The sequence below is a fragment of the Peromyscus eremicus genome, chromosome 2 (genome assembly GCF_949786415.1).
Source record: "Peromyscus eremicus chromosome 2, PerEre_H2_v1, whole genome shotgun sequence".
NCBI classification, from domain to species: Eukaryota; Metazoa; Chordata; class Mammalia; order Rodentia; family Cricetidae; genus Peromyscus; species Peromyscus eremicus.
In genome coordinates this window covers 132,008,203-132,142,379 of record NC_081417.1, presented here as the reverse complement: position 1 = coordinate 132,142,379, position 134,177 = coordinate 132,008,203, and the positions used below count along the sequence as shown (strand labels likewise).

Genomic DNA, 134,177 nt, shown 5'->3' with positions numbered 1-134,177 from the left:
TCTGGTCTCTGCAGACAACGGGCACACATGTAGTGCACAGACATACATTCGGGCAAAACGTCCACATGCATAAAATAAAATACTATGAAAGAGTGGGAAAAGAAAGGAATAGTGAGCAGATAGCAATATTAATTATCCTAATTTGACCACCACATATTAAACATGTGTATCAAAATACTACACTGCCAGCCCCAAAATATATATAATTTTATGTTAGCTAAAACTTTACAAATTAAAATACTACTTAACCAAAGATGAAACAAAGATAAATTACAAACTTCAATCTGAGAATTTTTGGTTTGTTTATTGACAAGGCGAGGTACACAAGTTTATAATAAAATTCCTACAAATCAGTAATAAATATGAGACCAAAAAAAGAGGTAATTTCTGAAGATTTCTGAGTGGCAAATAAATATGCAAAAAATATATCTTATCCATAATCAAGAAACCCTTTGGGATACTATTTCACATCCATCTAAGTAGGAAAGTAAAAAAGGTTGCTGGTACAAGTGTCGGATATGGAGCATGGGCTCTCGTGCTGACGGGCAGGGTGTCAGCTCTTTCTGCCGAATTAGAAGATAATTTGACAGCTGCGTGCAGTGGTGCATGCCTGTAATTCCAGCTGCTCAGGGGGGTGGGGTGTGAGTATTACACACTTGAAGTGATTTAGTAAGGCCCTGTCTCAAGAAGGAAAGGAAAACCTGCCTGGAGAGTTGGGGAAATGAAAACTGGCCTGCCATTTGACTCACTAATTCCATTATGATTGTTATTCTGTCAGGCTAGAAAAGCCTTCACACATATGTACACAAAGTCACATGTAAGAACGATCAAACTGATGCTATAGCTCACAGGTAGAATACATATTGAATATGCTTGAGGGCCTGGGTTCATACACCAGTACCACACTCAAGTGCTCACACACACATACACCATGAAACATGGTAGTATTATTTGTAATTTAAAAAAGGAAAACAGCTCATATGTCCAACAAAAGAAAAAGTGTAGTTTCAGCACATCACAACATAGTTTCCTATGCAGCATTCAGATAAAGTAATCAGTGTGATAGATATAGACAAGGATACACTTCAAACACAGAAAATCGAATTTCCGAATAAGATGCAGAGTAAAGTACCGTCTACATAAAGATACAGCCATGTTTAAAACATGTTATGGCACACATACAAACATAAGTATCAAAGACACTGAATTCATGATAGTTGTTAGAGGTGGGAGAGAAGGACAGAAGTGAAGTTATCATGGTGTTTACAGATTTTTGCCTCTGCTTCCAATATTTACTCCTTTTTGAAAAATCTGAAGCAAGTATGGGTATAAAATATTAGCATCTAAAAAAAAAAATATTAGCATCTGCTGAGTGGTGGTGATACCGGCCTTTAATCCCAGCACTCGGGAGGCAGAGGCAGGTGGATCTCTATGAGTTCATGGCCAGCCTGATCTACAGAGTGAGATCCAGGACAGAAAAAGCTGTTACACAAAGAAGCCCTGTCTTGAAAAAAAGAAAAAAATTAGCATCCCTGTAGATGAATATGGGAACAGGCATCCATTCCATTTCCTCTTTGTATGTTCACAATTTTTCTTTCTTTCTTTCTTTCTTTCTTTTTTTTTCTAAGAAGAATGTTTTGGGAAAGTGTAACAACAGCTGAAGTATGAGATAAGTTAGTTAGTTTTCTGTTGCTGCAATAAACACTATGACCAAAAGCAACTTGGGAGAAAAGAGTTTATTTCACCTTACAGTTGTAGTTCATTACTGAGAGAAGTCAGAACAAGAGCTGGAGGCAGGAGCTGATGCAGAGGCCATGGGGAAATGCTGCTTACTGGCTTGTTCCCCATGGCTTTCTTATCTCACCCAGGGCCACCTGCCCAGGGTAACACCACCCACAGTGAGCTGGATACTCCCACATCAAACATTAATCAAGAAAATGAAAGTTGGTCGTGGTGGTGTATTCCTTTAATCCCAGCACTAGAGAGGCAGAGGCAGGCAGATCTCTATAAATTTGAGGCCAGCCTCATCTACATAGCAAATTCCAGGTTAGCCAAGACTACACAGTGAGACACTGTCCAAAACAAAAACAAAAAAACAAAAACCAAAACAAACAAAAATTAAAAAGGAGAGAGAGAGAGAGAAAGAAGAAAGAAAAGGGCCAGGCATGATGGCTCATTCCTTTAATTCCAGCACTTGGGAAACTGAGGCAGTGGAATCTCTATGAGTTTAAGGCCAGCCTGGTCCACATAGTTCTAGGACACAGTGAGACCATGTCTCAAAAAAAAAAAAAAAAATCAAAAAGTAAAACAAAATAATTTAAAAAAATAAAATGGTGTATAATCTATATACATTCCCCCATAGTGGTAAGGCATCTCTAGATTACTGGCAGCACCTAATATAAGTTACTTAGACACGTGTAAGGTGAAACTGAACACCTGACAGAAGTGATTTAACATGTCACTCATCAGTTGGCTGAAGTCCTCTTGCTCTACCTGGGTGGGAGTCATGGGTAGGTAAAGAGGAAGGAGCTCTTCAAGTACCTTTAGCAGCATTTGTGTCCCTGTATTTGACAGCAGCATGTGATAGCAGTTACACAGGAGCAGTGGTAGGTACCCTCTGGTATGACAGCAGCATGTGATGGCAGTTAGGAGTAGTGGTAGGTACCCTCTGGTATGACAGCAGCATGTGATGGCAGTTAGGAGCAGTGGTAGGTACCCTCTGGTATGACAGCAGCATGTGATGGCAGTTAGGAGCAGTGGTAGGTACCCTCTGGTATGACAGCAGCATGTGATGGCAGTTAGGAGCAGTGGTAGGTACCCTCTGGTATGACAGCAGCATGTGATGGCAGTTAGGAGCAGTGGTGGGTACCCTCTGGTATTACAGCTTTCTGCCAGCCTTGGGAAGTGAGGCCCTTAACTCTTGTATAGATCTGGTATTCTAGTTCGCTTTTTCAGTTGGTGTGATAAAAAAGCAAGTTATAGAAGGAAGAGTTTATTCTGGCTTATGTTTCTGGTGGGATGAGAGTCCGTCATGGCAGAGAATTATAGTGACAGAGAGAGGGCACGGCTCAGGAAGCAGATGCTGAGGGCTCATGTCTTCAAACACAAGCTTGAAACAGAGAGAGCAAACACAGAGTAGCAAGTAGTGGAGCATTTAAATCCCCCAGGACCTGCTTCCTGTGCCTTCCCTGCTGGAGACCAAGTTTCAAGTACTTAAGCCTATAGGGGACATTCTCATTCAAACCACCACACACAGGAGGTTAGGTAGGAGTCCTTAGCTCTTGGCAGAGCTTCTAGGGAGGCTTATGCACTAGGGTTCCTCAGCACTTGACAGCAGCCAGTGTTTTATCTCTTGGGCTAGGGGTTTCTCAGACACTTGGCTGGCCCAAAAGTTTCAACAGCGCTCTGAAACTCTTCTTCCAACCAGGACCTGCAGTTTATTTTCTCTGTTTACAGCTTCCTTTAGCTTCAGCACTTCATTTGCTCTATCTCTGCCCACCCCGGCCCTCATTCCTGCCCCGGCCACTGTCTTGAACTGGTCATGTGCCTCTCCCTCAGCTGTTAAGCAGCTAGACACCTCACGGCTCTACAGCTCGGCCTCTGGACCACTCAGCTCTGCCTCTCCTTCAGCTGTCAGGCTGAAGGCTGCCTTGCCACTTCTGCAACTCAGCCTGGAAATGAACTTAGCCGCATTGCCACTGCTGACTCTAGATCACTACTTCTTGGCTGTTTCTGCTGCTGCTTCACGTTACCAGCCCAGTCCATACTGCTAAAACTGGTCAAGAAGGTCACCGGAGACAAGCTTTTGATTGGATCTTATGCTGCAACACAGGACGATGTCTCCCAAGCTGGCTATCTAAGAGAATCTTATCTAACCACAGAATGGGTACTTGGATCAGTCACAGCACAAACTCACATATATATGAAGGTTTGTGTTTCCACCAATTACAGCACATTTTGCACAGGAATGGAGGGAAATCAAGGCTTGGGTTTGTACAAATCATACCCTTGCCTCTTTAGCACTGGTCACAGCAGTCATTCTATTAGGCCACCAAGGGAAGTGCCTTGATCTCTTCAAGCTGTTTCCTGCCCATGTGCAGTTCCTAACATGTCACACAATAGACAGGCCAGAGTGGGCAGTCTCCCTGAGACCCACTTGCTGATCCCCAAACTCAGGGCAATGAAAGTAAGCACATTTCACTTACCCCAGGCAACAGAAAGTGTGAATCCAGCATGAAACCTTGCTGCAGGCCACAGGAATATTTCATAAGAACTCAGCTGGTTATGGCAAAGTCACTACCTGGAGGAATCAGGGAATTCCTCCAGAGGAAGCCAAATCCCAAGGAGTTTTTGGTGTTACTTGGCTTGTTATATATCATCTGTGTTCTGTTATGAAAATCATGTGTGCCTTCATAGTTTTCCCAATTGACTTTTCCCTAAGGAGGGCTAACAGTGTGGACTGATCACTCTCTGGACATATACATTCCAGGTATTTGGAGAACAGCCTCAGGAAAGGCTTCCTCTGGAATCAGATATCTCCCTTAGCCACCTTCAAGGACTAGCAGTAATAACAGTCCACATGCAAGTCTCCTGATTTAAGGTAAATTCCACAAGGAGACACCACCTAGGTCAGGTGGATGTTAAGTAATAGCTTTACACAATTCAGCTCGGACCCTCCTTTCTTACAGCCTTACTAACTTTATAGACCTCTAACTCCTTACCTAACCACTTCTAGGAATATTTAGATAACCTTCTGCGCTGACAGCTATGCTCAGCCAGAACCCCAGTTCAAGCCTCCCTGTAATTATCGTCATTGGCAGCATCCGGCCAGGTCCATCCCCAGATGGAGGAAAGTACCTTATCAGAGTTACCTCTGTATTCTCTGAGAACAGACTTAACCATCCAGGCTACCTGTTTGAGAAGGCCTGGTGGATGTGCCAATTAAGCTTTACTTCCTCCTTTCCCAAATCTTACCTCTGGTTCCAGATCTCCCTTTAACTATCACCAGAGGCATCTAGCTGTACACAGATTGCCTAGCGACTGAGCACACTTTCCCCCACCCTGCAGAAAAACGGCAGATAGCTTGGACAGATAGGAGCCACAGGAAAAAAGAAGACAGTTTTATTTTCTCCCATTGACCTAGCAACTTATAGATTCTTAACATTTTCTACCAATCATGTTTAAGATTATAGTTGAGCACATAAGAGCCCCCTTCCTAGATATTACCTGAATTTAGCCTTTAGTTAATTTATTTCCCCATTGGTCACTTCCTTTGGGGTTGCAAATGATAATTAACGGTTATTGCCTCTCAATGTGATTCTTATCACCTCTCCGTTTGACCCTGGAAGCCTGGCTTTATATACCAGGACTTCCAGGGCATGGAGAGACGGAGAAGAGAAAAGAGAGTGGAAGAACTAGACAGGTAAGAACTTGAGAGGAACAAACTGAGATGGGGAAGAACTAGATTGAAGGGCTAGTAGAGAGGACTAGAGGAACAAGATGGAAGATGAGGAAGAGCCAGATGAGGAAGAACAAGTTGAGGAAGAACGAGATGAGGAGAGAGAAGGAGACGGGAGAAAAGACGATATGGGAAGGAACAAGATGGATGAGAACCTAGAAGAGGCAGAACTAGATGAAGGAATTAAGATAGAACCTAGAGGGGACCACAGACAAGTGTAGAGAGAAATCAGGCTAGAAATGAGCTAAATATGAGAGCAGAATATAAGCTTGTAACTGACTCAGAAGAATAAAGTGTATGGACTAAGGAGTTTCGTGTACATAGATTCATTTCTTCTCATCAAAGATTAATTATCAGCTAGTTGTAGATTCTTCCCGGACCCTGGGAGGGGACTATCGAGGGGCTGGACCCCCATAGTCCCCGATACAACCTGGTCTAAATGAGAGGTTTTATTCTTAAGTATAAATCTCATGCTTTTCTAAGTCAAGGACCAAATCGTAGCAATGATTTTCCATTATGCTAACAAGAAAACACGCCACATGCTTCCTAAAAGTGCTAAAAATCAGCATCCCAATGTCTAGGCTATTAACTGTGATGTATCATACTCATATCCCAATACTACCTTACTTCTAATTCTTCCAATAACTTAGTAGAATACATCACATCATTGCCATCTCACAGAAAAATAAAGCAAGGCAAAGAAAGTGTATTTGGATACAAGCTAAGCCACCATAACAAAAGAATACCAACGTGCAGGGACTTGAAAAGGTGTAGGAGGCAGAAGGTCCAGAGTGGTAGGTAGTTCTACCTACAGAGTTATCTGGGCACGGTGCCTTCCGTCTGGCTACTGCACCCTCACCCAAGGTGGTGTCCTCACATATTCATAGCTGACTTGTCCACCACACCTCCGTGTACCACCTGTGGGCAGGGAGAAATGAAAGATGAAGGACAGGCAGTTTCCTACAAATGCTTCAGCTCACTTTCTGTTGTTTAAAGATGCAAATAACTGTAAAGGAGGCTGAAAAAAAAATTTAGCCTCTGGCTCCATGGCCTAGGTGGTTCTATTACTAGAAGAAGAATATCATGAACATGGAAGGTCACAGAATGTCCATTACTGTATCCAACATGTGATGCCCTCCTTCCTAATTCTAAGCTGTAGTTGTTTTTTAATTTTTTTGCACATCCTTCAGCTCCCAAATAACCACACAGAGACTTATTCTTTCTATGAATGTCGGGCCTTAGCTTGGCTTATTTCTAGCCAGCTTAAATTATCCCTTCTACCTTTTGCCTCAGGGCTTATATGTTGGTTGTTTTTTCTCTTTGGGTCGGGGCACCACCCAGCTCCCAAATAAATCACACATGGAGACATATTCTTACTTATGAATGCCCGGCCTTAGCTTGGTTTAGTTTCTAGTCAGCTTTTCCAAAACTTAAATTGTCCATCTACCTTTTGCCTCTGGGCTTTTCCCGTTCTCTTACTTCTGTAAATCTTACTCTTACTCTGTAGCTTGCTGTATAGCTGGGTGGCTGGCCTCTGATGTCCTCCTCCTCTGGCTGCTTTCTTCTTGTTTTTCAGTTTTCTCTTTCTTTATATACTCTCTGCCTGCCAGCTCTGCCTATCCTTTCTCCTGCCTTCCTATTGGCCTTTAGTTCTTTATTAGACCATCAGGTGTTTTAGACAGGCACAGTAACACAGCTTCACAGAGTTAAACAAATGCAACACAAACAAAAGCAATATGCCTTAAAGTAATATTTCCCAACACTTTTACCTTTCTCTATTTCTGTAGATCTTTTCTTTCCTTCTTATTATGACTATGTGGCTGCGTGGCTGGTCTCTGGCATCCTTCTCTCTTCCCCCTTTTTCTACTCCTTGTTCTTTTTTCCCCAGATTTTCCCACCTATTTATTTTCCCTATCTTCCAGCCCCATCTATCCCTCTCCTGCCTACCTACTGGCCATTCAGCTCTTTACTAGACCAATCAGGTGTTTTAGGCAGGCAAAGTAACACAGTTTCACAGAGTTAAACAAATGCAACAGAAAAGAAAGCAACACATCTTTGCATCATTAAACAAATATTCCACAGCATAAATGAATGTAACATATCTTAAATTAGTATTCTACAACACTAAGCCATGTACCCAGATGGAAAGCCAAAGTTCATATTTCTGTTGTAGATTTAATCAATCCAGTGTAAGCAGAAGTCACTGGGAAGGACTTCCTAGGAAGATTTAATTGTCCTTCACCTCTTCATCCCTTTTCCTGCTGCTTAGACAGATAAAAGGTTGCAGCTTCACAGTCTATATTTGAATATGAGTAATGGCCAGCAGGCAGGCTGTGTGCTGGAGCTGATGGGTACACAGGAAGGAAGAACTGGGAGGTTCCATGACCAAGGAGCCACCATGGCAATCATGAGCTGTCATACTTCTTTATTTTGAGGGAGAAATGGGTTTTGTATTTGTTGCTTTTAAAATAATGATCAAGCAAATGTTATACCTAACTAATTCAAAGTATTCAACTAAATGATATATTCAGGGGCTAGAGAGATGGCTCAGCAGCTAAGAGCACTTGCTGCTTTTGCAGAGGACCCAGGTTTGGTTCCCAGAACCACATGGCAGCTCATAACCACCTGTAATACCAGTCCCAGGGGATCTGACGACCTCCTCTTTCGGCTTCTATAGGTACTAGGTACATACATGATGCATAGACACACAACACTCATAAACATGAAAACAAATTATATAGTCCAAATCATACACCTACTAAGAAGATCACATTCAGATGTATCCATTCTTGTCCCTCCAGGAGTACGTTTTTCATTTACAAGGTGGGGCTAGTGCCCTTTTGGAAGGCAGCTTCCCTCCACTACTGATGACACTGTAGTTGGTCCCCACATACTTAGGGAAAGCTATTTATCTTTTTTTTTGTCCAAATTATAGAGTGACAGGAGCATTGTGACTAGCAAAATATTTCTCTACTAGCTGTATACAATGTTATAGGAAAACACCATGAGCTATTGAACTGGATGTGATATGTTTCTTGTCTCTTCTTTTTTTCTATTAATATTAATTACCTTCTGCTTATTTACTTTGCTGCCATCTAGCATGTACCGACAGAGAGACAAGTGGGAGGTGGTAATAGTGAGGACACTTAATAAAGAGCATTTTTGAAATTTATGATACTCTGTTTCTTAATTCCAATTTTTTCTATTTGGGAAAAAAATCACAATTATTTAACCTTAGGCTAGACGCATACACCTTTTCTGCTCAGAGCTTTAGCCATTCATATTCAAGGGTCATTTGACTAGAATAGGAAATAACCACATGAATAGTGGAACCTACCTGTTCTGTATTGCTACTGAGGAAGACACCACTAGAATAAGTGAAAGAAAATTGAGACTTAAAATTTTTTTTAATTTTTTTATTGTTGGCAGGAGCTGATGCAGAGGCCATGGAGGGGAGCTGCTTACTGCTTTGCTTCCCATGGCTTGCTCTGTCTGCTTTCTTAGAGAACTCAGGACCACCCGCCCAGGGATGGCAACACCCACCATGGGCTGGGCCCTGCCCCATTGATCACTAGGTGAGAAAATGCCTTACAGCTAGACCTCATGCAGGCATTTCCTCAAATGAGGCTCCTTCCTCTAATGACTCTAGCTTGTGTCAAGTTGACACACAAAACCAGCCAGTGCGTTTGGTCAGTGTGGATACCTTCCATTCCCAGGTCCAGCTGAGACTGAGGCCTCTCTAGCCTTCCAAGGATTATAAGCCAGTGTATCCCCTTTTTCCTATATTGGTTTACATTTATTTTCTGTCATTTATAAGTGAATGACTTCTAAGAAACCTGGAAGAGGTCTGAGTACTTGAGCTAGCCAATTGGGACCTATCTTATGTGACCAATCCATCTTTCAGTTCATTAAGAACACTAGAGCTGTGGCTACAGAGAAGGCTCAGTGGTTAAGAACCCGGTTTCTGTTCCTAGCACCACATCAGGCAGCTCACAACCACTTGTAACTCTGTTCCAGAGGGTCTGATTCCCCCAGCCTTCTCCACCAGCACCTACACTTATGTGGTGCACATAAACTCATTCAGTCAGGCACACATGCACACACACACACACACACACACACTCACACTCACACTAAAAAAAATTACCAGGAGTGATGGTGCACAGCTTTAATCCCAGCACTCAGGAGGCAGAGTCAGGAGAATCTCTATGAGTTAGAAGTCGGCCTGATCTACATTGCTAGTTCCAGTACAGTCAACGCTACACAGAGAGATCCTGTCTCAAAAAAACAAACAGAGGCTGGAGAGATGGTTCAGCAGTTAAGAGCACTGGCTGCTCTTCCAGAGGACCCAGGTTCAATTCCCAGCACCACATGCAGCTCACAACTGTCTATAACCCCAGTTCCAGGGGATACATGTAGGCAAAACAGCAATGCATTTAAAAACAAACAAACAAACCAAAAATCCTGAAAAACAAAAGCTGACAGAGCTAATTGTCTCTTCATTCCTTAAATATTGCCAAGGTCTTCCAATTCTGACTAAACTCCTGACTTTTTTTAAGGTCAATTTCTCTCTCTCTCTCTCTCTCTCTGTCTCTCTCTGTCTCTCTCTCTCTCTCTCTCTGCCTGTCTCTGTCCCTCTGTCTCTGTCTCTGTCTCTCTCTCTTTCCCCCTCTCTCTCTCTCTTAAATTGTAATTTGTACAGCATTTCTCCTTTCCCTTTCTCCCTCCAAACCCTGTGGGGACTTGCCCCACTGGGAACTTAGGTCACCTGTGAAGAGGTGGCCTGGAACCAAGGAAAGGCAAGTGCATGCTGCTCACTGGTTCCCCAGCCTCCCTCTTACCCCGAGACAATCAGACACAGCGGGAAGTCAAGTCAAGCAAGAACTCATTTATTGTTAGGCAGTAAGCCTCTTTTATACCAGAAAACCTCAGAACCCTAGGAGGGGGTGAAGGAACCAACCAATCATTTTAAAGATCACCCTATTTACAAGTTGTTTATGTCCTGACATTATTTTTTGTTTTTAGTATCTTATCTCAGCATAAATAACTTGAGCTAACTTCCTTCCTCCCCATTCGCCTCTAATCTCCATACAAACAACCCAAGCTAACTTCCTCTTAGCCATCCTTTGTATCTATTCTCTGCACAAACAGCTTAAACTAACTTCCTCTGGTACCATTTGTATCCACTCTCTGCGTAAATAGCTTAAAGCTTAAGCTCTGTTTATCTAAATTTCTTTTGGCACCCTCTTTGCAGCCCATGTATGCCCCACAAAACCCTCCCATATACCCCTCCCATTCTCCTTCAAATTCATAGCCTCTTATTTCATTGTTATTGCATGCACATCTGTATGTATACACACACATACATACATACATACATATATATATATATATATATATATATATATATATTCCTAAATATAGCCTGTTGAGTCCATATAATGTTATTTGTATGTATGTCTTCAGGGCTGACCGTTGGATACTGGACAACCAATTGGTGTGCTCTTCTCTGGGGCGCACCACCTCTCACGTTCCGAGCACTACCTAACTGCCTGTAGTTCTTTGTGTAGGGTTGAGGCCTCATGGGTTTTTCCCCATCAAGATAACAATTAGATGCCTAATTGTTATCAACACATGTCTAAGTGCCTACTATATGTAGAAACAGTATGCATAATACATGGCTCTTGAGAGAGTTTGTCTAGGTGGGCAAATGGTCAAGGCACACACATTTGTGGGAACATAGAAAAAGACTCCACTATCCAATATACATACAAGCCACCCATGGTGCTGGGTTCTTGCAAATAAATAAATAAATGAAGCTTTATTGCAGCATCAACCAATAAAGAGGCCAAAAGCCATAAAAGTAGCACAATAAAATAAAAATTCAGCTTCTCCTGTCAGTTGGCTTTGAGGAAATTTCTAGGAAGGAGAGGGGAGAAGCTGCTTGCCAGTTGGATAGTGCGAAGAAGGGACTTAGGATTGCTCAGCTCCAGTAGTCAGGGAGGGCTTCACAGGTCTCAGTTTTCTTTTCGAGGGAGTCATCTAATTCTGCCTGGGAGGTTTCGAGTTTGCGCTGCCAGATGCCGATTGACGGATGTTCACTTCTGCGCATGTCCATTCTTGGGGAGCTGGTTTCAACCTGCACTTGAATGGAGACGTTTCTCTCAAAGCCAATTTAAGAACTTGTGATTTAAGGAATGTGTGTCTGGGTGTGTTCAGGATGCAGGAATTCTCCCCTCCTGTGTCCTCTGCTCTTTCTGACCATGCCAGAATTCAGCATGTGAGTGTTGTCCTTCCCTACCTGTGAATGAGTGTGTGTGTGTGTGTGTGTGTGTGTGTGTGTGTGTGTGTGTGTAGCTGGAGATCAAAGTCTGTGTCTCATACATGTTGGGTAAGTTCTCTGCCACTGAGCTACATCTCCATCCCAGACAGGAAGTTCATTTTATTTAGTTTGTCTGATTTTTTGTTTGATTGGTTTGTTTTTTGTTTTCTTTTGTTTTTCAAGACAGGGTTTCCCTGTGTAGCCCTGACCATCCTGGAATTCACCCTGTAGACCAGGCTGGCCTCAAATTCAGTAATATACCTGCCTCTGCCTCCCAAGTGCTGGGATTAAAGGCATGTGCCACCACCACCTGGCTCACACACAATACTTCTAATACTACATATGCATATCTCTTCTACAATAAGCCGTTACCCAATTATCTGTGGTCATTATATGGCTAGCTCATAATTCAATGCAATCCTAACACTGTTCACCCAACATTAGGATCAGATCCCACAGGTTAGCCCCAAAGACTGTAATCTCTTCAGGTGCCAGCCACCTCCTGTACTCCTGACACCGGCTGTGAACTGTGGATTCCCAATCACTCTGACACCAGGTCTGACAACCTGCTCGAATGGTCCACTGAGCTCACAGAAACATCTCGTTCACAGTTGCCAGTTTATTCTAGAGGATCCAATTCAGGAGCAACCAAGCGGAAGAGAGACATGTCTGGGGTGAGAGACGTGAACCTTGTGCCTTCTCCTAGTGCACTGTGTTCGCCAGCTCAGAACTCCGGCAATGCCAATGGGGTCTTATGGACTGTCTTCATTAAGCAGGCGTGGTTGGTTACATCATTAGCCACTGATCACTCAACCTTAGATCTTTCTTCCTCTTAGAGATTGCATGTTCCCTCCTTCTAACCATGTGGTTCGTTGCTCTGGTAACCAGCCTCCCCATTGGGCACTCCAAAAGCTGCCTCATAAACATGAGTTTAAATGTGGTTATTATTAGCAACAACCCATACTCTTTTCATTTCTTTCACTCCTGAGGCTGATTTCAGAGTCTGGGGACAAACAAACAAATAATAAATAAATAAATATTTTAAAAAAGTCAAAGATGGCCAATGATGTTTCTACTTCTTAATAAATTACAATGGTTTTAGGAAATGTATATGGGAATCTACAAAAAGACTAAAGTAGGAGTTTATTTTTATTACTATTATGCTATGTACTGATGTGGTGTGCATGCGTACCACAGTGGACATGTGCAGGTCACAGAACAACCTGCTGGAGTAGATTCTCTCTTCCCACCTCGTGGGTCCGGGGAATTGAACTTGCATTGTCAGGCTTGAGGCAAGAGCCTTTGCCTGCTGAGTCATCTTGCCTGCCCCTGAAACATGGACCTGTCTAGTCCACATTTCACTAGGAGTTGGTGTCACTGTGTTAAAAGGTGATTACCCATTTCCTACTGTGTAAACCCAGCCCAATCTTGTGCCCATTATATTGTAAACTGTCATGTGCTTTTTGAGCTCACTGAGAAGCTGATTCTGGTAGCAGGGTAGGCCCCTCCCACTTTCAGACCTGAACATGTCTATGTTAAACGTCTTCCAAAACTCCCTGTCCAGAATGGGCTGGCCTTCGAACCCTACCGCCAAGAGAGAAGAGAACAAGAGTGAAAGCGGGGTGCCCTTGAGGACAGCTGTCTCCCACAGAGGTTACTAGTGTTTGTCCACAATACAAAAGGGCTTGTGGGAGAAGGAGAAATCCAGCCGTGGGCAGTCCAGCTCCTGGAAGCTCAACTCAGGCTGACTGCCTCAGTTTCCTTCCCCAGTCAGTTTCTGCAGGATGCTCTGAGCACTCAATTCAATGACCTTATCTCTCTCTGTGACTGTTTCTTCCTTTACTTGGAAGCCTCACGCTAGGGGACAAGGGGATGGATGCTCTGCCCTGCCCAAGACTCTGCTGGGAACTCTGGCTGGCTCAATAGAGCTTCCTCAATTGGTTTCTGCTGGATGCTTTGAGCAACGCATTTTATGAGGTTTGCTGTCTGTCTGTCAGTCAGCTACTTGTTATTAGTTCTTTTACTTTGGCATACTGTATACTTAAAAAACACACTACAAAACTGAGAATATGGGTATCACAGATCATTCTCTGGACCATACAAAATAGGTCTCCAAATAGTACAAGCTCAGCTGAGTAAAACAGGCCTGCTCTGTTAGGGCACGGCAGTACATTATGTACATATGTCTAGCTACCTTGGAGTCAAGATGGGAGGAGCTCATTGAATTCAAGAGTCCAAGACTAGTCAGGCAACATAACAAGGCCCACATTTCAAAAACAAACCAAGAGGCTGGTCTGCTTTGCAGGTAGGATAAGTGTGCCCCTCTTCCTGCAGGCAGTCTAAGTATAATTGTCTCCAAATTTGCCAAGTGAGTGGACTTGGTCTGCTGGCTGATCTCTGCCCTATAGGCTATTTGCTATTAGCTAAACTGAGAATAAGATGATCTTTTGGTTCCTTTGTGTGTGTGTGTGTGTGTGTGTGTGTGTGTGTGTGTGTGTGTGCCCACACACATGTGATATTCCTGCATATATGTGTATGTACACATCTGTGCATTTGTGTATGAAAGTCAGAGGTTGAGTGTATTCCTTAATTGATCTCCAGCTTATCTGAGATAGAGCTCATGGGTTTGGCTAGCCTGACTGGCCAGGAAGTCCCAGGGCCCTTCCGGCTTCTGCCTCCCCAGCACTGGGACTGTCGATGAGTGCTGCTTTGCCTGGCTTTTTACATGGGTACTGGGGATTTGAACTCAAGTCCTGTGCCTGCAAAGAAAGCATCTCACCGACTGAGCCATCTCTGCAGTCCCAACCTCTTGTTTTCTATCCATTTCCTTCTTGTGTGTTGTATCCTTAGGAGTCCTAAAGAGAAAAACTTGGCAAAAAAGTATCTGTAGTGGATTGGGGTATTAGTCATAATGTCAAATTTTTGCTGCTCTTGAAGGAAGGATTATACTTCTTATTCCACTAATGTCAGGCTTAGCCAGGCACTCTTGCCCTGGTGAAGAGATATGAGCTGATCTTGCATGTGCAAGTTCCAGGATAAAGAGTACAATATGTGATTTGACTGCTTTCCTCTTCCATAAGATGCCAACACTGTTCCAGACACAGAGTTTGTCTTCCCTGCATCCAGTCTCCCTTCATTCCTCCTAAGACAACTCCAGTTTTGCCCCTGTATTCACCCACCTCTTCATGGCCCTGTGGATAGGGAGAGGAGTCTGTAGGCAGAGTTTTCCTGTCCCAACCATCCTGATCCCAAATAACCAGTAGTTGCTTCCCACTGAAGTGAGTCAGAGACTTAATATAAATTATAAATGCTCGGCCAATAGCTCAGGCTTGTTACTAACTAGCTCTTACAATTTAACCTGTTTCTATTAATCTATGTGCTGCCCCAAGGCCTGTGACTTTTACCTCTATCCCATTTTGTATGTCTGACTTATTCTCTGCCTGACTGTCCACTCCTCTGATTCCACCTTTCCTCATCCCATCATTCTTAGTTTGTCTTCCCTCGCTTAACTTGATCCTGTTCAGCTATTGGCCAGTCAGCTTGCTTATTAAACCAATCATAGCAACATATATTCACACAGTGTAAAGAAGGACTATTCCACAGCAGGAGTCCAATTCCCAGACATGGGGAGAATTATCACTAATTTAAGTTATGCATGATGGATCCTCATTCTTTCCTACTGTGAAGCTAAAGTTCTTCCAGGAGGCCACATTGCAAGAGCTAGCTAGTAAGAAGCCTGAGCCACAGATCAAACAGTTTGTAATTAATATTAAGCCTCTGAGTGGTTATTTTAAAAGTGTCTGTGGAACTGCAGGACCAGGGCAGGCCAGAGAAAAGTGTCTGGCTACATATGGTGCTCAAATGTTTGCCAAGAATTTCCACATAAAACCTGAGAAAGCTTAAAAAGGGGTTCTAGAACACATAAACGGGGCCAAGAGCTGCTTCCTAGTTCATGTCTCTCATGTGGGCCAAGGTATAGAGACACTGCGGCATTCAAGCATGGTTGATTCCCACTGCAGTACACAGAGGCGTTTCCAAGCCATGCAGCACACAATGTGATGGATTTAGCTTTTGCTAGTACAGACAAAAAAAAAAAAAAATGTCTGGGCCACACTTTGCTTGATGGAGACATAGACCCACTGCTTCCCAGAGTTGGCGGTGAGCATGGCTCCCAGAGCCGTTGGTAAACATACTTCTGCCATGATGGGAAGCCAAATGGGGCAGAGCCAGCAGCAAAAGCCAAAGATTCAGTCCTAGCCACACAGCTTAACAGTTTAAAAACTCTCCTGGTCAGAAAAGGATTACAGATACACAATAGGACAGATTCAGTTGGAAAAAAAAAACTCTAAACAGTTTACAGTATGTGTAAAAATGTACATAGACTTGGGAAAGAAAAGAAAAGGAATATAGGCAGTTATACAAAGAAATAAATAGTTTTAGAAAATAAAGTCTTTAAAGAGACAATAAAAGTAATATAAAAGAAATAAGCCACATAAAAATGGAAAATACACAGAGAGTCTGGATTATGTATATTATTATGTTTTCTTTGAATTTCTTGACTGTTAATGAGCCAACTGCAGAAAGACATTTGATTGTAAAGGCTGCTAAGTTAAACCAACATATATATATTTTAAAGGCATTTTGACCTTGGGTTTAAGCATATGTTGCTTTGGCAAAGAGGTTCTGTTTTTGTTTACACAGAAGATGAGAACCAGTGGATTGCTTCCAGGTTAATATGGTTTGATCAAACAAAACCCCCTGAAAAATCTCCAGTGGGAACAGATGGATCAGATGATCCAACATTTCAGAGCACCTCTATTGCAGTTTCCTCTGAGTTCTGCATCCAGAAAGGCTTCAAGGCTGCTGGCTGAGATAATTCAGCCTCACAGACTACTCCAGTCAGGACTTGACCATAATACTGAATTTTCTCAGGGTCCACCAAAGATTACCAGTGCCCCCAATCAGTAGGAAGTAGCCTAGAAAATTATGCCCACATTCCCAAAATATGGATTATGGATGTTTGTCTTTGTTTAGGGGGCTTAGTTACAAATTGTTATTGGTCATAGTCAATTGCTTTCTGAAAGAAGAAAGGGGGATATGATATAGAAATGATATAGATAAAAATATAGATTGCCGGGCGGTGGTGGCGCACGCCTTTAATCCCAGCACTCGGGAGGCAGAGCCAGGCGGATCTCTGTGAGTTCAAGGCCAGCCTGGGCTACCAAGTGAGTTCCAGGAAAGGCGCAAAGCTACACAGAGAAACCCTGTCTTGAAAAACCAAAAAAAAAAAAAATATATATATATAGATTATTGAATCTACTTTGATCCAAAAAACAGCTGTTAATATCAAAATACTTTACATTGATATGGATTTTGGTATAGTGGTACAAATTTAAAGTTAATTTTGTTACACTGTATATATGTTTCTATCCTTGTTTAAAGGATTTTTGTATATCGATACAAAATTAAGGTTAGTTTTGTTACAACATATTGTATATATGTTTCTATTTTTGTTTAAGGTATTGTACCTATGCAGTTCATTTAAAATATAAGGTAAAGTTCTAATTTTTGAAAGCTACTATTATAAACTATTTAAGATAATCAAAAAATAGGTTAGTAGTTAGTCTTCTATAACAATCAAGTTTGTAGATATGTCAGGTATGTTTTCAGGATCATAAAGAGATATATTTTAGATAGATGGTTTTCAAATACTTCAAAGACCTGTAGAATATTGTATTTAAAATATTTTGTTAACACAGGTTTTTTCATGACAATATGAGTCACATCTGCTCCTGGCAGTGCCACATCACGTCAGAGAAGATGATGGGCATTGAAGAAACTCCTTGTGGAGTTTGCTTTCATTGTGGCAAGCCTAGCCATTTGGGCAAGAAACTGCTTTTGCTTGGACTGCTTGACAGTATGTTGTATAAATTGAGCATGCAGGACCCATGGGAAAATGACCACTGAATTTTGCCAAAACAGGATGAGATGGTCCTTCAGTTTCCTGCTTCACAGAAAAAAACTGCCAGACATTCTGCATGACATAGAGACAAGCAACTGACAAACTTTGCCAAAATAGGCAAAACAGTCCTTCAAATTTTCTGCTTCACTAAAAAGTATGCCAGAGACTCTAGGCCTGTAGGCTCAAGATGGATGCCCCAACATTACAGATGCCTGTGTCTGTCCAGGCATCCAGATGTATCTGTCATTTCTAGACTTTTAGAAGTTGCTTACAATGCACTTCCTGTTTACTTAGGTAATATTATATCCTTCTGGGGTCTTTGATGGAGTTGAAGACTAGATAGTTGTAATTATAGTTTTCCTTAGTTATGATAAAAGATAAATTAGATATGAAACTTTAGATTCACAAAAATAAGATAATTTTCTTTAATTTTGCCAAATACAAAGAGAGTAGATATTGTAACTGTTATTGTAGCTGTAATTCTTGCTTAATAACTGTTTTGTTATATGTAGTTTTACTGTGTTAAAATGAAAACCTCCTTTTGATTAGACAGAAAAAATGAAGTGCCGTGGGATGGTCTTTCTGTATGTTGTATGAATATGTGTTGCTACCACTGGTTAATAAAGAAGCTGCTATGGCCTATGGCAAGGCAGAATAGAGTCAGGCAGGGAACCGAAGCAAAGAGACAAGGAGAAGAAAGGCAGAGTCAGGGAAAATGCTGAGCACTGCTGGGGGAGCAAGATGTAATGGAACACAGGTAACACCACAGTCATGTGGCAAAACATAGATTAATTGAAATGGGTTGAATTAAGTTGTAAGAACTAGTTAATGATAAGCCTGAGCCATAGGCCATCAGTTTGTAATTAACATAAACCTCTGTGTATTTTCTTGGGACCAAGCAGCTGCAGGACACAGGAAAACTTCCAGCTACACCACATCTCTGTTTAAAATCCTGCAAGCTCTAGGACCTTGGCAGAAGTGAACATCATGGTTATGGAGAAATAGTGTTGCAAGTTGGGAGCCAAAATTTTCTTGGACTGCCTTAGACCTTTCATGAACTTTGAACCTTTGCATCTGACTTAAAACCCTCATGACTATTAGGTAAAGCGTAGGGATGTATCCTAAAGCATAGCAAACTGTTAGCCTCCAGTAACCCAAAGCTAAGATGCACAAACAGTTGAAACCTATAGAAAATATCCCCATTCTGCTGTAGCTCACCTGCTTGGCACTCCACTGATGCATTGATAAATGTGTTTACTTATGACCTTCCTTGCTCTGTGTCATGGGGTAACTTGAGTCTGTGTTCCCTGGCCAGGGTAAATAAACAATGTTCCTATATCCTTGAAAGCAGAGAGGTATTTTTTTCATGTTGATGCTAGTGACTGGTTTAGGTGTGGGAAGTCTGCCTCAGGGCTTCTGAGAAAGGTTCTCCTGCTGATAAAAAGCTACATGAAAAGTGTTGGTCCTGACTTGTGCTGGATTCTGTGTGGCTGTGACCCCTGGCGTCATCCTCTGGGTGTCAAAAGTGAAAAAAATGGAAAAAGATCTGGGTCCCTGATGTCAGTGAGAAGTCAAATGAATAAACTGTAGAGGTCACTTCTCACAGTTTTTGTTTATATGAGATAATACCTTCCTCTTATTGTGGAAGACAGTTGAATCTGGAATGGATGGGGTTTAATTGTAGGAACATTGGAACAGCAGAACAGCACCCTTTCATATGGCTGAAGCTCAGAGACACCAGGGTTAGATATGAATTTGGAAATCATCTATAAAGAAATACTGCATACATAATATGTATTAATTGGCATTACTATAACAAAATATTTGAGATAATCAGTCTATAAAGCAGAACATTCATTTTCATCATGATTTTGGAGGTTTCAGTCCAGGGTTGGCTGAGCTGCTGCTTTGCAGCCTATGACAAGACAGTCTATTCTGAGACACTTGGCAGAGGAGGCAGACAGAAAACAGAGAAACTAGGGAAGGGCTAAAGTCCCAATGCCCCCATTTCCAGTGACCTAGTTTTACTAGGATCCATATCTTAGATGTTCTTCCACCTCGCAATAGCTTGACAGAATGATGACCAAGACCTTAAGGCACTGGGTCTCCAGGGGGACGTTTATCCAAACCACAGCATTGCACATCTTAGAAAATGGTCTTCCATTTGGGGAAACTACTTCTGTGCTTGAGGAATTGTAAGGATATAACAAAACATTCCACTCATAATTGAATATGGCCATAATTGAATAGGGTCATAGGTTCTCACCTATGACCAAATCCTAAACCATGAAATCACAGAGGTGTTATTAACTGCCTGGTGAGGAAAGCTCATGAGAAAGTGGTTTTAACATCTGAATCCCCAGAGGCTTCTTGGCTTAAGCCTGGGTTGTGTGGACCTTGGTAGTGATTTGCTCATGACAACATGAGTGTGATGTCTTTGAAAGCGGGTTATAAGCAGCTTGAACTTTATTGATTCTCATATAGTCCAGCAAGTTATCATCCCAGCTGGATTATGATCTCTTCTAGATATTGTTGGAGGAAGTGTATGTAAAATGAAGCTGCAGTCATGTTGAAGATCCCACAGACTGCTTGACCTTGGTTGAGTAGAGCATCCAGGTGGTTGTGGACAGTGTAATGTCACAGACTGGATGCCATAATTACGTTGGTATATCTTAGTCTCTCTAATAGCTGTTTGCCTTCAGGCTCTGTGACTGACCTAATCTCCTCATGACTACTGGGTAAAACTCTTGGAATGCATTACTAAGTTTGGCAGACCTCTACCAAACCTAAAGCTGAGAATCTCTAAGATAACATTGGATATTAACAGGAGGGAAACTATTATGGTCAAGAAAGTTGTCTCCCAGGACAAGACTTACCCTTTGCACCTGGGAGGTGCTGAGCCAAGATTTCCCCAAATGCAGGAAAGTCGACTGCGTACTTTGTGGTAGTGGGAGATTGTGTTCATACGATCTCCCATTCATTAAAAAAAAAAAAAAAGATAACATGTGAAACCAATAGAAAATGTTTCTGTTCTTGGCTATAGCTCACCTATCTGATGCCCTACTTTACTTATCAAATATATTGATTTATGACTTTCTTGGTCCTGTGGCTATAAAAGTTTATCCTTTCCCATGGCAGAATATGTCATTCAAGGTAAGTTGAACTCATGTTTCCAGGTCACTCATATTGGGCTCAAAATGAGAAATTTTTTCATGGCCTTTTAAAGCAGAGCTCTTCTTTTCTGTCAGCAGCTCTGGTCTAATGCTACTAGACCCGGGAGAGGAAACCCAGCCAGACCTGTCCAGAGTCTTCACGGACCCTCAGTGCAGCAGTTCCTCCTCCTGGGTTGGGGCAGGATCCTTCCCGGACTAAGGATCATGTGACTGACTAGTAGACAAGGAAGGGCAGGTCTTTATGGCCCACGAGTATATGGAAGAGGGGGGACGTTATCAGCACATTTTTAGGTTTCACATTGTCTTCTAGGAAGAGGCGATCCAGACTTTATGGCCTGCACCGGGAAAAAGACTTCTGGTTTCTATACCCCGCCTCAAGGAAGCAAGGGGAATGGTAGTAACAGGTTATCAGCACATTTTTAGGTTTCACATTGTCTTCTAGGAAGAGGCGATCCAGACTTTATGGCCTGCACTGGGAAAAAGACTTCTGGTTTCTATACCCCGCCTCAAGGAAGCAAGGGGAATGGTAGTAACAGGTCAGAGGGTCTGGAAAAGAATTTGTCTCTGCTCTCCTTCCATTTCAAAGTTTTCTGAGCCCTACCAATACCTGGTGGGTGACTCTGTAGAAGCCCTGTAGAGAAAAGTCTACACAAAATACATACCACAGGCAGGCAAAAACAAAACAAAACAAAACAGGCATGGTAGATCAGAAGTTCAAAGTCATCCCTGGCTAGATAGCAAGTTCTAGGCCAGTCTGAGTTACAGGAGACCCTGTCTCCAAAAACAATTTAAAAATGCCATGGAAAGCCAGGTGGTGGTGGCGCATACCTTTAATCCCAGCACTCGGGAGGCAGAGGTAGGCGGATCTCTGTGAGTTCAAGGCCAGCCTGAGCTACAGAGTGAGTTCCAGGAAAGGCACCAAAGCTACACAGAGAAACCCTGTCTCAAAAAACAAAAAAACAAAACAAAACAAACAAACAAAAAATGCCATGGAAGGTCGGTTGGGCATTGTGTGACACACTACCTTTAATTCCAGCACTTGGGAGACAGAGGCACACAGATCTCTGAGTTTAAGGATAGCCTTAAACTCAAAATCTGTAACACAAAATCTTAAAAGGTCCTATTAATTAAAAAAAATCCAGAGCCAGATATTGGGGTGAAAACTGAGAGATCAGAGGAATAGAACAAGCCAAGCTACAAGTTCTTACTGCTAGGAAATCCTCAGCCCAAGAGAGCTACTTCCTGTATACTCAGGCCTATATACCTTTCGGTGCCCTGTCATCTTACTTCCTCTCTCCGCCCAGCTACATCACTTCCTCTTTCCGACTAGCTCTATCACTTCCTGTCTATCTGTACAGATCTCTAGACCTCTATGGTTAACAAGTGCTGGGATTAAAGGCGTGTGCTACCATGCCTGGCTCTGTTCCCAGTGTGGTCTTGAACTCACAGAGATCCGAATGAATCTCTGCCTCCTGAATGCTAGGATTCAGGGCGTGTGCTACCCCTGCCTGACCTCTATGTTTAATATAGTGGCTGGCTTTTTCCTCTAACCCCCAGAGAAGCTTTATTGGAGTGCACAAATAAAGTATCACCACCATAGCCTGGTCTACATAGTGAGACCCTGTGCACCCCCCCACCCCATCCTGCAAAATCATGCAACCTCAAGGAAATAGCAAAGGCAGGGTAGAGCCTCTAGCTACAAGCAGAGCTGTGGTTAGACCACCCTCTTTCAAAGCACTAATTATAAGACACTGGCTTATAGGTCTGTCACTTTAAGAAAATGCAGTCAGGGTCTAGGTAGGAGATGTTGCATCCTTATTGCTGAAAAAAAATTTTTTTCTTTTGAAAGCCATTTATACAGAACTTTCCCAGAGTCCTATCTTAGTGAAACATGATATTCACAGTGAAATGGGCACCTTACCCAAAATGTATTGCCCATTTATAGATATCATTGTTGAATTTGAGCTTGAAACTGTAAAACTCCTTTTGCAATAAGCCAGGCAGATCTCTGTGAGTTTGAGGCCAGCCTGGACTACCAAGTGAGTCCCAGGAAAGGTGCAAAGCTACACAGAGAAACCCTGTCTCGAAAAACCAAAAAAAAAAAAAAAAAAGGGAAGAAAGAAAGAAAAAGATGTTTTAGGGGCAGCAAGGTGGATGAGCTGGTAAAAGTGTTGTTGGACAAACCTAGTGACCTGGAGTCTATCTCAGAAGCCCACCATGGAAAGAACCCATTCTCCAAAGCTGTTCTGTGAGCCCGGCAAGCTCTTGGTGGCATTCACGTGCCCCAGTACTCAAACACACATCATAGATGCATAAGAATAATTTTAAAAAGACGTTTTAATGAGCTGGAAACGCAAATGGCTACAGTCAACCCCATAGTTATTTAGACGTGTTAGCTAGGAGCTGGTGATGTGGCTCGGAAGGTGAAGGTATTGCCGCCAAGCCGGATGACCTGACTTTGAACCCTGGAGCCCACATGGTGGAAGGAGAACCAACTCCTGCAAGTTATTCTCTGACCTCCATGTGCGAGCCCTGGTAGCATGTCACCGGCCCACCTTGTGCACCATAAATAAATAAAAATATAATTAGTTTATTTTCAAGAACTGAACACCAGGTTTCACACTATTGTTTGTAGGTAGAATTTGCAAATGGCTAGGACCAAGGACAATATGTAAAGATGACTGGGTTGTAGGGTGGAGGCGAAATGAGTTGTGGACTGGGAGGGAGAGACACACACCAGTGTTCCTCCTAACTCAATGGAGTCTTAAACCTGTTTTTATGACACCGAGGTTATAACCCAGAGCGGGTGCAAACCAGGAGAGGATGCCCAATGTAAGAAAACCAGACCCCGAGAAAAGCATAAGCATCTTTGAATTATCTGAACGCGACGCTGCTAAAATCCCAACTGCCTCCACCTCCCAGCCCAGGCTGCAGGCCAAGATCAGGGCAGACGAATCGCTCTTCTAAGGGTGAAGTCCAGCTGCGCAGTCCAGCCGTGTGACCTTGCCAGGCCGACAGTCGTTTTTGGAAGAGGCTGGTGGAGCATCTCAGTCGCGCCTCTCTGGGGGTGCAGCGCCGCACCCACCCCGCCTGCGGCCCATGGGCTCCGGAAGGGTGGGGTAGGGGGGTGGGGGTCGTACCAGCCCCGCCCGGCCGCCGCAGGCTGCGCATCTCCGCAAGCTCCGGGCCGCGTCCTCCCCGGGCGCCGCGCCGCGCTGATTGGCTGGGCGGTGGCGGCGGCGGCGGCGCGAGGCGATCCGGCGCATTCTCCGGCCGGGGCTGCAGAGGCGCCTGGCGCACGGCGCGAGCGGAGCCGCGGTGCTCGCCCGGGACGCGCCAGGGGGTCGCGCGGGCGGGCGGGCGGGCTGCCGCCGCTTCGGTCGCCATGTGCGCGCAGGTCTGGCTGCTGACCGACCGGCTCATTCGCGAGGACTACCCGCAGGTGCAGATCCTGCGCGCGCTCCGCCAGCGCTGCTCGGAGCAGGACGTGCGCTTCCGGGCTGTGTTCTTGGACCAGATCGCCGTCACTGTCGTCGGCGGCCACTTAGGTGAGCGCAGCCCCGGAGGGGCGGGAGGGGCGGTGGGATCCCGTGAGCCAGTGGCTCTCCGCATTGAGCCCCTCTCAGTGGTAGCCCCTCTTTGCAGCACGCTGAGGCCAACAGTAGAGAAGATGCTAAATTCACTGAGGAGACGGGTTAGTGGGGCATTCACATTCACCTGAAGCTAAAGGCACCAGACATCAAATTGTAGATTCTCTGTGCACAGGTACCCTGCCAGGCGGGACTCAGAAATTTGAGGGATCAACCCAGAATTCACAAAATTGTTCTTAGGGTAGATGTTTGGGAAACTTTTCTACCGGTATGTGTGCACCACTGATGAATGCCTCAAACCGGCAGCCTAATTATGGGAGACAGCTGAGATAGATTGGGACTGTCTCTGGAGTTTAAGGGGCGAGAGGAGACATTTGATGATTTTCATTAACTCGTCCTCCTTCCTAAACATGTTAAATTCAGGTTCCAAAATAGTCAAGTACACACCCTTCAGACTTTAGTCATCCTTTTAATGCCGGGTCCAGGGGAATTGGGGGGCGGGGAGGAAGACATGGTTGTCATCCCTGATTCCTCTCAAAGCGTTCTGTTTTCAGATATTCTTATTATCCTCAGTGCAAACCTGTTTTGTATAAGCAATCCATGACTTTGGAAACTCATGTTCACTGGCTTACAGTCTGTGTTCTCAGTAAGCCTTGGAGGTATTCAGCTATTCAGGGGGTCCAGAGCTGAAGAGGGTTTGGCCCTCTTGGATACTTCTTGGAGTGCTATTCATATTTCATCTTTATCTAGTTGGGTAGGAGGTCCCTTCAGCAAGGGAAGGGATTCCAAATTTTGAACAGACTACTTACAAGTGAGGTTTTGAGTACGTGTTCCTAAGTGAAATAGCTCGGTTGAATATTGTTCATCCATAAGTGTATTTAAATCTTCCATGTGTAGGATCAGATTGCATATACTTGTTGTTGTTGTTGTTCTTGTTTTTTTGAGACAGGGTTTCTCTGAAAAAGCTTTGTGCCTTTTCTGGATCTCACTCTATAGACCAGGCTGGCCTCGAACTCACAGAGATACACCTGGCTCTGCCTCCCAAGGGCTGGGATTAAAGGCATGTGCCACCGCTGCCGAGCCTAGATTGCATATACTTTTGCAGAAGTATACGCAAGCATTAGACACCTCACATTTCAAAGAGATGTGGTTAAGTGTGAAGAGTACCATCTCTCAAACCTCAATTGCTAAAACCCTCCCAATTGGTTAATGAACTACATTCCTGAACAGAGAATGTGAAGGACTGTGTTCTTACAGCTTTTCCGTTGGCTTTGCTTTGTGCAGATCACTTTGATTTTGATTTGGGGTTTTGTTTTGTTTTTCACGTTTAATTTTACATGTATGGATATTTTGTCTCCATATATGTGTGTACCATATTCATGCAGTGTTTGCAATGGCCAGAAGAGAGCGTCATATCCTCTAGGACCTGATGCTACAGACCGTTGTGAGCCACCATGTGGGTTCTGGGAACCCAACCTGGGTCCTCTGGAAGAGCAGCCGGTGCTCTTAACCACTGAGCATCTCTCCAGCCCCCATCTCTTTGAATCTTGTGTCTCATATTGGAGCTGAGGTTCTTCAAGTTTGAAAAGTCCATGCTTTGGGTTCCATATTTAAGTGGAGTGATCAGTTATACTTTGGTGATCTAAATTAAGTTGCTCCAGAGATGAGTTGCTTGTTTATTTTACAGCTTGTAGAGATGTCATTTTTGAGATATGGTAATCAGATTTTCTCTCTCTTTTTTTTTTAATGTTTTTTCTGTGTAGCTTTGCGCCTTTCCTGGAACTCGCTTTGGAGACCAGGCTGGCCTCAAACTCACAGAGATCCGCCTGTCTCTGCCTCCTGAGTGCTGGGATTAGAGGCGTGCGCCACCACTGCCCAGCTCAGATTTTCTTATCATTTGTTGGACTTTACAGGCACATCAGCAATTCAGAAAATTCTCTCTCTCTGTAACTAAAACTCCATTTTAAAGAATCAATTGTAAGAAAAGTGAAAGTTAAATCATAGTGATTCAGAAAGCATTTAAACAATTAAGTGGAATTCATGTGTGAAAATATGTGCACTCACAAACCAGTTATTTCCTGATAGCTACAAGAAAATCTATACAGCTGCTTGCTTGATGGATGGAGAAATTGAAGACAGGTTTTTGTTGTTGCTTATTTTGGTTATTTATTTACTTATTTATATTTTGATACAGGGTCTCACTAGGTAGCCTTGGCTGCTATGTAGACCAGGCTGACCTCAACTCACAGGGATCCACTTGCCTCTGCCACGCAAGTGCTGAGATTAAAGTCATGTGCCTCCACACCCGGCTCTGTGATGGTTATTTTTTGCTTCAGTGATCTACCCTAACCAACCTAGATTTGGATGGGGGTGGGGGAGGGACTCTTAGGGAAAGAGCCACGACCTTCGGGTGCCTGAAGCAGTTCTGTGGAAAGCACCCCCTTTAGACTCTGCTAGCTTAACATTGTGAAAAGCACATCTGCTTTGCTTTGTTTCTTTGAGAACCTGCAGGTTATTCAGTGTTTATTTTCCTAAACACAAATGGCGAACAAGACCAAAATACATATAACAAATAATAAGAACAGTAATAACCTAGTCACAGTAGTAGGCACTTACACATAGACGTGTGGTTTGCGCTAGGTTCTTTTTACTTATTAACTCTCATAAACACAGTGAAGTCACTGTGCACACAGCACCAGCTGGAAATTACAGCCGTACTCAGTGGATCATCTGGCTTTTCATGTGTTCGTCGATGCTGGCTCCACTGTTGTCTCATGACTCTTGGGCCTCTACTAAATATCAGTCTGAGGTCCCATCTGGTTCCTCCCAGATGGTAGAATTTCATTCATCCCTCAAATCTAGCTCAATTCGCTGTGTCTCCTGGAGTTTTTCCCAAGCTCCCTGCCCTATCCCCATGGAGATGCTCTTCCACCTGCTACCAAACAACATCAAAGTAGCACTCATTGGATAGTACCGTGATTTATCTGTATACAAGGCTTGTATCCACCCCCCCCATATGTAGGATCCTTCAAATATGTGTTCCATAACTAGTACACAGTAGGCCTTCAGGTAATGTGTGTTGTCTGATTTGAAATATGAAGCTTGTACTATAAGTACACAAGGCTAGGGGATCATGATTGGGTGTGTGTGTGTGTGTGTGTGTGTGTGTGTGTGTGTGTGTGTTTATGATGAGCTCTTATCTGAAGACAGGTTTACTGATGATAGTTAGGCTTTCTGACCAACCTCAGGTCAGAATCATTAGCTGACTCGAATAAAGGATAGTTATAAACTCATCATCCAAGAAAGAGAGTGAGTTTGACCCGGGAAAGGGGGCCTGTGAGCATTTGTCTCCTAGGAGCAGCATGATTCAGCATTCCTTCCGCTTTCGGAGCTCAAGCTTTGGTGGCCATATCTGTTTATTTATTGATGTTTATGCAGCCCTAGGGGTTGGAGCAATGGTCTTGTGCATGCTTGGCAAACGATCTCCCCCTGGACATCTCCAGTGGTGTAGAGCACTTTCTGGGTCAGATTCTCTTTTATCTGTGCTACTAAAAATTGAACTCAGGGCTTTATTCGTGTGCTAGACGAACACCCTGCCACCGAGCTACATGGCTCGCCTTTTATTTTTTCTTTTAAGACAACAGAGTCTTGCTTTGTTTCCAACTTAGACTGGCCTTGAATTCAAGCTCTTTCTTACCTGGACTATATGAGACCCTGTCTCAAAAAAAAAAGTGAGTGTGGGGGTGCTGATCATGGTGATCTATGCCTTTAATCCTAGTGCTTGGGAAGCAGAGAGGCAGGTGAGTCAATGTGAGTTTGAGGCCAGCCTGATCTATATAATGAGTTCCAGGCCAGCCAGGGCTACAAACTGAGATTCTTTTTCCAAAAGAAATAACTCAAGACTTCACTATCAGCAAGCGATAATTCAGTTATGTTCGTTTGAGGAGTGAATAGAAATGGTGAGCCTTTATTCCTGCACCTCTGTTATTAAATTTTAATATATGTTTTATTCTTCACAACAATCCGATTTCTCCATTTTACCCATTTCGTTCAGCAGGTGTTTACTGAGCAGTGTGCCAGGCAGTGTGCTGGAGATATAGAATGGCAAATAAGAGCAGACATGGCCTTCACCCTCACTAATTCATGTTTTTTTTTTTATTCTGTCACTGACTGAATATTTTTATTCTGCTGACTGTGTATAAGGTATGATTCTAGGTGCCTGAATCACAGTGCTGGAAGTCACTGCCTCTCCGGGATATTACATTCTGTATTGAGGTAGAATATAAACAAGGTAAGTAAACTACACAGAGTATTTCTGCAAAGGCTGAGGAGGGAAAAAGCAGAAGGTGGAGAGTGGCTGTAATATTAGGGTGACTGGGTGGTCCTCACCCACAGGTGTATTCTAGTCGAGAGCTGAAGGAGGTCAGGAAATATACTATTTGTTTGTTTGTTTGTTTGTTTTTAAAAAAGCTTATTTGATGAGGGGCTGGAGCTGCATGGCTCTGTGGGTATACGGATAAGCATTGAGAGTCCAAGTAGGAATTACATTGCTTTAGGAGCGTGGTAGGAGTAGGTTCTCTGTCTAGGGTCTGTGTCCTCTCCAATCATGGGTAGCTGGCTAAGTTTACAGTACCAGACACGAATTCCCTTCTTTTGAGTAGGCCTTACATCCAATTAGACAGCTGTTGGTTACCCCCAAGATAAAAGCGGTGCTGTTATACCCTTGGGGCTCTCTAGCCGGGCTGGTCATTGTTGTGGATCGTAGGCTTTACAGCTGGAGAGGACTATTGATTGCATTTCTCCCTTGGCAGCGTGTACAGCGCCTTCTGATGTTGTGAGAGCTAGTCCTTAGGGAAGAGGCTTGCAAGTCAGTTCCAGCTCACTTCCTCCAAGTCCTGTGTCTGAAGTGTAAGGAATCTTCAGCAATCAGGCCTTAACTTTCAACTTCTAGGAGGCAACCGAGGGCAATGGTAATAACCTGTACTGTTTTCTGAGTCTCTTGGAGTCCCCACACCAACAATTTGAAGGGAGGTTTCCCGTGTCTGGCACCGGAGTTTTTGCTAATAGTCTATGGCTCTTGGGGGGTGGGGATAGTATCACCCATGTGGCATAACTCCATCTGAACTATATATATATTATATGTGTTTTTAAGTGATCTTATAAAACACTGGTTCCCTATGACTTTTCCAAACATCTTTAATGTTATTTAGCTCTCTGTCCTTCCTTTCCCTCTGTATTATCCTCCCTGCTTCCTCCCACCCCAGGAAGTGCACTATTTAGCTGTAGAGAGGAGTAGAATCATCCAGGCAGGAAGGAGCATTGAGGAGACCAGTGTGGAGGGCAGACATGAGAAGAGGCAGAAAGTTGGGATAGAGATGGGGATGAGCAGCCACACGGGGCCTTGTGGGTCAGTGATGGACGTGGGGTTCACTCCAGATGATGTTCTGGCAGAGGTGACAGCGAAAGGCTAGGGGCCAATGCATGGCAGTCCCCACTGAGATCCACTGTGAGGTTTTGAGCTGAGCAGGGAGCATAGCGAGAAAACAGTCTTGAAGACTTTCTTGCAAAGAGAAATTAAGGGGCGCCTACAGATGAGAGGCTTTACCTATAAAGGAATAAATTGTGGCTTGTTTATATGCTGGTGGTCGTGATCCAATGGAGAGGGAGAAACTGTGTCTCTGCATCCACCAGTGGGTAACCATAGGTAGAAAAAACAAGGGGCCAAGGATGGGCTCTGGGAACATTGCTCCTGGCCACTCAGGAGCCACATTGAGAACAGACTGGTAGTGGTGAGGGCCGAAACAGAATCACCTGGTGGCTGTGGCTGCATTTTGGAGGAGAAGTGACTGTTGGATTGGAATGATTTCTGGGAAGGAGATGGGAGATGATGGGTTTCGGATGGATTTGGAAGGGAGAGTTGGGATTTGTCTACTGGATCAGATATTAGAGTGTGTGGAAAACCAGCCAAGGAAGACTGCCCGAGCAGCTGAAAAATAAATGTGCCATTTACTCCCACAGAAAGGATGAGTGAAGAGTGGGTTTGGGAAGGTCTACGTGTCTGAGATGTCGGGGGTGAGGGGTGGACGGGGTGGATGGGGACTGTCAAACAAGCGGTTTCTGCTAGAGACTGGAATGCAGAAGAAAGGCCTCGCTTGGAGATACCAAAGTCGGTGCATGTGTCTACACCCATCATTGGCTGAGGTAGATGAAAGAAGGCTTGGGGAGAAAGCTCTGGGACACTCCATAGAGGTGGGGGGAGTGAGAGGAGGAAACGCAGGAGAGGATGGCTTCCTGGGTGGTTCAAAATGAAAGCTGTGCTAAAATGAAAGCTGTGCTCAGACCGCATCAAACACTGCTGTAGATCGGGTTAAGAAAGAAAAAGGAAGGGAAATTGATTTAACACGGACTCTGCGTGAACCACTGTAAGGCACCTTCAGTGTGTGATGGACAACAGTGAAGTGTAAGGATTTTCTTATAAAGGGTGAGGGAAAGTAGCATGAAGTTCAAGAGGAAATGGGATGGGAGGCTTCTCTCTTTAAAAGTTTATTATTATTATTTTTAAGTGTGTGTGTGTGTGTGTGTGTGTGTGCACACGCGCGTGCACATGCGAGCGCAGGTGCGTTGGATCCCATGGAACTGTAGTTACAGGTGAGCCACCCATCAGGAGTGGCCTCACACACTGATCCATCTCTCTAACCCCCAAGGGGCTTTTCTTGAAGAAATAATGACAGTTATGTGCTGTGTCAGTGGCTCAATAGAGAGGAAGAACCCAAAATTCGAGGAAGGCTCTGGTGCAAAGACGGGACCAGTCTGCCTCCATTGCAACCTTCCTGAAAAGTCTTCCTAAGCCCTTCCTTTAGCTTGGAACGTGGCACTGATGATGCTCTGTCCTTGCTGCTGGCTCTGTTCAGGGTGGACAGCATACACCATTAGCTTCACATCTTCCTCCTAAGACCAGACACATGGGAGTCCTGTCTGAAACAGTCCTCCATTCTCCCCTGCCCCCAGGCAGAGAGAACCATTCCCACACTCCCCTCTCCTCCGACACCATGCATGCCCTCACAGGGCACCCAGCGCATTAATAACAACTGTGTGTTAGCTTTCTTCTTACATCCCAAGGACATTGTCTCACTGCCCCCATTCTCCGGCCTTAGGATAGTGTCCCGCCTTCAGCTGTCTGGAGCCCTCCCTTGTCTCTTGCCCTTTAACCATTTGACTGCCGGGTTCCACTTCTGTCACCAGTATCTGTGTCTATCTGATGGCCTGCTGTGCTCCCCGGAGCCCGTTCTGCCAACACACCCAGGGAATGAAAGCTATGCCCTAAATTGGCAGCTCCCTCCCTCTCTGGTGGGTGTATTTGCACTCAGTGTTGGAGGATTCCCCTCCGGCGGGTGCTAACTCACTGGTCACAGTCTTAGCTTCCCACACTCCCTTCCCAGACTCCACCTCTCTCAGCATATCTTAAAATTACTGCCTGTTTGACTACATGAACTTAAATTGTGGTCTCAAGGTGTCCTGGGCAAACTCAAACTGAAATTGGTCCAACGACACTGCCCAATAAATTTCTGCTGAATGAGTACAAAATAACCCATGCACTGAGTCAGACTTCTGCTTCCTCCAGGAGGGGGCTGTAAGCTCCAGGAGGGCAGAGGCTGCCTGCCTCACCTTTGTGTCCTGCTTAAGCGGTGTGTCTGCCTCAAAGCGACAGTTCAATAAAAAGCTGCATTGAATTAAGTGACCTCAGAAAAGCAGTTAGTGGGAACGGAAAAGCAGCCACTAAGTCGCTGTGGGTTTTAGTGGGGTAGAGGTGAGATTTCTTTGAGCGTCTTCCCCCATAGGACCTCAGAAGGGTAAGCACAGGGGTGACCGGATCTACCCCAGAACCAAAATGACTTCCTCACAGGAGGTGGTAGGGTAGAGAAACGGAGCAGATCTGCAGTGACACTAGCCTGTTGTGCTCTGGTGACACGGCTTCTTCCCACCACAGCAAACATCCAGAGGGTGACAGGAATGACCACGGAGGTGACTGACTCTTTACCGGCACCTTCCAGAGCTTCAGTGCCAGTGCCGGCCACAGTTGCAGGATCCTGCTAAAACACCATAGTCCTAAAAGGTGCCCTAAGTGAGGGCCTCCTTGGTTCTCACCCTTCAGTGTCCTGCTGGTTCTGCTGCTTGCTTTGTGCATGAAAGGTTGGCTTTCCTGGTGTACTGGAATCCAGGTTAGTGTTGAAGTGTTCTTTTGTGAAGCTGGGGGTGTCTGTGTGTGAGCACACAGTCGGGTGACTGGCGTGGGCAGTTTGGGAGAGCTGTAACCCCCAATGCATCCACTTTGTGGAAATGCCAGGCCTTTGCAGTCAGATCCCCTCCATCCATATTATAGGATGCCTCTAAATGAGATGATAAATGTGGACGTTCTTAGGAGAGTACCCAGCGCAGAGCAGATGAATGAATGCTCAGTGAAAAACCACCAGCCAGAGTCGGATCTGATGGACAGCACCTTTGATGGCCAGGTTTCCCTTCCTCTGTGTGGGTGATGGAGAGTGGTTCTTTGAGTTTTAAAGCTCTACCTTGGAATCATGATTTGTTTATTGCACAGTAATGCCATCTATCCATTGTAGAGTACATTTATGTGCTACTGCACACACAAATGCACAAGTTTACTTTTGTTGAATTTAATCCATCCTAATACAGGTTATGGAAGCAGATTTGTTTCTTTGGAGAAGTTATTCTACTTTTCTGTCCTGGGTTATTGTTCTTGAGTCTTGTTTGTTTGTTTTATTGTTGTTTTAAGACAAGGGCTTACCATGTAGCCCAGGCTGGCCCCAAAGCTATGCTCCTCCTGCTTCAGCCTCTGCAGTACTGGGATTTTGAGTACACTAGTTAGTTGTTTTGTTGTTTTGTTTTGTTTTTATCAATTTGATACAAGCTAGAGTTATCCGGGAAGAGGGAACCTCACTTGAGTAAAGGTCTCTATCACATTGCCTATAGGCAAGTCTGTGGAGTGTTATCTTGATTGATGAATGATGTGGGGAGGGGCTAGCCTGCAGCAGGTGGTTCCACCCCTGTGAAGGTATTCCTGGTGATCCTGGGAAGTATAGAAAGCAGGCTGAGCAACCCATGGAGAACAAGCCAGTAAGCAGCAGCCCTCCCTGGTCTCTGCATCAGTTCCCGCCTTGAGTTCTTATCCTGACTTCCCCCAGTGATGGACTGTTACCTGGAAGTACAAGATGAAATAAACCCTTTCTTCCCCAAGTTGCTTTTGGTAGTGATGTTTATCACAGCCACAAAAAAAAAACCCAAGCTAATACAACAGGTGTAGACCAGATTCATAACATTTCTACTTTGTTCTAAGGAATTAGAATCTTTCCAAATGCAAACAGAATTCAAGAGGAAGTTGGGATATGGTTACCTGTGAAAGTAGAAGGCGGAGAAATTAGTGTTTCGATTTCACAAAGTTGATGTACCCCGGACGGTCACTGCACCAGCCAGTTTGACTTCTAGTCTTTCCCCTCTGTCTTTCTGACTTCTTGAAGGGCAGAGTGTTTTTTTCTTGGTTTGTTTGATTTTTTTTTAAGTGGTTTGAGGCTAAACACAGTAAGTCTCAAGCCCAGCCAGGTGGGGGATGGGGAGTGGAGGAGGCCAGAAGCTGCTCACATCCTCCCCCATCTCCCTGGGTTAAGGTGCTACTCAGTCAAGTTAAGTCCCTGGCTATCTGAAAGCGGGGGCAGCTTTCCTTCCATTCACCACAGCCAACTGGAGCCCGGTCATCCAGTCCACACAGGTTCTCCATTCCCTTGCCTTGAGGCCTGGAGATCACAATGAGGATTTTAAGGACCATGGGAAAGGTGACAAGTTCAATAAGCTATATCCCTACAGGTGCCTCCCTGAGAGTCGATGCTAATGGTGGCAATTCCTGTGTGGTTAAAGGTCTCAGACTTTGCAGGCAGGTTTGCCAAGGAGCCAGCAATTTGCCAAATGCAAATTGTTCTTGGCCACATATGGCTGCTGCTCCTACTGCAGCCAGAGTGAGAAGCAGTTTTCTCTACCTGAGGTCACGTTGCAGCAATGCAGTGATGGCCACGGTGAAGAGACTGAACAAGGGCATATGGAATGGCCCAGAGCAGGAGCGTCAGAGATGTCCGAAGTCAAAGATGTATGGTTATCCCCTAGTATTTGCAGGTGATTGTTCTAGACCCTTCTATCCCTTACCAAAATCCAAGGATGCTCCAGGCCCCTACATAACATGTGCATGTCACCTGTACAGATTCTTTTGTACTTTAGTGCACCTCCAGATCACTTAAAACACTCAATGTAGTATAAATACAATGTAAGTAATTGTGGGTTCTTTGTGAGTCTTTCTTTCTTTTTTTTTTTTTTTTTTTTTTTTTTGGTTTTTCGAGACAGGGTTTCTCTGTGTAGCTTTGCGCCTTTCCTGGAACTCACTTGGTAGCCCAAGCTGGCCTCGAACTCACAGAGATCCACCTGGCTCTGCCTCCCGAGTGCTGGGATTAAAGGCGTGCGCCACCACCGCCCGGCTCTTTGTGAGTCTTTCTAAGGTGGGTGGGATTTGAACCCAGGGCCTTGTGTATAATTGGTGAGTTATCTACCACTGAACTATACCCCCAACCCTGGAAATAGTTGCTATACTATATTCATATTGTTTAAGGAATAATGTCAAGAAAAAAGTCTTAACATTTTCAGTATAGATACAAATTAAGTTTTTCCAGTACTTTCTATTTGCAGTTGGCTGGATCCATTGATATGAAACCTGTGGATACATGGAGCTGGTGTAACCCCAAACCCAACAGGTCCCTCTGCCCAGGGCTAGACAGCAGCATAGTCAGACATCAGACCTGCCTTCATGCCTGGCGGAGCCGTTTGGGTCCCACTTTAACCCATTGTATTCTTCGTTTATTAAAGGCGTCAGTGGGAATGAGCCAGGCCCAAAGATTTGCCTTTGGAGAAGAGAGATGAAGTCCTGGTAAGACTTCCTAGGTGTCTGTACTGCTGCTTATAGAGGCTGAGCTCTCTCTGTGCAATGTGGTCGGTATTTGCAGAAATGGACTGGATTCTTTTCTTACTGTGTGGAAGCGTGTTTGTCCGTGGGCTCAAGCTGGGATTTAAAGCTGGATGTTTCTCTTGCTTCTGGCTTCTCTAGGTCGCTTTTCTGTTGCCAAGCTGTTTTCTCATTGAGTGGAAAAAAAAAAAAAAGTTGTCCTACCTTGCTTATTGGAATGTCTGTGCCATTACAATGCCAGTGCCTTGTGTGTGTAGCATTTTGTTGGTTTTCAAAGCGTTTTTGGCCTCTCTGTCTCTCTGCATAACGATGTGCTGGGCATTCCGTACTTGTTCACCATTTTGATCAATGTGGATACCTTTCTTTTTCTTCCAGTTTTGCCTTGTCTCCACTCTCCGATTACTTGTCTCGAGGGCTGAAGGGAGAGGGAATTTTTCACAAGGCAGGCAAGGCGGCTTTAAACAATCCCGTTTCGGGTGGCCTAATGAAGCTAACCCAGGTGCTTTTTATAGACTAGCCCCGAGACAGTTCCGTCTGCTGGGCTCACCACATCAGCAAGAGTGCTGAGAAAAATGTGGCTTAAGAACTGTCCCTCTACATCCACACCTTAAAATAATCAGTGAAACATCGCCTGGAATGGCCGACTTGTAAGTTAGAGCCGCACAGTCCTTTTTGTGAATGGCTTGCTTTTTGTTTGCTTGGTTTTTGTTATAGAGATTTTTCTTTTTTTCTCAGCTCACAACTTCAATATTGATATACTCACTGTTGTCATTGCCATGTAGCCCAAGCAGTCTTTGAACTCTTTATCCTCCTGCCTCAACATCCCGAGGGCTGAGACTGTGGCTATGTGCCACCAGGTCCAGTTTAGGAAATAGTACTGTCCCCTGGTGGGTGGCACTGCACCGTCTAAGGAGAACCATGAACTCAGGTCCTCAGATAAGGTAGCAAGCACTCTGCCATTGAGCAACACCCCACACCTCAATCCCTGATGGAGAAATGATGACTTCATTTGTACATTTTGGTTTGGGTGCAATATGTATAAAAGGAGTGCTAAGTTAAAGCCACCTGTAAAGTGGGTCTGTAGATTGCACTTCAAAGGATTTCTTTAGAGCATTTGGAAAATTCCTTTGAGGTTGGTTAGGAGGGAGACGGACCCAGGAAGTCCTGAAACTCAATTCTCGTGGCCTCACACATTCCATGTTCTGCCTCTATCACTGCATCCCAGGGGCTGGGTGCACCATGGATGCTGGGTGTCCCGCCTCCCTCACTCCATCCCAGAGGCTGGGTACATCATAGATGCTGGGTGTCCTGCCTCCATCACTGCATCCCAGGGGCTGGGTGCACCATGGATGCTGGGTATCCCGCTTCCATCACTGCATCCCAGGGGCTGGGTACATCATACATGCTGGGTGTCCCGCCTCCATCACTGCATCCCAGGGGCTGGGTGCACCATGAATGCTGGGTGTCCCACCTCCATCACTACATCCCAGGGGCTAAGTGCACCATGGATGCTAGGTGTCCCACCTCCATCACTGCATCCCAGGGGCTGGGTGCACCATGGATGCTGGGTGTCCCACCTCCATCACTGCATCCCAGGGGCTGGGTGCACCATGGATGCTGGGTGTCCTGCCTCCCTCACTCCATCCCAGAGGCTGGGTACATCATAGATGCTGGGTGTCCTGCCTCCATCACTGCATCCCAGGGGCTGGGTGCACCATGGATGCTGGGTATCCCGCCTCCATCACTGCATCCCAGGGGCTGGGTACATCATAGATGCTGGGTGTCCCGCCTCCATCACTGCATCCCAGGGGCTGGGTGCATCATACATGCTGGGTGTCCCGCCTCCATCACTGCATCCCAGGGGCTGGGTGCACCATGGATGCTAGGTGTCCCACCTCCATCACTACATCCCAGGGGCTAAGTGCACCATGGATGCTGGTTGTCCCGCCTCCATCACTGCATCCCAGGGGCTGGGTGCACCATACATGCTAGGTGTCCCGCCTCCCTCACTCCATCCCAGGGGTTGGGTGCCTGGAGTCAGACAAACCCTAGCGTGTCAGAGCTGAGAGACACCAAGCAGTGTGTATGATTGCCTCTACTGCTTGCGTTCCCCCTGTGCTCTCTTTGAGTGCCCACTCCATTCTAAAGGAGTGGAAGAGTATCTGAACTTGGTGAAGCCTGAATCTGTCTTCCTGCCACTTCTGTTCAATTCAACAAATATCAAGTGCCTACCAAGCACTAGGCACTGTTCCAGGGACTGGAGTCAGCACAAAACACATCGACAAAAATCATTTCATGGCTAGCTCTACCCCTTGGTGTCATGCAAGGCAAGCCAGAGAATTCTCCTGTGCAGAAGTCCTTCAGGAACCTGTAGGTGCTCAGGGTCCTCTTGCGTCTTCCCATCAAGTTGAGTCCTTGATTAGTCCAGTAAGGTAGACAGCCTCAGATCTTCTCACTCCTGTGTGTTACAGTTTCTTTCAATAGTGTCATTTAATGAATATTGAGTTCAATACTTGTTAAGTATTGAATTGATTTTTTTCATAGGCATTTTAAATTTTGGTTTTGTGATAAATACACTATACACTTGAAAAGACATTTTGGAAAATTCAGATAAAGAGAAAATACAAAGAAGAGCTGGTCATAGGAGCTCATGTCTATGATGTCACTTGGGGTATTGAGGCAGGAGTGTTGCCGTGAGGCCAAGCCGCATGGGCTATATAGTGGGTGCCAGGCTAGCCAGGGCTACTTAGCAAGACCCTATCTAAAGAAAAAAAGAAATTACTTATAGCCCTATTCTCACGGTTAAAATGTGTATTTCTTTTCTCCTTTTCCAACCCACATCTATTTACATAGTTGAGAATATAATGAATTAGTTATTTTAAATCCTGAGGTGGTGGAGGAGGCAGTGTTGAGATTTTTTTTTCCCTCTATTAAATGAGTTCAGACTGCCGGGCGGTGGTGGCGCACACCTTTAATCCCAGCACTTGGGAGGCAGAGCCAGGTGGATCTCTGTGAGTTTGAGGCCAGCCTGGTCTACAAAGTGAGTTCCAGGAAAGGCACAAAGCTACACAGAGAAACCCTGTCTCGAAACCCCCCCCCCCAAAAAAAAAAAAGAGTTCAGACTGAGCTGGGGGTTGAATCTTGCACATGTTAGGCAGGCACTTTACATAGCACGTCTAGAGTTCTGTTTCCCCATCTAACACTGACATTGGCGTATATGAAATGTAACTGTATGTTGATAAGGATTATTTATCTGGGTGTAGTATAGCATAGGCCTGGAATCTCAGCCCCTGAGGTAGAAGGATCTTGAGTTTGAGCTAGTCTGGGCTACATCATAAGATCCTATTTAAATATATATATGGAAGTGGTTACATAATGTTTCAGCCAGTAGATTTTTCCTAAGGTTCAGTCACCAAAGAGTGTAGGGATTCCAAAAATGGGCGGCACTGATGCCTCTGCCTGAAGCCGTCAGCCTCCCAAGCCTCTGGCCCAGAGCAGTCCTAGCCCCGTGGGAAGCAGGCTCTGACCACAGCTGTGCAGTGGACTGACTTTTCTAACACTCTTGGTGCGTTGCATTCTCTTTCTCTGTTCATTCCTTGAATCATAATCACACTCTGTCCGTTTGTCAGAGGGTGGTACTGTCTTCTGCCTTGCCGCATCCACCAGCATCCACCAGGATTCCCACGCAGCTGTTTTGAGGCTCTCTTCTGGCCAGATGAGCTCTAGAACCGCAAAGCGCTGGCAAGAGCGGAGCTCACTCTAGCCCTTGCTTGCAGGCCTGCAGCTGAGCCAGAAACCCCTGACCACCTTCCCCGATGTGGTGGTTGTACGAGTGTCCACGCCCTCCGTCCAGTCAGATAGCGAAATCACCATCCTGAGGCACCTGGAGAAGCTGGGCTGTCGCTTGGTCAATCGTCCTCAGAGCATCTTAAACTGCATCAACAAGTTTTGGACATTCCAAGAGCTGGCTGGACATGGGGTCCCCATGCCAGACACCTTCTCCTATGGTGAGTCTCCCCAAAACACATTTATAACTCATTTCCAAAATGATGGTGTGCCTCTTCTATCCCCCAGAAGCCTTCCTGCATCTCTGGTTGCTTTTTCTGATGAATCTGTTTGAGGAATTAACATATTGACTGCTGGCTAGCCCTTCTGTGTGAACTGCCTTGGCCACTTTCTGTTTCTAGTCATTCATAAATGTGCACCAGCCACTGTAAGAGGCTGGCTTAGTCGCTCACTGTTCTATGGCTGTGAAGAGACACCATGCCCAAGGCAACTCTTCTAACAGAAAGCATTTACCTGGGGCTTGTTTACAGTTTCAGAGATTTAGTCCATTATCATCATGGTGAGGACCATGGATGGCGGCACGCAGGCAGGCAGGCAGGTAGGCATGGTGCTAGAGAAGTAGTTGAGAGCTACATCCCGATCCACAGGCAAGGAAAGAGACAAAGCCCCCACTTTGACACACTTCCTCCAACAAGGCCACACCTCCTAACCCTGTAAATCCTATCAAAGAATTTGCCCCACTCCCTGATGACTAAGCATTCAAATATATAAACTTATGGGGACATTCTTTGCAGAAGCTCTGGGCCAGAACAGCACTGTCCCCAGGATATCAGAAACGAAAGGCCACAAATATACAGGCAATTCCCATGCAGAAGGTCAGTGTTTATGTGGAGAGTCACTGCCCTTGGGTGGTACAGAAGTTCATCAGAGAGCTCTGACCACAGTGATCAAACGTCAAGGACCATCTCCTTAAAGAGGGAGCATTCACTAAGCTAAAGATAGCCTGTGAAAAGCAGGGCCAGGAACTGAGAGCAGAAAAAGAGCCTGAAGCAAAGAGAACATGATTAGCTGTATCGCCAGTGGCTGCAGAAGGTTAAGGATGCTCGAGAGAGAATTGAGGCCTAAGATCGAGAAGATAAAAGGTGCTTCTGCAAGCAGCGTGCCGAGGAGATAGTGGTACCCCAAGATTAACAGGAGGCTTCTGATCAGGAAGTACCTAATCAGAGTCACCCTGCAGATCACTCTGGCCACCACACGGAGAGTAAATTACACAAGACCGAGACAGGGTAGGCAGCGGCGAGCTTCTTCAATGAGTGAGGGATGGTGTTGCAAACTAATAAATATGTGAGCAGACTCAGGAATTGTGAGGGCAGTAGACATTATACAGCAGAGAGACTGATTGTGTCTAGAGGGTCTGGGGAGGAATCGAGGTGACCAGGTTCTGGCTTGGGTCACCAGATGCCAACACATTCACAGACTGAACTGAAAACAGGAGGAAGAAGCAAATTGGTTGTCAGGGTGAGCAGCTGGCAGGGGAGAGGATTTCAGTGGAGAACTTGGTCTGTTTGAGACATTTACAGTCTGTGTGAGGGAAGATGATTGGGAAGCAGTGAGCAGTGGGCTCTGAAAAGCGGGGATGAAGATTTGGAAGCCGCTGTTATGCTGAGTGAAGTGATGGGCATAGGAGGTCACTCAGTGTGAGCATGAATGACGAAAGAGCAGGCAGCTAAGGGTCCACTGAGGGGGTTTGACATAGAATGCTTATGTTTTACATATTTACTGCAGTGAAAAGGTAAAATGGAGCTGTGTGTGGTGACACATGCCTGTAATCCTGGCTCTTGGGAGGCTGAGGCAGGAGAATCATAAGTTTGAGGTCAGCCTGGGTGTCTTAGATAGGGTTTCCATTACTGTAAAGAGACGCCATGACCACAGCAACTCTGATAAAGGAAAACATTTCATTGGGACTGGTTTACAGTTTCAGAGATTTAGTCCATTTATCGTCATTGCGAGGAGCATGGCAGCATGCAAGAAAGACGAGGTGCTGGAGAAGGAGCTGAGAGTTCTACATCTGGATCCACAGGCCAGAGAAAATAAACTGGGCCACACTGGGAGCAGCTTGAGCATCTATGAGACCTCAGAGCCCACCTCCACAGTGACACACTTCCTCCAACAAGACCACACCTCCCAGCAGCGACATTCCCTATAGACCAAGCATTCAAATACATACTCAGACAAAGTCTGTGGGGCCCATTCCTATTCAAACCACCATATGAGGCTACAAAGTGAGATCATCTCGAAGAAAACAAAAGAATAAAACATAAAATTGAGGGGAAAAAAGAGGGAACCTTTTACGGAATGGATGAAGACGAGCTTATAAAGGGAACTAGGTGGATGCAGTTTGAGAAATGAGAGGAGAAAGCAGAGAGGTACAGAGGCCACTGGGAAGGATGGCGTCATCAGAAGCCCACGTGGCTCCTATAGGACAAGAAGACTCCTTCCGTTCAGTGACGGGGAGAGAAGCCACCATGAGAGGCCTGAAGAACCGAAGGGGAGCAAAGTGATGGAAACCTGTAACTCCCAAGCAGCCTGATGGTGGATAGCAGAGTTGCAGTGAAGGGATGGTGTGGGACCCGTTTGTTTAGTATGGGATGGAATTCCTCATGTCAGGAAACTAGAAGGGAGAAGTGGAAAGGAGAGCCAAAAAGGAACGTTCTGGTGGCACAAGACCTCTGAGGAGGTGACAAAGCGGGTCCCCACTTCCTTAGGCCATCAACAGGGAGCCAGTCACAGACCCTAGAAGCTGCCTCCTATTGCCTGCTACATGGCCCTCTCCACAGCTTGGCACTTTCCTCCTTCAAGGCCAACAGAAAACTCTCTGAAGTTTGGTTTCCTTTTAAAGGGTTCACCTGATTAGAGCAGGCCCACCAAGGATCGTTGACCTCCCCCGCTTCAATGGGCTCAAGGGTAATAGATTATTAATGTAATCCCAGGAGTGATAACCTGTGCTCCCAGAGTCACTGGCCTCTCTCCCACTCAAGAGAAGGGACTGCAGAGAGGAATGTTCACCTGGAAGGGTAGGTGCCTGGCACACCATCCTGGGATTCTGCTCCCACAGACATTGTGAAGGAACCGAGTTACTGTAAGAATGCCGTGAGGATTAGAATAGCTGGTGTGACATTTCCATGTAGATAGTGTGACTGGTAGTACCTTTCCTCAGTCCCTGCCTTGCACATGACAGCTGTGTATTTATGTCTGCTGGGTTTGGATGGATGTGGATAGATTTCATCAGAGCATTCTGAGGGAGCAAATGGCCAGCCTCTGCCCATCGCCAACACAACACTTTATTGATTCTTGCTTTTTCTTGGCAGGTGGGCATGAAGACTTTTCTAAAATGATCGATGAAGCAGAGCCCCTGGGCTACCCAGTGGTGGTGAAGAGCACACGGGGACACCGGGGTCAGTGGCGCTGCTGGGAACTGCAGTTCTGGGCACGGGCATGCTGTGCACACTCACAGTGTCTTCTGTCTGTTCTGTCAGGCTCCTCTGTCCGTTTGTCAGGCTCCCATCTCTCCCTGGACTCCCCTGAGCAGATTAGATTCTCAAGTCCACAGCCGGCACGTCTGCTCTTTCTCTGGAGTAGATTCTCAGGAACAGATCTGTTCCTCCTTGCTGAACACCCTCCCAAGTCCCCAAGTTACCTTAGACTAAGTCCAGGTTCCCCATGATGCCGTCAAGGCCTGTGCAGATGGCTTCTTCCACTCCAGGCTGTCCTCACTCACCAGAGAGACTGTGCACACTCTGCCCCGTAACCATCTGCTCTCTTGACTTCACTGGAGTACGGTCTCTGCTCATCTGTTAAGGCCAGCTCCTGACATCATTTCTTCTCTCGGCACAACCCTGGTCTCCCTCCTTTTTTTTTTTTTCCTTCAGACAAAATCAGTCATTCTTCTCTCTTGTTTCGGTAGCATTTTGCTCTTTCTTCTAGTGCAGTGCTGAGCTGCTTGGCAGTTCTAGTTTTAAATGATTGTCAGGGTGGGGACCAGGCCCTGAGCACCTGTTTCCAAAAGGCACTGGTTCTCAATCTTCCTGACGCTGTGGCCCTTTCATACAGTTCCTCATGATGTGGTGACCCCCCCAGCCATAAAAATTATTTCTGTTGCTAGCTCATAACTGGGATTTTACTACTGTTATGAATCGTAATGTAAGTATCTATGTTTTCCGACGGTCTTAGGCGACCACGGCTATAAGTCCTGCTACAGTGCTCAGTGCAGAGCAGAGGTGTGGCAGAGATCTCGGCAGGAGAGAGGAGCCCTCCTGCTGTTGTGTGTGATGCAGATGGCATAGGACACTTGCTCTCAAGGCTTCTGGAGGAAGATGCAGCAGCCTAAACAGATGCATGTTGACCCTTGCTGTGATGTAGACACCCAGAGAAACAGTCAGTGCAGACCATCACATTGCAGGGTTTGTGAACAGACATGTCCACGGGCTCCTTTGAGCCTGAGGAACAGGAGAAGCTCACTCAACCTTTTTCATTTCTGTTTTTAAACTTTTTTTTTTTTTTTTTTTTTGGTTTTTCGAGACAAGGTTTCTCTGTGTAGCTTTGTGCCTCTCTTGGAACTCACTTGGTAGCCCAGGCTGGCCTTGAACTCACAGAGATCCGCCTGGCTCTGCCTCCAGAGAGCTGGGATTAAAGGCGTGCGCCACCACCGCCCGGCGTTTTTAAACTTTTTAAAAAGTTAATTGATTTCTGTGTGTATGAGTGTTTTACTTGCCTGTATCTGTGTGCCACATGTATGCAGTTCCTGTGGAGGCCAGAGAGGGTGTGGTATCCCTTGGAACTGGAATTACAGTTGTGAGCCACCCTGTGGGTTCTGGGAATCGAACCTATGTCTTCTGGAGGAGCATCTAGTGCTATAACCATGGAACCATCTCTCCATCCCCTCATTTCTGTTTTTAAATCTAGGCCATTCTATTCCATTAACACACACTTACACACACACACACACACACACACACACACACACACACACACACACACGCATGCACGCACACACGCACCACTCTCCAGTGGACGCTGGCTGCCCACCTAACTGTACACTTCCTATTACGTGCCACTTGGACATCTTCAAATAACTTGCTTCCTCTCCTCAAATGTCATTAGGCGTCTGGAATTCCGTCACTTCAGGAATGATTAAATATTACAGTTTGTTTTATTTTTACAGTACTGAAGATCGAAGTCAGGGCTTTCAGTGTGCTTGCTAAGCACTCCACCACCGTGCTACATTTCCAGCCCTGAATGCTGGTTATAGTTCTGGGAGTTGCTTTTCAGTTTTATAAGCCTCTAGTGTGTGTGTGTGTGTGTGTGTGTGTGTGTGTGTGTGCACACGCTCACATGGCATGCACAGAAGCCATAGGAAGGTGTCGATATCCTCCTCTCTCACACTCCACCTCACTGCTTGCTTTGAGGTTAGGTCTCTCTAAAGAGCTCAACAGAGAGCTCAAATTTTTTTTTTTTTTTTTTTTCCCCCCCGAGACAGGGTTTCTCTGTGTAGCTTTGCGCCTTTCCTGGGACTCACTTGGTAGTCCAGGCTGGCCTCGAACTCACAGTGATCCGCCTGGCTCTGCCTCCCGAGTGCTGGGATTAAAGGCGTGCGCCACCACCGCCCGGCGAGCTCAAATTTTTTCTACTTGTCTGGCAGCCAGCAAACCCAGTGATCCTCCTGTCTCTACCACTCTTAGCGCTGGAGTTATAGATATGCACAGAATGCCTGCCTGTTATACGGGTGCTGGGGAAAACATTTCTTTTCTGTTTTGGCCTAAAAGACTGCCCAGTCATGCATGCTCATGCCAGATTTTCAGGGCAAACCTGTTGGGAATGCTGCTCAGACCTGTTCACTGAGATGCAGGTATAAATAGCAGGTGCTGGGGGCTTGCAGGGACACAGATGATTCCAGCAGCAAACAAGAACTTCAGAATCACAGAGGAATACCCTCCCAGAGTGCCACAGAGTGGAGCCATTCTCTGCAGAATAAAGTGAGGATGGCCAAATGTAGCTAGAGACTTTTCTGTGTCCCGCCAGGTCCCGCAGCTGCTTATAAAATAATCATTCAGAGGCTTAGTATTACTTATAAGTGTTTGGCCAATGGCTCAGGCTTAATATTAGCTAGCTCTTACATTTAAATTAACCCGTTTCTATTAATCTAAGTATTGCCACATAGCTGTGGTGGTACTGGTCTACTGGCATCTTGCTCCTCTGGCAGCTGCCTGGCTTCTCCCTGACTCCGCCCTTCTCCCTGTATCTCTGCTTGGATTTCCCACCTGGCTCCATCCTGCCTTGCCATAGGCCAAAGCAGCTTTATTAATTAACCAGTGGGAGCAACACATATTCACAGCGTACAGAAAGACATCCCACATCAGCCAAATAATAAATTTTATCCACTTAAAAGGAAGAAATGGGGAACTGGGAAGACCGCTCAGTTGGTAAAGTGCCCGCTGAATAAGGGTGAAGGCCTTGGTTTGGCTCCCCAGCACCCCCATAAAAAGCTAAGTGTGGCGGTGCATGCCCGGAACCCTCGCTCTGGAGACGCAGAGACATGAGGATCATTAATCTTGCCTAATGGGTGAGTTCCAGATCCCAGTGAGAAACCCTGGGTCAAAAAGTAATGTGGAGGAGCTGAGGAGATGGTGGAGATGGCTCCGTAGATAAAACACTTCCTGTGCGAACATGAGCGCCTGAGTTTGAAACCTCAGCAGCCATGGTAAAAGCTGGTGTGGCTAACGTGCCCGGACCCCCAGTATTGATGGTTGGAGCGGCTAGAGACAGGTGGATCCTGGGAGCTGGCTGACTAGCCAGCCAGCCAAAACAACCAGCTTCTAGTTTAGTTGAAGACCCTGTCTCAGGCAGGGCAGCAAGGTGGAGACTGATAGAGGAAGACACAAAACACCTTCCTCTGGCAACACATGTATGCGTGGGTGCATGTACCATCATGCTCACGCACATGCACTGTACAGATGTTCACACACACACACACACACACACACACACACACACACACACACGGTGGGGAGCGTGAGAGCAAGGCACCTGACACTGATCTCTGGCCTCCACGCCCTCCACCTCGACATATATGTGAATGCATGCACATACCACACAAAAATGAAAGATGGAAGGGTGTCTGCCCGAGGTTCCCTCCTGTGAGCCCACAGGCCTGTCTTGTGGCAGGGACCTTGAGGGCCTATAACTGTGTTGTGGTTGTCCTCCTTGCGACTCTCTTCATCCACACTTGAGATTCCTCTCAACTATGTTCAATCAATTAATCTGTAAATACAGATGAGTGTCTTCCCTGTATACTAAGCCAGTGTGGGGTCTAGAGTAGAGAGAGAGAGAGAGCTAGACACAGGCCCTGTGGCACCCGAGGGTGGTGGGAAGCACTGAAGACTGCCGTAGGAGTCTCGGGATCTTGTTTTGTCCCCTTATCTGAGTTTCTGGAATATGTTATAGTTTGATTTTGAAAAAAGAGCAGGCTCGGGACACCCCTGTAGTCTCGGCATTCTGGAAAGCTAGGATCAGAGGATTGGGAATTTAATTTTAGGGCAGCGTGGATTATATACAAAGTAAGACCCTGTCTCAGGAAGAAAAAAAAAGACATGGATGTGGGGAGAAAGATGGTGAGGTTAAACCCTGAGAAAATAAGATTCAGTGCTCTTTGATTAAGAAGAGTCTCATTAAGAGAAATGGGAGGGGCCAATACATGGAAAGTTCCAGAAAGTTGGTACCTGTTTGGGGTGGGGAGGCAGGCCGGGGAGGTAGGACCACAAAGACAGGTGTACAGCTTCTCCAGCTCTTGCTCTTTATCTTTCTTCTTGAAGGAAAGGCTGTTTTTCTGGCTAGAGACAAGCATCACCTCTCTGACATCTGCCACCTGGTCCGCCATGACGTGCCCTACCTGTTCCAGAAGTATGTGAAAGAGTCACATGGGAAGGACATCCGGGTGGTGGTGGTGGGTGGCCAGGTGATCGGCTCCATGCTGCGCTGCTCCACGGATGGCCGCATGCAGAGCAACTGCTTTCTAGGTAAGATGGGGAAGGCTTGAGGGGGCCCCAGGGACCTCCCTGGGCTGTTTGGTCTCAGTGAGCATGTACCTGCTGCTGATTGTGGATCTCACAGAGAATGAGAGAGGAACCTTTTTATGGCCATGAGCAGGCCAGGGGAGGAGCAGGAAGTCAAGGTCTGGGCCAGAAGACACAGTCCTGGGTGTCAAGATACTAAAGTATGACAACTTGTGTAGATGTTAGGACTTAACGTCAGGGTTGACGAGGGAGAGACGAGAGGACCAGTGTTTGGGAAAAAGTCTGTTGCATGAATCCTAAATGCTCTAATAATTGAAAACTTGGAGCCAGGTATCAAGGTGAAAGCTGAAAGATCAGAGAAGCAGAGCAAGCCACAGCTACCACCTCACCAACTCCTCAGCCTGAAAGAGAATGAATTCCTGTCTCCTCCCGCCTTATATTCCTTTCTCTGCCCAGTCATATCACTTCCTGTCTCAACCCCCCTGCTTCTGGGATTAAAGGTGTGTGATCCCAAGTGCTGGAGTTAAAGGTGTGTATCACCACTGCCTGGCTTTATTTCTCTTTTAGGCTGGATTAATCTCATGTAGCCCAGTGTGGCCTTGAACTCACAGAAATCCAGACGGATTCTCTGCCTCCTGAGTGGTAGGATTAAAAGTGTGTGTGCACCACTGCCTGGCCTCTGTGGCTAACTCCGTGGCTGGCTCTGTCCTCTGATCTTCAGGCAAGCTTTATTTCCTAGATTATAAACAATATATCACCACAAAAGTCTGTTTGAGTAAAGCATGGAAGCACAAGGAAGGAGGTGAGGAGACAGCTTTGAAAACTGCAGCCGCTCAGATTACCAAAGGTCTCACAGGTGTGTCCACCCTGTGACCCAAGAGCCCCAGGAGCTGCGAATGCAGCCCAGCGCAAAGGCACAAACTTACTTAAAACATCGAGATTTTTTTTTCTTGCAGTGTGTGTGGGGGGCTGGGGGGGGTGGGGTGCGACTTGATGGCAATTTTTAAGTGTGAACTTTGTAGATGGCAAGGTTATGTTGCAGCATGAAAGGTCCACCATACCCAGGCCCTGAACTAAGTCTGTGGTCAAAAGGAACATTGTATTTGCTCTCACATTTTAATGGAAGATTTCCTTTTCCTTTCATGCACAAAACTGCCAGAAAGCTGCACTTTCTATTTTGGCTGAATGCAGAACTCTTTAGCCTACTCAGAAAGCTTTTCCTCTATCGTGGGGAACAGAGACATTGCAAGAAGGACATATGTTCTTGTCCCCATCACAGAAAATTATGGTCAACCTTGATGAATGAATTTGGAAAAAGAAAACAGAAAAAGAAAAGCCCCACAGTTATTTCCTGACTCAGCAGATGCATGCTCCAAGTTCATTGACTAATAAAGAGGCTCATTTGCCGATTGGGTCCTGTTTTGCTACAAGTCCCCAAGCAGCCCCATGAGTCTTCAGTGGAGTCTGGATGACAGAGATTATGAGTCAGTTCTTGCTCTGGGCTAGCACATGGCCCAGAAGTTGTGTAGGCAAGACACTTGTGAGATACTCTGGCCACACAGGCAAATGCCGGGTTAAGTCTGACACTGTGCTCAGCCCTTTGGCGACTGTCTTCATTTACACAATAACCGTGTGCAGAGCCACATGTGGAACCTTGTGTTTGTGGGTACACGTGGTGTGTGGAGGCCCCAGGTTAATAGTATATTATTATTATTATTGTCTTTCGTTTTCTGGTGCTGGGGACAGACACTGATGCTCAGCCCAGCATTATCAATGATTATAAAATATGTAGTTCCTATCTACTATATGATAGATAGATTATAATTTTTCATTTCCCTGACAACCATTTCTCGAATACACACTATGCATCAGGCACTGTGATTTTCCAATATTTATTTTTAATTTTAAGTTTTGTATGTATGTGTGTATGCCATAGGTGTGTGGGTACCCATAGGGACCAAAGAGGACATTGGAGCTCCTGGAGTTACAGGCAGTTGTGAGCTACCCGAAATGGGTGCTGGGAACCACAGTGGAGTCCTCTGGAAGCTCAGTCAGTGCTTTTCTTTCTTTTTTTTGGGGGGGGGGGGAGCGGTTTGAGACAGGGTTTCTCTGTGTAGCTTTGCGCCTTTCCTGGGACTCACTTGGTAGTCCAGGCTGGCCTCGAACTCACAGAGATCCACCTGGCTCTGCTTCCCAAGTGCTGGGATTAAAGGCGTGTGCCACCACCGCCCAGCTTCAGTCAGTGCTTTTAACCACTGAGTCATCTGTCCAGCTCCAGTGTTCTAAAATTTAAATATCACTATGAATAACAGCACTTGTCTCACTAGCCCTTTGACATCTCTCTTGAAGGGTCACCAGGAAGTGGCGTTTGTCACCTTGCATTGCTGTGCTCTCTCCCCAGGTGGTGTGGGTGTCAAGTGCCCATTGACAGAGCAAGGCAAGCAGCTGGCCATCCAGGTATCCAACATCCTGGGCATGGATTTCTGCGGTATTGACCTTCTCATTATGGATGATGGCTCCTTCACGGTGTGTGAGGCAAATGCCAATGTCGGCTTCCTAGCCTTCGACCAGGCATGCGACTTAGATGTGGGGGCAATCATTGCAGACTATGCCATGTCCTTGCTGCCAAACAGGCAGACTGGGAAGATGGCCATCCTCCCGGGGCTGTCGAGTCCCAGGGAAAAGAGTGAGCCAAATGGTTGTGCTTCAGCTCAGGGAGTTGAGAATGTCTATACCATCAACAGTGGGTCTACCTCTAGTGAGAGTGAGCCTGAACTGGGAGAGGTCCGGGATTCCTCAGCAAAAACGATGGGGGTCCCACCCCCCCATGTTGCCCGAACCTGGTTACAACATTAACAGGATTGCTTCAGAACTCCAGTGAATTCCTGCTTATTTGGCAGCATTTAAACCAAACCCTACTGCTTCCCTGAGTAATGTCCAGTGAGTAAGATCTGGACTAATTTGATTTCATTTGCACAGAAACTAAAAAAATCCCATCCGGGCACTCAGCATTCTTTCTAACAGTGGTTTGAACAAATAGCCTAGCTTTGTGGTTTTTATGAAGACTCATATAAAAAACACTCACCAAGAACAACATCCCAAATGATCTATTTGAGACCAACGTCTACTTCGAGCACTTGGATGCAGTGGTAGGCTTTAAGGTTCCGACTCTATGCTGCTGTCCCTGGCTGTTAGCAGCATCAAACATGAGCTTGTCTCCTGGAAACACTGTTCTCACGTGTAGCCAGGAGATGGAGGCATGTGCAGGCAGGTGGGATGCTCAGAGAACGCTAGAGGATGTCTCCCCCTCCTCCACTCCCCCTCGGTCACCATCTTACCACAGTCCTCCAACACTCAGGAGCTTCCTCTCTAGCCATCTCACTGAAGCGCTTTGTAGAAAGTGAGATGGAACGTTCTTTGACCTCATTGGTTGGCATATGTCCTGCTTTGTAACAGGGCATTTCTACAGATTGCTTTGTCGCTCAGAATCTATCCCCCTGTTTCACCTAATGCCAGCTCTAGCAGCTTCACGCACCTTTGCTGCCTTTGACCTCAACTGGAAATGCATCTGGATGAGCTATGGCCACACTTTGTTTCTTGTGCACTAGAACCCAACACTATGGATTTTTCTTCTCAATGGACTCTACTCCCTTGTCATCTGGAAACCAGTGGGATTTTACCACAGAAAGTTACTGGACAGTGACGGTTCCTTCCCCTGCTTCTGGGTGTTCTATTCCTACCCAGGCTCCAGGAACCTCCCCTTACCCGTTTTTCCAAATTGGGAAGACTCGGGCATTTGTGGAGGGGTGAGCAGGGCCATTGTAGACATGATACACATGCTTTCCACTTTAGCTTTTCAAGCAGTAGATGAGATCTTTCCCTTGGGAGGAATTGTAGAGATGGAGTTTTGTGTTTCTGCTTACAGGAAGTCTAACTGAAAACAAGCAATGACCAAATCTGAACAAATGCATCCTGGAGTTACCTCATTGCAGTTACCTGGGAGACCATCCTCTTGGGATATTTTATTGCAGGTGCCAAGAACATTGAGGGTTCCTCTTTGGGATTACCTTCGAAGCCATCAAAGGAGAGAGGCCTCATAACTTTACCAAGAGGCCCTGTTTAGTTTCCTTTACCCTCTCCCCACTCCTGCTACCTGCCAAGGCAGTGCCAAGCTCCACCACCCATTGTATTTGCCAGATAAAATACTCTTTGTCCACCACCCATTGTATTTGCCAGATAAAAGACTCTTTGGCTATTAAAAATTATAGACCTAGCCATAAGAACAAAGATTTGCCCACTCTGAGGAAACATATAAGTTGACAATTTCCAAAGAGGGTTCTAGAAATGCGAGTTGGGTCTGCTACACTGAAATAAGCAACACCTTCCTTAAGGTGTCTACTTTGAAGGCAATACCACCCAAGAGTAAGCGCAGGCACACAATTCCTGTCTTTACTCTACCCTAAGTGTAGTGTGTATAAAGTCAAAACTGTAACATGTTTTCACAACACGTCTCAATAGAAATTGGCCTTTAAAATATTGTAGTGAAAACCAGATTTCACCAAACACCAGTTGTACAACTGAAAAACGTTGGCACCACGTCACAGAGATGTCACACCTGACAGCTGTAGTTTCCATGCAGCCTCACCCCAGGGTACGTGCCACTGAACTGAAACCCGAGGAATGTGTCTGTACAGCTGAGAGAGGACAACACGTCCCCTTGTAGACGAAGACCTGTGTCTTCTTACCACTCCGGGCGGCTTTAGAAGAAGGCTAGTTACGTTACGTTCCTGCTGGAAGCGGTCAGATGCAAGCCCGCTGCTGGCCGCTCGGCAGCCACACTCACGCATGTCCACTGTTGAGTGCAAGCCTCTTCTCGTTGATCTGAGTCCACTGAGGCCCAGGCAGAGCTGCTCAGAGTGTTCCCAGATTCCTTTGCCAAAGGAGGCCCGTTTCCCAGCTGGCAGAGATGTCTGTCATTGGTGTTATTGTCCAAAACTAACCCTGCCTAGAGGCAGAGGGAGCTGACTCTCCTCTGGATCCTAGCCCTGCTCTGGGATTTCCATCCCACAGCTGGCCAAGGGCAATTACTTGAGTCTCAGCTCCGTGGCCCAGCCATACTTGCCACAGCTGCCTACACTTGGCTGGAAAGAACCTGGGGAAGCGGAGCCAGAGTCGGGTCCCGCCTCTCCCAACACGGCTGGCCACCTGAGCTCTGCGTCTCCATATTTCCTCTCTGTAGACAGGGGAAACGGCCTATTTTATTTACCTCTTGGTGCACTCTGAGGATGAAGTGAGTTCATAAGCACAGCTATGCATTTGTGGGAGGTGGTGACAGACACCTCCTACATGTAGTTTTATGTTTCTCATCATTCCTCTGAGAGAGTTAAAAAAAAGGAAGAGCCTATGAATTCTTGGCATTAGCAAGCTCAGCGGTAGTAGCGGCCCAGAAGGGAAGAAAGCAGCTTCCTAGAGGCCTGCCTTCTAGCCAGAGATACTTCACAGCCTGAAAGGAGTACAGCTCTTGGGGTAGCCAAAGAACCTTCCAGATGTATCCTGTATAGCCTGAAACCCTTGACTCATGTACCAACACCAAGTCTTCCTCTGTAATATAGATTCAGGGTGTGTTTGTATGTGGTCTTCTCACTGTCGCGTAGCAACATCTTGAAACTGGTCAAAACTTGAATGTCAATAGCTCAGTCACTCAGTATACATGATTCTGCACTTGGGAAAACTATCTTCAGGTGTCTTGTCTGATTGCTTGTGTGGGGCGGACAGAAGGTGGGTTGGAGACTTCGGGTCTTTAGAATGTGATAAATTCACAGCATACGTGAATCATGGGCCATCACTGTTACTCACCCAACACTCCCACCGGAGCATTCGCATGTCAAACAGGCCAGGGTGGGGAGGAAATGGGGGGAAAGGCCTGGGGTGGTTTTGTGGCAGAGATGAAATCAGGCCCACTTAGAACTCTATAGAGGAAAGGGGGGCGGGGGGGGGGTGCTTAAGTCATGGTAAGGACATCCTGCAAACACAGGAAAGATGGAAGCAGCTAATTTGGGGGACATCGGGTTCTAGGACCAACCAAGTCCCAGAATACCGTGTACAGAACTTAAAATGGGGAGTGATTTCATTGTCAGGCACAGCTGGACACTGCCCCTGTACTCACAATACAGCCTCTTCTTGGTGGTAGTCTGGGCAGATGTTTTTAAGAAGGACACTAGCAAGAGCTATTTGTCACTACTTTCAAGTTCATGTTCTTAGATCCTGATAGAAATCCTGGTAGTATGGTTGGAGAGATAACTTGGTAGTTAAGAGCACTGGCTGCTGTTCAGAGAAGACCCAGGTTCAATTCCCAGCACACAGAATGGTACTTTGCAACTACAAATAACTCCAGTTCCAGGGGATCCGACACACCCTTCTGGCCTCTGCAGGCACTAGGCATGCCTTTGATGCGCGCGCACACATGCACACACGCATACACACACACACACGTGGGCAAAATACCTATACACATAAAAAAAAATATAAAAAGATTTGTTGCAAAAAGAAAAAGAGAAAAAACCCTGGCGTTACTGTTGGCTTAGGAACTCAAGGTTCATATAGATAATTGCTTTAAGAAATGCCTTAGTTACTTTTATGTGGTTAGGATAAAACATCACGACCAAAGCAACTTATAGAAAGAAGAGTTTCTTTGGGGCTTGTGGTTCCAGAGGGACCATTATGGCAGGGCAGCGTGGCTGCAGACACCAGCATGAAACAGATGAGAAATCGCATCTTGAACTGCGAGCAGGAAACAGAGATTGTACTCAAAATGAAACCTCAAGACTCACCCCCCAGTGACACACTTCCTCCAACAAGGCCGTGCTGCCCAAGCCTCCCAAAAAAGCCACCAACAGGGGTCCAAGTGTTCTAATGCCCAAGACTTATGGAGGGAAAACTTTTTCCTAAAGGACCATCCTCTAAGACAAACTGTTCTAACCTTTTCCTCCAACAAGGCCAGTCACTGTTCCAAATCTGTGGACCCTGGCACCTCCTCTCCTAAGGCTCACACAGCTCAGTCTGAACTCCCTTCAGGCTTTCCATTTTCCTAAGGGTGCAGTTCCTACACCACCACCATGTAGGACCGCCACAAAACCAGCCTTCCAACACCATTTGGTAACCTCCACAACCTCTGAGACTCCAATGTAACATTAGAAAGGTCACCCCGGAGAGCCAGGGTGCAGACGAGTGTATTCGCCGTCTTGCAAAAGTGGATCTGAGTTCCAGAAGCGAGGGACACTGAGCCAGTCACCAGCAAGGCTGGACCTAGCATGCTGCAGGAGGCAACTCTGTTCCTCTACACAGCCAGTACTGTCTGCCACGCCACCCTCTACCCTTTCCATTCTGAAGAGCTGGTCAAGCACCTTGATGTCCAGGCCTCAGTGCTCATGTGGGTGTAAGTGGGCATGAGTGAGGTTTGCAGAGTGTAAATCTGGGCCCTTCCTAGACTAGTGGAGAGTGTGGTGCCCCACCCCGCACTTGGTGATGGGATGTGAGGGGGAAGGTTCAGGCCAAACCGACTAAGGGCCCCCTGTGTCCCAACTTGGCTGATGTCTCACGGCAGAAGTCCTGGAGATCAAGGGTTAGGCTCAGCTGAGGGGAATCCTGTGACACATGCTCCAATTGCAGACAGCAATGATGTCAAAAGTGCCCCTCCCCCACTTCTGTTTGTGACACCTTTACAATCCTGGTAGACATTTGGTAGAGATTCTTCGCAATAGAGCCCAATGTCAGCAGGCAGCTACCCCTGGACAACCAGGTGGGTCTGGTAACTGAGTTTCTGTGGTTTCTAAAGGACTCTAAAAAGTTTAGAAACTCTAAAGGTTTCTAAAGGTGTTTCGGCAGCACCTGCTGGCCCCAAGCTCCTGCTACCTCATTTTAAGCAATGGACTTGTCTTGTCCTCACACTGTGTCCATGAAGGTATAGTTTCCTTCCCTCCTCCATTTCTACACACAGCAACATTTAATGGAGCGTATGTGCCCATGCATGTGTGTCTGCCCATGCATGTGTGTGTGTGTGTGTGTGTGTGTGGTGTGTGAGGGGACTTCAGAGACTGCAGCAATGCAGGTGGAGTAACACACGGGACATCTCACAGAGCGCAGGGGAATCTCCCTTTACCTGTCTTCCATGTGGTATTTGTCTCCACTCCCTGGAACACGGCACATGCTCCTGGATGCAGCCATTCTTTTACCTTAGACTGTGGTGGCTTTCAAAGGGATTTTCTTCAACGCGTCAGCTCCCTCCCCCAGGGGAACCTGAATGCCATCTCGGAAGGTGACACACTTCATTCTCACTGCACTGACTTGGTTAACACCACAGCCACCGTTCACACTTCTAGCTCTTGGGTACACCTGTGGACGATGACATGGACTAAAGTGAATGGTGCCAGTCTGAGTCAGATCTGGTTCAAACCAGATAACCTTGTGTGGCACTAGACACACAGCCACCACATCTTCCCAAATCTGTCAGCTATAAATGTGATCAATAAACACGGTCTTAAATGTGAAACAGTTTGCCACAGGCCTGGCTTTCTTTGGGTACCTTGCTCTCATTTCCCCCACTGTGAGCCATCAGAAGCAGTGTCTTCCCAGGAGCGTGGCTGAGTGTCAAGGGATAGAAGCTGACATACAGCAGCTTACAGCTGGGAGAAAGAGATTGGGGGGGTGGGGGCAGGGCAGATGACGGCTGGAGCAGACTGTGGCTCAGGCTTAATGTCTGGAAGGCTCCATCCATCCTGGAGACTGTGTGGTACAGCCGTGCAAGCCACGGGAACGTATCTGGCTTAGAAAAAATCCTGGGGGAAAGGCTGCCTGGGACACCGGAGGCTGGAAGCTGCCGGGATGCCTGACCTTGCATGATTTAGCACCTGGTTTTCTTGGCTCTTCTTAGATTTGCTAGCTTTGCATCACATGGACAGAGGAGTTGCCAGGGAGTTGCATTAAACCTGTCAAAGGGAGGGTGCAGGGAGTGTGGAAGTGTGGGGGGGGACTATGCAGAGAAAGCTGATGATACAATAGCACCATCTGGTTTTGGTGGGGATGACAGCCCTGGGGTCCGATGGAACCAACCAACAGAGCAAGCTAAGATGCTGCTGTCTTGGACTGGTCCTCAGGGGGACTCCCAGAATCTCCTCTATAGAAGGAATGCTGGTATCTCGTAAAGGGAGAAAGAGGGACCCTGGGTGACTGGAGAACTGATTAGGTTTTTTGTGAAGGCAAGATTAGGCAGGTGCCTAGTGTGTTTAGTCTTACCTGGAGGTCCCCAGGGAGCAGTGATATGCCAGAGCTGGCTTATCCTGGCCCACAAGAAAGGACTGAAGGCTTTCGTGGAAGCCAGTGACCTGGTGAAACCTTTGTAAGTGACGTGAAGTCAGGCACACTACTTGCCAACACTGCCTTTCTGCTGATTCTGCCTACCTTCTGTGTTTTTCATATGTGGGGGAAAAAATCTGTTTCCTTTGCTTGGGAAGTTTTGGAGTGATTTGTGATTTGCAGTCTCCCCTGTGGGAAACACTTCGGCTAAGTTCCCTCGGAGAGAGTCCACTGCGGGTTTCCCTTGCATAACTGACAAACTGAAAGTGTGCTGTAAAGAAAGAGCAGATGTTAGCTGGGACATTAAGGAGCTCATTTGCAAGCGGGTCTTACAGCAACAACAAAGTTAACTCTCTCAATAGAGGAGAAATCGGTTTGAAATGATTTGCTCTTCTTTGCTTTGTTATTAAGATTATTACTGCGGACCAGAATGCTCCATTTGCCTTTGTGCTCTGCGGCTTTTGGACATCCTTTTAAGTAAGAGTCACATGCTGAGTCTTCATTTTATTATTTTCATATCATAAAATGAGGGGGATGCTTCAGAGAGACTTCATCCTATTCACTCGCGCACCAGCTGCATTCTGAAAAACCGTAATTTTCCTTTCAAAGGCAGAGTGTTGTCTGAATTGTAACAGCTCACTGCTGTCAAGATGATGGGGGGTGGGCACTGTTGCAGGTGGTGTGAGCTTGTCAGGGCTGCTCGCCATGCTCTCCTGCACTGACGAGTGAATTACAATTCAAACCGCGTGGGAGACTTGAAAGCTGTTTAAAATGGCAGTGTGGCGCAGCCAGGGGTCCTCCGGGATTGAGAGTCTCTATGCCCCCCCCAAAGAACTGTGACAGGTCAGTGGGGCCATCATGGCCGCTCTTGCCTAACGTTTCAAGAAGCTTCTTGGGAGGAGCTGCGATAGAATGTTGAGGTGACAGGCCTGAGGTCCCTGAACTAAGGCTGCTCCCAGCAGCAGCAGCAGCAGCAGCAGCAGCAGCAGCAGCAGCAGCAGCAGCAGGCAAATCAGCTCAAGAAGAGGCGAGTCAGGGCCAGCATCAGCTGCAGCAGCCAAAACGGATTTGTAGTAAGACCCCAAGTTATACGCTCCTGTCATCCTTCACCCCAGATGCCGTGAATATGACCTTTTTTTAAAAAATTGTTTAAGAAGATTTTATTTTCATTTCTGTGTTTGTATGTATTTGGGTGACTGAATGCCATGTGAGTGCAGTTCCCACAGAAGCCAGACGAGGAATCCCCGGGAATTACAAGTGGTTGTGATGCCAGTTTGATTTGGGATGTGGTTTTTGGTACAGCTGTGCTGAGCCGAGCAGTGTGGATCTGTTTCCTCCTTGATGCTGTCTCTGTTTTGATAACACCACTGGGGAGAAGGTGGAGGTAGCCCTTGCTGCGGTCTCCACTAAGCCTGCTCTAATCTCCCAGTTCCACTCTTCACCCTCTTGCTCTCTGACCACGGAGGTGTAGAGACCGTTGAACTAGCCGGACCCAGGCTTTGCTGCAGCTCTTCCATTGGATGTTCCACGGTGTCAGTGGGGCGCGGGAAGGGGGGGGGAGGGGGAGGAGGGGGGGTGTGGTGTGACAAGGTGACATCAGGCATACCTACCATGCTCTGCTTCAAAGTCTTCAGCTCTTGGATGTCACCGCCCATTGTGTATCCAGTCCTCAGCTGTCCAACCATCCTACAGCACTACTATATGGAAAAGCATTGACCTCACTGGAGACACTTGTTGAGACTGAGCCTGATGGAGTTCCCAGAAGCTCCTGCCTGCTTCCCCACAGAGATGTCACCTGGCCTGCTAAGTTCCTGTACACTACAGTTGTCTCTTGCAGGGACAGAGGCTGTGTCTACTGTCCTCAGTTTTTTTTCACCAAGTCTCATCAATGAGGTTTCTAATTGGACATCTTATCTGGAAGTCCTGTTTGGACAAGGGACTTCCTTTGAGGCTCATGTTGTGTGTGGATCACCAGCACAGACTAGAGAATAAAGTAACAAAGGACTTTATTGGACTCCAAGTGACAAGGACCCAAGGATGTAGCTAGAGATTTCCTGCCTGGCCCACAGTCAGGACAAATCTCTGTCACCTGCCAGTCCCACAGCTGCTCAGACCCAACCAAGTAAACACACAGAGACTTATATTGCTTACAAACTGTATGGCCGTGGCAGGCTTCTTGCTAACTGTTCTTATATCTTAAATTAATCCATTTCTATAAATCTATACCTTGCCATGTGGTTTGTGGCTTACCGGCATCTTCACATGCTGCTTGTCATGGCGGCGGCTGGCAGTGTCTCCTCCCACCTTCCTGTTCTCTCAATTCTCCTCTCTGTTAGTCCCGCCTATACTTCCTGCCTGGCCACTGGCCAATCCGTGTTTTATTTATTGACCAATCAGAGCATTTGACATACAGACCATCCCACAGCACAAGGATGTGACTTTTACAGGTCACAGTTTACAAGATGGGCCTAGGGTCTCAGAAGAAGGACTGTTGGGCAGGTTTGCTGTACACTTAAGTACTGGTTCTCATGGTTGTCTGTCCCTGCAGAGTCTGGAATGAGCTATTTTCATTCACTCTGTCTCTAAGATGCTATCTTTCTCCTCCTCTATTTTTCCTTCACTGTTCCAAAGCCCCACTTACCAAGAGAGAATCTCCTAAACCGATGGAGTGCTGGACAGATGACTCAGCCATTAAGAGCACCCACTGTTCTTACAAGGAGCCTGAGTTTGATTTCCAGCATCCACATGGAGATTCACAATGTAAGACCGTAACTTCAGTCTCAGGGGATCCTATACCCTCTTCTGGCTTCCACAGGTACTGTACGTGGTGTATAGATATACATTCAAGCAAATACTCATGCACATAAATTAGAAATAAAAATCTCAAAAAAAAAGTTTCTGTATGCCATTGTCACAGGTGACCACATTAACAAGTCCTTGACATCATTAACATCCAGTCCATATCCTGATTCCCCCAGGCATCCAGAGCTGCACAGAGCTCCAGCATAGGCCAGTGGGTTTGTCATGGCAAGAGGTATTAGGAGAGGATAGCAATTGCTTTCTGGCCACCTTGTCTGTGGCTCTGACAGAAACAGGTAGAGTGGGGACCAATGGAGAGACCTTTAGGTTAGTTACAGTCACCTCCCTGAGCTGGTAGATGTTGAAACTGCCTCTCCTTGAAGTAATGCCCATGACATGGCCTCTCCTTTGATTCCTGACGTCCTGTAGTCTTCCTCTGGCCCCCAACCCCCAGCTTCCTGCTCCTGGTACTGCCTGTCTGTCCCACTGGTACGCACTGCTTCTCCATTGGCTGCTGCTGTCACTGCAGAAACTTCTTAACTCAGAGAACAGACTTCTCCAACACCCCATGCTCTTCCACCAAGCATAGGTTAGTTTTGTTCAGTGACTCACAGCTCTTTAGTCTCTAAGGACCTTACATCTCCATTTATTATTTATTATTATTCTACCTTGGCAGAACTCCTCAAAGCAAGAGAACATTCAAGAAGCAAGCGCTACCCTGTAGCTAGAGTTTTCCTGCCTGACCCACAGTCAGGACAAATCTCTCTCACCTGCCAGTCCCACAGCCACTCAGACCAAGTAAACACAGAGACTTATACTGGTTACAAACTGTATGGCCGTGGCAGGCTTCTTGCTAACTGTTCTTACAGGTTAAATTAATCCATTTCCATAAATCTATACCTTGCCACGTGGCTCATGGCTTACTGGCATCTTCACATGCTGTTTGTCATCATGGCTGCTGGCAGTGTCTCTCTGACTCAGCCTTCCACTTCCCAGCTTTATTCTCCTCCTTGTCCCGCCTACACTTCCTGCCTAGCCAATGGCCAATCAGTGTTTTATTTATTGACTAATCAGCAACACATTTGCCATACAGAACATCCCACAGCACTACCCTGTCAGTCCTAAAGTCTCCGACCAGAGAAATATAGCAGCCGGGTGTTTCTTGATATCAAAGACATGGTTAGGATAAGTGGATTGGAAAAATGTGAATATGGTCTGTGTTGTATTGCATAGTATCGGATTTATGTCCACTGCCTGATGAGACTAAGAAAATGCACGGTTCTTATATAAGATCTATATTGGGGGCTAAGATGGCATCATATCTTAATTTCAATGCTCTGAAAACAGTAGCTATGTACAGAGAAAATGATAAAGCCTGTGTGGTAGAATGGACACACGGAATGGGGAGGCGGGCACCATCGGAGTTCTGAGAACATGTGTCAGCCTCCAAGGCTCACTGCCTCCACTCTATCAGCCATTCAGTTTCCTCTCTTGGGCTCCCTTCCCTTCCTTGTCTTACATCATCCCTAAGTGTGTGTCTGTTTCCAAGGTATTCAGGACCATGCATATGGCAATCTCAGATTTCTCTCTTGAATTCTGGTTCCTTTTCATACCATCAGATGGAATATCCAGTTACCTCCCAGCTCCTCAGTGTCTCATAAGTATCTCCAAGCCACCATCTCCCAACAGTGTCCATGTTCTGTCCCCTCTCCCTGGGCTTTTCACCTGGGTGCACAATGCCAGCCATTTGCTCAGATCAGAAAAAAAAAAAATCCACTGGTCATTTTTGGCTTATCGTTCCCTACTTCCCCGTTACATACAACTTTGTTTCTTGTAGTGAAACTTCATTTTCAAACGACAAGCTTTTTTGTTATCTTTCCCTTTTCCCAACCATTTATTAAAATCTTTGGGGAAATCTACAGTCCTGACAAAAATTTGCCAGCAAGTAACAATGTTCATACTATATAATCATGGCTCAATTAATAACTTTGTTCTTATGATTTTAAAAGCTCTGACTGCTGCTTATTTATGTATTTATTAGCTATTTTAAAACTTTTAAAATTGTGTTTATTTATGTACCCATAGAGTGTGTGTGTGTGTGTGTGTGTGTGTATACAGATGTGCATGCACACGCACATGCCATTGTACACATATTGAGGAGTTGTGTGATCACTACACATAGAGGTGTGGTGATCAGAGGAATTGGTTCCCTCCTTCTGCTGTGTAGGTTCTGGGGACAGGACTTGGGTGTCAGGTTTGGAGGCAAGTGCCTTTCCTCATGCACCATCCCACCAGCCCCATTTCATTAGCCATTGAGACTGTGCTTGCATATGAACAAACATGAAATAAAATAGGAATCTCCACCACATTGCCATTGATCTGATAGATATTAGGAGAGACATTAATCACATGAAGTGACATAATGCTGCCATTCAACACTTCTTCGTCAGTTTTGAAACACTTTTATGCTAAATGTTTGTTTCATGTGAGCTCTTGCGCCTGAAAGATGTTCCTCACAGTCACTGTGAACATAGATAGTCACTTCATCTCTACCTGGAGCTGCAGTGGGACATGGTAAACCTATGGGTGTTGGAGCCATTTGGGCAGAATTGTGGTCATCTGAGATCCTGAAGCACAGCACAGGTCCACGATGTGTAAAGTGTTAGATGGGAAGATGCAGATCAACTCCTCAGAATGAACTTTGCTAAACACAGGTTCCCAGACATGATGTCATTTGTAACAGCACATGAGTGCTTGCAACATAAAGAGAATTCCCCACTCCCTTTCAGGGGTAATCCCTCATCTCTGCCCTTGAAAACGTTGTTTTTTTTGCTGCTGAAGATTTTAATACAAAGGAAAGCCACAATGATCTGGTAGGAAACTGAGCTGGTCAGTGGGGGGGCCCAGTATCACCAGAGTGCCTGTTCTTTTCTACCTGGCTATAGTCTTTGGGGTCAAATAAACCACACTTGACAAAGAAAGCTCTTTGGAATTGGGATTATTTTCTGTATCCATATATTACATATAAAAATAAAATACATTTTCATTAGGAGGCAAAAGATGACAGCAAAAGATTTTCAGAATAAAGGAAAGAGAACCTCAGAATTTGTCATCAGCAGACCTCGTTATAGGAAATACTAAATGATTCATCAGCAATGTGAGCCTAGATGGGAAGGATGAAAAGTAAGAACACGAGGACTTTATAAAATAATAATAAGGATATGGGTTTAAGGTTTACTTGAAATAAATGTCAGTATAGAAGTTGTGAGGAGGTAAATGTGGCTAAGCTATTGTGAAGACTTTCTGTGTTGCAGGATAGATGATTCCTGAGTAAACTTAAGTTTTCTTTTGTTTTTTTAAGCTTCATTTAGGGCCCAGTGTGCTAGCACATGCCTTTCATCCCAGTACTAGGAGACACATTTGTGAGTTTGAGGCCAACCTGGACTTCATAGAGAGTTCCACAGCATCCAGGACTACACAGTGAGATCTTGTCTCATAAAAACAGGGAAAAATATTTTGTTTTTATTTTATTTATTCTGTGTACCTGTGTGAGTGTACACCACATACATGCCATGTCCCAGAAGAGGGTGTTAGATCCCCTGTTGCTAGAGTTACATACAGTTGTGAGAAGCCCCATAAGGGTGCTGGGAACTGAACCCAGCTCCCCCGGAAGAGCAGCAAGTGCTCCTAACCACTGAACCACCTCTCCAGACCAGAATTTATTTATTTATTTATTTATTTTGAGACAGAATGTCATGTAGCCCCAGTTGCCCTTAGACTTACCCTGTAGCTGAGGCTGACCTTGAACTTCTGATCCTCCTGAGTGCTGGGATTACAGGTGTGGACCACCATGCCAGTTTATGTGGTGCTGAGGATCTGTCCCAGGGTTTCTGCAGACCAGGTAAACACCCTGCCACCTGTGCGCCATCTCTAGCCAAGAGTTTAGATTTTTTTTTTATTTTATACTGATTTTTTTATTCAGGACAAAAAACAAAAACAGAGCCACACAAAGACATCTGCGTCACTTGCAGTATTGGTCAGCTTTCAATTTGGCTCTCCTGCCCAGAAGTATCTCCTGCAAAAATCCATCTTTCCAAGCCTTTTAAAAAAGTTTACTGCTGGGTGGCAGTGGTGCATGCCTTTAATCCCGGCACTCGAAAGGCAGAGCCAGGTGGATCTCTGTGAGTTCGAGGCCAGCCTGGTCGACAGAGAGAGATCCAGGACAGGCACCAAAACTACATGGAGAAACCCTGTCTCAAAAAAAACCAAAAAATTAAAAATAAAAAAAAAGTTTACTATCTCCTTTGCTTATTTTGAGTTTGTGATCTTGGAAGCTCTGAGATTTCGTCACGTAGTGGAGTTCGCACTGTTTCGAATTCCCTTTGTCTTCTGGGATGCCATCTTTTCCCTTGGCTTCTCTTTGGATCTAATCTTAATTATTTTTCCTTCTGCTGCTGTTTTATTCTTGGCTTCTCTATTGCCTGCTTCATTGCATCTAGTAAAGCAGCTATTTGAGACCAGTAAAGCCATTTTCCCATCTAGAAACACTGGTTCCCATTGTGCTCTTGGCCCAATTGCATCCAGCCCAACAAGTCCGTCTGAATCTACACCAAGATATTTTTCCATAGCCAGATTTCAGGACAATTCTGGAATCAGACAATTGACAGCAGTAAACTGCTCTGGAGGAAGGGGCCCCTCACCTCATCCACTTCTCTACATGGAGCTCCCAGTGTAAAAAGGCCATTGTCCAGTGCATGGTATGGGCTCCTTTATCCATTTCAATGCCAACAGCTCCTGAAATCTCCCTGAAGTTGGATACAGTCCACCAGATTCCCACAATATCAAGTTGGGTTTCCGCATCCTCTTCTGGTTTTCTCTTATCTTTGCCCTCTTTCTTTTTACTCTTGGCCTTGGTGCCCTTGAGCACGAGTTTGGTGGACTTTACATAGGAGTATTTGGCCATGGTTGGGCACTCAGAGGTGGCAGCCCCTGGCAGAGTTCCCGTAGGCTGGGAGGAGGAAGTGGAGAAGGATGGAGAGTGGCTATAATGTGGGTGTTGAGCCCGAGTTTAGATTTTGATAGGACTTAGAGATGAGTGCTTAAATTTCTGAGGTAGTCACTACAAACACAGAAACACAACAAACTAAAAGAGAGAGGAATAAAATACAATGATACTTTTTTAATGCTCTGAGGAAAACAAGAAACCAACCAAAACCCAATCATCAATCCAAAAGAGAAACAATGTATCAGACAAGAACCATAAAATAAAATCACAGGCTTAAACCCCGTAGATTCTGTTTTGTTTGTTTGTAGGATAGCCGTGTGTGTGTGTGTGTGTGTGTGTGTGTGTGTGTGTGTGTGTGTGTGTGTGTGTTTCAACTCAGAAAGCTGTTACTAGACACCTGACTCTGCCTCCTGAGTGCTAGGATTAACGGTGAGCACCACTGTGCCAGGCAACTGTAGACTCTAACAACCTAGGGAGGTGAACCAGGATGGGCTATGTGTCCAAAGTCCTGTGTGTGTGTGTGTGTGTGTGTGTGTGTGTGTGTGTGTGTGTGTGTGTCAGGAAGCTATTACTAGAGACCTGAGCTTTGGGCTTGTCTGTGTGTGAGGCCCCAGTCTGTCCTCTGCATGACAAGGTCTTTTTTTGCGGGGTGGGGGTTGGGGGTGTCTCCTTGAGACAGGACAGATGGCTCACACCTGCTTCAAATGGTCTCAGCCAGTGCTTACTGGGACTCCCTTGCATCTATGCTTTGTCTTTGTTTCCTGTCTCACATCCTTTGTGTCCCCCCCCCCCATTCCCCTTTCACTGCATTCTTTTCCTCTAAGTACATTTAAGTACATTGTTTTAATCCATTTGTTCATTCTTAACTATTTTAAATTATTTTCTCATTGCTTGCTCTAGGGATCATAATGGATCATTATTTTTTCCCACGGTCTGCCTTTGGTTAATGCTAACTTAATTCCGAGGTCAGAGAAACTATGTTACAATGTCATCTATCCCCTCACTTGGTGAAGGACTAGAAAGCACACTTTGGGGGCGGGGGGTGCATAGGGAACATGATGAACGGTTTACAGTTTCATTACAGCACCATTTTAGCCATGTGACTATACATTACCCAGAGCCATACAAAGTCACAATTAGCCAAGGGCAAAGCCATGATAAACAACAGCTTTATTGACTACTGTGCCCAAAGCTCTAGACATCACATGCTAACAGGGTCACCGTCCCTCAGGAAGTCTCAGGGGAGGAGTGGAGGCAGGCAGAGGACCTCTGAGCGGCTCTGAGGAAAGCATGCGTCAGTCCACAGCCCCCAAGGCACCACCAGCACGGCCTCTCTAGGTGATGGGCTGTTCTTCCTCGGTTGAGATGACAGTCAGTAACTCTTGAATAACCCTTTGCTCCTGCACACTAAGATATTCTTCAGCTAGACTGAGGGCTCTCATGGCGTGTTCCTTTGCCTGAAACAGAATTTCAGTGGTAAGTGGAAGTGGTCCCAGGAAAGAATATCAATAAGAAACTAAATTTGTGTTTAGCTCAGAAACTGGGGAGGGAACTGGTCACCTTCTCTCGCTAGCCACTGAGCTCCACGGAAAGTTCATAGACAGGTACACCTCCTCAGGAGAGTGAGAGCTGGGGAGGGTCTCCAGCCAGGGACCAGAGTTGGGAGGGAGAGAGTTCTCCTCTGGTGTCCCAAGTAGATTATCCCAGAGACCCTGGGGCCCAGAGGCTTGGGCAGAGGCTCCATGGGATCTCTATCTCAGGGTAGTCTCTGGCTCCTATTTCCCCCACCCTTTCTTCTAAACACTGTTGACTGAGAAGCTGCCAGGGACCAACTACACACAGAAGTCCGTGTCCTTGTGCAGGAAAGACAACAGGCACAGTGAATAATAAAACATGATGATACCGTTTTTATGTTTTTGAGACAGGCTTTTTCATAGCCCAGGCTGGTCTCAAATGTGCTGTGTAGCTGAGGGTGAACTTGAACTTCTGCTCCTACTGTCTCTTCCTCCTGAGTGCTGAGACTACATGTGCACACCACCACATCCATGTTTATGACAGAATTTTAAGCAGAAATGTATGCCAAAGAACCAAAGGAAGTAGAAAAGAGGTATTGGAAGGATTGGTGGTGGTCGTGGATGTCCTGGTTGTTTTTTGTTTGTTTGTTTGCTTGTTTTTTCCTTTTGAGTCAGGGTTCTTCTGTGTAGCCCTGGCTGTCCTGGAACTCACTCTGTAGACCAAACTGGCCTCGAACTCATGAAATCTGCCTGCCTCTGCCTCCCGAGTGCTGGAATTAAAGGCGTACGACACCACTGCCCGGCTTTTCTGATTAATTTTTATTGTAGACTTGACACAACCTAGAGTCACCTGGGAAGGGAGAAGCTCATCTGAAGAGTTACCATGATCAGACTGACCTGCGGCCATGTCTATGAGTGACTGTTTTGACTGGTGATCGATGGGGGGGGGGGGCGGGGGGGGCAGTTCACTGTGGGCAGCACCATCCCTAAGCCAGTAAGCATCATTCCCCCACGGCTTCTGCTTCAGTTCTTACCCTGACTTCCCTCACTGATGGACTGTGAGCCGGAAGTGTAAGTGGACACAACCCTCTCCTCCCCCCAGGTTGCCTTTGGTCACGGTGTTTATCACAGTAAGAACAGTCAGAGGAGGAGGGCGGGGCCACAGCTTTAGACAGGGAAGAAAGACATGGAGGAAATGGGTGGTGATGAGTCTCCACGTACAGACGTACAGACGGGCCCTTTTTGTCTACGCACCTGCAGGAGACCTAACATCCTTAGCATGCTTTGGAGTAATGACTTCCCCCTAAAATGGACCCTGACCTGTAGGAAAGAGGTTTTAAACAATGGTAATGTGAAAATTCTCTGGAAATATTTTCCTAGTCTCTGTTTCTCCCAGAATTCCGGGATTAGCACCACTCTTCTGTGCTCCCCAGTACCACGAGCTTCACCGTCACACTCTCTTATGACCATACTGAGCTGCCCCAGACCCGGTGCTTAACAAAAGTTCTGGAAGGAAGCGGGGGAGGGAGGGAAGGAGGGTGTGAGGAGGCAGTGTGGAGTTCTCCATGTTGCTCACATATACTTCTGTTCTATTTTTCTTTATAGCCCTTTTTACTGTCTGAAGTGATATTAGACATTTACATGTCTGTGTGATTAGGGTAGCTTCTCTTTCTCCAGAAGTCCCAAGTTCTATGGAGAAGTAACTTGTTTGGCTATCTGCTACTGTCTGCTCCATTCTTGACAGAAAGCCTTTCAAGCTGTAGATGCTCGATAAATATTTGAATGGATGAATCAATCAATAGCCTGAGATAGACCACTTACTGTCTATAAAACATTGAAAAAATACTCAAGCCTTTCTGTGCCTCAGTTTCCTTATCTATAAAGAAGGGGTGAGAATTAAACATGATGGTCATGTAATGGGCTTCACCCAGTGTCTGGCCTCCTTTTTAACAGTTGAATGGCAGTTCCTGTCTGCCTAAATCCCCACAGCAACAGGGAGCTAGGACGCAGCGGCCACTTCCGTCTCCACCAGCATCTTCAGAACCTTCCTGGATGCAGCAGGTTCCCTAGCACTACCCCCACCCTATTCAGTCCGTCCACACAGCCCTGGAAATGCCCCCCGAGAGAAGAAATCCCGGAGTCCATCACACAACCGGCCTGGCAGTGTTATAGACAGAAAGCTTGCCCTGGAGGTAGCGGGCGAGAAGCAGTTGAACTGAACTGCTAGAGGCTTTGCTGTCTCTGTATAGGCAGCTTCTCTGGGGAAGCTTACCTTTGAAGTCTCCAACATCAGATAGTAAAGTATGCTCAGGGTCTTCAGAACAAGGACGGTTTTTTGGGGTGTTTTGCTGGAAGTAGATTCTCGGATGCTCAAGATTGAAGTTAGGATCCGAATGGCTTCTGCTTCCTGGGCTTCATCTGCATTGGAAGAGGAGAGGGAAGGCACACAGACCTCAGAGGCTGGTGGGGGTTGGGGGTGGGGGGAGCTCCGTGGCTTAGAGGCTTAGTGGGTAAGAAAGCTTGCTGTATGAGCACAAGGACTTGAGTTCAGAGCCAGGCAGTCATGTAAAAACCAGGTATGGCTGTTTGGCTTGTACCCAGTGGCTGGGCAGGAACAGAAACAGGCTTGCTGGAGCTTGCTACATGGGGCATGCTGCATCTGTGTACACACACACACACACACACACACACACACACACACACACACCTGCCCTTGTCCTAGACACTCAGCTGTGGCCTGCTGCAGCCTCCTCATGGGGGTTCCAGGAGTCAGGGAAGTAGGACAGCTTGTACAGCTCTCCAGCTTGTCTAGCAGGTCAGTATCGGAGTGACCACGGGCCCCCAGAGCTGCTAAGGTCTCTATTTCAGAGGCTGACATCTCCTGTGCTCCTCCACAGGGAATCTGTCAGGCAGACTCCTTGGGACCCATTCAATCACCGCCCCAGTTGCAGCTGCCTAGTTCCTCCCGCCAAGGTCAAAGACAGCTGACCTACAACAGCCTGACTGTCCCCACCGAGTCTGCTTATTTCCCCGCAGATTTTTTTTCTTTGTTTGTTTTATTGAAATGCTATTAGACTTGCTATGTAGCCCAGGCTAGCCTTGAACTTCCATCCCCCTGCTTCTACCTCTAAGTGCTGGGATTATGGAAGATCCATAATCCCAAAAAAAACTTCCCAGAGATTTTTTTGTTCCTGTGTTGATTATTATGGGCCTGCACTTAAGAGCATATATTTAAGTGATACGATTAAAGAAAAAGGCAAAAGGACATACTCATGATGCGAAGCATGGCCACCCATGCATGACATGTTTCTACTATAATGTGAACTGTGTTCCTGATGAGAAAACTGAATAAAGTTACTAAACTTCTAAACTTTATCTTACAATCTCGCCTTCGAAGTCACCCTTCCCATGGCGCCCACCCGTCCTCTTCTGGGACTCCTGTCAGGGTTTGCGCTTGCGGAATGTCCTTTTGCTGCTGCAGACGGGCTCTGTGTCACCTGCCCTGGGGGTGGCTTTTGAGTGGGAACTAGATCTCCCATCTCTTTACCCTCTCAGAGGGCATGGCCCCATACAGTGCTACCCAATATGCAGCCCTTTGCAGGCCTGAGGATGGAGATGGATCAAGTCTGGCCCAGGAGGACAGGGTGTCAGGAGAGATCAACAAGGCAACTTCTGCACAGAACATCCCTGGGCTTATGGACCATGGAGGCACAACAAAGAAGAAACAGATGCTAGGTAGAAACCACCAGGGTCTAATGGGGGTCCCCTTTTCTCTAAGTCTGCCCTTATCAGCCTCCTCAGGATTGTGTGGGATGGCGGAAGTCTGAACTTTTTCTGATACTGGTACAAGCTCTTTGAGCCCATTTTTCTCTCCAGCTGCAAAATGAGGAAGGTGGCACCAATGGGCACCGATGGGCACCGATGGGCTCTGTGAGAACACACAGAGGCGAGACCTGAGTGTTGGGGGGAAAGCCACTGTGCCACTTGCTAGGAGACCTGCCACTTACCCAGGCCGGTGTCATTCACAAACTGTTTGCCCAGTAAGTCAGTCTGTTGGGAACGGGCCCGTAAGAGGGTTTGATAGTGACCATTCAAATATGTATGCCAGATCTCCGAGACCTGTTGGGAGAGCAGGGCGATCAGACCAGCAGGTCAGGGCCAGCCACGGGCCAGCCAGGTGGGAACCTGCTGTTCAAGGCCAGGTTTCCTGACTCTAGAAGCCCTCACTGTGCATGGGAGCAGAGGGAGCCCCAGGAGTCCAGGCAGGCCTGGTGCAAGTGTGTAAGACAAGGGCTGGGCAGGCTCACCAGGGCAGCCTGCCAGGGTCTCAGGTCAACGGCTACCATTAGGAAGCACATACTTACTACTCTCATTTACGTGTGAATAAACTCTGGCTTAGAAAAGTTACCAATACACTTAACTTTTGGAAATAGCCGACAAATGGCACAGCCTGACTCCATACCCAGGTCTGACTGACTGACTCCAAAATTCACTAGGTTCAGGTACACCGAAATGCTTTTTTTTTTCCTCCAAGACAGGGTTTCTCTGTGTCCTGGCTGTCCTGGAACTAGCTCTGTAGACCAGGCTGGCCTCGAACTCAGAGATCCCACTGCCTCTGTCTCCTGAGTGCTGGGAATAAAGGTGTGCGCCACCATTGCCTGGCCCAAAAAAAAACCTTTTTCTAAGAAATGGTTCTAAAATAGAAATCCAGAGTCACAGTATGATAGCCTATACCCCAGTTGCTACCTGAGTGAGGGATTCCTGAATGGATAACTGGCATTTTCATACACTGGAAAGTTTTTACATGAAGCGTTGGGAGGTAAGAGAGAAGGCTCAGTGGATAGAGCGCTTGCTGTGCACACATGAGACCTGAGTTCAGATCCCGGCCCCCACTGAACACAGGACATGCACCGGGTGGTGGCGGGACATGCCTGGGTGCCACAACACACACGTGGAGGTCAGTGGACAACTTTTAGGAGGCGGTCCTCTCCTTCCACCATGTGGGTCCTGAATCAAACTCAGGGAAGTTCCTTCCTTCCATATGACTGCCTTGCTGTGTGACAGGGTGGGACGGAGCCTGCCATAAGCTCTGCCTCTCTGTGAATCGCTATGCAGATGCTAAGGATTAGCCATTTTAGCACTAGAGAAAGGGGAAAGTGAAGGACTCAGAGGGTTAGGCTGTGTAAGCTGATGCAAGCTCACCTTTGTGTACAATGTGTCTGCCAGCTCCATTTTACTAAGACCATGGAAGATATTGGCCAGGTGGAAGTAGCCTCCTGAGGTCCTGATGTCTTCTGTTCCAAATGCACAACTGGCAAAATAAATCTATTGTGGGAGGAAGAGAAAGGCACTTGAGTCCCCGGAACCAGGGGACAATGGAGGGCTTGTGTCCAGAACGCACAGAAAAGGACTCTTCCTACAGCCTGACGTGAAAATGGACCAGGGACCTGAGAAGATATTCCTCCAAAAGATACATGCATGGCTAATAAGCATGTGACAAATGCTCCAACTGCCAGTCAGTCAAGAAATGCAGAACAAAATCACAGCGGTCTTCCCTCTCCTCAGAGCCAGGATGACGGCTCTCTCCAAAAAGAGAAACCGGCAAGCCTGGCGAGGAAATAAAAGCCCCAGACATGGCTAAGAGGGATGGAAAATGGTGCACCTCTGGGCAGCGGCCAGGCAGATCTTCAAAAGACTGACTATGGAGCTGCTGTGGGGCCCAGGTATTCCTCCTCTGGGTACCTTCCCGAGAGAAATGCGCGGGTATGTCCACAGAGGGACTGGTTCACAAACATCTGTCACAGTCATTCATAACAGCCCCAGAGCAGAAACACCCATCATCTCAAGAGTAGATAAATAACCTGTGGCCCAGACAGAGTGGACAGGTCCTTGACAATAGAATGGACCAGCTGCTGATCATATAGCAACATGAATGGACTCCAAATGCTATGCAAAGTGAGAGGAATCAGACAGATTCTCCCTTTATAAAGAGTCCGTGGAGGGCTGGAGAGATGGCTTAGAGGTTAAGAGCACTGGCTGCTCTTTAAAAGGTCCTGAGTTCAATTCCCAGCAACCACATGGTGGCTCACAACCATGTATATTTAGATCTGGTGCCCTCTTCTGGAATGCAAACAGAACACTGTATACATAATAAATAAATCTTAAAAAAAAAAAAAAAAAAAAAAAAAAGAGTCTGTGGAGACCGAGACTGGCCACCTGGGCCTGGGATTTGAATGGGAAATGAGCGCAGATGGAGACGAGGGTTTCTTTGGAGATGGAAATGTTCCAAAACTCAATTGTGGTGCTGGTTGTGCAGCTCTGTAAATGCACTAAAACTTACTGAAGTGCACACATGAAGACCGAGGTTTCTGTAGTTTGTATCCATGAAGTGTGTTTAGGGGGCGAACATCTGGGTGTGATATCAAAATCTGCAATCCCAGCACTCAGGAGGCTGAAGCAGGAGGATGGTGAGTTCGAGATCAACCTGGAGTATATAATAAGACCTTGTCTCAAAAAATATATCTAGAGACAGGTGTGGCATGTACCTTTAATCCCAGCACTTGGGAGGCAGAGGCAGGTGGACCTCTATGAGTTTGAGGTCAGCTGGTATACATAGTGAGACCCTGTCCAAAAGAAATACAAACAAAAAACCAACAAATTTGTGTGTGTGTGTCTGTGTGTGTGTGTGTCTGTGTGTCTGTGTGCACCCACGATTCCCCCACTGTATCTCCCAGCCTCCTCTCCCCAACTGTGCCTTCCACTCTTTAATCCCTAGCAAAGTCACACAGCATCCAGGATGACCATGGAGGTCAGCCTCCCAGGGCAGAGTTGCACAGAGAGTGGCCTGGAGGTTCAGGGAATAGTCTAAGGCAAGTGCAGAGGCAGGCAACCAAAGGCAAGGGTGTGTGCGTGGAGAGGTGAGTGGAGACACTACAGAAAGACCCCGTGGAGATGACAGGATGACCCAGCCTGGAATTCAGGTACAGGAACTCTGTCTGATATTTTCTTCTCCAAAAATTCTATGAGGAACTCCCAACTTGAGAAGAACAGCTCATCACTCCTCCTGTCCAACATTTGCACAGTTTTATAGATTGTAAGTACTTTCTTATAGATCCAGCTCATTTAAATTTAATACCCACACGCTGAAGAAGCGATGTTAATATTATTTTAACAAAGAGCCACAAAGTCCAGTGCGTACAGTCTTTTATTATTAATCTCTGCAATGCACTGATGTGGTTGTGTCTTACGTGTGAAAGAAAGGTTAACTAATTTGTCCGTCTGTGTGTGTGTGTGTGTGTGTGTGTGTGTGTGTGTGTGCACATAGAACCAGCAGAGCTGGGGACAGAAGCACAGCCCTTGTCTTAGGCAGTGTGCAGCTCTCCTCAGAGACAACTGAGGGATGGGGGAGGTGGGGCCTGGCCACATTTGCATAGCCAGGAAGTAGAAGGGTTTGAACCCGGGTCATTAGAACTGAGTTCTTGGGGTTGGGGATTTAGCTCAGTGGTAGAGCGCTTGCCTAGCAAGCGCAAGGCCCTGGGTTCGGTCCTCAGCTCTGGAAAAAAGAAAGAAAGAAAGAAAGAAAGAAAGAAAGAAAGAAAGAAAGAAAGAAAGAAAGAAAGAAAAGAACTAAGTTCTTGCTGCGACTCTCGAATGGTTAGTATGAGCAGTAAGTCTTAGAGAATGCTCAGTTAAAGAAATACTGAACAGAAGTGTCCTTGGAAGTATCCAGGGTTTTTTTTTTTGGGGGGGGGGGGTTTCGAGACAGGGTTTCTCTGTGTAGCTTTGCGCCTTTCCTGGAACTCACTTGGTAGCCCAGGCTGGCCTCAAACTCACAGAGATCCACCTGGCTCTGCCTCCCGAGTGCTGGGATTAAAGGTGTGCGCCACCACCGCCCGGCCAATATCCAGGGGTTTTAAGTGAGCTCACTCACATCATTAGCCAGATGGTACCGGGCTTCCTCGTGGTTGTCCTTGGCTATGTAGAGAAGGCCCAGGTTCCGATGCAGTAAAGAGTGTGTGGCATTACTACAGTTAGTTGACTTGAGGACTGTCCACCGGGCTTGGGATAGATATTCTTCAGCCTGCACTATCCGGCCCAGACCTGCCAAAAATCAGTTATAAAAGATGTTATAAGCCAGGCAGGGTGGTGCATGCCTTTAATTCCAGCACTCAGGAGGCAGAGGCAGGAGGTTCTTCATGAGTGTGAGGCCAGCCTGGTCTACATAGAGATATTCTGTCTCAAAAACCACCAAATAAATAAATAGGTTATAATTCAGTTTTTAAATAAAGAATATACAATGAAATATGAGTTATCATACATTCATTTATTCATTGATACAAATATTTATTGGGGCTGCAAACTGCTCATGAATGTTCGTAGCAATCTATTCGTAACCAATGTTCATCAGTTGATAAGCATATCCTTCCCCATGAGTGAACTGTGACTAATCATAAAAAGAATATGTCCTGGATCCCTGCTACAGAGCAGATGGCTTGAAAACAGCTAAGTGAAAGAAGCCAGGCACCGAAAGCCACATATGGTCAGATTCCATTTATGTGAAATGCCCAGAACAGGTACATGCACAGAGAGACAGGAGTTAGTAGTGGCTGGGGGTGGGGGAATCAGAGAAAGGAACAAGTGAGGACGTCTAATGAGGGGTAACTACTAACAATTACATGGATTTTTAGAGGTGACAGAATGTTCTGTAATTAAATAGAGTGAGTTATACAACCCTTTGTTTTGTTTTGTTTTTCAAGACAAGGTTTCTCTGTGTAGCTTTGCGCCTTTCCTGGAACTCACTCTGTAGCCCAGGCTGACCTCGAACTCACAGAGATCCGCCTGGCTCTGCCTCCTGAGTGCTGGGATTAAAGGCGTGTGCCACCACCACCCGGCTTACAACCTTTTAAATACATTAATTAGATTGTACCTCAAAAGGGTAAATTTATAGATTGTGAATTCTCTCTTTCTATACACACACACACTAGACCTTTACATTTTTATTTATTTATTTACTTGGTAATTTTTTGTTTTGTTTTGTTTTGTTTTGTTTTAGATAGGGTCTCTGTAGCTCTGGTCTTGAACTCTATGTAGACCAGATCTCTATAGAGATCCTCTTGCCTCTGCTCCTGAGTGCTGGGAAATAAAGGTGCACACCATCATACCAGGTTTATATCAGGCTTTTAAAAATACTTTTTAAAATTAAAAAATTTTTAGGGCTGGGTGGTGGAGGTGCATGTCTTTAATCCCAACATTAGGAGGCAGAGGCAGGTGGATCTCTGAGTTCAAGGCCAGCCTGGTCTACAGAGTGAGTTCCAGGACAGCCAGGGCTACACAGAGAAATCTTGTCTCGAAAAAGAAACAACAGAGAAGTTCCCAAGGCCAAGTGCAACTGCACCCAAACAAACATCAGTCCTGAAGGGAAAGGCATGCTTGGGAGAATGCACCAGGGGCTGCAGGCTCAGAGAGCAGGGCAGGGTAAGGCAAGCACGGGGCTCCAGCCCAAGGGTTCTTCGTCAGAGCTCACACTGTGCCCAGTGAGTGGTCAGTCCAGGCATGCTGCTGGGGGTGAGGAGTGGGGTGGGAAGGAAGTGAGACACTCCTGAAGGGTGACTTTACAACATATGGGATGGAAGAAGAGACCAGTGGCGTTTGTCTAGAGAGTGAGACAAAGGCTGACACTGATTAGTGGCAAACCTAGACACATTACATTATAGGGGGAGGTTCTGCAGGCCTTGGTGATGAAAGCCAAGCAAGACAGAAGGAACAGTCACATCGAAGGTTCTCAGGGGAAGGAAAGGGAGCAGCCTTTCCCAAGGATGTGGCTGCCCCACACCAGCCAGCCCGTCTGAACCTGTGACCAGTCTACCAGCAATTCCAGGAAACAGTTACCAGAGGAGGAGACTGTTGTCTTTTTATTTAATTGTTGCTGCCTTTTAAGCCACAGCTGTCCGAATCAGCAGCTGCAACTCAGCCGCTACCAGCCAGCGGTTAGGCCGCAAGGGCCGTAGCCGGAGGGAATTCTGTTCCCTCAAGCACCAACTCTTTCAAAGCTACAAAAGGAACTTAACTAAATCTCTGTCCCTCTAAATAACTCAGGATTCAAAGGTTGAGGTGGAATTCTGCTCCTCAGAGAGGCCAAAGAGCAAGTACCTCACCTCCTCTCCTTGCTCGAGTCTCCCTAAAGCCCTCGCGCTCCTCCTCGCCCCTCATTATAAATTCTTCCCACCTGGCTCCTCCCTACCACTTCCTGTCAGCCAGTTGATGACTCAGCCTCCTGACCGCAGGTGAATTTTATTTAATCAAACACATCTCTGTATCTTTTTTTTTTTTTTTTTTTTTTTTTTGTTTTTCGAGACAGGGTTTCTCTGTGTAGCTTTGGTGCCCGTCCTGGATCTCACTTTGTAGACCAGGCTGGCCTTGAACTCACAGAGATCCTGGCTCTGCCTCCCGAGTACTAGGATTAAAGGTGTGCGCCACCACTGCTGCCCGGCACATCTTTGTATCATTAAACAGATGTTCCAGAGCATAAACAAAAGTAACACACCTTAAAATAATAATATTCTACAACAGGAAACTTCCTTCAAGTGAGGTATTCTCACCTGACTTCCTGAGTCTCCATCACTGTGCTCGATGTTGAGTGTACACCGAACTAAGCGTGGTCACTGATTGCAAAGGAACCTTCTGTCCAGGAAGGTAAGGTCCACAACAAACCAACCATGAAGGGTTTTGAAGGAAATGACCACAGTCACCACGACAGCAGGAAGAGCCTAGACTGGATGACTAGGACCTCTCTGTAAGAAGGATAGATGCCTGCGGGTGGGGGGGGGGGGTTGGACAGAAACCAGCAGTGTGGAAAAGGAGGAAAGTCTCCAGCCTCGAGGTCAGGAGCCCCACAGACCAGGAAAAGACAAAGACATGAGCCCCACGAACCGCCCTCCTCGGGCTCATACCTTGTCACCTAGTCCCCAGCTGCACGCTGTCTTAGTGGTTTCTTTGGGAGGAGAGTGGCCACTGAACAAGTGTCCTTGAAAGTCGTCCGGGTCAGCCCCTCCCTCTCTCCCTGCATTTTGTCCACTATGAGGAAAACTGCTCTGCTCCGCTCTGCCCTCCCCATCGCAATGGACTGAACCCTGTGAGACCATGAGCCCAAACTAGTCCTTCCCTTGTTGTCTATGCAAACTAGTCCTTCCCCCTTGTTGTCTATGCTAACTAGTTCTTTCCCCTTGTTGTCTATACAAACTAGTCCTTCCCCCTTGTTGTCTATGCAAACTAGTCCTTCCCCCCTTGTTGTCTATGCAAACTAGTCCTTCCCCCTTGTTGTCTATGCTAACTAGTCCTTCCCCCTTGTTGTCTATGCTAACTAGTCCTTCCCCCCTTGTTGTCTATGCTAACTAGTCCTTCCCCCTTGTTGTCTATGCTAACTAGTCCTTCCCCCTTGTTGTCTATGCTAACTAGTCCTTCCCCCTTGTCTATGCAGGTGTGGCGCTCACACTGCTGTGTAGTGCGAGAGCAGAGGCAGGGGACAGCGAGGATGCCTCCGTTCTCTTTGAACTATTACTGCTAATGCCATTCCTCCTTAATTCAAACTTCCAAGTTTTGGTCAAAGAAAGACAAAGAAAGACAGGAAAAGAGAGAGAAACTGAAAAGGGAAGAAGAAAAGGTGGCCGTCTGCTAAGTTTCTACTCCAGGCCGAGAAGTCTCTAGAATGAAAAGTGTGTGTGAAGGGAATGTGACTTATTTTAACTGTCCAAAAGTTTGGCAAGGTTGTGCCTCGAGGATCTGGCCCTGTGTTGAAAGCTTCCATTTCAACAGCACTTTCATCTTTCAAAGCACTTTCGTGATCATTCCTATGAGCTTAATTCCCAGAGCCATCCTATGAAGAGGTACTCAGACTCAACAGAGGCTTTCACGGTGCCGTGAGGTACCAGGGCAGTGTTGTGTTGTTTGAGTACCCGCTCTGCTCTGTGCTGTGCTGGGTGTGATAACCTCATGGGAGGATGGAGCTGGTTCTCCTGAGTCTAGGAGGAGAGAGGAAGAAATCTCACAAATAAATCTATAACTAACAATGGAGTGAGTGCTCAGGACAAAAGGAAGATGTTTCTAAGTGAGTGGATTAAGAAAGAGACCCATGGAGAGTGAGTTAGCTCAACAGGTAAGGCACAGCCCTAAGCCAGACAGCCCGAGTTCTATCACCATATACGTTTGTTTATGCTGTGGAATATTTGTTTAATGATGCAAAGATGTGTTGCGTTCTTTTATGCTGCATGTGTTTAACTCTGTGAAGCTGTGTTACTCTGCCTGTCTAAAATACCTTTGGTCTAATAAAAAGCTGAAGGGCCAATAGCTAGGCAGGAAATGGATAGGCAGAGGCTGCCAGGCAGAGAGAATAAATAGAAGGACAAAAAGAAGAGGGGAAAGTGAGAGAAGGAGAGAGAGGAGAGAGGACTCCAGGGGCCAGCCACCCAGCTACACAGCAAGCCACAGACTAAGAAGGTATGTAGAATAGAGAAAGATAAAAGCCTAGAGGCAAAAGGTAGATGAGATAACTTAAGAAAAGCTTACTAGAAACAAGCCAAGCTAAGGCCGGGCATTTATAAGTAAGAATAAGTCTCTGTGTATTTATTTGTGAGCTAGGTGGCAGACCCCCAAAGAGTAAAGAGTTAAGAACAAAACCAAACCAACTACAGGAAGGCTTCCAGACCAGAGAATAGAAACCTTGACCTGAGACTGAGCGACAACAAGGAACTAGTTAGGTGGAAGGGAGGGAAGGAGACATGGAGGAAATAGTTAGAGACTTCTAAAATAAGAGTGCCCCCAAGGACTTGAGAGAAGGTCTCCATAACTAGAAGAGAGAAAAGAACAGGAGAGAGCCAATCATTCAGGGCAGACTGCTGGGGGAGTTTGTCTTCTTGGACATGTAATGGGATCACATTGTTTGGTGAAATTGAGTGTAGCTGAAAGTTTTCCTGGTCCAGCAGCCACTCAGACCCAAATGAAAACCACAGAGGCTTATATGATTTACAAATAATATGGCCTAATGGCTCAGGCTTCTTGCTAGCTGGCCCTTACATCTTAAATTAACCCATTTCTATAAATCTATACCTTGCCACGTGGCTTGTGGCTTTCAGGTACTTTACATCTTGCTTCTCCTGCCAGCAGCTAGCAGTGTCTCCTCTGTTCTCCTTTCTCTTCCTGTCTATCTGTTTAGATTTTCCACCTGCCTCTAAGCTGCCTTGCCATAGGCCAAACAGTTTTATTAGCTATAACTGTTTTTTTTTTAATTTTTATTAGACAAAAAAAGGGGAAATGTGGTGATATTTTATTTGTGCTTTAATAAAGCTTGCCTGGAGATCAGGGGAAAAAGCCAGCCATTTTAAGTAAACAAGAAGTTAGGCCGGGCGGTGGTGGCGCACGCCTTTAATCCTAGCACTCGGGAGGCAGAGCCAGGCGGATGGATCTCTGTGAGTTCGAGGCCAGCCTGGGCTACCAAGTGAGTTCCAGGAAAAGGTGCAAAGCTACACAGAGAAACCCTGTCTCGAAAAACCAAAAAAACAACCAAAAAAAAAAAAAAGAAGTCAGGCAGCACACGCCCCTAATCTGATCACTTATCAGACAGGGTCTCTGAGTGTTCAAGGCCACACTAGGCAACAGAGCCAAGCATGATGACACACACCTTTAATCCCAGTACCAACCATAGAGACCTGGAGGTCTGTACAGACAGACAGTGACAAAGAAGTGAGGTAGCTGGGCTAAGATAGCCAATGAGAGGGCAGAACAGCAAGGCAATAAAGGTATAGGTAAGACAGGAAGTAGCTTGCATTCGGAAGGTACAGAGTTGGTGAGGTAAGGTTGGGTGCTGGCTTTCCCTATTTCCCTGATCTCCAGGCAAGTTTTATAAAAGCACGAATAAAATATCACCACAGTTGAGACAGAAGAAAAGCCATAGAAGACATGGAAATAGCAGTGAGTGAGTAGGTGGGAGATGGTGGGGCTTCAGCTTAAATGGCTTTCGCAAAGCCCCCTGGTCAGTGCCAGAGTGCATAGTCTGTGTAGATGTAACCAACCGTCTTATTAAATAAGATACACAGAGCCAATTCAGAGAAGAAAGCCAAGAGGTCAGAGCTAAGAGCCTCACCCTTCCTGCTTCAGTGATCCTCTTCAGTCAAGAGAGCTCTCCGAAAGGGACCTACTTCCTGTGTGTATATCTTTATATAGTCTAGCTGTTCTGCCTTCTCATTGGTTGTAAACCTAAACATGTGACTGCCTTGTCACTGCCTATATGTACCGCCCTCCAGGTCCTTAAAGGCGTGTGCCACCACCACCACGCACTTGCTATGGCTCTAAGAGCTCTGACCCCCAGGCAACTTTATTTATTAACATACAATTAAAATCACATTTCAGTACAAGTAAAATACCACCACAAGTCTGGGCTGTATTTCCTGGCCTGGTGCTCTTTCTACTGTCTAGAATGCAATGTCAGACCTCAGCAGGGTAAGGTGGGCATTCCTATAGGTACAAAGCCTGGTTGGTACAGAGAGCCAGAGCCCAAAAGACTAAGGACATGCATGCAGGAGAGTCAGGCCCCTGAGTGAGGAGGCAGAGCCCACACAGGCAGGGGAGGGCATCTTTGTTGGTGGCGGCGCTTGGACTGGAGAAAAAGGATTAGTTAGGTCCTGGAAGCCCATTATATATACAAACACATCAATGACTGTGGGCGCCAACATCCATCCTCACTGTCTGAGAAGGGGCTGCAAACTGAAGATGGGTGTGCACAGGGTTTGGGTGTGCTGGCACAGACCCATGTCATGTATCTGTGAGAAATATTAAATGTTAGCCTTGTCGGGCAAACACTATAAACCTTTGTTTATGACAGGGAATTCAAATTGTTTGATCTCCCCCACATAAAGGTGAACCCTTTATGGAAATGCTTACATCCCCCTGACCCAGTTAGACTTTCCTTTCCACAAAGGCCCTGCTGTGTCCTTGGAATTTAAGTGACTTAAATGGCCCACCTCTTCCCACTCTCCTTTATTTCCTAGCCAATTGCAGAAGACTGAAGTCAGACCCCAGCCAATGAGGAAAAGACACAATCACCACCTGCGCTAGAATAAAAAATGCATGAACTTCTTGTGGCTGTGGGCTTGCTCACCAGGTTTGGATCTTGGACACCCTTTTTATAAAAAGAATTGCCTCGCTGGTTACTTTCACCTTGTTCATAATTTCCTTCTGCGTGATGCTGAGATTGTTTCTAACATAGATGTCGTGTGTAGACACACACAACACAGTATTGTGTTTACACATCCATTTCTAATTCTCTACACTGATCAGTCCTGGCAGAGGCCAGACCCCTACAGCTGTAAGTCTAAGAACAGCTTTTAGTGTCCAGATTCGTTTTCTATGAAGAAATGAAAGGGTGGAGCATCTGGGAGATAATGTGTCAGAAAACAGGAACTCAAAAAAAAAAAAAAAAATGGAGATGTTTCAAAGAGCAAGGAGATGCAAAGCTGGCCTGAGGGAGAGCAGCCACTGACCAAATCAGGTGTGGGTAAGACGTGAATAATAGTAACAACTGTGGTGGGTTAAAACCTGGTGACTAAAACGGGGAAACAGGAATCACAATAAATGGCTATAAATGAATGAATACATCAAGAGTTTGGTAAAGAATGGGATGTTTATATGACTCCAAAGTACCACTTTATAAACCAAACAAGAATTACAGTGATTCATGATAGAGAAGCGTGGCCAGCCCCACTGTAGTAAAGGTATGACAGTGAGCATTTGGGAACACACGTCCTACTTGGTGGAAGGAGGGGCTGCCTGATTCTAGACATGCAAATAAACCCAATTAGGATCATTAAACTTAGGCAGAGCTGGGCTGCATAGCATCCAGACACTGTAGCTGAGGACGGTCTTGAACTTCTACCTTCCTGCCTCTACTCTAGACTTTACTTACGTATCTTCCATCTAATACCTTCTGATCACTGTTGCCTATGAGTAAGCATCAGTAATAGAAAAGTTGTGTCAGTTTATCAGATGGGTTGAGAACACACTATCATTTTGTGACATGCCTGTCCCAAATCCACACCTCAATACAGTCACAAGGGAACAGCAGACAAATACAACTGAGGGGTGCTTTATAAAATGGCTGGCAAGGCTGAAGAGTTGGCTCAACAGTTAAGAGCACAGACTGCTCATCCAGAGGTCCTAGGTTTAATTCCCAGCACCCACATGGCAGCTCACAGCTGTGTGTACCTCTAATTCCTAGGGATCTGGCGCCCTCTTCTTGATTTCTCAGGTACTAGGAACAGATGTAGTGTACAAACATACATGCAGGTGAAACACCCATATGCATAAAATAATACAACTTTTTAAATTAGCCAATCATCTCTGATGTTGTGGGATAATCTTTTTGTATACTGTAAAGATGTGTCTCTGCCTAAGGTGCCTTCTGATTGGTTTAATAAAAAACTGAATGGCCAATAGCTAGGCAGGAGAAAATAGGCGGGACTTCTAGGGAGAGAACTTTGGGAAGAAGAGAGGCAAAGATGCCAGTGAGTCATTGAAGAAGTCCAACGTAGGGTACAGAGATGTACCCGAGTCACATGGCAGAGTGCAGATTAACAAAAACAGGTTACGTTAGAAGAGCTAAGGCCAAGCTTTCATAATTAATATGTCTCCATGTTGTTATTTGCAGGCTGGTGGTCCTGATGAGACAATACAACTCCACTCAGAAAGTATCAAGATTAAAAAAAAGCTGAGGAAAAGCAGAGAAATGTTTCAAAGTGAAGATTTAGCATAAGGCAACAAGAGAGAAAATGTGTCTGAATTGTGACTCCTGGGGCTGCAAACACATTGTTGGAGAAGCCTGAATGGGATCTTCTTAGAAGGTGAAGTGCTTTATGGGAAATGCACACTAGAGAGCTCCAGACACAGGGACCCTCTGCATTACAGTAAGCAGAATGATCACATGGCCTGGGTGGGCTCTTATATTACACCAACAAGCTAGGTGTGTGCTTTACAGTTGAGCTGTAGTACTAGCCTGAAAAATGTTATTCAAAATGATGGCTATTAAGATGTCTATGGTGCCTAAAACACTGTAGATGCTCTAGAATGTAAACTCCTCTCAAAACGCTGATCTCCTATAGCAACCCACGGGCAGGTGTCTGCCAAGATCGGCTCTCACTTTAATGGTAGTGGGTTCCTCTGTTTCTGAACTTTGACCCCAGGGAACAAGGGTAGCTTCTACATTTCACCTGGATTAACAAAATTCTGTCTTCTAGGAATTGGCAAAGGAAATGAGCTGCTAATCCACTTCTGCTTCTCAATTTGAATCTAGAGGACATGCAGATTTAACTAGATCTGATATCTGAGGGGAACTGTCTCCTGCAGTGAGCAAAGGATGTTAAAATTTAGTCTGCAGGGCCCGGCAGTGGTGGCACACGCCTTTAATCCCAGCACTCGGGAGGCAGAGCCAGGTAGATCTCTGTGAGTTCGAGGCCAGCCTGGTCTACAGAGTGAGATCCAGGACAGGCACTAAAACTACACAGAGAAACCCTGTCTCAAAAACAGGAAAAAAAAAAAAAAAAAAAAAAAAACGAAACAAAACAAAAACCCAAAAACAAAAACAACAACAAAAAAATTTAGTCTGCAGGTAGGCAAACTGAAGCAGATACCTACAGAGGGGCAGAAACAAGAAAGAAGGCTGGAAGTAGCTGAGTTGATAGGGTATTGGCCTAGCATGCATGAAGCCCTGGGTTCGATCCCCCACAACACATGGGAATGTAGTGTTGGCCTGAAATCTCAGCACTGAAGGGTGGTGGAGGCAGGAGGATTAGAATTTCAAAGTCACCCCTTAAGCTACCTAGTGAGTTTGAGGACAGCCTGAGTTCCATAAAGGACCCTTAAAAGAAAGAGAGGAGAGAGAGCCTAGGAGAAAACCGAGAGCACAGGCAATTGGCTACAGCAGTCGGCCCTTTCAACCTTCCATCACTCCAACAGTCTAATCGATTTCTTCCCTTTGCCCAGGCCAACTTGAGCCGATTTTTTTTAGTAATATACAGTGTTTCTTTGTATAGCCCTGCCTGTCCTGGAACTAGCCCCCATAGACCAGGATGACCTCGAACTTACAGAGATCCGCCTGCCTCTGGCTCCCAAGTGCTAGGATTAAAGGTGTGCGCCACCACCTCCCAGCTGGGTTTTTTTTTTTTTTTTTTTTGAGACAAAGTCTCTCTTATGTAGAGTCCTAGCTGTCCTGGAACTTGCTGTATAGACTAGGGTGGCCTCCTGCCTCTGCCTCCCCAGGGCTAGGATTAAAGGTGAATGCCACTAAGCCCAGCTTGAGTGGATTTTTGTCAGCTGTGGCCATTGCCTTCCCCCTCCTTTTGCCAGACCTCATACCGAAAAGGGAGTCTTGCCCCTGTCAGGAATCAATACAGAACTTCAAGAGGCTCCAGGGGTCTAAAGTCAGCCCCACTCACCAAGGCTGGCCTCAGCCAGGAGCAGGTAAGCAGGCACCAGCTCTACTGAGCTCAGGCCGTGCACACTCATGCGGAATCGAAGGGAGTGCAGAGCCGCAGGGACAGCGTCTTCATGTTTTCCTTCAAAAAGATATTTCTGGGCGACGGTGTAGCAGAATTCAATCAAGTGCTTCTGTGGAAGGTGGGAATAGACACTGTGAGACAGTCTCGAGGAAAAGACATGGGTGGAAACACCCACAGGTAATGTCAACGCCTGGCTGAAGGCACTTGGTGAGCCTGCCTGTACTAGGTGACATGAGATTCAGGGCTGGGGTGGATAAAAATGCATAAAAACATCATAGTATTCATGATAACCACAGACTGGAAGAGGGACCCCAGGGTCTCACTAACCAGCCAGTCTAGCCAAAAGGGCTAGCTCCAGGCTCAGTGAGAGACCTTGTCTCAAAATACAAGGTGGGGAGCAGCAGAGAAAGACATTCCAAGTCAACCTCTGGTCTCCACACATGCAAGCATACCTGCATACAAAGGGGGTTAATTTTCAAAATAATAATTGATATTCTTTTTCTTTTCTTTCTTTTTGTTTTTTGTTTGTTTTGTTTTTCAAGAAATGGTTTCTCTGTGTAGCCCTGGCTGTCCTTAAACTCACAGAGATCCACCTGCCTCTGCCTCCCAAGTACTGGGATTAAAGGTGTGCACCACCACCGCCCGGCTAATAATTGATATTCTTAATTGGGTGGTAGTAGCACATACCTTTAATCCCAGCACTTGGGAGGCTGAGGCACATGGATCTCTGAGTTCGAGGCCAGCCTGGTCTACAGAGTGAGTTCCAGGACAGCCAGGGCTACACAGAGAAACCCTGTCTCAAAGAACAAAAAAAAAATTTAAATAATAATGATAATAATTTATGTTCCTTTAATGCCATAATATAAATTAGTTTTTATAGTCTCCTTTATACCCTGATATATTAATATCATTTTTATATCCTCTTATACCAGTGGTCCCTAATGCTGTAACCCTTTAATACAGTTCCTCATGTTGTGATGACCCCCAACCATAAAATTATTTTCATTGCTACTTCATACCTGTAATTTTGCTACTGTTATGAATCATAATGTAAATATTTTTTTCAAAAGGTCATGACCCACAGGTTGAGAAACAATGTGTTATACACTAAAGCTCTTAGCATAGTACTTGGCATATGGATTCTATGGACTGAACCATGGCCCCCCCCCCCCCCCCCCCCCCCGAAAAGTCATGTGCTAGAGCTCTAAATCCTTGTCCCTGGGGATATGATGAAAAGTTTCTGCACTCCATAGGTCTCTCCGCCAACGCAGCAGTCCAAATCAGATCAAATCAGACCGAATTAGAAAGTCACGGTTTAATGAGCAAAGGGCTCCCGGGTGATTTTTCAGCCCCCCAGAGAGGAGACAGGGAAAGGAGACCAAAAACCACGTGTCCGTTTTCTAGGGTGCAGTTCAAATACTCTGTGGGAGTGGTCTTGAGCATCTCTGGGGGAGGAGCTGTGTTTGGAGGGGCTTTCTGAGGGGCAGGGTCTGGGCAGAGAGGTGGTGCTTCCACCAGAACATTCCAGATTCTTTGGGTATATGGATGCCAGGGTGCCAGGGGCTTAGGTGAAGCTCCCATTAGAACAGATTGTATTTGGATAAAATGCTCTCCAAAGAGGTGGTTCAGTTAAAATGGATCCACTCACATAGACTGTAAATAATTTAACTTATTGGGCATCTTAGTTACATTTTGTGTGTGTGTGGGGGGGGGGGGGGTATGTGTCCATGTGTGCCATACGGAGAGGTCAGAGGACAACTTCTGGGAGTCAGATCTCTCCTTTGACCTTGTGGGATCTGGGGATCAGGTTGTCAGGCTCAGCCACAAGTGCCCTTCCCCACTAAGCCATGTTACCAGCATTGACTGGTGTCTTTATAAGAAAAATTGGACAGGCAAAGAAACAGCAGCGTGTTGTAGAATATTATTTTAAAGTGTGTTACTTTTGTTTATGCTCTGGAATATTTGATTAATGATGCAAACATGTGTTTGATTAAATAAAATTCACCTGTGGTCAGGAGGCTGAGTCAGCAACTAGCTGACAGGAAGTGGTAGGGAGGAGCCAGGTGAGAAAGGGTTGATAAGGAGGCCGAAGAGAAGCACAGGGGCTTCTGTGAGCAAGGAGAGGAGGTGAGCTACTTTCTATTCAGCCTCTGAAGAGCAGAACTGCACCTTAACCTTTTGAACCTTGAGTCCTTTAGAGGGACAAAGATTTAGTTAAGTTCCTTTTGTAGCTTTGAAAGAGTTGGTGCTTGAGGGAACAGAATTCCATCTGGCTATGGCCCTTGAGGCCTAACCGCTGGCTGGTAGCGGCTGAGTTGGTGATTCAGACAGCTGTGGCTTAAAAGGCAGCAACAATTTAAAAACAACAACAACAACAACCGTGATGTGTGCACACAGGACCAGATGAAGACTCAGGCGGAAGGCAACCACCCATGGGCCAGGAAGAGAGATCTTAGGAGACACCGAATCCGGGGCTTGGGGGATGGATGGCTCAGTCAGTCAAGTGACTCAGAAGCATGAGGACCTGAGTTCAACACCCAGAGAAACGAAGGAAAAAGCTAGGCATGGTGTCACTTGTGCTCCCAGCACTGAGGAGACAGCCATAGGCTGGGGCTCACTGGCCAGCTAGGCTAACCTCCTTAGTGAAACCCAGCCCAGTGAGAGACCCTGTCTCAAAAGACCAACACCAAAAACCAAGGTAAACGGCTTCTGAAGACAGACACCTAACGTTGTCCTGTGGCATCCAAAGGCACTTCAAACACACATGTGCACCCAAAGATACACAGGGTGCGGGCAGAAGACTGGGATGGTGGGGGAGGATGGTGGGGGGGAGGAAAAGGTGGGAAAGGAAGGGAATGGGGGAAGGTACAAACCTTGACTTGTTCTTTCAACCTCCAGCAGTGTTGAGAAAATGAACACTTGTAAGTACCACTCTATCTGTGGTATCTTGTTATGGCCACTCAAGCAAACCAGCACAGTGGGTATTCAGTGAAAACGTGGGAAATGACCCAGTGAGCGGGACTGTGATTGGCAACATAAAGACCAAGGCCCCGCCCTCACTGTCACCGGCTGTAGGACTTGCCTGTCGCTTCTGCAGCTGCTGCAGGCCATGCTGCCTTTCTTCCTCTGAGTTATAGAAGGGCATGGTGGTACGCAGAGGAATTAGCAGCTGGCATATCTTCTCGTGGATGCTGCCCCAATCAGCCTTCTGATGCACAGGCCCACTGGCAACAAAAACATACTGTGTTATCTTGATCTTTATCTCCTCCAGCCTAGCTCTAAAGGCCAGAAGAGTCAGCCCAACCAAACCAGGCAGGGGCCTGAAATTCTGTCTTCTCTCATGTCTTTATTTGTATAAAAACTGCAGTGGCAGGGAGGAGGGTGGTGGAGGCTGGAGATGGCTCAGCAGTTAAGAGCACTGGCTGCTCTTCCAGAGGTCCTGAGTTCAATTCCCAGCAACCACATGATGGCTCACAACCATCTGTAAAAGGACCTGGCACCCTCTTCTGGCCTGCAGGCATACATGCAGACAGAACACTGTATACATAGTAAATAAATAAATTTTACAAAAACCCAAAAACCTGCATTGGGATCCCTGGCCACCAGAAAAATACAGATTAAAACTACCTTGAGATTCCAGTCAGAATGGTTATCAAGAAAACAAATGTTCTGAGTGTGTTGGCACATGCCTTTAATCCCAGCATTCATGAGACAGAAGCAGGCCAATCTCTGTGACTTTGAGGCCAGCCTGGTCTACATAGAGAGTTCCAGACCAAACAGTATACACAGTGAGACCCTGTCTTTAAAAAAGAGAAAGAAAAAAATCAAAACTAAAAAATAAATTACAACAAATAATGGAAATATGTAGGGAGAGATGAACCCGGTGGGAATACAGACTAGTGCAGCCAGCATGGAGGTTTCTCAAAAAAATAAAAATAGGGGACTGGAGAGGTCATGGTTCAGTGGTCTAGAGTACTTGCTCTTGCAGAGGACCTGGGTTTGATTCCCAATACCCACATGGTGACTCACAAAAATTCATAAGTGTAGTTCCAAGTGATCCAACCCCTTCTCCTGACCTCCAAGAGCACTAGGCACACATGTGGGGCACAGACATACATGCAGGCAAAACATTCCTACACATAAAATCTAAAACAATTTAGTCTAAAAATAGTACTACCATAGGGCCAAGCTATACCACTCCTGAGAGGTTCTTGGACATCCATGTTTACTGGTGCACCATCTACAACAGCCAGGAAATGGAACTAGCCTAGATGGTCATCGATAGACAAATGAATAAAGAAAATGTAGTATGTCTATATAGTGGAATTTTGTTTAGCTGTAAAGAAAAATGAAATTATGACATTCTAAGGAAAATGGTTGGAACTGGAGGTCATTATGTTAAGTGAAATAAGTCAGACTAGGAAGACAAATATTGCTTATTTTTCTCATACATGTAGTGCAGATTCACACACACACACACACACACACACACACACACACACACACACGACATCACAGTAGAGCAGGGAGTATGGAAGGAGAGAAAGAAGTCTACATGGTCTACATGGAGGGCAGAACAACAGAGTGATGGAAATGCATATCATGAAGCAGAAGGAACTGTTTGGGGAGGGAAGAGACCAGCAGGAAGGGGAAGGGGATAGAGGAGGGCAGTGGGTGATGTGAAAAAGAACAAAGTGTGTGTGTGTGTGTGTGTGTGAGAGAGAGAGAGAGAGAGAGAGAGAGAGAGAGAGAGAGAGAGAGAGAGAGAGAGAACTGTTGGTTGGGTTTGGGAAGGGGCCGTGTGAAGGGATCTTTTCTGCAGACACCTGTTCACACTGGAGGTCACATATGCATGCTGTGGCTCTTGTGTTAAGCACAACAAACACAGCTGGGTGTGGTAGCCCAGGCCTTTAATCCTAGGCAGAGGCAGGCAGCTTTAATCCCAGCACTCGGGAGGCAGAGGCAGGCATATCTCTATGAGTTCAAGTCCAGCCTGGTCTACAGAGTGAGTTCCAGGACAGCCAAGGGTTATATAGTGAGACCCTGCCTCAATAAAGAAAGAAAAGAAAAGGAAAAGGAAAAGAAAAGAAAAGAGAAAAGAAAGAAAGAAAATTGTCTGGAAGAAATTTAAAAAAAAGGGAGAAACCCAGTGGATGGGAGAAAATACTGGCAAATCATATATCTGACAAATGTCTTGTATCCAAAATATATTCAGAACTCCTAAAAAGTTAGAAGATCCAGTTCTTTTTGAAAGGAAGGAAGGATTTAAATAAACCTTCCCAAAGAAGATATAAAAATGGCTAATTAGCACAGGAAAAGATGCATGTTAGTTACTGGGGAAATACAAAGCCAGAGCTCCACGAGAAGCCCTGTCAAATCCTCTAGAACAGCTACGAACACAGACATACACAGGAGTCAGCAGGGTCAGCACAGCAGGATGTGAGGGCAAGAGGATCGTCATGATTGAAGGCCAACCTGAACTACATAGTGAGTTCCAGGCCTGTCTGGGCTACAGAGTGAGACCCGTCAAACAAGCGACAAAAATGCACGTACAACAAGTCTGTAAACCAAACTGTTGCTATCCTTTCTAAAGACATTGGCTTTGGGGCACAGCGTAAAGTACCTTCTTACTCTCTCCTTTAACATGATCGTAACAGTGTTTTATTTTCAAAGAGTCAAAGTTACATTCAAGACCTTCTCCCACATCACAGCAACAAGAGGACATTGCAGTGCAGTCTGAACGCCCACTCCCATCCCCCAGCAGGCCTGAAGACAATGCTAACGGTGCTACTGGTGACACTGACTATAGAAAAACATGTTTATACAGTCTTTCTTAGACCCATCTCACAGACAATTGCTTTCCCTTCCCCAAGAAAAAGCTCCTCAGATCCATCAACTTCAGGGTTCAGATATCCCCAAACTACTCTACAACAATGTAAGGTTGTGTTTATTGTTTATTGGGTTTTTTGTTTGTTTGTTTGTTTGTTTTTTTTGTTTTTTTTTTTTGGTTTTTCAAGACAGGATTTCTCTGTGTAGTTTGCGCCTTTCCTGGAACTCACTCTGTAGACCAGGCTGGCCTCGAACTCACAGAGATCCGCCTGGCTCTGCCTCCCAAGTGCTGGGATTAAAGGCGTGTGCCGCCGCCGCCGCCGCCGCCGCCGCCGCCGCCGCCGCCGCCGCCGCCACCACCTGGCTTTGTTTTGCTTTTCAAGACAGGGTTTCAGCTTAGATGCAAGATTGTAAAACATCGGTAGTGAACTTCTGCCCTCCGGGGTTCTCCCATTGTGCTGTAAGCCTGTATTTAAGACCTCTTCCCTCCTTCAATAAACAGCATTCGGCATTAAAAAAAAGAAAAAAGAAAACCCAAAACCAAAAAAAAAAAAAAAAGGTTTCTCTGTGTGTCTCTGGCTGTTGTGGAACTCACAATATAGATCAGGCTGGCCTTGAACTCATAGAGATCTGCCTGTCTCTGCCTTCTGAGTGTTGAGATTAAAGTCAACAATTTTTTTTTCCTTTTGTTTTTCAAGACAGAGTTTCTCTGTGTAGCCCTTGCTGTCCTAGAACTGTCTCTGTAGACACAGGCTGGCCTCGAACTCACAGAGATCTGCCTGCCTCTCCCTCCCAAGTGCTGGGATTACAGGTGTGCACCACCACTGCCAGCAAAGGTGTCAACTTTAATGAATGGAAGTTCTAGAGCACAGAACTCAGAGTGAGGACTTTCTAATAAAGCTTTTCTGATGTTAAAACTGCTTCCTTTTGTAACATGAAAAGGTGTACTCCATGCTGAGTGAAGAGAAGACTGGGCCTGAATTTCTTGGAGGAACCCAAGCCAGGGGGCATGGAAGCCAGTTCTACTGATTGTCAGCACACATGCTGCTTTCTTTTTGTTTATTTATTTTTTGGTCTTTTTCGAGACAGGATTTCTGTTTGTAGCTTTGGAGCCTGTCCTAGAACTCACTCTGCAGACCAGACTAGCCTCGAACTCACAGAGATCCACCTGCTCTGCCTCCCAAGTGCTAATATTTCTTAAAAAGTAAGTCATCTTAACTCACTGGGACTTTTCAAGAGGGTAGTGGCTCTTATGGTTTCCTGGGATAGAGAGCCCTGTCTCCTCCCAGACACCAGTAGTAATGGGTCAGGGCAAGAGTGTCTCTGTCTCTGTCTGTCCATACACCTGCTCCCTCTGTGTGTGTGTGTGTGTGTGTGTGTGTGTGTGCTGTGCTTTCTCTTGTTCACTAGGCCCTTGCCATTGAAAAGCTTCCAGCTCATGGGACAGCTTCTCTGGCACTAGTATCTGCTGATATTTAATCTCAGTGATCATGTACTTCATGGTCAGAAAGCAGTGACCTCCATCAGTTAGGGACACTGTGACCTGGGAAGAACGGCCAGTCTTGAAGGTGAGTACCAGCCCAATCACAGGCTCACAGTTTTCAGTGCCGTGTGGGAAATGGAGTAGCGGTTGTGTCTGACAGTGGCTTCTGCTACAGAAGCAGTGTGGTACTCCTCAAACCGCTTCCTTTTTACAGCTTCCAGATGTGGGTCATGAAAGCGTGGCCAGTGCATTGCGTCTTCCATTCTTTACCGTGCTGTGGAGTTTCCTGGTGACTGACTGGGTTTCCAAACACTAGGCTTGGTTTTGTCGCTGGAACAGCGTTCGTTGGTAAGCACAGTTTCTTCAACTCCTAGCATGCATTGCTCCTTCTTCCTAGGTGAGCTTGGCCATCATGGGCTTGAGATGATTGTGTCAACTGGAGGAACCCTGAATTCAGGACCACAGTGCCTGCATCTCACCTGGGTCAGCCTGGAAGCCACCAGACGGCTCTCAACACTTACATGGCCAGGCTGGACTGCTCTCACAGCCTTCATCACCGTCACCTTCTTCACAGTGTTCTCTACAGCAGTTGTTGTTGGTGGTGGTGGGTTTTAGTTTAGTTGGGTGTGGTGGTGGTGCATGCCTTTAATCCCAGAGGTAGAAGGATCTCTGAGTCTGAAGACGGCCTGGTCTACATATTGAGTTCTAGGACAGCCTGGGCTACAAAGAGAGATCTTGTCTCAGAAAACAAACAAACAAATTTTGATGATGTCTAACTATTTTCACTTTGGTTCCTTCTGGTGTCCAATCTAAAACCACACAGATTTACAATCATCTTCCCTTCTAAACCTTCTGTAGTTTTATAGCTAACATTTAAGTCTTTCGTATATGATTATTTTTCACACAAGATAGAAGGTGCAGGTCTGAGTCCATCCTACTACATGTGGATGTCTACTTAACTCAGCACCATTTGCTAAAGGTGCTGTCCTCAATGAATGTTTGAAAATCAACTTATCATAGATGTACATACAGGCTTACTTATAGACTCTCAATTCTGTACATACTGGAGCATTATAGGAAGTGTGGGAACTGGAAATGTTGTATTTCCATATGAATTTTAGGATCAGCATGTCTAAGTTGGAATTTCACATGGATTGCACTGAGTCTATAGAATAATTTGGGGAATAGAATAATTTGGACTATCTTAATAATAAGCCTTTCAATTTCTTTCAACAATGTTTTGTTGGAACGTAGGTCTGATCCTGTAGCGTGAATCAGGCCACACCTCCCTGAAGCTCTCTCTGGAGTGGAATTAAACAGTCTGTGCTCCTTCATGTTTCTTGTCAAATACACCATAGTAAGCCCAGGCAACCCTAGAGTTTACATCGACCCTCAGCCTCCCAAGTGCCGGAATGACAGACATGAATCACCACACCCAGCTTCCCACTGCTTTTTTTCCTGTTTTGGTTTTTTGTTTGTTTGTTTGTTTTTGTTATTTGGTTTTTGTTTTTGTTTTCTGAGACAGAGTTTCTCCAGCTGGCTTTGAACTCTGAGATCCACCTGCCTCTGTCCCTGAGTGCTGAGATTAAAGGTGTGCACCACCACCACACTGCCCTCCTGCTTTTTATTATTAAAATACCACTTGACATTTTCTCCCTGCTGGCTAGTGAAGACATTTAAAGTTGTATCACATGCATTCAAATTAAAGGAAAAATATTGCAGATTACTCTTATCTATATGCTATGAGCTGAGGACTCTTCGATCTACTATTAATGTTTCAGTGTGTACTTTTTATAAAATTATCCTTCTTAAAAATGTTCTATTCCAGGCCATTAAGATGGCTTCCCACCAAGCCACATGCTGAAATGGAGAACTAACCCCTGAAAGTTTTCTTCTGACCTGCACACACACCAACACAATTAAATAAATAAATGTACTGTTTTTTAATGTTCTGTCACCTTGGAACATAGTCATAATTCATGGTATATAACATAATTGTATTTAAAAGAAAACAGAAGAAATTTCACCAAAATGCCTTTTTTTTTTTTTTTTTTTTTTTTTTTACTGAGTGATAGGATTTGGATTTAGTTCACAGGCTATTTGCCAAGATTGAGGATGTACTGCGTGAAACACGGAGGAAGGGCATCTGGAATGGTCTGAGAAGGGAACCTTCACTCTGCACCTGGACCACTAATAGCTAGGAAGGGTCTACCCTCCAATGCTGCACACTGCTGCTGCCTGTCAATCCTCATGAACACAAACAACATCACATCAACTCCAAACCACCCCTACGGCTTGCTCAGGGGCAAATTCCAAATCCCTTCATCTAGTGTCACCCAAACCTCTAGCTTCCTGGTTCAAACTCCTCCCCGTAACTGATCACAGCCCTTTAAACTGTTTTTGACTCAACTCATAGGAAGAAATAAAATTTATGAATATATATTATTTATACAATATAAATTTAGGTTGTGACTTAGTCATGACCTGATGCATCCCAGTCTGCAATATGGAAGTCACTGACTGCCCCTCACACCGTTTTCTTTCCCACCTAGGTTCCAGCCAACTGTTCTTCCACCCTTTGTCCAAACTAGTCCCGGATAGCTGGAAAGACCTTCCTCCCTTCTTCACATAGCAAGCCTCTACTGGCCTCTCAATACTCAACCCAGATGTTATTTCCTCAGAGAAACCTTTTTAGATACTGCTGCAGTCACCATGTTTCCATCCTCAGACATCTCAGGCTTAGTGCACCCTGAGTGACAGTATGTATCATGTACAATGGATAATAATGGATATGAGTTAGGCTGGGAATGTTACCATCCTAGTTTGTGAGGTCCAAACAATCCAGGGCTAGGAATGTGATTTAGCTGGTAGTGTCTGCTAGTATGCTGAGACCCTGGGGTTCTATCTCCAGGATCACACAAATCAGGTATGTTGGCACACCCTTGTAACCCCAGCCCTTGAGGGCTATGGATAGGAGGATCAAAAGTTCGATCCTTAGCTTACATAGTGAGTCTGAGGCCAACTTGACTACACGAAACCGTCTTCCTCTTGAATTACTAGCTCCTCTAACACTCAGACTCTCTTAGCTGTGCACTGGCCAATTAGTCTTCTTTTGGGTCCTCAAGGACACAAGTCTTTCCTACTTATGGGCCCTATCTGTTGTGCCCTTTCCAGGGCAAGAATGCTGGTGCTTTAGCTCACTATCTTCAGAGAAGCTTCTGCCCAATTTCTCACATTTCCTTTGACTTCTGACATTTCTCCCTGAAATTATCATTTGTTCACTTCGCTGTCTTCCGAGCTATAATGTTTGAGCTTTGAGGGAATGGATCTACAGTACTGGCCCATTACGTTCAGCATCTAGAACGGCGCCCAACACAGTAACAGTAGGACCCCTGGGAACCATCAGGAGAAAAACCAGTAGAGTGGGAGAGGAGGCAGATGAGGCCACCGGAGTCTTAGAGACGCGTCTTCAAGCCTGCTCCGGCCTTGAGGGGTCGCTGGCAGAAAGGGCCACCACGTATACACACACACACACAAGGCCAGCCCCATGGTTGGGAGACAGGGAGGGAGCAAAGGCGCCAGGCACCGCGTTCCAGGGCCTACCAGTAATAAGTGACTGTACAAGCCGTGCACACCCGCTCGGCCGGGGCTTCGCACACCTCACAGCAGAGCCGGCGCCCCTTGGGCACCGCCAGCGGGTAGATCACGTTCATGGTGCAGCCCGCAGTGTCTATCTCCAGGACGGTTGCCAGGCTCGCCCACGAAAGACAGACGTCACGTGACAACCGCGGGCCCGCAGGGGAGTCCGGATTTCAAGGGCAAGGGGGCGGAGCGAGGCGGGACTAACAGCGGTAATCGGGAAGGCGAGAGAGAGTTCCAAAGGTTAAATGGCTAGAATTTGATTGCAATGGAACCCAAGCTTGGGGAGGGATGTACGGTGGCCGGTAAAGGTAAAAAAAAAATTAAAAAAAATCCACTTAGCTTTCCAGACTAGGAAACCCACGGGAGGTATATTTTTTCTGGATTTTCGAGAAAGACGCTTCCCTCTCAATGCACTTCGACGGACTCTGACAGACAGACAAGCATTTTGAAGCCTTGGCGAGGTCAGGACCTAGGGATGTCCCGAAGGCAGGGAACGCCCACAGTCACTATTTGCGGTTGCGCGTAGCTCAGGAATCCGGAAGGGGGCGTGGCGCCAGCGGCCGGCGTGCCGGGACTCGGTGGTTCCTGCGTGCAAGTGACTCTAGCTTGCAGATGGCGGAAATGGACCTGGCCGCGGACTTGCCGCGACCCGAGGGTGCTGCGCGCTGGGCAGAGGTTATGGCTCGCTTTGCGGCCAGGCTGGGCGCGCAGGGCCGGCGGGTGGTGCTGGTCACGTCGGGAGGCACCAAGGTCCCCTTGGAAGCGCGAGCCGTGCGCTTTCTGGACAACTTCAGCAGCGGGCGACGCGGGGCAGCGTCGGCCGAAGTCTTCCTGGCTGCGGGTTACGGGGTCCTGTTCTTGTACCGAGCGCGCTCAGCCTTCCCCTATGCCCACCGCTTCCCGCCGCAGACCTGGCTGTCGGCCCTGCGGCCTTCTGGCCCAGCCCAGTCGGGGAAACTGAGTCTGGAGGCCGAAGAGAATGCACTCCCGGGCTTTGCTGCAGCATTGCAGAGCTACCAAGAGGCAGCTGCTGCCGGCACCTTCCTGGCAGTGGAGTTTACCACTTTGGCGGACTACCTGCATCTACTGCAGGCTGCGGCTCTGGCTCTCAACCCACTAGGTGAGTGCTGTAAGGAATCCAAAGGTCTCTTGGAGGTAGAGCCGTTCTTCCAGCCTCTTTTCTCTCATGCTTGCTGCTTATCCCACAGCCAGGGAACCCGAACTGAAAAGAAACAGACCCCATGCCCTTCCCCGATTTCTTAGACTCTGGTTTTCTTTACAGGCTCTTCTGCGATGTTTTACCTGGCTGCGGCAGTGTCAGATTTCTATATTCCTGTCTCCGAAATGCCTGAACACAAGATCCACTCATCTGGTGGCCCACTGCAGGTGATGGGCTCTCTTCCAGAGATCTGACCCCCTATAAACCAGTCTTGGGTTGCTTTCCTCTTGATCTGGAGATGGCCTTTCTGCATTCTGTATGAGCTAGGCACTGGGAATACAGAGATGAATAAGACACTGCCCTCCGTCAAGGACCTCACAATCTAGCGAGGGCCTGGACACCAGCCATAATCACAAATCAGAATGATAAATGCTGTAGTGGAGGTATGTACACAGAGCAGTCAGGTCTCGGGGTAGTGAGATGGGGGAGTCAAGTTCTCCTGGAGATGACTCATCAGAAGATGGGTATAATAAAGTGGGGAAGGTCCTTCCAAGTGGAGTTACAAGTGGGAGTTTGCAACTGGGTAATGTTCTGTGAAATGAAGTGCTTTGGAAGACTGAAGAGGCAGCTTGCCTTTTCCTGGGGGTGGGGGGAACAACTTCAGTTTTTGTTTTTTGGGTTTTTTGTTTGTTTTGTTTTGTTTTTCAATACAGGGTTTCTCTGTGTAGTTTTGGTGCCTGTCCTGGAACTCCCTCTGTAGACCAGGCTGGCTTCAAATTTACAGAGATCCACCTGCCTCTGCCTCCCTAGTGGTGGGATTAAAGGCGTGCACCAACACGACAGGGCTTGGATTCCTTCTTAAGACCCTTGGACTTTATCTTGTGAAGGCCAGAGGCATTTAGGTGGAAGAAAGAGATAACAGTTTCTGTTTGGGCTTAGTGGCACATTCCCTTCATTGCAGCCCTTCAGTTACAGATGATCTCCGTGAGTTAAAGGCCAGCATGGTCTACATAGTGAGTTCCAGGCCAGCCAAGGCTGCACAGTGAGACCCCATCTCAAATAAAAATAAAAAGTTTTGTTTGTAAAGAATATTCTAGCATTTTGAAAGATGAGGTAGGAAGTAGAGTGGATAAATAGGGGTTAGTGTAGTTTAAGGAAAAGGTATGAGAGGATAGTGTCGTGGCTGAGAATTTAAGGTGATTTGGTGCCTTGGAACCTGAGGGAATTCATAGACATTTATTGGATAAGTAGTTTATAGATGAACCTATTGGAAGGGCACCTTTGGGACAGTTTACTTACACATTTTGGAGCACCTCCTGTGTGTCGAGTACTGGGGTAGTACCTAGAGAGGAGGAGAAGTACCCTAGCAGTTGCTAGCACTGCTCGCACTTTTGAAGGGAGTCAAATCCCTGCTGCTGTACACCGGTGAACTGGTGATAAATGCCAAGCAGATGGACAAAGTGGGAGCTTGTATGGGATTCCTGTCTCACTTGCTAACAGGCCTCATACTCTTTAACAGTATCTTGAGAAGAGAGAGAATGGCTCCGTATTCCCCTTTGGTTATACAAGGTTTTAGGAAACAGGGCAGGAACTTGAATCAAGTGAAGACCAAGTCAGTTGTGTCCTCATTGGTCTGTTGTGATTGTTGTATTTATACCTGTAGTTAACAAATGAGGGGAAAAAAATGGAAGTAGAAACCAGTAGCCACTCCAGCGATTTGGCATATTTTAGATGGAGAAGTTTGAAACCCAGTATTAATGGACTTCTGCCATAGTAACGTTTGCACGAGTGGATTACATTTGTTTATCTTCAGACTGGCATTAAAAAGAGAGATGAACATGATCAAAGTACAATGTATAAGATTCTGAAAGACTTACAGATATTGAAATGAGTTAAAGGGGGTGCTGGGCATGGCGTCACTTCCCACCCCTAATCCCAGCACTCTGGAGACAGAAACAGGTAGATCTGAGTTTGCAGCCAGCCTGGTTCACATACCAAGTTCTGTCTAGGTCAGCCAGGGCTGCATAGTGAGACCCTGTCTTCAAAAGTCATAACGATAGCAAAATAAAAGAGGTGTTGAGGAACTGTGGTGAGAACATCAGAATAGTACAGGTTCAGAAAACATACTTTACCCCAGAGTAGGTGTCGGGCCTTGAAGTTAGGCGTCATGAGCCCCACAGAACCTAGTCTTAGGCGTTTTCGTGTGCTCCAAGAAGTTACACAATGAGCAATCCCATTTACACTGAGGTAGAAGTCGGTCCCTGGTTGCTTAGAGTCCTGGCAGGGACTGACCACTGTTTACTTATTAAACTTTGTGTGCTCTCTCCCACACAGATAACGATGAAGATGGTGCCCAAAATGCTCTCTCCCCTGGTTAAAGATTGGGCTCCCAAAGCCTTTATAGTTTCCTTTAAGCTGGAAACTGACCCCGCCATCATCATTAATCGTGCTCGGAATGCTTTGGAGGTTTATCAGCATCAGGTGGTGGTGGCCAACATCCTCGAGTCAATACAGTCCTGTGTGGTTATCGTCACCAAAGACTCAGAAACCAAGTTACTGCTGTCGGAGGATGAAATCGCCAAAGGCGTGGTGATAGAGGAGAAGATAGTGGAGGACCTTCGCTCGCGACACACGGCGTTTATATGTGACAAACTCTGAGGGAAGCGCTCGCCTAGCGTCCCAACCAGGGTTCTTACAACTGACAGGAAGTAGGATGAATCCTTTGCTAAGGATACAGACAGTGAGGAAACAGTGTGCAGGCAAATAATGTCGGTATTTTGTTTCTGACTGAACCGCTTGACACACACCTCTTGATTTGGAAATGGAACAAGAACTGTTTTTCACTTTTTACAAAGCCGACTGGAATTTCGTGTTCTTCAGAACAAATGTAGGGGACTTAAACTGAATGTCGGCAAATAGGAGGATGGAGGACGCATGAGTGGTCATGCTCTGAAGATCAGGTATTTATCAAGTGCCTACCATGTGCCAGGGCCTGTGTGAGCTTTGAGGGTTTAAAGGATGAATAAACAACGTCTCATTCGGGAACTGGATGTACAAAAATTTAAGTGCAATAATAAAGTATGTGCCCACAAACCGACACATGGAAAGGGTGGGGGTTTTTTGTTTTTGTTTTTAAGATTTAGTTATTTTTATTTTATGTGTTTGAGCATTTCTGCGTGCATTTGTGTCTATGTGCCTTTGTATGCAGTACCTTTGGAGGCTAGAAAAGGGGGATCAGATTCTCTGAACTCCAGTTCCAGAGGTTGTGAGCCTCCCTGTGGGTGCTGGGAATTCAGCATGATCTTTCTTTGTAAAATACACTTTTACTAAACAGGAATAAGGCAGACATTTCCCTAAAGATAGACTGAAGATCACAAACCTTCCTACATTTACTTTCTTGCCTCTTGTCCTAGATTTATTCCATATTTAAGTAACATTTTTCAAATATTGTAGATCTGTTCTTCAGGTAAGTAACCAGCCTTCCACTTGGGGCCTAACAGGAGTTAAATGTATACTTGTGCCCTGAGGGACTTGGTACAGTGTAGTAAAGAGTGTGGGGCTTGGTCAGCCAGCTGGACCTTCTATTAGCTTCATAAATGTAGGCATTTAACAACGCAAAGTCCTTTATTATGTATTGTTTGCAATACAGGAGAGCCTCGGGTGTGCCTGGGGGATCTTGTGACCAAAGTCATGGGATAGCAGCAAAGCCCCTTCAGTTAAACAGTTCCACAAATCACGGTAAACAATCACTCTTTTCCACAAGGACTCTTCAAGGTCAAAGTGCTTCTAGAAAACTGCTATTCATTCTAATGTCGACCCAGATACAGTGACTGCTAATCTCTACAACTTACTACAGTGTGGGGATAAAGCAACACTGGAGGTAGACCATTAGTCCCGTGTCTGACATTTTACACTCAGGAAGTTGATGAAGTTACTGTTTTTCTCAGAGGATTAGGCTAAGATCATTGAGTCCCTGAGAAGTTCTCACTGCTGTTTTGGAGTAAGACTGTATGCCTAGTGCATAAAAATCCAGTAAATTATCCATAGAATAGTCATGAATGCAGTTGGGAGGGAAATGCCATTAACTATGTCGAACTCGATAGTGTTCTACATAAATGTTTGATTTAGGGACTGGTGGTGCAGGCCCTGGGTGTGATCCACAGCAGTACAAAAGCCTTCCTTACAGTCAGCTCATGGGGTTGGGGGAAGGGTGGTGCAGGCCCTGGGTGTGATCCACAGCAGTACAAAAGCCTTCCTTACAATCAGCTCATGGGGTTGGGAAGGGTGGTTCAGGCCCTGGATGTGATCCTCAGCACTGCAGAAGCCTGCCTTACAGTCAGCTCATGGGGTTGGGAAGGGTGGTACAGGCCCTGGGTGTGATCCACAGCACTGCAGAAGCCTGCCTTACAGTATACTCATGGGTTTGGGAAGGGTGGTACAGGCCCTGGGTGTGATCCACAGCACTGCAGAAGCCTGCCTTACAGTCAGCTCATGGGGTTGGGAAGGGGACCCTGAAGGCCTACTGAGGAGGCAGTAAACAGCAGTGGCAAGGTGAGTAGACACAATTCCACTTGGAAGTGTGGCCTCCAGCACAGGAGGCCGGTGCTGCAGTCAGGAATGAAAGCAGTCTCTTGGAGCACACAGTGGAGATGAACTTTAGGTCTAGTTGGCAAAACCTCCAAAACAACAGCCTTCAACTCTGGTACAGTGTTGTAAAGGATTGATTTTCCTCTCCACTCCCATAGCCTTGGGGTGCTGACTCACCTCTGTATATTGGGATATATGCTGCTAGAACTAGGTGATCTTCAAGGTGGTATTCTGGATTGTTTTATTAAAGCTCCGAAATAACCACTATCCTATTGTATGGACTCAGTGCTATTTCTTCCTTCAGTTTATTATCTGTTCCAGTGCTTAAAAACAGTATTTACCTAGGTAGAAGTTCCAGGAATGTGTGTATGTGTGTGTATGTGTGTGTTTTAGCAGGTGGAAATGCTTGCAAAAGGGGACATGAGTCAACAAAGGCAAACAGGAAAGCATTTGATCTAGATTGGAGGACCAAGGAACCTTCCCCAGGCTGAAGTTGACAAATGGAAGTGGGCTGTGGGTCATGGTAGAGGGGAGCATTCTAACACAGAAAATAGGGGGTGCTATCCAGATGGTGGTACCAGATGATGATCCAGGAGAGGTTGACAGTAAAACCAAGAAATGTAAGTGGTGTTTGGGGTACCAGCAAAGCAAGGGCCTCCAAAAAGAGTAAAATTCAACTTTAACAAGCACCTGGAATCTTACAAAGAACATCTGAAGATTTAAGTTGAGCCTATGCTAAAAACGTATCCTTAAAGATGTTTACTTTGGGGTTCTGGTTACTAGCATTTGCTGCTCTTGAAGAGGGCCCAAGATTGGTTCCCAGCACCCATAAGAGGTCTCACAACAGCTGTAACTCCAGTTCCAGATCTGGTGTCCTCTTTTGACCTTCTTGGGCTCTGGTGTGCATGTGGTGCACATAAACTCATCAAGGCAAAGACACATGCACATAAATACATCTTTAAAAACTTTATTCTGCATTACATAAGCAAGGAGCCAAACAGTCTCAGTGCTTAGGTTTTCTGAAGGGTTCCAGCCTTTGTGGTAATTCTGGTCAAGCCCAGTTTCTGCATTTTTCACAATAACTGGCTAGGTCCAAGAGTGTCGAAATTAGGTACTGTAGTGGTTAAGGCCAAGCTGGTCCTAAATTCAGAATTACTGGCATGCATAGTATCCTGCCTTAATAATTTTTTTTTAAAGGCAAGGTTTCACTCTATAGCTCAAGCTACACTGGACTGTACTATGTAACACAAGCTGGCTCCAAACTCAATTCTACTTCACCCTATTATGCTGGAATTAACAGGCGTTGACCCTCACGCCCAATTTTTGAAATCACTTACAGAAAAATAAATACAAGGAGTATAGGAAACAGAGGACTAGAACCCTGTGTCAAGTTAGTTATATAGACGCGGCACACTGTTGCTATGGTTACAGCTGCCACCCGAGCCAATGGCGTAGATCGTAGATCCTGGAGGCCAATGGTGTGCGTTGTAACAACAGTCACCACAGGAAAGACGGCCTCTAGTCCCCACAGCGTGCGCAGTCTCCATGGCTCCGGCCGGATGCGTGCTTGTGCGTCCCCTGCTGAGCGTGGTTGCCATGACAACACTGGTAGGCTGTAGCTGAGCCACCCCAGCTATTCTGCGCGCTCTTAGGGCAATCCTCGGCGGCAGCCCTAAGTCCACTTCAGGTCGAAGACGGACCTGCTCTTCCCGGGGTGCACATTCTGGATCTTTCCGGCTTCCCGGTTAGCTCCTTCGCACAGGCTGGAGGGCTTTGGTGTGCCCGGCTGGGTCGCGTTTCGCCCTGGAGAGGCGTGCTTCTCTCTAGTTGACATCCGGAGGTGACTATCCCTGAAGGTCTCCGTAGTCGCAAAGGCCCCGGAAACACCACCGTCCCCTGCTCGTGGGCTGAGGGAAAGGACTGTGGGACCAGCTTCGTCACGCGCAGCCTTGCATCCGGATGAAGCTCTGCAGGCCTTTGGTAACAGCAGCATCCGAGGTCATCAAGTCAGTTGCCTTCTGCCTTTCAGCCTTCAACTCCATCCACTTCTCTCACCATCCGAGCACCAGTTACTTTATCCTGTTCATCCCACAACCATCTCCACCCTTCCCTGTCCACGCTGTGCGTTGTTGAATGTCCCTGTGTCTCCACCACTCTGTCATCTATTGGCCACCTACTCCCATTTCCCTGCCACAGGGCTTTGCATGACTGCACATTTCTCATTCTCCAGCCCTGCAGTCACTGTGAAGATTTTCCATTTCTCTGCACTGTTGCAAGCTCTCTGTCCTGGGTGAACTTGAAATGGGAAAAGTAAACGTTGCAAATACATACATTAGACTGTTGCAAACCTATTGTGTTTTGAAAATAGAAAGTAAATGTCAGGTTTGGACTTATTGTCAGCCACATGCACACATCCCATATACGAAAGTTGTTTCTTGTTAAGTACTATGTTAGACATAAATTTGGGTAATGTGTTTATACTTGTAATAATGTCGTTCAAAAATGATCGCGTAACAGAATTTTGACTTTTAGGCCAATGGACATCCAATACCCAGGGAAGGTGGGATTTGCTAGAGTGGGGATCCTTGACATTGTTCGTGTGTCTTCTTTTCTTTGTTTAAGTTTCTAAATTAGAAAATAATTTTGGTGAAGAGAACCAAGCAAGAGCAACTTAAGATAGATATTTTTGGCAAAGAAGCAGGCCCAATGCCCCCCCCCCAAGATGAATACAGAAGTTCTTAGTACAAAATGGGGATAATTTAGATCCAGTGAAAATTTCTTTTAGCCTGGAAAGTATGATTTAACTCATAACTTCATAATATGCATTGCTCATTGGCTCTTGCTAATTACTTTTTTGGTATTCAGGTTTAAACGTAAACCTATGTTTGAGGACCGATAAGTTTACATTTTAAACAGATACTTTGGGGGTTATAGCAATATTTTGATCTCTTAGACCAATTGAGGCAAGTCTGATTTACAAATGCTGAAAACTTCAGTTCTCTGTACTAAATTAGAAAGGGAAAAAGTTCTTCAGGTTTTCTAATTTTTCACATCAAATAAAACTAAGTAGAATTCCTTGGGAAACACACAGAGGCCACTAGGTTCTTTTACAAGATGCTTCCTCCTCCAATATGTGTTGAACAAGCAGTATAACAGGGCTAAAGTACAGCTTTTTCCCTCTTCTCTCCGAACAGTTCTAAACCAGGGAGTGGGATGAGGCATTTGCAAGGCATGGAGTCACAGCTGGGTGTGTGCTACTGGCCCCTAGTCAGCAGAGGCCAGGGCTGCTGTGGTACATCTACTGCAGAGCATCTCTCAGAACAAAGAATGATCCCATGTGAATAGTGCCAGGGCCATTAAAACCCTTCCTAATGTCACCAGTGGTGGCTTTTTATATCCTACCTCAGTCTCAGTTCACATGCATTTTACATATTGATGGTGTACATTTTTCTTTATCTTTCTCTTAATTTATGTGTTAAGCATTTCTCACATTGCTACATTGTTTTCAACTTTTTAAACAGTGTATTTTATTAGGAATTGAAACAACTATAAATCATATTCTTGGGTTCAAGGGTATGCATTTTCTATTACATTTCTACAGAAGGAGGAAGGTTAGGTTTTCAAGTCAAATGATTGGCTGTTCCAGTTGGTGGCTGTGGTATTTGTTTGTTCATTAGCAGTCACTTAAAGACCACACGTTCCCACACCATTCATTTACTCAGCGAGAAAGTGAGGCTCTGTTGTAGTTAGAGTGCCTGCTAGGAGAGAATAAAGAACAAACCTATGCTGTTTGCCCTTTCTCCATTAAAAATTCGTTATTACAGCCGGGCGGTGGTGGCGCACGCCTTTAATCCCAGCACTCGGGAGGCAGAGGCAGGTGGATCTCTGTGAGTTCGAGGCCAGCCTGGGCTACAGAGCGAGATCCAGGAAAAGGCACAAAGCTACACAGAGAAACCCTGTCTCGAAAAACCAAAAAAAAAAAAAAAAAATTCGTTATTACTGTCTGTTTACTGACACCTCCTTTGGCTTACCACCTCATCCTTCATATGTGGGAGGTTTCAGAGGACTAAAAACATCTCAGGATATACTTGCCTAAGATGCTGAATGACCATTACTTCGGTATCTACTTTGTAGAGAAGACTATACTCATTTACTTTGTTAAGTGGGGGCAAGTTGAGGTACAGTTTAAATATCAGAGAATTTATAATTCAAAGGACGTGTTTTTACTAACTCAAGATCTGCTGTGTTAGAATTTTAAGATTTCTCAACCACCAAATGTGAGTTCACTTGGGGAGAAAATACTGTTCTGGGATGTCCTCACACCACCCCAGGTAGAGGGACCTGGATGTGCAGTCAAGGAACTAACTGTAAGCACCGAGGTGGGAGCAGTGGCCAGGTGGCATGAAAGCCCAATGCTGAAGAGGATCAGAAGATGACGTGAGAGAGGCAGGCAGGAACCAGGCTGGAGAGAATCTCGGGTGCCAAGCCAAGGGGTTTGGACTCCTCCTGAAAGCCATGCATACATGAAGCAGCAAGTGACGTGCGTTCAGAATGAGCCTGCTGGGGGCTGGACAGAGTACAGATTGGATGGGAGCCAGCATGGCGGCAGCAACTGGAGTTGCAAACGCTGCTGTCCTCTTCTGAGCACATCATGAGCGCCTGTGCTAAGCCAGCAAGCATGGAGAAGATGAATCAGGAAGTGAGAAGAGGGCTAGAAGCTACAGATTCGGAGACTGTGCAATGATAAGAGGAATGGGGAGGAGTTGAGGATGACACCCAGGCTGTGTCACTGTAGCATTGGTGATTATGACTATGGACTACAGAAGACAGAGGGGGAAATGGATTATCCAAGCTGAGTTGTTCCATTGACAAGTGGACATGCACGGATCTGAGTCCACCCACTTCGTATTATTGCCCTTCCACCGTGTCCTGTTTGTCAGAGCTTGCGTCCTCCACCCGTCCTCTCTTGAACGTTAGACCGAAGGGACCATATCTGTACTCTTGCTTCCAGCCCATTTCCACCTACAACTCACTGAATGAGAACTATGCACGTGGAGGAGGGCATTGAGTAATTAACCAAAGTGCTCCAAAGTTTGAACAGAGAGAAACGAAGCATTGACCTCTCCTGAAATGATGTGTAGGCTTGGGGCTTGAAGCCTTGCTGATGAGCAGCAGCAAAGAATGCCCTGCTGAGAGAAGGATTCACAGAGAAACCCAGACATAAGTGCATCAGGAAGCCAGGCATGGTGGCTTTAATCTCAGCACAAGAGACAGGCAGGTAGAACTCTGTAAATTCAAGGCCAGCCTGGGCTACACAGGGAGTTCCATGCTAGTCACGGCCACATGCTGAGAGCCGGTCCAAGGGGAAAAAAAAAAAAAACAGGTAAGATTCTCATGAGCCAGGCTGGCCCTGAGCACTTAGAAGGTAGACGCAGGATGATTAGAACTCAGGGTCAGCAGAGCTTGAGTCCCTGCTTTTCTGTTTCTACCGTCCAAGGAATTACAGGTGTGGACTACCACATCTGCTGGCTTTATAGCTTATCCTTTCAATAACGTTCTTGAGGTAGAAAGGAACTAACTGGCTGTGAGTGACAGGAAGCACAAGGCAATAACTGCTTGCGTGGATGGGGAGTATAGCTCCGCAACAGAGTGCTTGCCTCCCATGCAGGAATCCTCGGGGAAAACTGATGTGAAGGAGAACATGGGCTGTTAGATGGCTTAGCCGGTGTGATCTGCAGAACCCACAGAAAATCTGGGTGCCATGGCTTTTGTAAAACGGAGGGAGAGAGGCCTTGGCGAGTTGAAGCCAAGGTGCCCCACAGCGGGACACGCCATGCAGACAGCGCTCACGAGGAGAGTCTTATTAGTGGTGAGGAGAGAGGGAAAGGGAGCACACAGCAGCCTCGTGGGAAGAGAGAGAAGGAGAGAGAGAAGGTAAGAGAGAGGGAGGGGGAGATAGAGAAAGACAAGGAAAGAGTGCGCGCAAGGGGACTGAGAAGCCAGAAGAGAGAGAAGGTGGCCGGGGCCCCATATTTAATAAGGGGATAGCGCACATGCGCAGAGAGACCACAATGAGCACATGACGTAGTCAGGATCCTGAGATGGCTGAGGCATTGCCTGCGTATTGGCCAGCTCCCCAAAGGGTGGGTCTGAATGCTAACAATGGCTTGCATCTATAATTCCAGCACTGCTGTGGTGGGATGGGAAGTAGAGACAGAAGCCCACAAGCCAACTAGCCCAAAGTATGCAGAACAGTGAAAACAAGAGAGACCCTGCCTCAGCACAGTGGAAAGAGATAACTGACTCCCTGAAATTGTCCTCGGATCACCTTACACGTGTGTGGAATGCATGTGCCTGCACTCACACATATACACATGCAAATATATTTAAAAAGAAAGTTGCCCATACTTTGTAGGCTGCATCTTGGAACCGTAAGAGGTCCAGGTTTCTTCTTTTTTGGGTTATTTTTTTTTTCTCCATAGCATGTGGTTTCCATTTGATGGCATCAGAATGGCTACTCAGGTTTCAGCTACCATATTTGAATTCCAGCAAGAAGAAATAGGAAGGAGCAAGGAGGAGGAATTCCGGCCCTTAAGGAGCACTTCCTGGAAGCAGTGCAGAATGTCTCCTTGTCTTAGGGTTTCTGTTGCTGTCAAGAGATACCACAACCACAGCAACTCTTATAAAGGAAAATATTTAACTGGGGCTGGGTTACAGTTTCAGAGGTTTAGTCCATCATCATTATGGCAGGAAGAATGGTGCTGAAGAGGTAGCTGAGAGTTCTACATCTAGATCAGCAGGCAACAGGAAGAGAGAGAGAGAGAGACACTGGGCCAGCCTTGAGCATCTGAGACCTCAAAGCCCACCCCCAGTGATGCACTTCCCCCCACCCTCAGAAGGCCACACCTGCTCCAACAAGGCCACACCTCCTAATCCTTCTCAAGACAAATCACTTCCTGATGACCAAGCATTCAAATCTATGAGCCTATGGGGGTCATTCTTATTCAAACCACCACATTGTGAGCTGCCATGTGGGTGCTGGGACTGAGCCCACATCCTCTGCAAGAGCCATCTGTGCTTCTAGCTTCTGAGCTCTCCAGCCCCTAAAGCAGCAGATATTTGATCCGTTGTCATGGTGTAAGATGGTATACAGTATGATTTCTTCTTAAAATTTTTGTTTGGGTCGTGAAAAGTTTCAATCCTCCCCGGTAGTGAATAATGCCGCCAATGTAATAAATCAGATCAGAGCAAATTGGCAAATCTAGGTTTAATCTGAGCAGAGCATTCCTGGGTGGTCCGGGGGAAGAGGAGAAGCCACGAGGGAAAAACTACAGGCAAGAGTCTTGGGCTGGACCTTAAATGCCCTCCGGGGGTGGAGCCACTGCATGGGGGGGGGGGGGCGGCGTTCTCAGGGGCAGGGTTTGGAGAGGGCAGCTCCAGGAGAGATCCCCAACAGGGGAGATTATTATTTTCAAAGTAAGAAAAATTAACAGTAGTAGAAGGATTAGGTCAGACAGTCCTATTAGGGGCTGGGGCTGGGGCTCATAGTAGAGCAAGGCCAAGGGTTCAGTCCTCAGTGTTGTTCCTTCCCCAAAAAGAAAACTTTTAAAGCAAGCTGAATGATACTGAAGTCAACACTATAAGGCACATCCTGCAAGTAAAATAATTCCTTGAAAATAGAGAATTAGGAGACTGTAGCTTCCAGCAGACTCCTTTCACTTATAAATGTTTTGTAGGAGGAACCAACACTTCTTTGAGCTTTATAATATTGTTAAGGCCTTTTTTGAGATTTAAACTATTAAATTGTAAACCAGCACTGGACGGATATAAAATCACGTATTTTTAATTTTTAAAATTCCATTGATTATCATTGCGTATGTGATGTGTGATAGTGCAGATGCACACTTGCCCCTGGCTGCTCTAGGACCACTCTTGTGCTTTTATCCTAGAGCAGCAGCGTAGGGAGGCTGGGGACGCAGTATGAGTGCGGAAGAAATGACAGGGAAGCACAGGGAAGAATCAAAAGGAGGCTAATGACACACAATTGTAAAGCTGCCTGGGGTTGGTTCAGCATCTTCCATTAAACCGGTGCATTAACGGCTAACATTTGAGGCCAGGAATGGTGCTGCACGCCTCTCATCCCAGCACTCAGGAGGCAGAGGCAGGCAGATCTCTGTGAGTTCGAGGCCAGCATGGTCTGGGAGTGATTCCAGGCTAGCCAAGGCTACATATAGAGAGTCTCTCTCTCTCTCTCTCTCTCTCTCTCTCTCTCTCTCTCTCTCTCTCTCTTTCTCTCTTCCTACCTTCACCCCCCCCACACACACACACAGAATGGGACCCAGTGTCCATGGGAGCAGAGGAAGTGCTTTGCCTTGGGAATAAGGACAGCTCATTATTTTTCTCAAGGGGAAAGAATGCAGGAGTTGGTGGATTTGGTAAGTGTGGAAGTTCTTTGCAGAGTAAGAAGCAGGGTGAGGAGAGTGAAAAGGGGAGGTGATGGAGGCTTGAGGAGAGAGGGTGTGAAACAGTAGTCTAGTTCCACAGAGTGAAAACAGACCTGCAGGGACACGGGACGACAGCCGGGCAGCAGTAAGGCTTCACTGGGGATGAGCAGACCTAGACTCCAAGCCGCGCTGGCCATGCTGTGTTCTCAGCCCTGCTGGAGCGAGGCGCAGGAGACGGAGAGTTGCGATGAAGTGAACCAGGGCTTTGCTCAGAGCTAACGTGGAAGCAAAGAAAGGCAGGGAGGAGCGCATTCCCAGTGCGTGGATTATAACCACGGGCCTGGCTCTACGCTGTGTGAAAAAGTAAATGAGCCAGACATGGTTCACACACCTGTAATCCCAGCACTGGGGAGGCTGAGGCAGGAGGATCAGGAGTTTGAGGCCAGCCTGGGCTACATAGTGAGACTCTGACTCCGAGTGAATGAGAACTGGAGAGGATAAGGGACTTTGGAAGGGTCTGAGGCTCAAGAGTTAGAGTTTCTACTATGGTTGAAACTGAGCCTCTAGAAGTATCCTGGAGGGATGATTAGAGAATAGAATGCCAGAAACAGACCCAAGAGCGGCTACTCTTACTGGTAATGACAGAGCCCAGGGGATTACTCCAGAAGGCTGGAGTAGGACAGAGGACTAGATCTTTGGGGTTTGCTGGAGGACTGGGAAGGCAGAGTATGGGACAGTCATCTTGAGAAGTGCCCGTGTCAGGATTTGTTGAGTGACCTTGGGCAAGTCATTTGGCTTCTTGGTGCCTCAGTCTTCATGTCTTAAGAAGGAACGTTAGTATTTCTGCTTCACTTGAATTCAGTAAGATGGAAAGCGCCACATCTGGAGTACACCTGTACTCAGGAAACAGCACAGCTGGGAGTTAACTCAGACCCGAGTCCCTAGTAAACCTTAAAAGGTGCTCTTACTCTTTAATTGGTGAAAAATTAAAAACTGTGGTGGCAACGAGTTTATCTACACCCTGGGAGCCACTTCCCACTGTTATTACTGTTTCTGTGAGACACTGATCAGGGAGGACTGTAGACCACCTACCCACCCTTCCTTCCTTCTTCCTCCTTCCTTCTTCCTCCTTCCTTCTTCCTTCCTTCCTTCCTTCCTTCCTTCCTTTCTCCTTCCCTTTCTCCCTCCCTCCCTCCTTCTTCCTCCCTCCCTCCCTTCCTCCCTCCCTCCTTCCTTCTTCCTCCCTCCCTCCTTCCTTCTTCCTTCCTTCTTTCCCCTCCTTTCATCACTCCTTCCCTTTCTACCCCCTTCTTTCCTTTTTTTCTCTTCAAAGGTTTTATTTTTACTTTTGTGTGTGTTCCTACCACATGTGTGTGAGTCCCAGTAACAGACAGAATAGGGCATCAGGTCTCCTGAAGGAGTTACAGATGGTTGTGAGCAGCCCTGCGTGGGTGCTGGGACCAGAACTTGGGTCCTCTGGATGAGAAGTACATGCCTCAGCCATTGAGCTATCTCTCGGCCCCTTTCCTCTCTGCTTTAGAACAAGTTCTCACTATGTGGCACAGCCTGATCTCAAACTCATAATTCTCCTGCCTCCACCTCAAATGCTGGGATTGGGTGTGTGCCATCATGTCCCACCCTTATGTTATTGTTTCTGAGAGTTTTCAAACACCCTGGGAAGACCGGGGCGGGGAGGACAATGTGAGTGTTATTTTTATTAATTATTAAACTCTAATTAAGAACTTTCTTGGTGTTTTATAAAAAAAAAAAATAGTTATTTACCTACAGTTCTTTTTAACAGTTTTCTGTTATTTCTTCCCAACAGAAGCCCAAATAAGGGAACCCAAAGAAATGTGTCAAGAAGGCTTGTCTAGACTAGCTCTGAGCAGCCGCAGTAAACAGACCGAGTGCTCGCTGGGAGAGAGGAGGACACTAGCAGCAGCCCCAGAACTCATGAACTCCATGCTGGAGTCTCGAAGACACCCAAGCAGTAGCCTCCAGAAAGAATTTCCCCAGGTATTCTAGATTTAACTAGATAACTGTGTGAGAAGCTCACTGGGGCAACATTCATTCATCTAATCTAATTGGCTAAAATATCAGGAAGCCAATCTACATGCTTCGGAATAAGGCTTTGCATTGGGATGGCCTTCCTCTGTCAGCTGTAGGTGTTTGAACAAGCTGACTTCACGAGGCTCGATTGCGTCACCTATTAATCCGACATGAACTCAGCTACCGGAGAGCGGTTGTGAAGATGTTAGTGTATGCGCATTATTACTTTTCCTGTTGCTGTGTTACACACCTCACAGAAGTAACTAAAGGAAGAGAGGTTTATTCTGTCTCCGGGCTTCAGGAAGGCTCACTAGGGCAATACCACCTGCAGCAGAGGAGTGGGGGGGGGGGGCAGCGTCCACATCCTGGAGGGTCAGGAAGCAAAGAGCTAGACCTGACCGGCTGTGTCTATCCACTATTGGCCATGCTCCAAAGGGTCCACAGCCCCACTAGCTGGGGAGTGGGGGCAGGGGGTATTTCACATTTACATCATAACAGTAAGCAAGTGTGTTGATGAAGAGCAGAATAAACTGAAACTTTTGTACCCCCGCTAATAGGACTAAAACTCAATACAACTATTTTTAAAAGTAGGCATCGTGTGTGTGTGTGTGTGTGTGTGTGTGTGTGTGTGTGTGTATGTGTTGTGTGCATGTTAAGGTCTTACCTACTCTTTCCACCTTTTGAGGCAGGGTCTATCACTGAACCTGGAGCTCACTGGGTTTGGTTAGGCTGACTAGTCAGTGTGCTTCAAGGATCTACCCTTGTCCACTCCCCACTGCCAGGCCTGGCTTTAATGTGGGTACCAAAGGTCTGCCCATGTCCGCTCCCCCACTGCCAGGCCTGGCTTTAATGTGGGTACTGAAGGTCTGCCCATGTCCGCTCCCCCACTGCCAGGCCTGGCTTTAATGTGGGTACTGAAGGTCTGCCCATGTCTGCTCCCCTACTACGGGCAGGAACCAACTTCTGTTTCTTGATTTTGTTAAGGTGAAATCTGAGAAAATCTGTCAGCCTTTGCGAAGAGAACATCAGAACCATCAGGAGACTGGGCAGCAGACTAAAAAATACCTTGCCCAGGTCAATATCAGATCCCTTTACCTAAGGATGGTGGCTAACTCTATGGCAGCGCTTACCTAATTTCTGTCTGAATACATCAAGATATGCAGATTCATGATGTAAGGTTGATCAAATTGTACATTAAAATAACATCATAATTAGGGAAAGAGAAAAAGTCACATAATAGGTAGTCTTTTTTTTTTTTAGCTAGAACTTTTTATTTTAGAAATAAGCATTCTGTGTACTTTAAAATGATTAAACTAGTCAATAGGTAGTCTTTATCAACTGGATCAGATTTTCAACGATGTGTGCTACATCCTCTAAAGGATCACAGAGGACTAGGGATGTAGCTCGGAGACAAGTGCTTGCCTAGAATATGCAAAAGATCCTGGGTTTAGTCCCCCATATTGAAAAGAATCCTCCTGGGCCAGGCATTGTGGCCTTTAATTCCAAACACTCAGGAGGAAGAGGCCTGTGGATCTCTATGAATTCCAAACCAATCAGGGCTACATAGCTAAGATCTGTCTCAAAACAAAATGGAGCAAAACTCGTGTGTGTGTGTGTGTGTGTGTGTGTGTGTGTGTGTGTGTGTATGTGCGTGCGCGCGCGCACATGTCTGTTGGGGGCAGCGGGCGGGCACATAGAGAGAGAGCTCTGTGGTTGTACTCTCCTTGCAGAGGACCAGGGTTCAGTTCCCAACACCCACATTGGGTGGCTCACAAACCCTTGTAACTCCAGCTCCAATAGAATCCTGTGGCCTTTTCCAAACCCTTGCATGCCTGTGCATACACCTACACACATATACATGATTATAATTTTAAAAGTAACTCTTTCTAAACAGAGTGTACATACTTTGGAATTAACAAAACAAATAAAAACAAAGACTATTTAGTGCACCATTCACATTAGTGGTGTCTCAAATAATATATGTGTTTATGCTTGTTTTTGTGATCATGTAAACATAGTCTGTCAGCGTGTTGGTTTGGACCGTGTGAAATTGTTTTTTTACAAGTACAAAACGCTCAATTACCCGTAATTTTGTTTGGTTCAACCTAATCAAAGACATGCACATGGGTGGAAGTGCTGTTTGCTGCTTTCCTCTACTGTTCTTGAAGCGTGGACGGAGCCACGTGTCTCCAGAGTACGTTGGCTGTTAGCTTATCACTAACGCAGTTTCATTTCAGTGTCAGAATGAAGACGCGGAGCCTCAGAACTGCCTCTTGAGGGAAGTGGAATGCATAACACAGAAGCTGGGGGCGTCCCTGGAGGAGATTCAGAGGAGAGCCGAGGAGCCCCAAGAGAAGGAGAGAGAACAGAGAAAGTTAGGTGAGCCGTGGCTTCAGACGACCATTGTAGCCATGGATTACTGGGGTGATCTGGGGGAATGTTCCAAGGGAGAAAAGAACTCAAAGGTGAACATGTAAAGACTTACTGCTACTGTGTCCCCAAGTCTTCAGGAAACACAGGCTTGGCAGGCCCGCCGCAAAGGCACAACCCAGAACTGTGTGCCACTGGCCACTAGGAGTCCCAGCACCCAGAAGACCCATTTGTTCCTTCACCCTAACTCTGGGTCCTCCTTCCTCACCAAAAATAACCACCACTCTACTTTGAATACTGTTTCTGAGTTCTGACCACATGCAATATCATTCATTTAAAATTTTATTTTATTTTTATGTTATGTGTATGGGTGGTTTGCCTGCATGTATGTCTGTGTACTGTGTACATGCCTGGTGGCAGCAGAGGCCAGAAGAGGATATCAGATTTCCTGGAATCTGAGTTACATACAGACAGTAGTGAGCTGCCATGTGGGTGTTAGGAATTGAACTTGGGTCCTCTGCAAGAGCAGCCAGAGCTCTTAACCACTGAGCCATCTTTCCAACCACCACCCCCCCCCCCCCGCATCGTTTTTTAAAAAACAAAATCTTTAGAATGGGTATGATGCTGCACACCTTTAATCCCAGCACTTGGGAGGCAGAGGCAGGTAGATTTGAGGCCAGCCTGGCCTACATAGTGAGTTCCAAGACAGCTAGGGCTATGTAGAGAGACCTTGTCTCAAAAAATAAAAAACTTTAAAATTACATTAAAATTTTTATTTTGTGTATGCTTGCAAATGTAGGCGACATGCTAAGGCACACACACGGAAGTCAAAGAACAACTTGAAGGAATTGGTTCTTTCCTTCTTCCGTGTGGGTCGCCACCACCATTGAATTCAAGTTGTCAGGCTTGGGGCAGGGGCCTCTTTCCTCTGAGCCATCTTGTCTGCAATATCCATTCTTTCGGTTTGTTCTCTTGCTTAGTCTCAGACCCACTCACATTATTTCCTGTAGCGGCCTTTATAATATTCCACTGATGCTACACTGATCCATTCTACTGTTGATGGGCATTTGTGCTGTTTCTAGTTGGGGCTACCATGAGTTCTGATGCCATTAACATTCTTTCACTTATCTTGTGGGTAGTTACACATTTCTAATCTGGATAAGAATGCAATTTCCGGATCAGAGACTGAGGGCACATTCTCCTTTGGTCTTCAAAATACAGTCATGTGCTAGGGGGAGGTCTTTTGCTCCACCCCTTGGCATTCCTATAAAAAGCCCTTTTGAAGAGACAGAAGGGGCTGGTAGATATTGATCCAGGTCTTCCTGAGGCTATCCTGTTTAGGCTGTAAATATTTAGGCTTACTTTTGGTTTTGCCAATGGGAACTCTATTTATCAAATCCAATTTAGGAGAGCACTTACCTACTTTCTGTCTCTTTTCTGGACATTTCATATAAATGGAAGCATACATGAGTTTGCACATCTGTTTTCTTTCACTTAACACACTTTTGAGATTCAACCATGAAACAGGTATAACTGCTTCATTCCATTTTACTGCAATATAAGCTAACCCCTGCTGTTTTTCAGGGTTTTTTTTTATAATAGCGATCATAATGTGCATAGAATTTTGATTTCTACTTCCCTATGACTAGTATAAAGTATGTTTTATGTGTTTATAAGCTACATACATAATAAAAATGTCTATTCAATGCTTTTTATAACTAGTTTTATTGTTTTTTTTTTCAATTTTATTTTACTATTTTATGTGTATGGGTGTTTTGCATGCACATATTTCTATATATCATGTGCCCGTGGAGGCCAGAAGAGGGCATCAAATCCCCTAGAACTGGCATTAACAGACAGTTGTGAGCCACCATGTGAGTGCTGAGAATCAAACCCAAGTCCTCTAGAAGACAACCAGTTCTCTTAACCAATGAGCCATCTCTCCAGACCCCTATTATCTCTCCAGCCCCCTATTATCTCTCCAGCCCCCTATTATCTCTCCAGCCCCCTATTATCTCTCCAGCCCCCTATTATCTCTCCAGCCCCCTATTATCTCTCCAGCCCCCTATTATCTCTCCAGCTCCCTATTATCTCTCCAGCCCCCTATTTATTTGGTTTTTTTGAGACCAGGTCTCATCATGCAACTCTGGATGGCCTGGAATTTGCTGTGTAAAGCAGGCTGTCCTTGAATTTAGGAATCTACCTGCCTCTGCCTCTTGAGTTCTGGGATCAAAGGCGTGTGCCACCACCACACTCAGCCAGCCATTGCTGCTTTTTAACAGTGGGATTTCTTTTTTTTTTTTTTTTTTTTTAAGTGCACGGGAGCGGGGAGGAGGTTGAGGGTTGAGACAGGGTTTCTCTGTGTAGCCTGGGATGTCCTGGAACTCACTCTGTAGTTCAGGATGGCCTCGAACTCAGAAATCTACCTGCCTCTGCCTCCCAAAGTGCTGGGATTATAGGCATGGGATTTCTGTGTTTTTTAACTGTGGAATTTCTAGTGTAAACATTCTAGATATTAACTTCTTATGAGACAGGTGATTTTCAAATACTTCCTCCTCTGAATTGTGAGCAGTCTTTTCTAGCAAACGTGGCCAGTCTACCAAAACCTACTATTTCATAAACCTCCCTCACCTTGTGAAACCATGCCTATTCATCTAACCCCCCAAATGCCAGGCATTCCTGAGATTGACAGTCACACCCTCCACCTGCACCATTATGAACGAGCCTATCGAATCAGATAGTGAGATTGTAGAGTGGAACACCCCCACCACCCTGCCTCAGGACGAACACTCAGGGCCTCCTGCCAGAGTGTGCTCACCCCTGTGGATCATTGTGCGGCCTTTTACCTTGTTCACGTCTGTCTCTTTGTGTGACATCAGGAATATTCTCCAGCACTTTTCACAGATCTTCACTCTGTCGATAGTGTCCTTGGATGGGCAAAAGGTTTTCATTTTATACAACTCAACTAACCTTTTTATTCTTTTGTTGCTACTAATCTTGGTAAAAGATTAAATAAATTATTGTCACACTCCCTCCCCCACAAATAAAACACCCATATGCCTATGCTCTAGTTGGGCATGATGGCGTATGCCTTTAATCCCAGCAATCAGGAAGTAGAGGCAGGAGTATCTCTGTGAGGTTGATGCCAGCCTGGTCTACAGAGCAAGTTCCAAGACAGCCAGAACTATATAATAGAGAGCCCCTGTCAAAATAAACAAATAAACAGAAACAAAATACAACAACAAAAGACCCACCATATCTAGAGTAATAACTGAAGAAATGGACTTAGAAAATACAACTGTGAATCCAGTAGAAAGGTCTGAAAGATGTAACAGTGCCTGCCTGGCATGGTGGTGCATGCTTGTACCAGCATTTGAGAGGCTGAGGCAGGAGTGTTGTAAATTCAAGGCCAGTGTTAACAGAGTGAATTCCTCTCTGGGCTGTGTAGCAAAGCTTTCTCTCAAAAGAGAAAATTTCCAACCAATCCTAGGATTGTGACTCATTTAAGACTAATGAAAAGCCAGAGTTGTCAAATTATTCACAAACATGGCGGGAGAAGCAGCCTGACCAGCCAAACTTAAGGAAGTGGTTGTCTCTGTTAATTTTTAAATTGGGCAAACTATATTTGGCTGTGTCCTTCTAAAAGTAGATTTTATTTATTTATTTATTTATTTATTTATTTATTTATTTATTTATTTATTTATTTATTTATTTTTGAGACAGGGTTTCTCTGTAGCTTTTGGAGCCTGTCCTGGAACTCACTCTGTAGTCCAGGCTGGCCTCAAACTCACAAAGATCCACCTGTCTTTGCCTCCCAAGTGCTGGGACTAAAGGCATGTGCCACCACACTCAGCTAGATTTTATTTTTGAGACAGGGTCTTACTATGTAGCCTTGGCTAGCATCAGGCTCACTGTGTAGGCTAGGCTAGCTTCAAACTCAGAATCCTCCTGCCTCCACCTCCTGGTGCTAGGATTATAGGTATGTGTTACCACTGCATCCACAGCCCAGTTTTTAAAATGAAAGCCAACTGTTTTTTGAATATCTGGAGTACCTCAGAACTTTTTAACATTTTGGAAACCCCGATTCACTTCAAGTTGGGGGAGCAAACAAGGCTTTTCTGTCTGTCTACAGCACACATGCCACACTCGCCCCGACCCTTTGCTCTGCAAATCCATGCAGCTCTGGATCCCTGTAGTTCCCGGAAGTCCTGTGTCTCTCCTGCCTTCTCTCCGTTACTCACACTGCTCTCTTTTTCAAACATTGTTTCCACCTGCGGTTCCTCAGCTTGCCCTTCTTCCACAAAGGAGTTCCATGGAAAACTTGTTTTAGTGACACAGAAACCATCCCATCTCTGGGGCAGAGAAAACAGCCCTAGGTGTGCAGCCCCGCCGTGCTATTTATCTCCCTCGGCACTGAGCAGGTTGCTCTAGTTTTCTGTTGCTTGTCTCACTTGCTTACTGGGAGGTGGATACCTACATTACAGATTTGTCATAATAATACGCCTGAGAAGAGGAACAGTTGCTCCTGGAGGCAGCAGCAGAAAGAAATAGTCTTGCTATAATTAGAATATAGTTTCTTACGAATCTGGTGGGTGATAGTGGGATTTGTCCTGAAGGTCTGAGTGTTGCCGCCATAATAATAAAACGTGCACAATGGTGTGGTGCACTCATGGTGTGGTTAGGAGTGTTCTCTTATAAAGCTCAGTGTTTGCCTCTTAGTGTTAGCAGATCCTTCATTCTAATGGTTTAGGAAACCTGCTAACCCATCACAGTGAGGAGCCTGCAAGAAGCAAAGGGCTACCACCTAACTAGCAGGTTGAACGTCCATCAACCCCAGTGCCCCGTCTGCTGTTCTCAGGTAATCCTTTGTACCCCTGAGGGTTAATATTTTCAGTACCTAGAATCACCTAGAAGACAACCCTCTGAGCTTCCCTGTAGTCTAGTCTCTAGATTAGGTCCACAGAGGTAGGCAGAGACACCCTAAATGTGAACAGCCCGGGTCCTGGACAGAAGAAAAGGGAGAAAGTGAGTCGAGCTCTAGTGTTCATCTCTCTGCTTCCTGGCTTTGGGTATGACGTGACTTTATGTATGTTACTTCTGCCACGACAGTCTGTACCCTAAACCTGAGCCCACGTCAACCCATCGTCCTTAAGACACTTTTGTCGGGTATTTTATCCTAGTGTTGAGGACAATGACCATCATAGTACCAAAAACTATTCCTGCATTTTGTTATTTTCACTTCTAGCAGATATTGGAAAAATTCTCAATACAGTCCACTTGCCACATAGTGATATTTTGGTCAGCTACTATGTCCAACAGTGGTTCCATAAAATTAAATCACCAAATAACACTGTAGCCACCTTACTATTCAAGTATACCTTATGATGTTTATACACTGATAAAATTACCTCGCAACAGTTTCTCAGAACACACTCCCCTATCCTTAAGTGAGGCACGACTGTTTTGTGCATGCTTTAAACATTCAGCTGCCCTTGTAACCTCAGTGATCCAAGCCCTTCAGCATGTAATCTTATAAGAGAATGGTTAGAGCCCGGAGTGATGGAGTACGCCTTTAATCCCAGCACTTGGGAAGCAGAGGCAGGTGGATCTCTGAGTTAGAGTGTAGCCTGGTCTACAAAACAAATTCCAGGACAGCTAGGACTGTTACACAGAAAAACCATGTCTTGAAATACCTAAATAAATAAGTAATATAAATAAATAAGAAGAGAGAATGATTAGGAAGAGATCAGAGGTCAATGGAGTAAATATGGGATTCAGTAGGAACACTAGAAGGGCACCCAGGAAAGCTTCCAGATAGGTTACATTTCTGTAGAGACTCAAAGGATGATGTTCAAAGAAAAAAAAAAAGGTATGAAATTTTATTGTTATATGAGTCATTTACTTCTTTGGGTTTTTTTTTGTTGTTGTTGTTTTGAAGCAGGGTCTTTATATGTAGCTAATAGAGATCTGCCTGATGCTGGGATTAGATGGGTGTACCACAATGCCTAGCTGATTTGCTTTGGGGGGAATGTCTTACTTAGGGTTTCTGTTGCTATGAAGGGACACCATGACCATGGCAATTCTTATAAAAGAAAACATTTAATTAGGGCTGACTTACAGTTCAGAGGTTTAGTCCGTTATCTGTCATGAGGGGAAGCATCACAGCATATAGGCAGACATGGTGCTGGAGAAGGAGCTGAGAGTTCTACATCTTGATCTGCAGGCAACAGAAGGAGACTGCCACACTAGGCCTAGCTTGAGGATATGAGAGCTTAAAGCCGGCCTCCACAGTGACACGCTTCTTCCAACAAGGCCACACCTACTCCAACAAGGCCACACCCACTCCAACAAGGCCACACCCACTCCAACAAGGCCACACCCACTCCAACAAGGCCACACCTACTCCAACAAGGCCACACCTACTCCAACAAGGCCACACCTACTCCAACAAGGCCACACCCACTCCAACAAGGCCACACCCACTCCAACAAGGCCACACCCACTCCAACAAGGCCACACCTCCTAATAGTGCCACTCCCTATGGGCCAAGCACTCAAATACATGAGTCTATCGGAGGCCATTCCTATTCAAACCACCACAGGGGGTGTTTATGTTTATGTGTATGAATGCTTGCCTGATGTCTGTCTGTGCACCCCAAATGTGCTCTGCCTAAGGAGGCCAGAAGAGGGTGTCTGATCCCCTGGGACTGAACTTACAGACAGTTGTCATGTGGGCTGTAAGACTTGAACCTGAGTCCTCTGAAGGAATAACCAGTGTTCTTAACTGCTGAGCCATCTCTTCGGCTCCTCATTTACTTTTTGTACATATGTTTTCTTTTTGTTTTATTTTAGATGATGCACTTGAGAATGCTCGACTGGAAATTGAAAAATTGAAAAATAGTCTAGTAAAACTGAAAGAAAGTGGTGAGTCGTTAGCATATGTAGTGACAATAGATCACACAATAACATAATATGTGTAGTGTAAGATATTATTTAGGAGCCGAAGAGGTGGGAGGCTCCATGGTTAACACTTAAGGCTCTTGCGGAGGACCTTGAGTTTGGTTGTAGCACCCATGTTGGGCAACTCACAACCACCTGTAACTCCAGCTCCAGGGGATTTGGCACCCTCTCCTGGCCTGTGTGGACACTCGCACACATGTACACAGACACACAGACACTCACACAGAAATAAAATAATACGTCTTTAAAATGTTTTTACTGATGAAAATCACAAGTACCACTCACGCAGCCATGGCTGCTCCTGCTGGTGCAGCTGCCGACACGTGCTGCCGACGTCACTCGCTGCCTACATCACTCGCTGCCTACGAAGCAGCCCCTGCTCTGCCAGGAGCTTTCCATGATTACCTTTAATCCTCCTAACAAGTCAGGTACTGAATAGGATTATCCCCATCTCGTAGATCAGGATGCTGAGTCGCGGCAAGGTTAACTGAGTTATCCATTAACTACAAAAACTATCACAGCTGATGTGTGAATCCTTCTATGTCCGATTCCAAAACCTGTCACCAGGACAAAGAACTCAGACTGTACGGTGACCACTGAAGCCAAGGGCCCTTGCAGTCCACGCAGCAATACCTCACTCCTTTGTCCACCGGAAAGCAAATAGGCTTGGAATGGTGTTGAATGACTTAATCTGACACTGCTACCAGCTATTGCAAAATTTGGATATTTCAATGGTCGCAACAGAAATGATTTACGGAATGTTTTTATCCATTTTAAATAGTTCCAAAATTAGTTATTCCTTCCTTTCAAAATATAGGAATATGATTGTGAACTCAAAAGTGCTTATGGCAACTCATAGGTCAAGTAACTCATAAAACCAGTAAGGCTGCAGAAGATTTAGAGGTGCTACAGCCAGAAGTCCTGGGTGGTACTTCTAGAAAACACTAGAAAGCACATATTTTTCATACACCCATGAAATGTTTGCCAAGAGAGGATCAGACAAGTCACCTCTCCAATCACATGGGATTAAACTAGAAATCCGGGACAGGAGTATACTGGAAAAAGTTCCCAAATATTTAAAAAGTAAAGAGGATGCTTCCAAAGAGCCTCTAGTGTTGGAGAAAAAGTCACAAGAGATACTAGAAAATACTTTGAATTGACGAAAATGGAAAGATGACATTATCAGTGTTTGTGCAATACTGCTAAATCAGTGGCTTGAGGGCCAAATCAGTGGCTTGAGGGCCAAATCAGTGGCTTGAGGGCCAAATCAGTGGCTTGAGGGAATCTCATGGTACTTAATGTTTACACCAGAGATCATGTAAGGCACAAGGCAATCTAAATTTCAGAATAAGAATAGTGAATAAAATCTGAACCAAGCAGAAAGGAGAAGCTATTAAAATAGAGCTGAGGACCAGATAAGGGCGGTGGTGGCACACACCCTTGATCCCAGCACTCAGGAAGCAGAGTCAGGTGGGTCTTTGTGAGTTCAAGGCCAGTTTGGTCTACATTACAAGTTCCAGCCCAGCCAAAGCTACATAATTAGACCCTGTCTCAAGAGAGAGAGAGAGAGAGAGAGAGAGAGAGAGAGAGAGAGAGAGAGAGAGAGAGAGAGTTAAGGACCAAGGAGATGGCTCAGCAGGTAAAGTGCTTGCCACAAAAATCCCCGAACCCAACTAACAATTAAAAAGATGCAGTGGTGCACATCTGTAATCTTGTGGAAAGCTTGTGGAGCAGTGCACAGTACTGTAGCAGAGACAAGAAGAACCTTCTCAGAACAAGGTGGAAGGAAGGAAAGGACTGACTGCTAAAAAGCTGCCCTTCCCCTGCACTCCTGCAGTGACACAGGCAGGCACATGCCTGTACACACTCACACACAATATTAAATAAAACAACATTCAGGAGGCAGAGTCAGGAGAACTGATGCAAGTTTCAGGCCAGCCTGGTCTATGCTGTGACTTCCAAGACAGCCAGGGCTACCTAATAAGACCATGTCAGAGGAAGAGGAGGGGGAAGGGAGGACGGAGGAAGAGGAGGGGGAAGGGAAGACAGAGGAAGAGGAGGGGGAAGGGAAGACAGAGGAAGAGGAGGGGGAAAGGAAGACAGAGGAAGAGGAGGGAGAAAGGAGGATGGAGGAAGAGGAGGGGGAAGGGAGGACAGAGGAAGAGGAGGAAGAAGGGAGGATGGAGGAAGAGGAGGGGGAAGGGAGGACAGAGGAAGAGGAGGAAGAAGGGAGGATGGAGGAAGAGGAGGGGGAAGGGAGGACAGAGGAAGAGGAGGGAGAAGGGAGGATGGAGGAAGAGGAAGGGATCCTAAATGCATTAAATTGAATCGTTAGAAATCTTCTATAAAGAGAGTTCCACAGTCGGGCAGCTTCACAAATGAATCTAATTTGTTAGGAGTAAGTAATTGACTGGTTTTATAACTTCCAAAAGGTCAAAGAAGAGAGAAGAATTCCCAAACTTTAAGTGACCAGCATTACTATACACCAAAACCGGGTGCTATCAAACACCCCAGATTAACGCAGAAATACTTGGAAAGGGCAGAGAGCGGGAAGCAGCTTGTCAGGTGATCAAACTGAGTGCACTCACCAAGAATGGACTGGTTAGTGACTGTTTAGTGAACGCCCCGACGCTGTTAATAAGACTGCTAAGTGGAGGACCCAGGATACCCGACACCCTCACACAGATATACACGCAGGCAAAACACCAATGCACGGGCTGGAGAGATGGCTCAGAGGTGAAGAGCACTGACTGCTCTTCCAGAGGTCGGAAGTTCAATTCCCAGCAACCACATGGTGGCTCACAACCATTTGTAATGAGATCTGGTGTCCTCTTCTGGACTGCAGACATACATGCAGGCAGAACACTGTATACATAATAAATAAATAAATCTTAAAAAAAAAAACCACCAATGCACATAAAATATAAATAAATAAAACAGCAAGTGTCATGAAAAAAAAAAAAAGAATATGTCAGGGTACACCCAGCTGAAGTCAGCTCCAGAGCCATTGAGATGGCTCAGTGGGTTAAAGACCATCACACCTGATGACCTGAGTTCAGTTCCCAGGACCCATACGGTTGAAGGAGAGACCCGATGCCAAGTTATCCTTTGACATGCACGCGCACACCACACTCAAACACACAGAAAATAAATGGTTCGTGTTCCCAGAACCCTGTATTTCAGGAAACTCTACACTCAGAAAGTCTTGAGTGAGAAATACAAACCCTTCTGTTCCATTACAGTAGCTGGGAGGGTATGGCGGTGTGGTGGCTCTCCTGTGTAGATGACAACCACATACGCAGACAACCACATACGTGGAACGCAGTAGCCTGGCACTCATGAGCGTTTAGAGCGAGTGCCTCCCAAAGGAAAACTGTGACCCAAGTAGTAACCGCCTTCTTCTCTGTTTAGATGCAACTGACTTACAGAAAGCAAGAGAACATAACCAGAGGCTAGACGAGGAAATTCTGGCTTTGAGAAACCGGGTTCGATTGCTTGACTCTGAGAAAAAGGTGCTTGGAGAAATGGTAAGTGTGCTTTAGTTCCTGGAGTTTACTTATTGTGTCTCCAATAGCAACCAGCGGTGTGAGCATGCTCTAAGTTGGTCCTTTCGGAGAACTGGTTCTAACAATTGTTGCGCGTCAAGGTACAGAGGTGGTGTGTTCTCACCCAGTGTGCTTTGACCCGTCAGTGCTTAGGTTTCATTTTAAATCCTTGTTCTGAACAGTAGCATCACTGCTGCTGTATAAATGTCAGGTTTGTTTATTTGTTTTGTTGTTTTTATATGTATGGATGTTTTGCCCATATGTATGTATGGCTGTGGATCATATACTTGTAGTACCCAAGGAGGCCAGAAGGGGGCGTCAGATCCACTGCATAAAGATCATTATAAACTGTCCTGTGGGTGCTCGGAACTGAATGCAGGTCCCTCTGGCAGAGCAGCAAGTGCTCTTAACTTCTGAGCCATCTCACCAGTTAACACAGTCACCAAATAAAAACATTACTTTTATTTTGTAAAAGTTTGTGATTATTAATATGGCATTCACAGTCGTATTTTTTTTAACCATTTCTTCTTGGCAGTCTATTGGTTTGTTTTTTGTTTTTTTGGTTTTTTTTGTTGTTGTTGTTTTGAGCTGAGGACAGAACCCAGGGCCTTGTGCTTGTTAGGCAAGTGCTCTACCACTGAGCTAAATCCCCAACCCCTGATTTTTGATATATAGTATCTCCAGCTTCAGATTGTATTAATTTCATAACCATATTTATAGTATTAAAACAGTGTAAAGTACTCAAGAAACTTTGTTTTAAAAGTTAAAAAAAAAAAAAACCTGCATTTGAACTTTCCTTTGGGCCGCCAGCTCACTAATAATGACATGGAGACTTTTAATTATGAAAGCTTGGCCTTAGCTTAGGCTTTTCCTCAATCAGCTTGAGTTCCTCTCTTTGCCTGGAAGTCCCGCCTATTCTCTCCTGCCTAGCTATTGGCCATTCAGCTCTTTATTGAACCAATCACAGTAACACATCTTCACACGGCATAAACAAATATTCCACAACAAATACCCTTTGGGATAATTGTTATTAAGACAACAAGAAATGACATGCCGTTGAGACCAGAAGAATTAGAACACTGTGCATTGCTACTTGTGCTGACTGGTTGTATGTTAACCTAGAGTCATTTTGGAAGATGGAACCTCAATTTAGAAAATGTCCTCACCCAGTTGACCTATGGGCAAGCCTGTGGTACATTTCCTTGATTGATAATTGATGTGGGAGGGCCCAGTTCACTGTGGGCAGTGCCAATTCTGGACCTGTGGTTCTGGGTGCTATAAGAAAGCAGGCTGAACAAGCCATGGGAGGCAAGCCAGTAAGCAGCACCCGTCCACAGCCTCTGCATCAGCTCCTGCCTCCAAGTTCCTGCCTTGAGTTCTTACGTTGACTTCCCTCAATGTTACCTGGAAGTTTAGGCAAAATAAACTCTTTCCTCCCTAAGTTACTTTTGGTCATAATATTTTATCATATCAATAGGAACCCTAAGACATGATGCTTGTGGTGATGTACCTCCAACAGCAGTGTGATAGCCACTGTTGGAGACAGTATGGAAATCCTCAGAGCACTAACCATAGCATTAAAGTGCTCTGGTAATGGCGCTTCCAGGTGTACATTAAAAGCAAGGACTCAGATATGTATTTCTACCTTCATGTTCATAGTAGCATTGTTTACAACATCCCAAGGATAGAAATAACCTGTGTCAGTTGACAAATTTGAAAGGAAATGTGGGACATTATCACACACAATGAAATTAAAAGGAACTGAACTAGGTCCTTTGCAAGAGCAGCAAGTGCTCTTTTGTTTGTTTGTTTCTTTTTTTTCCAAGATAGGGTTTCTCTGTGTATCCTTGGCTGTCCTGGAACTTGCTGACCTCGAACTTGGCGATGAGCCTGCCTCTGCCTCCTGAGGGCAGGGATTAAAAGTGTGCACCACCAATGCTCAGCACAAGTGCTCCTAACCATCGAGCTAGCCCCCATTTTCTTTTTTTAAAGATTTAATTAATCAATTAATTATTTGTGTATGTATGCACACACTTGTCTGCCAGAGATGTACATGCCTCTGCAAGCGTAGAGGCCAGGTGTCTTAAATATTACCCTGCCTATTCCTTTGAAGCAGGGTCTCTCCCTGAACATAGATATTCTTTTGAGGCAGGGTCTCTCCCTGAACGTAGCATTCCTGTTTTCTCTGCCAGGCTGAAAGCCAGCAAGCCCCAGTGATGCTTCTGCCCCTGTTCCCCCGGGAGCTGGGATTACAGGTGTGTGTGGAACTTCTGACTTGTTACACAGGTGCTGGGATCCGCACTCCAGTCCTGGTAATTGTGCAGCCATCTCTCCAGCCTCACCTCTGTTTTCTCACCAGGGTTTTTATGAAGAGTAGAAGTTTAAACAATTAGATAAAGGTCGACTCATAAGAGTTTTACAATTTTGTGATGGGATCCAGCATGTCTACATTATTTTTGTCTGCTCTGTGGTCACAAAGTGATTCTTTTTTTTTTTTAATTTAATGCTGAGTGCTGTTTATTGAAGGAGGGAAAAGGTCTTAAATACAGGCTTACAGCACAATAGGAGAACCCCGGAGGGCAGAAGTTCGCTACCAATGTTTTACAATCTTGCATCTAAGCTGTTAATGCCCATTATGCAGGATACACAGACAAGGAACTTCCCTTAAGCATTTAGGAGAGTGGAACCCAGCAGGGAATTAGCATAGGAAGGATATCAAGGTCAAGGTCAGCAAGCAAGGCAACAGTTACCCAAAACGGGGGCCAGGGCCCTACAGGTCCCCCACAAAGTGATTCTTATCCTTTCTAATAAATGTCTTATAGTTCTAGCGTGCACATTTAGGTTTATGATCTATTAGAGATAATTTTTTGTTTATGCAGTGATGAAAGGGTTAAGGCTTGTTCATTTCCTAAAGTGCATCTAGTTTTCCCAGAAGCAGTTGTTGAAAATAACTATTTCTTTCTTGAATTACATTGTCACTTTTGTCAAAAATCAATTGTATGGGTTGGAGAGATGACTCAGTGGTTAAGAACACTGGCTGCTCTTCCAGAGACCCCAGGATCAATCCCCAACATCTACATGGCCACTCACAACCTGCTGTAACTCCAGTCCCAGGGATTCTGATGCCCTCTTCTGACTTCTTCAGGCACTGCAGGCGTGTAGTGCACAGGCATGCACAAGCAGAACACATAAAATTAAAAAGTTAAAAAAAAAAAACCACAGGCAGTGATGGCACATGCCTTTAATCCCAGCACCCCAGAGGCAGAGACAGGTGGATCTCCAAGTTTGAGGCCAGCTGGTCTACAGGGTGAGTTACAGAACAGCCAGAACTACAAAGAGAAACCGTGTCTCCAAAAACAAAAACAAACAAACAAACAAAGAGTCAGTTGTTTGGGTCTTCGGCTGGACTCTCTGTCCCACTCATCCAAGTGTCTGTTTTTAAAACAGTTATATGCTGTGGCTTTGTTATGAGTCTTAAACTAGAAAGCACCCCAGCTCCGACTTTGGGCTTTTTTCTAAGTTGTATGGGTTAATCCAGTTCTTCACCATTTCCACATTCAGTTTTGACATAAACACCTGTGAGGGCTTTGATGGCATGGCATGCACTGTTCACGTGAGCGTGAGGAAACCTCACCTTTTAACAATATTGAATCCTCCAAACTCTGGAGGTGTCGTCTCCTGATGTCAACCTTCTCTACCATGTTGTGCATCTTGCAATGCACAAATCTTACACATTCTTAATCTTAAAAAATATTTTAAAAGGAAACGAGAAGCAGAAGGACAACCATAAAATATTAATTTCATAATAGAACAAGTATAAACATTTAGGCAAATACAACCTGCACTGCTTGGGTTTTGTCAATTTCACACAAGAAGCTGGAGTCACCTGGGAAGAGGGACCCTCAGTTGAAGAATTTCCTCCACCAGATTGGCCTGTGGGCAAGTCAGTTGGGGGCATTTCCTTAATTAACGATTGATGTGAGAGGACCATGCCCACCGTGGGCAGTGCCACCCCCATAGGTGATTGTGGATATATGAGAAAACAGGCTGAGCTAGCCAGGCACAGCTAACCAGTAAGCAGTGTTCCTCTGTGGCCGCAGTTCCAGGTTCATGCTTGAGTTCCTGCCTTGGTTTCCTTCCGTGACAGACTGGAACCTGTAAGCTAAATGAATCCTTCCTTCCCTTGATATCTTTGCTCAGTGTTTGGTCACAGCCACAGGAAGCAGAGTGGGAAGCTTGTGCCTGGGAGAATGTGAGTCTTTATTCCTGTGGGCTGACAGTTTCCACAAAGCATGTGAGAGCTGTAGCTATTGTCTCCAATAAAATCTGTGTTTTCCTGCTCTGTGGCTCTGGCTGCATCTCGGCTGGGTCCCCTGGTGATGCGTCAAAGGTCCTGTTCATTTTTACCTACTTTGCCTGTTTCAGTGTGGTTGTTTCTATTGTTCTGTCTTCAGGTTGATTTTATTTTTTCTATATAGTTCATGGTATTTTTAATCTCATCCAATGCATTACTCATTTCAGACGGACTTTTTCTTCTCTAACAATTCCATTTTAAAAAATTCCAAAAAAAAAAAAAAAAAAACAACAACAACAACAAAAAAAAAATTTCCTTCATTTCAACTCATTGTGTTTAAGAAAATGCACTCCTTGGCTGAGTCTGTTTCTCTCATGTGCTTTCTTGTCCTTGCTTTTGTTGCTTGAGAAAGTCCTACATGCAGCCGTTTGGGCCGAATCCACACCCACACCCTCCCTTCAGTTCCTCCTGCCTCATCTCCCAAGTGCTGAGATTACAAGTGTGCCCCACCACACTCAGCTAATACGTGTGTTCGAACTAAAACCTCTTACAAACTGCTCAGCACACTGTGAGGTTTTTTTTTTTTTTAAGACTTTTGTTGTTGTTGTTTGTTTTTGTTTTTTGAGACAGGGTTTCTCTGTGTAGCCCTGGCTGTCCTGGATCTCACTCTGTAGACCAGGCCGGCCTCAAACTCAGAGATCTACCTGCCTCTGCCTCACAAGTGCTAGGATTAAAGTTGTGTGCCACTGCTGCCTGGCTTTAAAGACTTATTTTTAATTATGTGTGTCTGTGTGTAGTATGCTCACATGAGTACAGGTACCCACAGAGACCAGAAGTGTTGGATCACCTGAAGCTGGAGTTCAGGCAGTTGTGAGCCACATGTGAGTGCTGGCCAAAGCAGAATACAGTCTCCTGTGAAATCTGTCCTTCCATTACATTTTCCTCAGATGTTGTAGGAAAAATAAGAATTTTATCCAGATTTGCCCTTTCTTATGATGTCTGGGAAGGATAATTTTTTTTTTTTTGGCTGGGGTGGGGTGTTGGGGGGGACTTTGATCAAGACAGGATTTCTCTGTGTAGCCTATCTGTCCTGGAGCTCACTATGTAGACCAGCCTGGCCTTGAACTCATAGAGATCCATCTGCCTCTGCCTCCCAAGTGCTGGGATTAAAGGCATGTGCTACTACCGACGGGTGGATAATAATATTTTGTATCTGATCTTTCTGCCCCATTTTCTCTGTTCTTCCGTGTGAAGGTGAAATGGAGAATAAATTCATCAGGCCATGGAAGTAGAGTGGTCACTCTAGGTTGCTTCCCAAGCCAAAAGGGTTTTCCTCAAGGCTTCTCTGTGGTAATGGCTGAAGTGCTTTCACTTCATTTCTTTTTAGATGTATAAATTTTTATGAGTATGTTTGTCTTGCCTACACATATGTATGTGCACCCCATGAGTGTCTGGTGCCCACAGGAGTCAGAAGAGAGCATTGGATCCCCTGGAACTGGAGTTCCTGATGGTTGTGAGCCACCATGCAGATAGCTGGGAACTGGACCCACATCCTCTGGGAGAGCAACATGTGCTTTTAACTGTGAGCCACCTCTGTAGCACAAAAAAATGATTTCATTTCTGATACAGTCATTTTCTTTTGTCTATGGTGGTGACCGGGATGGCAGCATCCGTTCCATCATCCATAAGAGGCAGGCTAATCTAGGAGGCGGGTCCCAAGGTGAACTTCAAATTCCAGGAGTTTTTGAGGAAGCACAGGTGACGATCTATGAAGAGCAGGTACAGGCGGGTAGAGCCTTCAGATCTGGTGCAGGTGCAACATCCCTTCTAGCGGATGACAGAGCAGGACGGGGCTCAGACTCTGTGGTAACTGAGGCAGCCTCAGCTAGCCAAGAGTTCTGCTGCAGTCATAACCTGTGGGGGAACCCCAGGGACAGGGAGGCCTCATCTTGCTCAGGTATCCTCTGAAGTGGCCCTCTATATCATAGAATTCTTGGTCTGGGAGAAGACCCTTAGCTACACCTGCCTAATCTGCCTCCCTCTGTGCCCAGCATCACGTGACCTTCTTTACCTCTCTTACTGTAAGAGATGCTCAGAAGCCATCTCAGTCTCCTCAGTACTCAGCATTGAGCCTCCTGAGTTTGGTTTGAGTAGATCTGTGTGTCAGTCATTTTCTAGACTATGGTGTAAACCAGATTTCCTTTCCTTACTGAAACCTGAAATAGATATGTACTTAAAAAATGACAAGATACACTTCACCCATGTGCTGGAGCACACTTATAAAGATCATTGCAAATAAACATTCTTCTTCAATCAGTTAATAGATAGAGCCTATAATTACATAGATAATAGTATATGATATGTGGAGACGGGGGAGGCAGAGGGTCTCTCTAGCCCAGGCTGACCTGGAGCTTACTAGGTAGGCCAGGCTAGCCTGGAATTTAGCCTCCTGCCTCTGCTCCCTGAGTGCTGGGATTATAGGTGTCTGTCACATTGGGAGACCCATCACACATTATCAGTGAACAGTGATCCGTGTGAGTTAAAGGACTTTTTAAGGCAGTTCCTGAAGGAGGGTGGGAACTGAAAATGAATCTTTTTTTCCTCCAAAGTTCCTTCACAAAGAAAAGGCTGCTACTGCCTTAACTAAGGTTGGCAGCCAGGTGATGAGTTACCAATAGCTATTAACCCCAGGATCACTGAGCTGAGGAACTGAGAGAGCTGAGTGCTGTGGCCAGCAGGTGAGCACAGTTGTTTCCCACGAGCCTGTTTTCTCAACCTTGACCTGGAGCCCTCCATCACTGTCATGGATGCTCAGCCTGCAGGTGGGCAGTCTCTCCTGACCGCTGCTTACTGTATTTTATGACAAGAGGAAATGAAAGGATAGTGCCAGGTTCATTTTATGTCGGCCTGAATGGACTTCAGATATCCCTACTGTGTCTGAGAACCTTCACAAAATAGGTTAACATTTGAATCTGCAGACTGAGGGAAGCATGCCAACCATGTGTGGGTAGGCCTCATCCAATCAACTGAGGGAGTGAATGGAAAAAAAAAAAGAAGGGAGACTCTGTCTCTGTCTGTCTGTCTGTCTGTCTCTCTCTCTCTCTGTATGTGTTGGTTATATTTCTCTGGGAAGCCCTTCTTAATACATGTGGAAGCTAATATTTGGGAATCTACAGTGTTGTAGTGAGTACTGGTGATTTGCCATAAATCATGGATTTTTTTTTTGTTTTGTCCTGTTATAGAGACAAGATCTCTCTCTGTAGCCCAAGCTGGCCCCAAATTTGCTACCCTCCTGCCCCAGTCTCCCCAAAGCTGGAATTATAGCTGTGCACTACCATGCTCAGTTGAAAAAATTCACAAAAATGCTAACAGAAATCCCAGAAGGCAGCAATTGTTCACCTGGCTGAGGGAACCAAGGCCACAAATTCATAACTGTAAAAACCATGGCGTCCGCCAGACGGTGGTGGCACAAGCCTTTAATCCCAGCACTTGGAAGGCAGAGGCAGGCAGATTTCTGTGAGTTTGAGGCCAGCCTGGTCTACAGAGCGAGTTCCAGGAAAGCTAGGGCTGTTACACAGAGAAACCCTGTCTCGAAAAATCAAACAAACAAAAAAAAACCATGGTGTCACAGCTCCGCCTGACCTCAGAGCCCGGGGTTTTGCCCCTGAATCTCTCAAGCCCAGTCACTGTGGTCCTTAGCACTAGCAAAGCTCCTGCTCCTGCGCCACACCTGTCACCAAGCCTTCACTTCTGGGTGCCTTGCAGCAGATTTTCCCTGGAGAATTTTCTTGAAGATAAAAACATGCAGGTCATTCTTTGCTTTTTAAAGGAAAGTCACTTCCTTTTCTTAGACACCTAAAAACATGATAGCGTTTCTAAATGCCATCAGGTTCATCAATAAGTAGATGACTGTCCCTGTCTGTCTGCATGAAGACACACTTGGTGGAAGGAGAGAACCGATTCCCACAAGCTCCCCTCTGACCTCCACAGATGATGGCATGCACAAACTCTACCCATAGACACAAAGTAGAAACATGGATGGTTTTTGTCAAGGAGAAATTCAAGCTATTTGTCAAGGATAACAGTGTCCATGGTGCTTTAAATGTTTATTGAGCCACGACGACGAGTGTGAGGCTCTCACAAAGAGTGGCTCACATGATCCCTGGCGCAGACGTCCTCAAAGCAGATATATATATTATATATATATTATATATTATATATATATACACACACACACACGTCTGCATATTTTTTAGAGCTTTAGGGGATTTGACCAAAGCAAGAGTTGGCCAGGAGTTGATAGAGGCTTATCTGGTTCTAGAGTTCATTTTCTATACAGTACCAACTCTCGTGGAGATTTATAGAGATTTATATAGGGAATTACTTCTAACCTAACATCGTAGCATGCCCAATGATGTGTACAGAAACCACTCCACATAGAGGTGAGTGGGCAGGGTTTCATCCTCTATAATACTGTAGCCATCTGTGACTGAGAGAGGGGACTGCAGCAGGACCTACTTGTCAGTCTACAGTCAGGAGCATGGAGTGAGCCCCGCCTCCCAGACAGAACATCGACAGCGCTGTGTTCTGAGCCGTTAAACTGTTTCCCAAAGTCCTTGACAACTGGCCCTTGTGAAGGAGCAACCTGCAACAAGTCACTGGCTTTCCTTTGTTTTTGCTGACTGACAGGTGAGGTGAGCTCCCTTCAGACACCAGCGAGCTCATCATTTGCGTCCATTTCCACCTTCAGACTTTGGTCACTGGTCTCATAAAGTATGTAATTGCTCAGATGCAGAACTGTATTCAGTGTGCCATAAGTGATGGTAAATTTTACACACATATTTGTAAAATATGTTCAAATGCTTTCACATATATTATTTTTCAAATATAAAATAAGCTGTGTTAGCCAGTGTTATTATATATTAAGTATAAATTACAAATTATTATTCAGTTTTCAAATATATTATTTGAAAAGGCTATCTTAAACTTTTTTATGTATCATAGATAGTTTTATTTTTTCTGAAATTGGATGTGGGAATTTTTTCTATAATTAGCTTGATACAGTACAAATTCTTATCCTAATAGTGAAATGTTTCACTGAAGCTTGCCCAGTGATTGAGTAAACCCAAAATTTATTATAAGCCACAGTCATCCTAGGGTCCCCCCTGCTATGTAGCCTCCCTGGTTCTGTGGGTTGCAGTCTGATTGCTCTTTGCTTTATATCTAGTTTC

The 134,177-nt window shown here is 45.8% G+C and overlaps 4 protein-coding genes and 1 pseudogene across 8 annotated transcripts in view; 3 read left to right on the top strand and 2 right to left on the bottom strand.

The window, feature by feature from the left end:
• The first annotated feature begins 24,300 nt into the window (after window positions 1–24,300).
• On the top strand, window positions 24,301–53,227 carry Rimkla (ribosomal modification protein rimK like family member A). The gene is made up of 5 exons (XM_059256089.1): window positions 24,301–24,463; window positions 39,299–39,529; window positions 42,677–42,763; window positions 47,177–47,380; window positions 49,779–53,227. The coding sequence occupies exons 1-5, from the start codon at window positions 24,301–24,303 to the stop codon at window positions 50,231–50,233; spliced, it is 1,140 nt and encodes a 379-aa protein (XP_059112072.1). The 3' UTR covers window positions 50,234–53,227.
• Window positions 53,228–63,548: 10,321 nt separating this feature from the next.
• LOC131905131 (protein FRG1-like) lies at window positions 63,549–64,490 on the bottom strand (annotated as a pseudogene).
• Window positions 64,491–65,685: 1,195 nt separating this feature from the next.
• Window positions 65,686–96,019, bottom strand: Zmynd12 (zinc finger MYND-type containing 12). 4 transcript variants are annotated; one of them, XM_059254878.1, is made up of 8 exons: window positions 95,901–96,019; window positions 87,668–87,809; window positions 84,523–84,694; window positions 73,977–74,146; window positions 71,249–71,371; window positions 70,054–70,165; window positions 68,319–68,464; window positions 65,686–65,989 (listed from the first exon to the last, which is right to left on the bottom strand). In XM_059254878.1, the coding sequence occupies exons 2-8, from the start codon at window positions 87,728–87,730 to the stop codon at window positions 65,867–65,869; spliced, it is 909 nt and encodes a 302-aa protein (XP_059110861.1). In that variant the 5' UTR covers window positions 87,731–87,809; window positions 95,901–96,019; the 3' UTR covers window positions 65,686–65,866. The 4 variants fall into 4 exon arrangements, with proteins under 4 accessions (XP_059110861.1, XP_059110857.1, XP_059110858.1 ...); XM_059254874.1 differs by lacking the exon at window positions 95,901–96,019 and adding an exon at window positions 95,501–95,678; XM_059254875.1 differs by lacking the exon at window positions 95,901–96,019 and adding an exon at window positions 95,557–95,668.
• Ppcs (phosphopantothenoylcysteine synthetase) lies at window positions 95,886–99,605 on the top strand. Of its 2 annotated transcripts, XM_059254879.1 has the most exons (3): window positions 95,886–96,659; window positions 96,822–96,925; window positions 99,033–99,605. In XM_059254879.1, exons 1-3 carry the CDS (start codon window positions 96,152–96,154, stop codon window positions 99,354–99,356), a joined length of 936 nt encoding a protein of 311 aa, XP_059110862.1. In that variant the 5' UTR covers window positions 95,886–96,151; the 3' UTR covers window positions 99,357–99,605. The 2 variants fall into 2 exon arrangements, with proteins under 2 accessions (XP_059110862.1, XP_059110863.1); XM_059254880.1 differs by lacking the exons at window positions 95,886–96,659; window positions 96,822–96,925 and adding an exon at window positions 96,938–97,141.
• Window positions 99,606–133,524: 33,919 nt separating this feature from the next.
• Ccdc30 (coiled-coil domain containing 30) overlaps window positions 133,525–134,177 on the top strand; it is a 62,452-nt gene continuing 61,799 nt past the window's right edge. The window contains exon 1 of the mRNA XM_059255873.1: window positions 133,525–133,635. The gene's annotated coding sequence lies outside the window, so the exon portion shown is untranslated. The remainder of the gene's footprint in view (window positions 133,636–134,177) is intronic.

What these genes read in the sequence shown, in the direction of transcription:
- Zmynd12 (XM_059254874.1), bottom strand. Translation starts at nt 95,610, where the DNA reads ATGAACGTGATCTACCCGCTGGCGGTGCCCAAGGGGCGCCGGCTCTGC. An exon ending in GGTACCATCTGGCTAATGAT is followed by an intron (nt 71,372 to 73,976) that starts GTGAGTGAGCTC and finishes CTCCCACAATAG; the next exon opens with ATTTATTTTGCCAGTTGTGC. An exon ending in TGATGTTGGAGACTTCAAAG is followed by an intron (nt 65,990 to 68,318) that starts GTAAGCTTCCCC and finishes ATTCTGTTTCAG; the next exon opens with GCAAAGGAACACGCCATGAG.
- Ppcs (XM_059254879.1), top strand. Translation starts at nt 96,152, where the DNA reads ATGGCGGAAATGGACCTGGCCGCGGACTTGCCGCGACCCGAGGGTGCT. An exon ending in TCTGGCTCTCAACCCACTAG is followed by an intron (nt 96,660 to 96,821) that starts GTGAGTGCTGTA and finishes TTTTCTTTACAG; the next exon opens with GCTCTTCTGCGATGTTTTAC. An exon ending in CATCTGGTGGCCCACTGCAG is followed by an intron (nt 96,926 to 99,032) that starts GTGATGGGCTCT and finishes TCTCCCACACAG; the next exon opens with ATAACGATGAAGATGGTGCC.
- Rimkla (XM_059256089.1), top strand. Translation starts at nt 24,301, where the DNA reads ATGTGCGCGCAGGTCTGGCTGCTGACCGACCGGCTCATTCGCGAGGAC. An exon ending in GCCAGACACCTTCTCCTATG is followed by an intron (nt 39,530 to 42,676) that starts GTGAGTCTCCCC and finishes TTTTCTTGGCAG; the next exon opens with GTGGGCATGAAGACTTTTCT. An exon ending in GAGCACACGGGGACACCGGG is followed by an intron (nt 42,764 to 47,176) that starts GTCAGTGGCGCT and finishes TTCTTCTTGAAG; the next exon opens with GAAAGGCTGTTTTTCTGGCT.